This window comes from Oreochromis aureus, linkage group 15 (assembly GCF_013358895.1).
Source record: "Oreochromis aureus strain Israel breed Guangdong linkage group 15, ZZ_aureus, whole genome shotgun sequence".
Taxonomy (NCBI): domain Eukaryota; kingdom Metazoa; phylum Chordata; class Actinopteri; order Cichliformes; family Cichlidae; genus Oreochromis; species Oreochromis aureus.
In genome coordinates, this window is record NC_052956.1 from 23,012,820 (window position 1) to 23,156,998 (window position 144,179).

The 144,179-nt window shown below is 41.1% G+C and overlaps 1 protein-coding gene and 1 long non-coding RNA gene across 5 annotated transcripts; both read left to right on the forward strand.

The window, feature by feature from the left end:
* Positions 1-1,922: 1,922 nt before the first annotated feature.
* On the forward strand, positions 1,923-119,460 carry hivep2a (HIVEP zinc finger 2a). 4 transcript variants are annotated; one of them, XM_031751536.2, is made up of 18 exons: positions 1,923-2,374; positions 13,793-13,844; positions 27,754-27,873; positions 56,029-56,098; positions 95,304-95,378; positions 95,489-96,796; positions 97,112-98,991; positions 99,106-99,366; positions 99,985-100,150; positions 100,372-100,465; positions 100,908-102,630; positions 102,762-102,919; positions 108,922-109,097; positions 109,990-110,091; positions 112,775-113,657; positions 113,904-114,012; positions 115,386-115,493; positions 116,375-119,460. In XM_031751536.2, the coding sequence occupies exons 6-18, from the start codon at positions 95,839-95,841 to the stop codon at positions 117,086-117,088; spliced, it is 7,332 nt and encodes a 2,443-aa protein (XP_031607396.1). In that variant the 5' UTR covers positions 1,923-2,374; positions 13,793-13,844; positions 27,754-27,873; positions 56,029-56,098; positions 95,304-95,378; positions 95,489-95,838; the 3' UTR covers positions 117,089-119,460. The 4 variants fall into 4 exon arrangements, with proteins under 4 accessions (XP_031607396.1, XP_039454859.1, XP_039454858.1 ...); XM_039598925.1 differs by lacking the exon at positions 27,754-27,873; XM_039598924.1 differs by lacking the exons at positions 1,923-2,374; positions 13,793-13,844 and adding an exon at positions 20,413-20,434.
* Positions 119,461-131,811: 12,351 nt separating this feature from the next.
* On the forward strand, positions 131,812-133,899 carry LOC120433061. Its single transcript, XR_005608287.1, has 3 exons — positions 131,812-131,937; positions 132,632-133,205; positions 133,307-133,899. It is a non-coding gene; the product is annotated as an uncharacterized LOC120433061 (long non-coding RNA).
* Positions 133,900-144,179: the final 10,280 nt, after the last annotated feature.

The window sequence follows — 144,179 nt, forward strand, 5'->3', positions numbered from 1 at the left end:
CACTGATGCATGCCTGAGTCACATGTTTAACAGCTTAATGGTCAGTATGAAGCTAACACTGAATGACCAGATGAGAAAGCCGATGCTGAGGGAAGAAGATGTGAAAAGAGTGGAGGACTGAGAGCTTCTTTACCAAGAGAGGACTGTGCATCCATCTGTCCTCAAGATGATACAAAAGACATCGACAGCAAACAGAGACCACAGAAAATTACTGAAAGAATCACGTGACCACGCCCAAATATGTTCCTGCCAGCTTAATCTCAAAATGATGGAGCGTTAAAGATGAACAGCAGCAGAGGAAATGGACCTGTCAGATATAAAGTTTATTTTCTGTGCAGTCAATGTCATGGCAGATGGCTACTGTTGTTCATGTAAACCACACAACCAAAGAGTTTCTCCTATTAATTTTTTAACACATCCCACATAGCCTTGTCCAGTGGCTTTAAAACAGGCCCTGTGAGACCTGTAGAAATGTGTGCATCAAGAAATGTTTAAAAAATATCATTACTTTTACATTAGCATATATTTTTTTTAATCATATGCCCTGGTCTGCCTTTAGCTTTCATACTGAAGCCTGTGTGGTAGCTTGCTTTTACAATTGTAACCATTATTTTTGCTTGGATAAAAACTATTTTCTCTGAAAGACTAAGATTTTAAGTCCCCTGTCTTAAAATCAAACACTCAAATTTTGCAGAAGTGGTGCAGGCAATACTCAGTTAAAGTGTTTGATTTAGGGATCAATTACTCATGATGTAGTTCTTGTAGAAAAAGAAGAATGGACTTTATAAACCATACTAACCAGTCACAGCTAAAATAACAAACAACAGTAGCATCACTGTCATTAAGCAGAAAGAAAATCATTTTTTTTCAGTCTTTGTGCTCATGCTACCAAAAGCAAACAAGGCTGAGCAATAATGAGATGTTCTGTTTATCTCTCCACTGCTCCATTTAGTGCTGGAGCCAGCATCGAGCATCTCCAAATGTTTCTGTAGTGGGAAAAGAGATTGAATGAGAAAACAAGCTTCGTGTTCTGCAGGTGAAAACTTCAAACTAAGGGCTTCATTCCTGTTCCTCACCTTCATCCAGAAGGTACATGCATAATAATGAAAGTAGAGAAGTGGCAAAACCTGCAGCCCCTCATTCATACTCTTAGTTCTGGGTCCAGCCAGATGTCAAGTCAGGTGTGACATTTGGGCCAGATCTGGTCCATGCTAATCCCATACCTGCCCGTTAACGCGCCAAAAACAGCCCATGGTAGGCCCATATGTGTCTGCTACCAGCGATAATTCTCAATTAATTTTGAGAATTGTATTGATTTAATCAAATCAATACACTGCACATGCGGGAGCCAAAATATTCCAGCAGTGACTGCATGCACACACTGTATTAGAGAAAGAGGAAATTGAGGTGAACGGGTTAATTTTCTGCCATGGGGAATTAAGACATGTTCCCTGCATCCAGCTGTGTAGTAAAGCCGTAAGAAAAGGTAAGAAAATGAAATAAAACAAACATATATAATATTAATAATATCTGTGGAAATCTATAATTCAATAAGGTCGTGTCATCTGTAAACAATTGAAATATTTGATTTTTTAATACGACGACATGTGCTACATTTTGAAGTCTAATTTGCAAATAATGCTTTTGAATGTGTTCCGTTTTACTATATATCTATGGATGTGCAAGCAAAAAGAAGGCACGGAGACAGGCAGTCAGTCAGACAGACAGGTCGCTCCAGAGGTGACCGGGGAATCCTGCTCTCTCTCTGCCGGCAGACAGAGCCTCCTCCTCGGCCACTGCTCCTCCTCCCCTCCCCTCCCTCTGCCCTGGTTGCGCGTTGGGGGATCCGACGACGTCACAGCGGCACACACATTTGCACGGACGCGCGCGTACAAGCGGACACACACACGCCCTCTCTCTTCGCTCTCTGCTGCTCCGTCTCTCTCACTCTCACTCTCCTCTATGCTGCTATTCTGGGAAGTGGCGCTTGGAATAACCCCCGTGTGCGTATGAGTGTGTGTGTGCGTGTGTATGTGTCTCCTGATTTCACCCTGACACACGCACACATACACACTCACAACACAGTCAGACACACACATTTACTGTCTGTCTGACTGCAGGAGTGGAGCTCTGGCAACAGAAATCCGCTCGCAGAGGATTCCTTCCAATTTTACGCGCAACTTTTTTCCTCGTCGGCTTCTTCTCTGCGACGTTTCCAGCGCTCCCCCCTCGACTGTTGTGGATTTCTAACAACCACCCCCTGGCTGTTTGTAGCGGAGCGACGAGCGAAGCTCGCCCGGAATCGGATCTGCTGTCACCGGGCTGCTTGTTGTCATTTTCGCACGGAGACGCGCAGCCGGAGCGCAGACAGAAGGTAAGAGCGGAGAGGGGAAAACGAAAGCTTACGGATCATATTCTCACAGATATCACACTGACAGTGGGATTTTATGCGCCATGGTGGACATTTATGGCATCTTTTCAAGGCACTTGATCTTTTGCTTAGCTTATAAAGGCAAGGCTATGCTGGGGGAATACCCCGGGCACGCATTGCATTGCATGCAGATTACCCAGGTTGCGTAATATCCTGAGGAATTTGCAGTAGCCTGCACGGCCAGGCTGGTTGCAAGGCCGGGGAAGAGATAGACAGTGAGGGAGAGAGGGAGGGTGCATGTTGGTGGATAGGAAGCGATGAAAGTGGAAGCTCGGATGGCGTGTGATTGGTGTGATTTTTGCGTCCGGAGGTTGATTTTTTTTTTTTGCACAAACCCACGGCAGGTTGGTTTGATTAATAGACCTTTACCTGCAGTTCCCTCTGACGTTCATGTGGGACTCCTTTAATCACTCTATAGCGCGCGTGGAATGTACAAAAGTGAGTTGAAGCTGTGACCTCCGCGCACTCTTTGGTATTTCCTTGTTGCTGCTACAGTATGATCAGTGTGACACTCCTCCAAGAGTCACAAACGACTCTTGTTGCTACAGTACCTAAGCGTTGGTTTACACTGTGCGTGCCGAAAACGAACAGGGGAACACTGTCCATTTCTTTTTCGGATGGGGGTGACTTTATCTCATATGCTCATCGTTTGTTTCCTCTGTGTATGTGTCTGTGTATGAGAGGGAGAGAGAGATGGTGGGTGGTGCGCTGGCTGGTTCCGGGAATGTTCCATGACGTGTTGCCGTCTAGAGAGGGGCCCCAGCCGGGGAGACTGCGACTAACGGCTCGGCCCTGCCGCTCTTCCTGCTCTCACTCCCTCTCTCCCTCTCCCTCTGTACTCTCCTGGAAAATATGTCAGTCTGTCTTCGTTTCCAAAGAAGATTTACATTATCATCTCTTAGTGGTCATCTCTGCAGGCTGGGTTCCATTAGGTCAGAGGTCAAAGATCAGGGTCAAACGCAACTGCATGCAACAGGTGGTAAGATCCTGCTCAAGGACACTCACAGCAGTGCACATGATTGGCAGGGTGAGGTCTGAAGTGCAGGTTTGAAACAGCTGAAGGGCAGCATGCAGCCAAGCTGCAGCCAACATGACTTTCTGGATCTCAGAGCATTTGTTTGATGTTTAATGTGTGACAGAAAGTTCAAATAAAGAGCTCAAATAATAAAGATCAAAGAGCTTCTCTACAAAAGCATGCAGTTATCAAATAACTAACATTTTATGATAAATTGTAAGGAAGATAAAAAAGTATAAAACAAAAGTGAAAGAAATTATAGATTCATAATTAATGAAAAGTAAAAGTAAAACTGCAAAAGTAGAATCAAAAACAATTTTTATATAAATAATGCATTTGTGTGTTTTTATTATCTTTTTGTTCAGGGATGGTGGTTAATTTTAGACTACAATGGACACCATGCGCATGCTATTTATAGAAACAGCAAAAAGCTTTGGAGACTGTGAAATAATGAGAAATATGGCAAGAATAACTGCAGATGAATGCCTCTTTTCCGCCGGTCAAAGCTGCAGAAGGAAAAAGCAGCCACAGAAATGAGTCCTGAATGTGCTCGTGGTGTTGGTGGCATTCATAGCCTGCAGCTGAAGAGATGATTACAGTATGTATTCTGCTGTCAGGGAACATGCTGCTGACTCTGTGCGTGCACGTGTCAGTGATGGATGGATGTTTGAGAGCGTGCACGGGGGAAGGCCGACCTACGTACCATCTGTCCTACTGCCACCTCAGATGGCCATCGCGGTGTAGCTACTGCGTAGGAGCAAGCATCCAGGCACGCACACACACAAGTGCACTGTTACCAGGGAGGACAGGCGTATGGAGAACATGCATGAGGTGTGAGAAGATTTTCAGCACTAAACATTCAATTAATTTATTACTTAGGCCTTGTGGGAACTCTTATGTCTTCCCAACATACAGCAAGCTACCCTTGTACAAGCAGCACGCAGCGGGGTTGAAAAGGTTCATAAAGTGCTAACAGTCCTTGGCTTAATGTCTTGGAGATTTTTTTTTGTGACATATATCACGCTTGTGCCAGGGCTGGCACAGTTTCAGGAGCATTTTAATTTAGAAGTTGCTGTGTTAGCATTTGGGACACACCATTCTTAAGCCTATGGATAGCCCAGTGGCTTGGCCGCAACAGCGGTGTTAGCTCTAGGGCAGCTGCCTGCATGAATCAGTATGCCAGATTTAAGCAGCAGCTGTCTGGAAAGTCATTTATGTCAGTGAAGCAGTGTGATCTTATGTAACAACAACCTACATATGTAACAACCTACAATAACAGCGGGTAGCACAGTTGCCTCACTCCAAGAAAGTTGCTAGTTCGAACCCCATCTCGGGCCTTCGGAGTGTTATTCTCCCCGTGACTGCGTCGGCTCCCTCTGGGTACTCTGGTTCCTTCCTGAAGAGATGTACATTATGCTATAGTCACCCTAGGGCAACCAGTGGTTGGTGACATCGGCGCTAACAAAATTATGGCGACCTTGTGCAATGAACTTGTAATCACATTGCCTTTGAAACTGTTGCTCTGAAGAACGGGACTGGGTATGTGACCACTTGTAGTCAGTTGCCTTCTTCAACTCAATTTTAATATGTTAAGATGGAAATAAAACAGAGTTCATCTGCTATCAGTTTGCAATTGACTGGGGTCAAGTTGTCAATTACATGCAGTCTGGTTGCGTTGATACAGCAATTCACTGTTGGTGTTGATACACAGAAATACACAAATTTGACGATAACTACTTCCAGGACCTCAAAGATTAGAAAATGAAATTATGAAGTTCCTCCATAAATCCCAAAATAGAGTCCTGGAATTCCAACCCAAGAGTTTAAAAAATCGTGTAGCTTCAATAAAGCTTTTAAATAACAGTTTTTGAAGTTATTTGTGCAATATGTGTTTGTTGCCTTTAAGTTGAGTGGTTTGTGATTATAAATAGACTACTTTTCTTTATTTGTCGATTCATTTATTTTTATTTTATTTTGATGTTTATTGACTCTTTGCAAAGATGTTTCCTGTGGAAGCAGTTAAGTCCACAGCAAATTTCCCAAAGGAGAAAATAAAATATATCATATCGTAAATAGTGATGCAAATGCTGCAGGATGGTGGTGACAACCAGCTGCCTAAGAATGATCGCAGTCTGTCTGAATCAGACTGCGAATGTTTGGCGACAAGTTGCTTTCCACCAGACGACCTGCGCGATTGCCTTCAGATTGAAAGTTGCCTCCCAACTTGAGTTTGAGAGTGTTGCTTGTTCAACTTCAGGTCGACCAGTTTGTCATGATTGTCACCGATTCACAATCAGTCTCCAAAAACGAAAAAATTCAGTGCAACTTTCTTGAGTTGTAACAAGGTCGTTACAACCGACCTAGATGTTGATCAAAGATGATGATGAATAAGATCAAGGGCTTTAAGTGTGTAGAATAAAGTGCTGTATGAATGTACGGCCCAAAATGTGATTGTTTAAAGTGCTTTGATTGGTCAGTAAGACTAGAAAAGCACTGTATAAATTCAAGGACATTAAAATTACGTCTGGTGATGTACTGTTCTGACCTTCTCAGGCCTGATACTGATATTGAGTCTTCTTTGTCTCTAACTTCAAGAAAGAGGACGGAAATATATATTTTTCATGTTTAACATAAAGTTTGACTAAAACAGAGAAAGAATTGTAACGAAGAAATCAATACATTTATTAATGAAATAACACATAACAGAAACAAGATAAGAGAACTTAAACTGTATAATGTATTTATTCTTCACTCCTTTAATTTTAGCAGACAAGTGAAAGTAAAGTGAAGATAACAGTAGTGTAACTGCCGTCAAATGTTCCCACCAAGTAATGAAAGAGAGAGGAAAAGTTGCAGACAGCGCCGTGGATACCGTTCTTCAGTTTTGGCCAACTCACTTGTTGCTTGTTTGATGTTAAATTACAATTTAGTCACAAACTAGCAAAAAGACACAAATGGAACTTGTCGCTGTGCGACTGGGAAGTGCCTCTAAGCTGCTGGCCCTTCGTTGTTAGAATCAGCACAGGACTACTATCAAAGATACCATTTCTCACGTGCAGCACACAGCAGGAAGTAGTCCACTTCAGACACTCTTTCACTACAGCAGTGGGGTGCCTGGTTAGAAGGTCCGGGAGGTCGGACAAATGACACGCGCTCACTGTGAATTCTCTGGAGATTTACCCATGCCATCCTCACACGCTGACAATCAGCCATCGTGCACACTCGACACTTTCACTGGATAATGAACAGAAGAGTTCAGAGCTGTGAAAGCAGCTTGGGGTAGAGCTGCACCGAACGGGCTCAACCGCTCGGCTGTTGTCACCAGTGCCTGATGTAGGAATTTGAGTCAGACTCAGTGAAGCAGTTGATTGCGCTACTTTTTGGCATGCCGTGGTTCCTGGATGACTGGTGTTCTGTGAGGCAGGTGCAGGGTGTTGTGGGATTTTGTGAAATCCATACATTATTGTTGAAGTATAACTGCGAAAAACATTATGAATGACTTGCGAATTCACTGTGTCTCTCCTTTGTTTTAACTCATTTCCCCTAAAAAGCCTCTGTCACAGAAAAACCCCAGCCTGCTTGTGCAGTTTCCAGGTGATGGCGTGGCTCATCAAAGGCCTTTGCAAACACGGTAAACAGCTTGTTTCTTTTGTGGGGCAAATTACAACTAACCACAAGTGTGACCCACCATCTAAAGGAGAAATTACCTATAGACAGTATTGCAAAGGCTATCGTGGAGGCTCTTGAATGATAACATATGGCATGTAGCTTAAAGGGCACTTGTGAAACTAAACATCCCTTCAACTGCTTCAAAAGAGCACTGGATATGAACCAGAAGGACAATGTGTGGAAGTGTGTGATAAGAAGATATAGGTCCAGATTCCACTGAAGGGCTGTCAAAAGTGGCTGCAAATGACAATACAATCAAAAAAGACCAGATCAGATAAGCTAGGGGCTACTTTATTATTCACATAGGCTTTTCTGTTGTTGTGCCTGGAGAACAAAAAGTCTGAAAACCAAAGGGTTAGCAGACAGAAGTCACAGTCCTCTGAAAAACCTTCATACCTCAAAAAGTTTGGCTTATACTGAGTTTAAAAATACAGCGTTTGGACTGTTAATCTAACACAACAGCTTCTTTACAGCTTTAAATTTAAATAGTGGGAGAATTTTGCCAAATAATAAAGGATCTCTTAACTATTATTTCAAAATTCAAATTGAAAAACTCAATGTCCAGTTTTCTCAAGGCTTTCAAACATGTCTCCTTGTTGGATTTGCCATAGATGTAATAAATACTTCTTATCTGTCATGTGGCCACACATATATGTGGGACAGGTTCATGCTGTGACCAGAATCCTCATCTGATTACATTAGATTTATCTGCAAGATGCCACTGTCCAGAAAGTCTTCTGCATGCAACGGGAACTTTGGACTCACAGTGTCCGGTTTGGCTAAAAAAACAATAGCAAGGCTTAAATTACTTCAATAGTTGGAATTCAACACAAGAATCCAGAGAATTCAATTCCAAAAGCCTGTTCGACAACCTCCATTTTTCTTTTCACATACTTCTTATTGCAGCGCTTTGCCTCTCCTCCTGTCTCTTTGTCTGTCTCACCGCTGACTGTGCTGCAGCCGGTTCGCTGCAGACGTGTTAGGTTAGCATTTGCTGTCAATTATCACAGTGCACACATCATAGCTGGAGAATTTGAAATGACTGCAGATGTATGGCATGGTGTGAAGACATAACCCCTTCACACATACAGATGCACACAGCTTTCATTGCAGCTCGGACTCACTGGTGTGCAGGGTGTTCATTCGGAACTGATTCGCTGGTAAAAGCGTGCACGTGCACATGAACCCATAGACCCTAATTTAAAGAGTAAATATCGTATTTTCGACTGATAAACAGTTTTAAAAAGTTGAAATAGAACCAAAGAGTGTTACATCTAGTAGTTTGTTCTCATATTTCATATTTTACTGCCAAAAAATACATTCCACACGTCATGGTAGTGAAAAAATATCCGCTGATATTCAGATTATATCATTTAACCTTGCTGGATTTCACTCCATGAGAAAAGACTTGACAATAGGAACTTTGTTCCACTCTGTATATTGTTATCCTTTGCCTCACTCACTCTGTTATTGTACCAGCATTGTATGAGACACCTCAGAGTGGATTATTACCAACAAAGAAGTGCACAATCTGCTTTGCAACATAATGCACCCACAGCACGCTAACACTGCGCTCAGAGAACGGCACACTGAACTCGTATAAAGTTTATCTCATTGCATTGTGCTGCTTTTGAATGCAATTGCACAATTTTTCCCGTGTGTGTGTGTGTGTGTGTGTGTGTGTGAGTGTGCGCGATCACCTGAGCTGTAAAGGAACCTGAGAGCGCTCTGGTGACCGAGGTCCTGAGAGCGAAGGTTGAATTATTAAGACACATCCACACATATGCACACACAAAGCCTAATGAGGTGGTTGACTGGGTGTACCAGATAAATTGTTCCACAGTGGTTTAGTTTCATACCGTTATACATGTGGAAAAAGGAAAGAAGGGTAAAAGGAGAACAATGTGCAAGCGTGTCATTTGCTGGGACATTAGTTGTCCCTCAGCCAATCAGTGATGAACTCTTGATTGTCCATTGGTCCATATCAGCCAGTTATATTGCAGGTTTTTAAACAAAAAAAGGCTGAGGAAGGGGAAAAGAGGCTGATATTGAAATCCAATCTCTTTGTACGCAAAGCCAGGTGCTGAACATGCTGTCAGGTGGGCTGTGCGTGTTTGTGTGTGTGTGTTTGCGGCTTTTCGGATGGACATAGCGATGCTACAGAAATAAACGGAGAGAGGGAGAGGGAGAGACCTTTACTCAAACTGGCCTACTTTCTCAGCAGCTTGTAATTAGTCTCACTTCATGCATTTATGCATCAGACAGTGGAGCTAAATCAGTGTTTTGTAATCAGGAAATCCCAGATGACACCACCATCATCCTGTTCTCCTTTACTGTACTCTACACTGCCAATTTGACAACTTAAACTATGGTTGAATAATTTTGAATATCATTGTAAAAGCTGCTGTTTTCTGTCATGACGCTGTATGCTATAAGGGCCTGAAATCAAATGCAACACCTTCTCTGCCAACATTGATTAAAAGTAACTCATAGATTAACTGTTATACTCATTCCAAATAAAACAAACAAACAAACTTTATAGGTTGTAGCTTCTCAACTGATGGGATTTTATGCTTATCCTTGTCTTCTGTATCCGTAAACTGGATGCCTTTGGGCTTTTAGACAGAATCTGATCACCTTACATTTATATGCAGTTTTACTGGCATATTTTCTCAGTTCTTGGAGACATTTGGAAACATTTAAAGCTGATTCATATGCTGCTCTTTCTTCTTATTCTTGGACTCTGTTTATACCGAGTCTTGCTGCGGCCCTTCACTTCATCGCAACCTGTTTCAGCTCCTTTCTGAAGCCATCTCCATTTTCAATTCACTTAGGCATGTAGACATGGTCGAGGCAACCTGCAAGCTGAAGTTCAATCTAAGCATCAGAATAAGGAAGAAAGGTGATTTAAGTGACTTTTTGTTGCTATCAAACTGCTGATTTACTGGGATTTTCCCACACAACTATCTCCAGTGAGCAGCAGTCGTAAATGCCTTGTAGATGTCAGAGGCCAGACAAGAAGGCCACAATAACCACTTGTTATAACCAAGAGCATCTCTGAATGCATTACAAATTGAAGCTTGAAGTACTGTAGATGGGCTACAGCAGCAGAAGATCACACTGTCTGCCACTCTTGTCAGCTAAGAACAGGAAATTGAGGTTACAGTTCACACCAGCTCACCAAAGAAGGGAAAAGACTTTGAAAAGCAGGAGGGGGCAAGAGGGGCATGTAATCCAGTACTAGCAACGTGTACCTAATAAAGTGGTCAGTGAACAGTAAATAGTAAATACAAGTCTTTCATATCATGAGTATAATAGGAATTATTTCTTACTTCACAGGTAAGATGACACAAATTCCTGCTTTCATTAACACCCAGACACTCGCTTGTATTGATTTTTCTTTTAATCTTAGATGGCTAAGTATGATTATATGATTTAAATAAAAATCTGTGATCTCAAACACCAACATACATCCCTTTTTGATGTTAGTCACTCAGAATTTACTGCCGCTATTTTGTGCCGACACTCTGCAGTCATACCGGGAGTATTTAAATATCTGCACCCACAGAAACGAAACCTAAACCCGAATACGTTGCAATGAGTGTTTGCACAATTAAAAACTTCTCACTTTCTCTCACTGGGAAACTCTCACTTTCATACTTCACTGATGAGTCCAAGTGTAGGTAAAACCCTGCTGAACCCTGGCATTTTCTCTGGGGGATGTCCAGAGGCATTTTGGGAAATGTAGTCAATCCAAGTGACGAAGGTTGGACAGATTTAGGGTAAGCAGATGAACTTTAAATGGTAAATTATGATGAGAATGATTAAAAAATGATTAATCGAATGAGATAAACATTTCAAACTGATTATATCTGATTATGTGTAATCCATATGAGGGTTTTTCCCTCTTAAACTCATTACAAAAGATCTACCACAAATGTCTGGATTTTTTAAAATCATAATAATTGAACTATGCATTAATATTTACTTTTACTGCTTAATCTAACCTGTGTTTTTCATCAAAAGTTAATGCAAATCTGTAAGAACAAACTTTGTTAAACACTCTAGCTGGTATCGGTGTGCCGTTCCCAGGCTTTGTTTGCCCAGTCTGATATTATCACAGTGAAAACACAGAGACAGCTGCTACTGTAGGTTTAGGGTGAGGTATTTGCATATCCATACAAAAGATAAAAACACTTCAGAAAATATCTGGGGATGAAAAGAAATCCAATCTCAGCAGGTGAGACTAAACAGAAACCCCAGTGGGCTTAAAAAAATAAAACAATGGAAAAACATCACATCCAAAGAAAAAAGTGACAAAAGAAAAGCGAAAATCAAGATGACAAACGGATGACATGAGTGATCTGAAGCTCTAAGACAGGATGTCGTATGTTTTTATTTGCTTATTGCTGGATTCATTGTGGGGTTTGATATGGCAGTGTCAAATGTTCCCAATCCTCTAAGATGGCAGCCGAGACTTCAGCTACTGAAGACGTGTTTTTAGGAATTTATGATTACAAACCACAGGATCAGCATGTCACCTCTGCTGTTCTGAAGATATTACAGAAGCACTGCTGCTGTGTGTTTTTAGCTGACACCCATTTAAATTCTGCGCTGATATTCGTACGCCAAGAGTGTCTTATAACTTTCTCACCTTTAAAAACAACTGAAAATGTGAGATGTCCTCAAACCTGAACAGCGTGTTGTGTCAATTGTCAGTAACTGCTGAAATAACACAAATGCACTTTTGTTTCCCACGCACTCACTGGGCAGGCTTGCCAATTATGGTAAACGACACCTTAGTATATTTAATGACTTGTTTCTCATTTTTATTAATTTATTAGTGCACAGACCCTTTGCTTTCTTGGCTCAGTGATATTAAGAAATATAGGACAGAAACCTCCTTAGAACTAGGAAAAAATCAGTCGTTGCTGATTCCCTTGAATCTTTGGATTGCATATGGATCGCAAGGCAGTTGCACAGGGTAACTCGTGTAACTTGTGTAACTCGGATGGACTGCAGTCAATCTTGCGGGCAAGAGTTTGGCAAATTTTTGAAAAACTGCTGTCTAGTTTCTACATGCAGAAGAACTGTTAACACGTTGGAGTCAGACTGAGTCAGTCTGTGCCGATGAGTCTGGTCTGTGATGTCTCTCTTTGGAATTGGACACTTGACTCAGTTGGTTGCCAACTACTTGTATTTTGGTTATGATCCTATACCAAAGCAAGGTTGCCGAGTGTTTTGAGGGTGAGACAGCCAGAAAGTAATAATTCCCTGCAACACTGAACTTTCATCAAGGAGAGTGGGGCTTGTGTTTCATGTGGGGGCACTGTTTCTGAAGATTAATTGTCCTTCTAGATGGCTGGGAACTTTCTGTTTGGAGTTTGCATGTGCCTGCCTGGGTTTCCTCTGGGTGCTCCAGTTTCCTGTTGCAGTCCAAAGACATGCTTGTTAGGTTAACTGGTGTTTCTAAATTGGCTGTAGGTGTGGTGTTGGTCTCCTGGGATAAACTTATCCCCACCTTAGTCGGGGATTTAATCTGGTTCAGTACAATGCTGCTGCCGGATGAAAGACCTGGTTGACAACATGCATTCCAGTTCATCCCAAATGTGTTTTATGGCCTTGAGGTCAGCCAAGTGTTTTCACACCAAACTTGAAAACTATTTCCTCTTGAACCTGGCTTCATGTCTGGAGCCATTGTATTGCTGAAACAGGAAAGGGCCTTCCCCAAACTGTTGCCACAAAGTTAATCCATCTAAACTAAAAATCTTATTTGCTGTAGGGAAATAATTTTCATTGGATGTTTGTTAGGCGACCAACTGAAGGTTACCAAGTACTCTTCAGCAATACTCCAATTAAAACAGCAATTTATCATTTTTACACATCAGTTTAAAAGGCATGAAATAGACTCAGTGTAACTGCTTTAATTGGTGAGCTTTCGATTAGTGAGCTGTAAGGGAAATATTATTATTTCTACTCTTTTTCCTCACCACTTGGCAGTCATCTTTGAAAAAACCCTAGGGCAGTTTTTTGTGGACCAAGAAGCCGTTTGGAAAGGAAAAGCTGCAGATATATAAAATCGCCAAATCTAATGAAAAACAAAAGAGAGTAATATTGCTTTAACGGCCCAAAAGCAGATGACCGGCCTTTTAGGACAAGTGTGATACAAATGTCATTTTTAGTATTTCTAAGGTCCCCCATAGATTTTGATTATATATGATTATATATGATTTTTATTACATGTCTGGTTTTGCTGGGTGTAGCCTAATCAACAAAGATGAACAAAAATATTGATCGTCATGTCTAACTCTCTGCCAAAAAGGAAATTTGCATGCTTTTTGAAGATGCTCCTGTTTTGAACTACAGGACAAGCAGCATAAACCAAAACTATGCAAATACTGCGGGTCACATCTTGGTGATAGTGTGGCTTTGGGCAATGGGTGGGTTAAACATCCCCCAGCCATGTTCATATCGTCAGTCCAGTGGGGTTTTTTTTCCACCATCGTACTGCGCTACAGACTGCATGGGCATTTGGCAATATGTCAGAAATCAGCATGACTCCAGTGCAGGAGGCAGCCATGTTGTATGCATGTAGCACACAGAGTGTGTTTAAAACTGGCAGTTTTGCATAAGAGTGCCATCATGCTCTAATTCTGTCATCTGTCTTTCTCCTCTAGGGGCACTTTGTGGACTTGATAAACTGGAACAGAAAGCAACCGATTGCACCAGGTAGGATCCACAAGCCTAATAACTGCTGTGTACTTGTATGTTGTGATTATAGTGTAAAGTAATATATGGCATCCAGTCATTGCGCACAAAATAGAGTAGCTTCTAGTGACTGGTTGCTTATCGCAATATCAAAAGTAGTAGCAGTCACCACAACATGTTTTGTATTCTACGGTAAGAACCCTATAATAATACAGAGAAAACCCAACAATTACACAACCTCTTATGAGCAAAGACTTGGCTACAGCTGAAATGAAAAACTCCCCAATAAGAACATAGTCAGAGATGTCCATATAAGGACATCCTCTCTCTGTCATTAAATCACTCAGTATAAAAGGAACATTTTGACCAGTCTGAAGCCAAATAGATTATTTGAACCTCACTATTTGAAACTTTGGCCATGTTTAATATGAGCATCCGCAACTTTAACAGACTGTATATGGCAGATAATAAGGAAAAATACAGTAGGTCCCTTTAATTAAAAAAAAAAAGTCAAGAAAACTGTTTAAAAATGCAGTTTGTGTAGACAAAATGTTGAAAATAGTTGAAAATATTTCAACTATCTGTGCAAGAGTAGAGTTTTCATTTAAGAAGTCGTGCATCTCTGCAATAATAACCATCTTTTAAAATGGCTGATTCTTCTGTGATGAGAGAGAGAAGGAGGCTCATAAAGAAAAAACAGACGGTAAGACAAGGAGCCATTTGAGCTGTTTTCATTTAACCAGAATTACTCTCAACTGTTTCCTCCCGGCTGGTTGCCGGGGAAACTGGCCAGCTTCGTTATTGGAGGTGCGACCTCAGCTGGGAGTGCAAATGATAGAGCTCACTTTAACGTTCCCGCTGCCTGCAATCACGTTTCTGTGACTCTCTTTCATTAACATGCTTTGTACTGTTTGGTAAATGATCTAATTTTCCTCCTCGCACGCACAATAATCAGGTCGGGCTTTTGTTTGCCGAGACCAAAGTTTTGCGAGCTGAGCTGATTATGGAGCGTAAAGGCAGAAGCAGACGCTGTGTTAGGATCCAAATACTGATAAAACACAAATCTAATCCGACAGAAATGTATACCCATCTCTTCTAACTCTGCTTTCACAATGATGGCCAATCTGCCTGAAAAATGAAATAAAATAAAATTTGGGATAATAAAAGCAAACATATACCCCAGGCTGGCAGCAGGGGTTTGTATCGTGGCAAGAAGTGCAGAATTGCCAGACATCATATGCATGTCACTGATTCTCAGATTTTGTCATCTCAAACTGGAATTATTGCCCTGAGGTTTTACACCTTTGCCAAACAAGTCAAGTTACAGCTTATCTTCATGTCTGTGTTTGACCTTCTGGGTTCATGATGACATCACCTCATCGCATTTTACTGGAACTGTCATTAACAGACATCAGCTGGCAGAAGGTGTAGCTTTTTCTGTTGATATACAAAAAAAATAAAAAAAAACAAATGAGGCTTATGTAAAAAAAAAGAAAAAATATATATATATGTGTGTGTGTGTACCAGAAAATTGTTCACGCCACAACGTTGATGACAAATATACTTTTTCTAAGACTAAACACAAGAAAGTAACATATGTCTTTTGCATGGCTTCTTATACGGTTGAATATGGTAACGTTTTGCAAGGATCTTGAGAATTAATTGTTGTACAGAATTAAACAAATGATTACTACTCAATAAATATAATCACAAATTTTGAATGCAAGAAAAAAAACTTTGGCATTAATTTGATTCTTCTTGTTTAATTTTGAATATGTCATATTTGCAAAACCAAAAATTTCTCAATATAACACAATTTTTTAATAGTTTTCAGCTGACAGTAATTATCACTTTGAGTCTCCTAAATTCAAAGCAAAGAAGAAAAATAAGTCAGCACACGTGTTGTTAAGATAATAATAATAATAATAATTATAGCAGTCTTGCCCACTCAGCTACCATCCTGGAAACGAGTTAAACAGACTGAGGCCCAGCTAGATTAAGATCTCATGAAAAAGACTTTTTCAGTTTCAGCACAGTCGTTAAATTTTCAGGTTTTATCGACGTGGTCAATGTTTCTGGCTCATCCCACCATTGTGCTGAATAGGTGGTGTTGTGAACACCAAATAAGAAGAAAATGAGGTGCTCTATAAGTTTACTATGATAACGAGTAATTATGCTCCCCTGGCGTTATATTTCCTGCAGCAGCTAAAGCAGATGACTGGCTGTTTAGGAGAAGCAGTGGGACAACAACCGTCATGCTAATGTCTCCGGTAATTCAGTGTTAGTGGAATCTTCCAGATTATTCCTTCACGTTACTTATTTCTTTTCAATTGGGGATAATTTATCCAAAGTTCAGGAGCAAGACCTCGTAAACCCGTCTTCCAGTCGTATGTCTATAAACACCTTCCCGCTCCGTGTACCTGTTTATTGTCATCTTTGGTACCACAGAGATCTGCCAGGCTTGGGAAGCACCACTGATCCTCTGCGACGCCTTCCTCAAACTTCAGTGTAAGGCTTTAACTGAGGTCTAAAATCCATCTACCATTCCCTATCAGTAAGCATTGTATAACCCATTTGAGGTTATGGTTCTTGCCAGTGATCTTTTATTTTATCAGGAAGTGAAACTAGAACATGCTAACAAAAGAGATTCTTAATCTGTCTTGTAAGACGCTGACGTAGGGAGCATAAGCTTAGCATGTTGGGTTTTTTTAAAAAGGGAAAGTACAAGTACTACACATAACTTCCCGATGCTGAACATGACACAGTTTTCTGCTAGTTGATGCCATGATCACAAAGAAACATGATGTTGAGTTTTTAAAAATCTTAAAGCGATTGCATAATCTTATGATTTTTCTCTTAATCAAATAGAAATCTTGACATAATTTTTTATGAAATATTCATGGCTTACCCTCTAAAAAACATCCTACACGGCCTCATATAGTGCAAGGAACTAGAAAACACAGATGAACAATGCATTCATTCCCTCAACGCACTACTACTGTGTGAAAAAAACAAGATGATGTGCTCTGTAGCATCAAAAGACTGAATGCAGATCTTATTCCCGACCTTGTACAGCTGCTTTTTATTAAAATTAACATGCAAGTCAGGTAGAAAATGATTTTTTTTGTGGGCCATTAATGTTTTAATGTAGTTGATATAAGCCCCTTTTCCAGTAATAATGGGAAGGTCAAAGGTCAAGACGCAGAAAACAGTCATAAGCATCAGCATCCCTTGACAATGATCATCAAGGACAAATGTTTTGCATTTGAGTTCAAAGCAGGGGAGTAGTAGAGGAAAGGAGCTGTGCAAGAATAGTGCTTGTGCTGGAAGAAAAATACTGATGCAGCAGTGACTATAAACAGATGGAGGATAATTCATGAAGGAGGACTCGTGAAGTGACTGCTGCGGTGAAGATTACACTAAAAATGATGGATGGAAGAAGTGTGTACTGGAGGCTGAAGATTAGGGACTGGGCTTTTGCGTTCTTTGCTTTTCAAATGTGTGTTGGTTGCAAATGTGATGGATAGCAGAAGAAACTGGGTGTGTGTGTGTGTTTGTGTGAGAGAGAGAGAGTCAGCGGTGTCACTTCCTCTTCCTGCGAAACAGGCGGCTTGGTATCAAGGATGAGATGAACTATGTAATCCAAACATCCTCCGTCTTTCTCTTCTTCTATCTCCCGCTGGCTCTCACATCATGCTTTCTTCTATAAGTGTATGTGTTATCACCCACGAGTCTTTGTTTCTGTGTGTGTGTATGTGTGGTTGAGGCGGACCATGCACAGAAATAGATCATGTAAAGCAGAGATTACTATCTGCACCTCAAAGCATAAACGTGTGGGCCTTTAAACTTCATACTGTGTCATTTCTGCACACACGAGGTTACGCACTCATGCACACAAACACACAGCAGAAGACATGCACAGGATGTGCGTCAGTGCTTGCACAGGGTGCACTCAAAAATGCACATGATGTCTGCGTGTGCCTGTGCATGTCAGGTGGTTTTTGAGGATATCGAAGGTGACAAATGTCAACGGCTGCACTAGACAGTTACAAGCTGTTCTGACAGCGTCTTCGTGCATGTCCGTTTTCTTGTGTGTGCGAATTTCTGTGAAGGAAACTGAATGCGAGAGGCACAAAGCACAAATTAAAAAGTATTTCTTAGATTTTGGAGGTGTAATGTTGAGGTATTTAACAAGTTAACCTCTTAATATCCACCAGGCCACCTGAGCTAAGGTTCTTCTAGGTTTAAGGTCAAGGGTTGTGTTTTTTTGGAGAAGAAAAATGTAGAATGATGTTAGTTTGGCAGATTTTCTTTTAAAACCTTTTATGTGTGGGTTTTCCAAACAGGTAAAAATTCCATAAAAAAGAGACAGTAGCTTAACCCTAAAACTCTCCCCACCTCTATGAGTCACTGGTGACTTAGTGGATATAAAGAGGTTAAAAAAGGGGATGGTACTGTGGGTTCTTTTTTTGGATCCACTCTGAGAACTGGAGGGCAGTTTTCTCTCTTTTTAGATTTCTTCCACATTGTGCAGTAGCTTCATTTGGCATAAAGCTAGCTTTTCCTTTCTGGGAATATTTTGTGTCGATTTTGTGGCTATATGGCTTTTACACATGGCCCTTTTTGTATTTTAGGCTGTTGGATCTATGTTGCAACAGTGTCTTGTCTCTACCTTCTTTGTTTTTTCTTCCTATTTTAATGTCCAGCATCTGCAAATACAGATTTTCAGTGATAAAAATGATAAAAACAAGTGAATGAGGAAATAAAATTAATTTAGGAAGTAACAGAGGACCCTACATGGTATAAGGTGAGCCAGCCTCATGTATTAACTTACTCACATGTGCATACTCACAAACCTGTGTGTAAGTCTCAGGGTAGACAATATTCCCGCCTTTTTAGACTGAGCATCAGTTTTTAGGTTTTTAAAGGTCATCACTTCCATGGAAACACTTTGGAAAGCTGCCCCCTTTCCCCCTTGCACCTCAGACATTATTATTTAATTTTCTTCAGTTGGAGTTTATTCTGCAGATTGCAGACAGTGAGCACAAGCCCGTTGATTTAGGATGAGTCCGATATATGAACATAAACACAGTGGCAAGAACAAAACTGGCCGCTATGTATATGTCATAAATCTGGTGGTGATTTTATGTGCTTATTCATTTTTTTGCACAGGTAGAGAACATTTCTCTGCACATATTACGAAAAGTGGGTCATAGTTTGCTTGGCACAAGTTGATTGTAATGTAGTCAAAACTGGAACAGCAGTATTCAAATTAAACAGCTGTTGATTCCATGCTAGCTTTATTAATCTTCAACACAAATAAACTTTTGTTCCTGACATTTCATGATACTTCTCACCACTAGCCTGGACTCCAGGCCTGACAGAAGGCTGCAACCTGCTCCATCTCTCTGTGGTGGAAAGTGGCAGACAAGCAGTTCAGAAAGTAAAGATTTTATGTTGTACAATGAATCAATGAACTTCTGCACAGATGTGAGGATGCTAAAATGCGAAGAATGAAGGTTGCCGATACCAGTGCTGCTAATATTAGCCACGCTTTGCTACCTAGTCTACATAAGACTACATAAAGTGACAAAAAGTCCAGAAAAGTGAGGTGAAATAATAAAAGGGAAATTTTAATTAAAAAAAAGAGAACCAAATGGACACCGTGATAAACAGTGAGTTGGGAAGTAAGCAGATAAACCAGTAATGGATAGCAAACTAGTGAGAGCTTCACATCTGTTGAGTCACTGGTTAAAGCAGACGAGGAAGTGAGAGAAACACACCCGTCCACTCCGACAAAATAGTGTGTTCTGATAAAGACTGTAAAAAAAAGGCGGAGAAGGAGGTGAAGAGGAAGAAGTGTATGTTCTGTTACCATGGTGACCACAGCTTGGTACAGCGGATGCAAGCTGTGCCCTTGACAGCATCGCATTGGAGAGCGAGTCTGATACACACACACACACTTGTGGAGGGCAGACTGACGATCATGTGTACTGTGTCAGAATGAGTGGTCGCCCTCCTGATGTGTGTGTGTGTGTGTGTGTGTGCATTCATCCATGTGCGTGTGTGTATGTGTGTGTATGTGCAGGTCATGAGTAAGATAACAGAGTGATGAATTTGAATAGCATTAGTGGGATATGAATATTGCCGAGACAACAGCAGTTAGTTTGGTTCCCATTTCCTCCATGTAACCAGAAGTCCACTGGCTTCTTTGTTTGTGCATTCAAATGGCATGGAAAGCAGTGTGTGTGTGTGTGTGTGTGTGAGGGAGAGAGAGAGAGAAATATATAGAGAGGGAGAGTAATAGTGGTGTGTCTGAGTAAAGTGCGGTACAATAAAGAGCTTCAGTTTCGCTTCCGCATCGTTCCTCATGCAAATGACAGCTTTGTTGCGCTTGCAGCCTGCACATTTCCTGTACATGCTCTATATATGTGTGTGTGTGTGTGTGTGAGTGTGTGAGTCAGAGAAAGAGAAACTATACCCATCAAATTTAGTTCATACATATCTGCATATATTAATCTATCCATGTGGTTTTACACTATTTCACCTTCTTTCAGTCTTCACTTCACCTCCGTTGCCAGTTTGGACAGGCGGTTGCCAGCACTGCACAGGTTTTGCATTTTTCTTCACATTTATTCAGAGATACTGGTTTCAGGCTTTCGCCTTCTTGCCACTCATCCTTTGAATGGGATGATGCCTGCTGCTCCACTTTGTATGAATTGAAGAATTGTTCAGAAAAGTTCTGCTTTATCGCACCCGTGCTGCCGCTAACCAATCAAACCGTGTTATGAATATGTGCTGATACATATGTGCTGTCACTGCCCATGTTTATAATCTGAAAGCATCTTTAAACTTCCTGTAAACAGAACACAAGTCATTTGTTCATTCACAAAGGTGACCTTCAGAGTGCAGTTTAAACCCTGTCAGGGACGACTCCTTTTCTTTTGCCATCGAGTCGGAGCATCACTCGTGGCCTGCAGGGTGACGTGGATACTGCTCCACTCAAGAGGTGTTCAGAAAAAATAACAGGATGTTTGTGGGAGGAAGAGCTGGAGTGATGAATGGAGAGAGGACAAGGTCAAGAGAGAGGGAGGAGGGATTGTAATTAGCCGTCCCCTGCTTTCTCCACCTCGAGTTGCCTCCTGTCACTTCCAACATCCTTTCGCTCCGTCTATGCTTCCAGTTGATTTTTAGTAATCTTTCATTTTCCCTTTTAACTCCTTTCATCCCTTCGCCTTACCATCAATCTCTCTGCTTTCTTACCTTCAGCCAATTTCTTTTTTCTCCTACTTTCCATCCAATTTCTCTTATCCTGATGGCTCTATCTTTCCCTTGCTCTGTCCTCAGTTTCCTCTTTTGCCTCATCCTTTCTCCTTCAGTTCCTCACTATGCTGCCCTTCTATCTTCTTAGCATTTTCTCTACCTTTGCCTTTCTTTACCTCTCTGCCTGGTTTCTTTTTTCCTTTTTTGCTGCTTTGTTCTAAATTGTTTATAATGATCTGCAATTCCCACATTTGCTACTCCTCCCTTCCATCTTCCTCTGCTCTTGCACTCCTTTCCTCCATCCCTCTGCTCTTCCTCTTTGCTTCTCTCCCCCCCCTCCCTTCATCTTTTCATCCCTCCATGATCTCCTCTGCCAGGGAGGAACAGGTGGCTCGCCTCTGCTGTGCCACTTGGTGGCTTCCTGCCTGAAACACAGAGAGCAATAGAGAGATTGTGGCCCATGTCAGTGCACTGCCTCTCCGGCTTATAACATGTGACGGACGGAAGGAGGAGGAGTGGGAGGAAATGGAAGAGGAGGAGGAGGAGGGGTCCGTCTGAAGGCTGTGATTTTGGAGACTGAGGGAGAGAAAGCGAGCAGCAGGTGCTTCAGTGTGAAGCACTTGTAGAGGCGCACACATGCACTTAAAGATAAGAGCTACCAAGATTCTTCTGTGCCCACACCAGCATGACATCATTTCCTGTCCTCACACTGTAACTTGGCACAATAAAGACCCTCTGGTGTTTGTCTCAAACTGGTAATTTAGCTGCTCTTGAATCCAGAAAGATTAGAGAAAAGCTCAGAATAGGTCGTCTCTCTCACTTCCTCATTTGTTTTCCTTTTGAGTCCTTATTTCTTTTGCATCTCCATCTTTTGTCTTTGAGCTTCCTTTGTATAAAATTATATTTATCTCTGCACTTTTGTTCAGACATAATTATTATAAATAAACCTTAGAAATGAACATGAGCAAGTGCATGCTTTCAAAATAACACGCCCAATCTTCTCTCCTACTATCTCTTGTCTTTCCTTTGCACTATTTTTATTCCCCTGCTTTAATCTTAATCTTACGCTGCAGTTGCTAAAATTGACATATTCTGTAAAAGTGAAGGGATTGAGGTTGTTCCTGTAGCCGCTAGGATTAGCTGCTGCTATAGTAGCTAGCCATCTCCATATGCATGGCATTAAGACCGATTAGCTCAACGCTAGCTCACTCACTCACTCTCAGAGTATTAAAGCTTAAAAGCTAGCACAGCTGGCTAGCACCTCTCGCACCTCTTGCACGTCAAGCGATGGGGGATTAGCACATGCTAACGATGGTTAGCTCTCTGGCAGGCTAAGAATTAGTGCTTCAAAGACGAAGTAAATCTGGCACGACCTGAAAATATGCTCCAGCTGAATGTTTTTGATGTCTTCAAAGCAGACATAAGTGTTTAACTAGGGAGATATGTATGTTTCTATGTATAATTCCTGGTTAAGTCTTGGTAAAACAAGTGTCCCTTTTTCACATCTTAAAATGCCTATGAGCAAGGCACCACTTAAGTAATAACAAAGAGAAAAAACAAACCAAGAAAAGGCTCAAATAAGTTTTTTATTCACAATTTAATTCCAGTGAACGGATTAAATATTCCTCTGTAGGTTCACAAAAAAACCCTCACCCCTTTTTTATCTCTTAAAACCCTTTCAAACCTTCATGGGATAAACTTCCATCATTGTGAAACTAAAATCAAGAACATTAGTCTCCAGGCATTTTAAAAACTTGAACTTTCTCTGGATGTTATATAAAGACTACCCAACCCCCCAAAAGTCACTCATATAAAACTAAAGCTGAGCAGCAGTTTGTAGCAACAGTTACTGTGGTTTCCTGCAGTGCCATAGAATATTATCAATATTCCTGGTACCAAGTTTAAATGTAGCATGGCTATTTATTTGCGAAGACTAAACAGGCTAGATATAATGTTAACAAAAATGCATTTGCATGCACATTCAAACTAATAGTAGCAGAGCTACCACACATGGCCTGCTTACAGGTGATTTATGATTCAGCAGGAAAGTTACGTCGTAGCTAAGTCATAACCACAAACCTCTCTGAAATCATACGCTGAAACCTGACGTCTGCTTCCCTAGAAATGTAACACATTGAGCCTACTATTGAGATTCAATACTGTTCAATACTGTTCATTTCTTTTGTGCATTTGTGACTACCTTCTTTATCTTCCCCCATGAAAACAACATCTGACGGCCTCCCCTTAATGATGAACTAGGTATATTTCAATAAAGACGTAGTTTTACAACCTTAAAAATCATTTCTGGCTTTTTTGAGAGTAGCTGCATAGGGAGAGGCCACCATCATTTAAATCAGATCCAAACCGAATCATTTTGTTCTTCAAACAGGCCTGAAATATGACAGAAACTGTTGAGTTAAGAAAAAAGCTTGAAGGGTTAATCCTGGTGGATTTATTTATCATCTCCATGTACAAATGAAATTATAATATATGTGGCTATCTATATGTCTTTACATGTGTAAAATGATAATCCGTATTGGCCTTTAACACTATCCCCACTAAAGATGAAATATTCCAGCAATCAGTGTTTGACATAATGCGAGGTCTTGACTGATTAGTAATTCATGAGTTACTGGTGAGTTTAAGACAATACTGTGGAGGCAAAAGTGTTAATTGGTCTTTATTCAGATTATATTCACATGCATACAGTGCATGAAGAATAGCCACACATGTTAATAAATTCTAGACCCATGTGTCAATAGATATATACATTTTGACACGAGTATGTATAACACAATGTCACAGTATTTTCTCAAGTCACTTTCTGTGTGTTGCTATGTTTTAGACAATCAGTAGATTATTGAGATAATAAAAGATGGAATTTAGTGACTTACACACATCTTACTAATCAGAGTGTAGTGGGTCTGAGTGCAGTAATTATAAGTCAAAATATGAAATCCAATTCCAAAATATTGTGTAAGACAATAACCTCTAATAGTGTTTTGTAATATATTGCTGTTTTTTCCCCCTTTAACTATCAATATCAATGCTCTTATGTGTCACTCATCTCCATGTCAGCTGCTCTCCCAGCACTCTCCACCCTCACTCTCTCTTTACCCTGAACACACCACAGCATCAGCATTACAGTAAAATGTTGTCAGTAAACAGGTGGAGTTTGTTGCCATGATGTTCAGGAATAAATGATTAACTCTTTCTCACATGTATAGCGATGACTTTCTCAGACGCATTTCTGATGACAGCTGTGTTTCATTTCAGAACAAAGTGTCGACATTTTTTTTATCATGTCAAAGCAGACCCTGTGTTGTAACCGGGCATTGTCTGAGCCCAGTGATGGACTCATGACCTGTCCAGCTGGGAGAAATCCACCCTGTCGGTAGCTCTAAGTTAGATAAGCAGTTATGGGAATGGATGGATAGATGGACATGGCACGACAGCTAAATTTAAATGTTCCCTCTAGTGTGCACGCTACTCATTACTGTTTGACGATAAATCCACATGGTCTGTGTCTAACTTTTCCTCACTAAGGTTTAAGTTCTAAAAAAAGTCGGAATATTTTGCATATGTTTATGCAAAATTGTCACATCCTATTACCGCCAATGCAGTACAGAGCCCTCCACTTTACCACAAACTCCCAGACTGTGTTTTTGTCCGCCTGCCTTTATAAATGATCCTCCGGTACTGCAAATTTCTCTTTTCCGACTAAAGTTTTGTGCAAATTTTTACAGAAAATGTAACTAAAACGCGTCAGACTTCTCGAAAAAACAAAACTTCTTCTTTTCTCTCTCCCTTCACATTTCAGCTTCACCGCTCTTGTTGTCCAGCTCCTTTTCTCCTTTTATCACTCTGAGTGGTTTGCTCACTGTTTTTCCACAACCCGTCCATCCCTCCATCCAGGCGTCTCCCTTCTTTCAACCACTCAGTCCTTTTGCCTTCTGTTTCATCCTTCACTCACTCTGATCCCAGTCTATCCCCCCTCCTCCTCCTCTGCCGCCTCCTCCTCCGCCTCTTCAAAGCTCTGTCTATCTGTCTCTGGATGCAGTCCTCTCCTCCCTTTCATCACCCTTTCCTCTCCTCCCTGTCCTTTCCTCCCCACTCTCTTCTCATCTCCTCTCCTCTGTTCTTGTCCTGTCTCAACTCGTTGGTCTCCTGTTTGTCTCCCCTGTGATGTGCTCCTCTCCCTTTTCTTCCTCCTTTCCTCCTCCTCTATTTATTTCTCTTTTTCTCCCTCCATCTCCTGTTTTCCCCCTTCCTTCTCTCTTTTCAACTTCTTCCTTCCAGCTCCTTTCCCTTTAATCTGCTCTCTTTTCCCTCGCTTCTCCACTTGTTTTCCCTCATTCTCTGACTAACTTTTCCTCCCTTGTCCTTTCTTTTCCTCTTTTCTTTCATCCTAATGCACCGACAGAAACCCCAAAATCCAAAACAGATCCTCCTTTTTCTTTTCGGCTGTCAGTGGTAAGGTCTCTCTCCAGGCTCTCTTTTCAGTTTCAGGCTTTTAAGTGACGAGGCACGAGGCGAAATTAAAAGACGCTCAGATATCTCCACTGTTAGTTTTGAACGTATCTGTGCCTAATGTGTTTTCCACACTCAGACGCACAAACGGTGTCAGTGACAGGATTTGTCTGACAGCTGGGTGATATTAGACCTCTCTCTGAACTTAAACTACATAGGATGATCAGAAGCAGCTGTCAGGCGTCTTGTGTGTGCGCGTGCATGCGTGCGATTTCGCGTTGGACTACCTTAGTGTCATCAGTAAAATTTGTCCTTCATCTCTCTAATTCCCACTGGATATTAAACACAGAGACATTCAACTGAGGGCCAGAAATATCTATGCAAATATGTTCAGATAAGTCCTGTTTTTCAAAAAAAAAATGTAAATTTAGTGACGTTCCTACAGAAAGTGTGATTGTTGGCATGTAAGTAAAGCACATTATGGGGAAGTATTAGAGTTAGGGGATATTTTAAGGTGTTTCACATTTGTGAATATAGAAGTATAAGCTAAGCTGTGTCAATTTTCAATTCAGTGAAGACGAAGAGGTGATCTATTTGCATTTAGGATCATTAAGTCAGTTTGATATCTTAATATTTCTCCTGGTTAGGTGAGTTAAACATGTAAGTAAGAACAAGAAAGTGCGACACACTTAAAATCAATAATGAAAGAACGCAGTAAATGTGAATAAACCTCATCAAAGAGTGAACATTTAAGTCATGGATACCAGCACATCTTGCAGATCCTGTAACTCTAGAGCCTTAAACAGAATGCTGGACAAACAACGGTGAGGTAGTCTGTTGAGGAAAAACAACACAAAGCCATGAATAATTAACTAAGACTAATAATATAATCTGAAATCCTAGAATAGTGAATCTAATTTAAATGGAGGCCCAGATTCACACTACAGAGCACATTTTTGTGTGGCTGGTGCTCACTTAGAACATGTTAATTAGCAGCACAAGACAAGGAAACGATGTCATGTACTAATGTGGGAAGGTGCCATAATGTAAATTCACATACTGGACTACTATACTCACCTGGTTGAACCCCCTTTTGCCGTTAATGCTTTGTGACTTAATAAGGATTTGGTCCTTATAGAAATGGACCAAAATGATATCATCACAGATTTGTCGTCTGTGTCCGTGACGCCAATTTCCCATTCCATCTCATCCCAAAGTTGCTCTATTGGATTGAGATCTAGTTACTGCAGAGGCCGTTTGAGTACAGCGAGCTCATTCTCATGTTCAAAAACCAGTATGAGATGATTTGAGCTTTGTGGCATCAGAAGACGGGTACAATGTGGCTATAAATGGACGGATATGGTCGGGAACAATGCTCAGGCTGTGGCATTTAAAGGACGCCCAACTATATTCAAACCAAATATTCTCCACATCATTACACCGCCACCCTAATTTGTTGATACAATACAGGATGGATCAATACTTTCATGTTGTTTACACCAAATTCTGACCCTACCATCCGAATGTTGTTGTAGAAATTGATTTGCTTTCCTATCAGCTTGAAGCAGCTCACTGGTTATTTTCACTGTTTCGGGCCATTCTCTGTGAACGCTAGAGAAGGTTGTGCAGGGAACCCGAGTAGTTCAGCAGTTTGTGAAATACTCAGACCAGCAGGTCTGCAACCAACAGCCATTCCACTTCCAAAGTCACTTAAATCACCGTTTCTTCCTCATTCCGATGCTCGGTTTGGACTTCTGCAGTTTGACTTGACCGTGTCTACATGCACAAAGTTATTGAGCTGCTGCCATGTTATTGGCAGGTTAGACATTTACGTTAACAAATGGGTGAGCCTATGCACCTAACATAGTTGCCTGTGAGTGTCTTTATTTGGCTGCTTTATTTGTTGAAGATTTAGGGAAATAACTGGTTGTATGTTGCAGAAATGGATGCAAATACTCTCAATTCCATGTACAAAGACAGAAAAAACATGCACATTAAATAAAATCAACACATCATTTATTTCTACATGAATACATGCATACACCCTGACACGCATTTGCACATGAACATGTACTGTACATATAAAGGCACATACAGGGACGAAGTTGCTGCTCATGAACCCAGTCACACTCCCAGTCACTGTTTCTGGCCTCCTCACCAAACCAAACACTGTAATTTATCTCCATCTCTCTCTCAGGCTGACCTCAGGCCGTTAAAGGTTTCCAGTTGGGTTTGTGGCGGGCAGAAATGTCAGAGCTGTGGATTCCAGCGGCGGGCAGAGAGGCTGCTACAGTATGTGGCGGGAGACTGCGTTGCTGTAAGTGTTTCTGTCTGTGTGTGTGGTGATGCTTTTCTTAGGCGGTGTGAGTGTGTGTTGAAAGAAAGGCTGCTTGATGATCTGAGCTGAAGAATTCGAGAGAAACTGAAGGTTTCCCACCTGCCCTGTTGACTTTGGGCATATCAACAACAGCAAAGTTGTTTTTTGTCTCATGACTCCACGGTTCCTGCTCTTTCCCGAGAGTCAAAAACAACCAAGTGTTTACGTGTAGTTTGTCCACTTTGAGTGAGTCTCCAGGTTTGTCCTAACCTGCACTTGAGGGAAAGTGGAAACATACAAAATAACCCCCTCTGATGACATGTGGTCACAACGAAAGAATAGACTTTATTTGGAGAGAGTTTTGTTTAGAGAAGCAGGTTGGCTCTGGAACAGTAGGTTGGGAAATTACTGGAAAGCAGTCAGGTGCACGTATATGACAAAATATGACAAAATATTGGAAGATTGTTGGAAAACAGTTATTTTGTTCTGTATCTTTAAATCTTCAACTTTATGTAGAATTTGTCTTTTCTCGTCTCTTATCTCCACTGCGATCATTTTTTGTCTCTACATCTTCCCTCCGCTCCTTTCTTCCTGTTTCTCAGATGCTGCTCAGGGCCAGAAGAGTTATATTTAGCTCTGCTCTCCTCCTCCTCCTCCTCCTCCTTTCTGCCCTCCGTTTCTGTGTTTTGCCCCTGCAAAGATGGCTTCATTAGCCATAGACCTCAGCATGAAAACACACACACACACACTGACACACACACACACATGCTGGGGTAGAGAAGGGGATAGAGTCTGTTACATAAGAGGCTCTCTTATATAATTTGATGCATATTTGATGCTGAATGGTGCATTGGCAATGCAGAAAGCTATGAGCGTGTGTCTTTGTGTGTCTGTGTATGTGTGAGTGGGTGTGTATGTAAGGTAAGCCAGATTTTTGCAATGTGGCCTCCCCTTGCCCTCCCTGAGTTGTTACGTCAGAGGGAAAGCTAAAGGTGAACGGGCAGTCAGAACCAAAAGAGTGTGTGTGTGTCAGTCTGTGTGTGTGTGTGTGTGTGCGTGAATCTCCAGAGTATATTACAGCTCAGTATCAAAGGACTGTTTTGAGCTGCTTATATGTTTTTTTTTATCAGTGTCATCTTACCAGAGTACAGTTTGAAAGCTGGTCCTGTGACTTGTGTACTTCTCTCTCTTCTCCATTTCCTCCTCTGCCATTGATCTAAGTAGAATAAGAGGATCAATAAAGGTTAATGGCTTTCTACCTGGGTTCACCTCATCGATGCACTTCATCAGGAATGCCCCTGCTGCCTGCACACTCAGGATACAGAAAATAACGGAGGGAAGGCCTGCAGACATTTCATTAGATGTCGCTGTCAAATAAGCACGATCTGATATCGTCGTGTTGGTGTTGTTCCCAGATCATCATACTGTTCCAGGATCAACATTGTAAGTGACCAATGAGAATGTTGTGACATCATACTTTTGCGACTTCGGGAAAAACCGCCATAAAACAAAAAAATGTAGTTAAGCTGCGAGAAACCGCCTCTGTCCACCGATCAATGGACCCTGACCCTAATCCTAACCCTTTAATAAACGGTAAGCAGAATTGATATTGTCCTTGCAACATTGGAATTTCATAAATGCACGAATGGCTTGGCGCGCAAAAGAATAACGTCACAACAATGTGATTGGTCACTTGCAATGTTGAACCTGGAACAACATTTTCATGATGATCTGGGAACAACACCAACACGACGATATCAGATCATCCGTCAAACAAGGTCAGCTTTTTTGCTGACTTGTACTCCTTCAGGTGCTTTACTACCAAAGATTTGTCTTGAACGGTTGCTCAAGATTATTGTTCAGATTAACCTCATGAAAGGGAAACTTGGGAACTAAAGCTTGACTGACTCATGAGGGACAGAGCAAGAAAGGAAATGCCAAAATTTAATCTAGAAGGGTCTGAGATAGCTCGCCTTTTATTTTGTCCTGCAGTGTCCTACATTTCCCATAATGCAGTTCAGAACTGAGGTTTACTGTCTGTGACAATTAAACGGAATCTGATGTTAAAACTGCCCCTTTCACCACATTTTTATTTGTCTCCTCAAAAGCATGAACTCGCTTGCCTCATGCTGCCTTCAAGTCTTGTGGGAATTTTAAGGCTTTGGAGCAGAGTTCACACGAGCAAGCTAAAAAAGGCTACAAAATAAACAGAATGAAAAGAAAGAAAGAAAGTCACTAATAATTATTGATTTGGTGGATGCGTGTACACTTTCAGGGCTTTTTATTTTCTTTTTTTGCCTGAAATATTCGTGTAGAGCTCTACTTTTTTTCTGTGACTGCAGCTTTGTAATAACTGTCAGGTTGACAAATGCATGAAAGTATGACTGCTTTTCCTCTACATTGCATCAGCGTAAAACCATCTTGTAGGTTTATTTTTCTTGGAAGTAGTGAACATGTAAACTGTGGTTGACATGTACAGACTTAAGAAATGGCGTTAAACAGGAAATGTGGTGCAGACTGATTTATTAAGAAAGAGCAATGTTTTCCCATTAAGATCCCAGCACTGCTGCTAACATACCACAGATCAGGCCACACTTGGCTATTTCATTTGACTCTATTTTCAGTTCTGTAAAGATCAGCAGCAGCAGCCAGCCAAGCTTTACACTCTAAGGTCAAAAGCCTGCCCTGCTAGAGCTCCCAGTTGAGCAAAGCTGTGGTTATACTGGCAGCTCCCAGGTGGGAATGTGTGGCATTCCCTCTTATAAGAAAAACAACAAAATAAAACATTCCCACACCACCTTTAATTAAGCTTTCCTGACATGCTTTAAGTTTTCCGGGTTGCCAGAATCTGTACTTTGGTGGTAAACAACTTGTTTTAAATTTGTATTTGTCGGGAAGTAGCCAGTGACTCGTCAGCTGGCTATGCTGCACATTTATTTGTTTGTTTCCATTCTTTAACTTCTGGGAGGAAGTAAGTCATAGTGAGGCTGGCAAACAGAAGCAGCTAAAATGGAAAAACAAACTCGTTCATAACATCTAATCTCTACACAAAGAAAATCTATCAAATTCTGAGACAACCAGGTGCCTCATAGCTCACTTGGTGTAGCGCAGGACCCGTAGGCTGAACCCTTTCCTGTATGTCAGCCTCCCACTCTCTCTCCCCACCTTCCTGTCTTCTCTATAATTGTTGCTATTTAAAAAAGGCAAAAGCCAAAAATAAATTCAGAAAAAACTGAGACAGAAATGAATGTTGTGTTAGGAGAATCGACATACATGACGGAAAGGGTACAAAGGAAGTCACAAAGACAGAAAAGAAAATCGCTTTGTTGTTGTGTGCACATTTGAAAGTGTAAAAGGTAGAAAAAAAGGGTAATAGTAAAGTGAAAATGACGTGAGAGGTATTGTTTTAGCTACAAATGTAACAACAATATGAAAATTAACCCTTTGATGCGCTTTGAAGTACACCCAACTTCATGCTGTCAAAGTAGGCAGTTTGAGAACATTGTTCTCCCAGGTTTTGGCAATCGGGGATACTGAAGTACATGAGAAACTATTTACTTTTTTATTTTCATTTTCATGGGACTGGGATTACTCATCAATAATTCAATTACATTAAATTCAGTTTAATTCTTTCTTTTTTTTTAATATATAGCACCAAGCAACAACAGTCGCATGTGGGTGTTCTATATTGTACGGTAAGGACCTAATAATAATACAAAAAAGCCCCAACATTCAGACGAATTCTTATAAGCAAGCACTTAGCGACAGTGGGAAGGAAAAACTCCCTTTTAATAGGAGGAAACCGCTTGTAGAACCAGGCTCAGAGTGGGGCAGCTATATATATCAGAGCATTTGCCATTTTTGAGGAGTGAGATTCAAAGGATGTTCATTTTTTTATAAAGTTTCATGGTGACTAGTTTGTTCTTTAAATGATTAATACTAAGCAAAAGTCCTAAACATGGCCTCCACTCTTCCAGTGAAACACAGTAACACCAGCTGCCCATGTAAATGTGTGTTGGTGTGCATCCTGGCATTCAGATATCATCCGGCAGCCAGCTAGTCGTGCTACCTAAGCTAATTTCCTGCCAGTAACAGGAAGTCTGCCCTTCTGCTGACATTGGTGTAACACAGGAATCCTTCCTCCCCCCCTCTGTGCAGTCGCTGCCAGATAATGAGGTTGCGTAACAATTAAACTCTTCCCAGTGTTGTTAATATCGATTAGCACGCTCCGTCTGACGTACAACAGACACACACAGGGGCGCTCAGTTGCCAGTCCATCAGCTGGCAGATCAATCAGAGCCTAATGAGATAAACGAGCTCACTAATTAGTTAACGAACCACTGGCTGACTGACTGACACAAGCACACACAGAGCCAGCCTGGCAGCTTCTCCTCCTGTCAGCACAGGGGAAGAGAAGGCAAGAGTTTCTTAACAAACTACTTCTTAGTAGATCCATTTGAATCTGTAGAAGTGTAAAAAATCTAAATACCCTCTAAGCTGAAAGTGCCATAACTTTCATGTTTTAGAAGGTATCAAACTCAATCTTCTCAACCTAACTTATAATACACACATAAGACTTTTCAATACTTGCTTTTAATGGAAGTTTTTTTTAGTCTACCATTATGTGTCTTTATCACAATGACCACAACACAATTCTTTATACTGCAGACACATTATAAACATCATATTAATTGTTCAGTCACAGTAAAAAGAAAGTATACCCTCTTTAAAATCAAAGGTTTTACATATCAGGACATAATAAAGATAATTTGGTCCTTAGCAGATCTATCAAATATAACCTCAAATGAATTAAAGCACATGACATATACTGTTTCATTATTTAACAACAATTGATCCAAAATGCAGCCAAATTGGGTCATTTAAGTCTGAAAAGCACTTTCTTTGCCAGTAACTGAGCTGGAAATTTACCTTATTCAAGCCTAATGCTTTCATGGTAGCATTACCTTTGGTTGTTTTTGATTACTATGCATTTTTTGGGGTTTGTGATGCAGGAAGTCAGAAGGTGGTGTGGCTCTAAATAAGCAAGCTGAACATTTCACTTCTTTAGCTTGGACTGTTGCTGATAAGTGTGTCCCACCTCACAGGATCTCATTACAAAATGTTCCCCCCACATTTCCATGACAACTCACAGGTACACAATGAAACTCATGGGTAAACACACACAGATGAAACTCATCTGGAAAAAGGACACGAGCTGTTTTATCAATGCTATAAAAGGCATCGGGGAATTGGCATGATGCAGAAAAAGACTTTACTCAAATTGGACTGAAATTAACTAAGAATTGGGGAACTAATTTGAAAATTCATCTTGTCTTGGAGAGACTCTTTATTTAAAACCTTGATTACATTCCTCTTAAGACCCCAACTGCCACATGCGGTCTGATTTTTTTTGTCTTTACATGTGAAAGTGACCTGCGTATTGAAGCCTGTCAGTTATTCTGACTCAGTCAACCGTGATGGACAGCTCTGCCCTCCTGGTCCTGTCATGCTGCTATTTATCACAGACTTTTTATGTGACTGGCATGGTTTACTTGTGTAACACTAGACTGGATACCCCTGATGTCTCAAAGAGGCTTCTGTGAAACAAGCACATATCTGGAGCGTCCACGGGGACAGCCCGAATAATTTTAGCATCGTGGGGCAAGCCTGGGCCGGATGACATGCAGAGAGACAAATAGCTGAACAGACAGAAATACAAACAGACAGACAGATGGCTGTCACTAAGGTTCAGCTAAAATTGTGCAGAATTTTCTGGATGCATTTTAAAAAGAGGTTTCAGATGTTAGCCTGCTTTGACCTGTTTGTGAAAGCCAGGTTGTCTGCGTGTTAGGGGACTCATACCAGTAGCATTTAGGCTAACTCGGGGTCATTTGTGAGAAGCCATATTTGCAATTCAGGCAGCTATTCTGCAAGTGGGCAAACTCTGGTTCATTGAACTAAAATTCCCAGACTTTCCCACGCTAAACCATCCTGAAAAGGTTATTTAAAAATCTTAAATCATATTGTAGATTTTTTTTGTGTAATTACAATTCACATTATCAAAATATGTCAAAAATACACAAAGGTTACTAGCAGGAAATGCGCCGGGGGAAACTTAAACCCAGGCCCTCGCAGTAGCCTTTCAGCATATCGGTGATCCCCTCATATACTGTGCTATACTACACACTGTACTAGCACCTTCACACATAATTCTGGGCAGACTTTATCCAATCCTGGATTATTACAGTTACCAGATTTATGCTCCAGATTGACATGTCATTATTATTATTACAATTTGGGGACCTATTAGTGAGTTGGAGCAATGGCTATTTTTTGTAGCCAGAGCAAGATTTTCTGTTCAATCTGAAGCTAAATATCTATCACATGATGGCTGCTGGTTTCCAAATTGCATTTCTGTGAATGCAGTCGCTCCTTTGCTCACCACTGGGACCAGTTTTCCTTATTAAAATCTTATTGCTTACCTATCTATGCTACATAGTGACGCAGATAACTGAGCGATTACTCTCACAATAATGAATACAATTAGACATGTTTTCAAGAGCCTGAATTGTTACCTAAAGAATAACTGTATAAACCAGATACAGCTCCCATGAGACTCTGAAAACATAGCAATGGTGAGAGCTTGTTGGAAATTATGTTAAATGCCAGCAGAACCTTTAAGAATTTCAGATATTACGTTTATTGTTAGATGGGAAGAGGAAACCATGTTCTTTCTAAGAAGATAGGCATTCTTTTAGAGCTACAGAAACTAATGGAAGAGCTAAAGAAATGTCTGGTCTTTTATCTGAAAATCAAGTAGTTTTACCAAATTTACCATTCTCCAACAACCGGTTGTTGACTGCATTGTAAGGAAAAATTTGCTTGCGTAGTGATGAAGTCTTCCTTTTCATCTTTATATCTGTCATACTGTTTCCATCAAGGCACTGCGTCACAGGTGTGACCTCTGAAATGCGGGTATGTGGGGTGATTTGAGTTTTGTGTTGATTTTCTGTAATTAAAGTCAGGGATAACCTTTGTGTTTTGAGGTTTGGCTTTAATGAACAGAAGTTTGGGGTAAACACTGTGTTTTTTGGGAATCGGGCTGGATCTGCTGTGTTTTTCACCAAGGGAGGTTTATGGTAACCTTTAAGAGCTGACGTCAGTCGCTTTTGTTTGCTGTACCTGTGCAGCCGGCCACTGCTGTGTGTGTGTGTGTGTGTGTTTGAGACGCAGGCAACAGTCTCCTAATGAGGGTGAACTCGAAGGGTTGTGCTTAGTCTTCATTTGCCCTGCTGGGAAGGTTGTTGGCAATGGGTACGTGTCTGTCTGTAGGTGTGTGTGTGTGTGTGTGTGTGTGTGTGTGTGTGTGTGTGTGTGTGTGTGTGTGTGTTATGCTTGGGAAGCCCCCTATACACACTGCAAGACTTCTAATAATGAATACCACCTTTTCGAGTAAGTTGAACCCCGTGTGTGTGTGTGTGTGTGTGTGTGTGTGTGTGTGTGTGTGTGTGTGAGTGTGCACACATTGTGTCACCCCCACGGGGCGACAGGTGCCACAGGCAACATGAAACTCTGTAGGCCAACATGGTGAGAGAGAGAAAGAGGGACGGTGTGAAGTGATGGAAGAAATGGGACTAAAGAGATGCGAGAAGTACTGAAGGGAGACGGAAAGATTAGACAAAGGGTTTCAAGGCCAAAAGTATGTGGACACACAAATGTTAATCCTATATCAAGTTAAATCACAACGGGAATTAGCCTAAAGTGCTTTCCAGTCAAGAAAATAGACTGTATATAACAGATGGACATAGGAACTGTGATGTCACCTTTTGCTTTTTTTTTATCCTGGCTGCAGGAATTTTGATGTTATGGCAGGGCAGGAGAAAGTACATCCAACCAACCAAATCAAATAGTCTAAACTACCTCTGTGTGCTGTGGCATTGAGGTTTACTAAACTAAGAGACTTGATCCAAGCTTGAAAGCGGTGTCCACATACTTTTGGCAGTGTATTAGAGAAGGGTTGACAAATTGACAGAGAGAGATGGATGGAGAGATAGTGAGAGGAAGGGATGGAAAGACAGGGAAGCAGAGATAGACAAATAGACATAGAGATAGTTTTCACTGCTGGAATCAGGGACAGCTGGCCTGTGTGTGTGTGTGTGTGTGTGTGTGTGTGTGTGTGTGTGTGTGTGTTGGCATGGCTAAGTTGCATAACACTCTACTGGGTCCCCCATGGCTTAGAGGCTAAAGTGGTGCCTCTCTCGCTCCCTCTTCCTCTGTGTTGAGCTAAGAGAGGTTTTATCTGCGTGGCATTTTTATAAAAGAAAATATTATTAACAAAATCAAAGTGAAAAACAATATTGATAATTTATCAAATATTGAAAACCTTTGTGAAAAAAACATGTCAAATGCAACATTTAAGAATCCAAATTAAAGGTAGAAAGTACAAGACGCTCGCTCATGCGGGTCTCCCGAGTGTCGGGAAGGGAAGCACCCTGTTGTTGTGACCATGCCATATTTCCCATGGTGCTTTGCTGTGGGGAAGCTCTGCTGTGGAAAGAACAGCCCTGCATTTTCTCTGCTCTACTTCCTAAGATGCTGGCTGCTCTTTGTTGTCTATACACGTATGTATGTGTGTGTGTGTGTGTGTGTACTCTGCATGTGGGCACTTGCAGGCAGTCTTAATTGTTTGCATGCCTGTATGTGTGTGTGTGTGTGTGTGTGTGTGTGTGTGCGCGCGGATGTCTGTGCACATTAATGTGTGTGAAATGCTGCTTCAGGATATCTTTCATTTTGGTCGATGTTTAAAGCTGTGGAAAGTGGAGAAGGAGGTGAGGGTGTGCGTACACTAGACAGCTGATGGCGTGGTAAATGATCCAAGTGAGTAATTTGCACTGCGTACACATATTATGAGCTGTTTGCACTGCAGCCCTGACCTTTTTAGACATTACCCAAAAGAAGTGTTTGTGCAAAAGCGAATGATTGGATATTAGACACCTTTAATTCTTCCAAAAGCCAGAAGGCACAACCACACACAATGTCCAGTACAAAATTACAGAAATGATGCAAAAGTAATCTCTGCAACCGTTAAGATCCAAATCCACCAACCCTGGCTTCTCTTCTTGCTTCCACAGTCCAAAGCCAAGTGTGTGTTAAATTGGTCATGAGTGTGAATGTGAGTGATTGGTTGTTCATCTCTATGTGTTAGCCCTGTGACAAATTGGTGGCCTGTCCAGGGTTTACCCCACCTTTCAGTTCACCCAGTAAAATTGAATTGGATGGATGGATGGATGGAGTAATCCGCATACGAGCCACAAAGTTGAAGAAAAAAACAGCCATCAGCAGCCACACTGCCAGCTGCAAGTCACTTAATGCATCATTGGTCCGCTCACATTTCATTTGTAGTGCGTCATGCCCATCATTCATCGACAAGTTGCTTCACTGAAAAAGACGTGTAACCATTGATTCGTCATTGGAAGTTTGAAAACGGCATGAAACAGCAGTAATCTATACAAGCGAGAGAGCGCCCTGAGCGCAACTTTATTGGAATATTGGAATTCATAAATGTGAGATAGCAAATGCATTATATTTGTAGTGAAACTGTTAAAGTAGTCTGCATAATACTAGTTGTAGTAGTACGGCCCAACGACAACAGGCATGACAGTGACTTAGTCAGACACGGAGGAAATGAAAAGCAGTAAGAGGAGGTGGGTTGAAAAGTGGCTTGCAGGGACGCAACAACTGAAGGCAGTACTCTGTATGAGCCAATCAGATGCGTAGATGGGCATGAGCTAAGCTACCAGCGCATGAGGGCTGACACTGAGATGAACTAATCTGGCAGGATTGTGGCTTAGCTTGACCTCGTGGCCTGTCTGCACTCATGCTTTGCTCTATTTTTCATTGTGGTATCTTTGACAGTTACTATACAGCTTCTGGTTTTCCTGCACCTGAAAAACCAACACGAATTTGCAAAAAGACAAACAAAGACACAAATATGTGACTGAGTGTAAAATATATGTGTTAATATATGGATTCAACATATGTTTGTAAATGTGGTCTAAGATAGCATTATAAATCAAAGAAAGTAATAACTTGTTTGGTGACTATTGTGGACAGACGAAAAGCAACATACACAAATAATTCCACTTCAGAGCTGAGCTCTCTTTGGCTACATCCACCCACAACTGGCTGTGGGATATCACTTGTTTGAACAACTGTTGCTGGGTTGACAACTCCCAGTTTTAGAGTTTTTGGCTGGATCCACATCATGCCTCGTCACTCATGGGGAGAAAAGGAAGTAAAGCCCTGGGATCCTGTTGGCAACAGTCAGCCTGAAACAGGCTTAAGCCCGACGGATGGAGCCGAGAGGAAGAAACCCATGATAGAGAATAATTCCAAGGGAGCAAGTGAGATATTGGAACAGAAGACATTTCAAGGGTTTATCTTGATTAACTGACCAAAGAAAACACACAGAGGAAGACAAAAAGCAAAAGACAAATGTTACAATAAAAGAGACAAATAAAATACTTTTTGGGAAACTGAATGTAAACCAAGACTGAGACAGAGCCTTGCTGGCGATGAGCCTGAGACGCTCCCGGCCATATTTAATCATCAAATATTAATGCAGTAAAGATGGAATACAGGAAATTAATATTCCCCATTAACAAAGAAGAAGAGTGAGCAGCGGCTTGTAATGGCCACGAAAGACAAACGGCCTCCGTCCAGAGGTTTACGTTCTGTTCTTACTTTCCCTGATTATGGGATCCAAATCAGGTCACGGTCTACATCCTATATGATAATCTGAACACTCATCTGTTCCACCTCACATTTATCATGCTCACTTCCCCTTCACTCTTTATTTTATGCTGTTTAAATGAATCATCTATTACTTCCTCAACGTGTTTTGTTTTCCTTGCTGCTAAGTGCACATTGTAGCCGTGTTTCCATAACAAACTTCCCAGGATCCACCTGTCGGTCAAATGTGGACTGGACGGTCTTAAATTTGAGTTTGCGTACGTACTGGTCTTACTGGTATCTAACTGTCTTACTGACCCAGTTTCCCTTCCTTAGTTCACTCTAAAAAACACTGTAAATAAGACACATCACTTCCTGTTGCACATAAAAGTCGACTCCTTTCAAGAGTTCAAATGATAATGACGCTGATTTTAGTGACAGTTCAAGATGATGGACGGCTTAGACAGTAAAGTCAAACGTATTCAACGGGTAGAAAATGGTCCACTTCAGCTACTGAAAGTTAAAAAAACAGAAACGGCCGTACTGTATTGTCACCGGACAAGTTTTTGTTGTTTCATGTGTTTCATTTTAACTGGACTGTCTAGTTTTCAGTATCAGCCGTTTTTTTAACGTGTTTCCATACCTCTGAATCACCGTCCACATCTTTGATGAGTGAAAAAGGTGTGGCAGTGTCGCTTTGATGACGGTTTCTACCTACTGAGTAAACAGAATATAAATCAGTGCTTTCTGGGTGACGTCAAGAATGAGTAACTGGTTCCCATGAGCATGGAGTACAAGCATTCTGAAGCCAAGATATAGGTTGGTGTCTTGATGCAGGAAAACTAAGTGCCCAGAGGTAGTCCTGTCAGAAATCCTTTCTTTCATGACTCATGTAGGAGTTTGTATTTTACACAGTTTTTTTACTTGCTAATTTGTTATGTTTTAATGCCATTTTGACACAAAGGCGTGGGAGAATTAAACCACTGACTTTCCAGTACTCTACCTCTTAAGCCACAGCCACCTCACTAATATGGAGGCATAAATCAGCTAGCTCTCCAGAAGACAAATTTCAGCTGGTGACGGTAATCCCTATTAGATCCATCCATCCATTCATTTTCTTTACATCTCAACTAAGACTTGTAGGAGATCTATGTCAGCCTAGCTGCCACTAGTCGAAAGGCGGAGTACATTCTGGACTGGTCACCTGTCTCTAACAGGGCTAACACAGAGAGACAGACCGCCAAACACTCTAACATCCACACCTACAGCCAACTTGGAATCACCTAACAAACATGTCTTTGGACTGGGAGGAAACCAAAGCACCCAGAGGAAACCCACACAGGTACAGGAGTGCAGGGAAAGCATCCAAACTCCACAAAGAAAGACCCAGCTGAGCAGAGTTTCTTGCTGTGAGGCAGAAGGGCAAACCGTTGCACCACAGTGCTGCCCGCCTGACCACCCTACCTCTAGGAAAACGCAGTAAGGACCAGACCTAGCTGGTTAGCAGAATAAAATAAGACTGAGGGGATTGTCCGGTAGTAAATGATCCGAGTTACTGTCTGGAAAAAATAAAAACAAATGGCCACATATGCTTGGGTGGCTTGTGTTTTGCATCCTTTAACAACAGTAACCATGCACACTGAAAGTGAAACATTGTGCATGTGATTTTAATGATAATAGTTTAATGTTGGCACATGAAAATAAAAATGTCCTCAAATCTGATATTATCACTAATTTGACTGTTGAATCTAATTTAAAACGATTCACCTCTTACTTTAATTATTTTTGTTTTAACTTGTTACGGGGCTGCTCCAAATATACTTCAGGACAAACACGGACAACTTAGACAGCACTTCTGCGGTGTGGCTCTTGGGGGATTATATACCGGAATAATGCATGAATGTTCCAAACTCCCACAGTACGAACATGATGTGGCATGACAATGCTGGAAAACGAGGGGTGTCCAAGCCTGCTGGGAACTGTAGTTGTTGAATGCAAAAGGTGTTTTGTGATGAACGACGTGTTCAAGTGATGTGCTTTGAGCTGTGTATCCACCCCGCTCTGACAGTTGATGCTTCTTTTTTGTTTTCCTACTCTTCTGCTGCCTTTCTGCTCCTTTTCTCTTGCTCTGTCTTCTTGGCGAGTGATCCTAACAAGGCGGATTATACATTTTCAGACTGAGAGCAATCCAGATATGATCAAGTATTTATGTAAGCTGCACTCTCACTGCTCAAATACATACAGAGCTCTCTCGACTCAACAGCTGTTTCATAACCAGCAGTCGCTACTCACTGTGTGTGCGTCTCTGTGTGTTACTGTATGCGTGTGTGTGCACGTTAACAAGTCTGTGTGGTGTGATAGCTGATAGTCAACAATAAAGCACTGAATTATAAATGTGCAGTTAATGCTTAGGAGAGAACAGACATCTATCTGGCCTCGTTAGAGGAAGTGTGTGTGTATGTGTGCGCGTCCATATTTTTGTGCTTTCTGTACCTTAAATATGAAAAAAACACTAATTGTTTGCCGCTTAATTGAAATGTAACTGCTAATCCAGCAGACTATATAATTATATTAATTAAAAGAAAAACACTCAGCGACTTGTGCTGAGTTAAACTGAACAAGGACTATTTATAGAGAGCAGGGCAGGCTGCACATGTGCATAATTCATAAATCTTTATGTGTGTATATGTGTGTGTAGCAATACATAATACATAGTGTATACATCAGTGTTAAACCAGGCGCAGGCTGCAAAGTGCCGGGATTTACAAATATACTGCACTGCGTGAGGCACATACACACATACAGTACACACACACAAAGGCAGTATGTACATACAGCGAGCGGAGACTAGCCCATTGTGCATGAATAATACCAAATGCATTGAAGTTTAGTATTCCCAGTGCACACCAGCATGGATTGTAATCAGATGTTTTCTGTGTGTGTACCTGTTTGTGTATGTAGATTCTTCAGTTCCTGTGTGCTTGTATCCAGTATTTGCATATGTGTTTGTGTGGGGTTTTTCAAAATCTCTTTTCACATGTAATGTGTTCTTTTGCTTTTATGTGGGTTATTATGCTTCCCGTCTTTATATTCTCACACCTCCACTTATGCTAATTTCTAGCTCCCTATTTTTGTTCTTGGACTCCTCTGGAGTACCTTTTATACTGTGTTTTTTATACAGGCCCTCTGTTAATTCTTTGTCTGAATCGAGCCGTTTTAGCTCCTGTCTCTTTAAAGCCTCTCTCTCCTTAAAAGTCACATTTTTTTCTGATTGGTTGCCCCTCATGTCTCTTCCACAAACCGAACCCAATGCTTGTGGGCTTCCTTCTCTTGCCTTTGTGGAGGTTTCAAAAACAGCCTTTATACACACTAAAAATTGTAATAATGCATTTTCCATTGAAAGGAAGCATCCATGGCTGCTTTCTGAGTTAGACTGACTGGTTTGCGGTGTTCTGAGCTGCAGCACGGGCAGCACTGGAGATGATCATATAAGGAAATTCCCTCTAGCTGACATCAACCATGCTGAAATAGAAAAAAAAACATTGTAAGCCGACTGTTTAAAGCAAAGTAGTTTATTTTCTGACTGAAACAAGCCTCTTTTTTCTTATCCCTTAAAACTGTCTTTCTTCTGATTGGCTGTCCTTCATAAACAGAAGGTTTGAACAGCACAGATCTCAGTGCTTGAAATTTGCAATATAACCTCTTTGTGGCATTATTCAGAGCCAAAAGTAGGAAAATAGAGTTTGAAACTGCTCATTAATGCTTCACAGGGATCACTTGTACATTGACCACATTATTTGAAACTTTGTTTAATGTGAACATCTAAAGTTGTAACTGTATGTGTGTAACAGAAAAGAAGGAAATGCTCAGTAAGGAAGCTGTAAAAGTTTGTGTGTGTCTTATTATGTATTAAATCATGATACAGTGTGTGAGTAAATATCTAAACATCTTGGTTTTGGTGAAAAAGAAAATGCATGCTTCAAGTGAATACTCAGTGGCTGTTGGTTGGATTAAAAAACCACAGAGGTGCACATCACTTTGGATTCAGGTACTCGCATTATCTTGAGTGGGAATAGCTGCCTGGAATAACAGTTCTTGCCACTAAGTCAGGTGTGATCGATGATGCTACAGAGTGCATGAGTTACTTTTGTAAAGCAGTTATAATGACGGCAGTGTTAGTTTTTTCTTTCTTCTGATCAGTTTCACTTTTTGCGTTTATACATTGTACTTACAGCGAAGTCTGCACGGAGATTTTGCCAAGTCTGGGTTTTTGGAAATTAAAATGTGGCAATGATGAGAAAGTGGTAATTTATGCCTTATTTTGCGTCCTCAAAATAAGTCTTCTATATGTAGGGACAGGAAGTTGGATGAGGTGTCAGATTTGATGCGTCTGGTCTTCTGCGTGCACTACAGCCAGTTGCACTTTTTGTAGTTCCTTTGCTCAGAAACATTATTCTACTGCTATAAAATTGATTTTCCGCACTAATACTGTCATTGTTAAAAGTGCATATGCTGGCCACCCCTTTATAGTCTAAATGTAAGTGTGCATTTAAGTTGCCTCTATATATATGTAGTAAATACTGTGTATTACATATTACAACACACTCTTCATGTCCTTGCAAAAGTGCCATATGCGTTGGCCTGGCGCCTCCTCCCCCCCTGCTGGGGCCCCTTCATCTATTTCTGGCTCTGCGTCATGCCTGGGCTTTACTCCTGTGGCAAGAGGAGTGTTTCTCTAGGGCTCCCACTCTGCTGTACACACACACATACACACACACAGAGAGAGAGAAAAAGAGCGAGAGAGAGAGAGAGAGAGGGAGGGAGAGAGAGAGAGAGAGGGAGAGAGACTCACATACACATACACCTCCTGACTGAGACACGCTCACATGCCTGCCTGGTGAACGAGTGAGCGCACTCAGATGTAAACACACACAGTGGCAGACGGACAGAGCAGCGGATGGAGGCATGGATGAATGGGTGGCTGCTGACAAACTGGACTTCATAATGGGAGTTTGAACTTGTGTGTGCATGTGAGAGAAAGTGTGTGTATGCGTGAGAGAGAGAAGGAGACGGTCGGCCGGTTGGTCGGTGTGTCTGTTTCCGTGGCGATGGAAGGAGGGAGAGCGAAAACAGAGGAATGCTTTCGGTGATAGAAAAGGAGAGCCGGCCAGGTTGGTTCAAAGTCTGTCTGTCCATATCCAGGCTTCTTCCTTTCTCTTCTCTCGTCTGCTTTGCCTTGCTTTCTTTTTCAGTCAAGTGGGTGCTTTCCTGTGAGTGTGTGTGTGTTTGTGTGAGATTGTGTGTGTGGCAACCAAGCAGGGGGGATGTCCTCGTCCGCGGCTGTGAATGACAGTGTGTTGTAATATGTGTGTAAGAAGGGTGACTGTGACATAAAGTAGTTCATCATATCTATCTATCTATCTATCTATCTATCCATCTATCTATCTATCTGCCCCCCCTCCTTCTCTCTCTCTCTTGCTCTTCCTCTCCCTCCCAGGATGCTGTTAATGGACACACACACATATACACTAGACAGCTGACTGTCTCACACAGCGGTGTCAGTTCCCTCCATTAACCGAGGGGTGCCACCACAACACACACAAACACACACGTACACACACCTAGTGTGCTTGTCCTCTTGAGCCTTGAGCACAGTGATTTACAAGAAAACAGGCTGTGTGTGTGTGTGTGTGTGTGTGCGTGTGTTTGTATTTATGTTTCATGTCTCCCTCGCCGCTGGGACGTCCCTTGCATAACAAGTTACTCTAGTACACACAGCACAAACACACACTCGTATACACACACTGCCATTTGTCTGTCAGAGCAAAGAGGTGCGATTACAGTGACCTTGCTCTCCCCTGTTGGAGCTTTTTTTCTCCTTCTGGTTCTTTTCTATTAATGCCATTCTTTTTCTTTTATTTTCCTCTTTCTTCCACTAATACTTCTTGACAGTGTTCACTGTCTCATTACTTATTCTTTTGCTTCTTCCCTTTTGCTACTACAAGTGGCATCACAGTTTAACCTTAGTACGAGTTTTATTTTCATACATTTTATTTGATCTTCTTCTTGCCTGGTTCACATCGTCGTCCTGTCTTTCTGCTCGTCATCTGATTTTTGTACTTTGGAAAATATATTAAAGTATACCTAGTCCAATTTAGCATGCCTCTTTTCCATATTTGTGTATAGGTGTGTTAAAAGGGTGGCTGCCCAAGTTAAAGTTTTGAATAATGAGGTCAGTACGTGCACAAGTAATCCCTGTGAGGCAAAAGCTCAGTATTCAAACTGCTCTCAATGCTCAGTTTCAAATAGGTTTTTTCTGTTCTTCGCTGTGTATGACATCATAGAGAGGGGGGGTTCCCTAATATGGTCATTTCCACGTTCTATTTATGAGGGACAGCCTGTCAGAAGAAGACTTAGGCTTAAAGGAAGAGATGCTAAAACAGCTTTGTTTACGACAGTGGAACTGAGGACTTGCAGATACATACGGATTATTTTGAAGTGTGAGTCACGTAAAGTATAGAGACAAGAAAATGAGCATAACAGCTCCCATTTATGCTTTAAAAAATAGGTTTCTATTACACCATTTACATCCTACACAGTCTGAATTTAGTGACAGACAAAGACAGTTGAAAGGATGCAGTTGTGTGTCTAACTTTTTAGTTTTTTTCCAGAAAGACAGCAAGGTAAATACTGTAGCTGAAAAAACAAATAAAGTGACAGACAGACATAAACATGAGACGGGCTGTCAGACAGACAGAGATCGGGAACTAAGAAAGGAGACTGGCAGACAGATAGGAAGTCACTCGAAAACAGAGGCAGTCAGACGAGCTGGCATTCAGACGGACAAGTAAACACATCGAAAAAGACAGACGGACAGACAGACAGGTAAACAAATATACACAAGGACACACAGACAGAACGCCTGGCAGAAGAGGTTGAAAACGAACTGTCTTGCTAACTCAGCCAAAAACAGCCAGACACTCAGACGTGCAGGCAAATTCTGAGACAGCCGTTTAGCACAAGCGATAAGGCTCCTATACAAATATGTATTTGACAGACAGCTGGACTGACTGATGGACAGAGTGACAGACAGAGCAGGCAGGCAGACCAAGAGATGATCAGTCCCTCCGGTCCTAAAGCGTAGGAAGTCCTGCGCTCTGCCGCCAAGTGTGTTAAACCATTTTTCCATTCACAAATTCTCAGACAGTGAAGTGTGCTGCTTCTGCCCTGGTATGTGCACGTGTGTGTTCGCAGTGCACGTGTGCGTGTGTTTATGTGCATGAGCGGTGTGATGCTCCGGAGGCGGGTGAGTGGGTGAAGGCCACATTCGATTGCTTTGCTTCAGCACTGATAACACTGTTCATTTAAATGCATTTTGTTGCGAGTTGTGACTCTGAAGAGGAGAATTTTCTAAGATCTTGCTTCCCAGAAATGTGCCGTTATACAACTCGGTTTATTCACTTTAACCACATCGTTCCCCACATGAAGAGCTCACTGGGGTTATAAACTTTTAGTCATCGTATTACTGATGATGAATGCCTGTTATTGAGGAAAGTCATATTTGTTTAAACTCATTTCCCACTAAAAACACAAATTCATATTGGAGCTGACATTTGCCCAGAGAACAGTGCAGTGTTTAAAATTTCTGAATGTTTTTGCTCTCCTTCCAGGTAGGCTTCTATTCATTTGCGTACGGTATGAAAATCATCCCGCAGAAACAGCTCGTCCACAGAGCGAATATCACACACTGTGTGCTTTTATTTTTGTCCGTGTTGTGTGGCTGTTGCTTGGTAAAGTCTGTCTGGGACCGGAGCTGCTTCTCTGAAAAAGATTCTCTTCTCTACAGGAAATTAGGCTTTGACTAGTTTGAATGCACATACAGTGCCGGTGATGGAATCGCCAGCATGCAAAGTTAGGAAACAGCAGTTTAACACAGACGTCCTTAGTAACGTATGAAATGGTAATTAAAGAAATGGCAAATAGCTGAAAAAAATGTAAAATAAATCAAATTTCCAGGGTCAAGAAACAACATTCATACTCAACAACTAAAATATATTTTCATTTTATTAACGTTTGAGTTCACTTTTCCTACTTTTGACCATTACAGCTGTTGATTATGGCACAAAGCTGAATAACTGCTAGTGAGCAACTCTGAAACACTTTTGATGAAATATTGGGGTAGCAAATCTTCATGTATAGGCAAGTGTGTGTGTGTGTGTGTCTTCTAATGACCAGCAGGGGCGACTCATACTGATGTCTATGAGATGATTACAGTACTACTCACTGGATCTGTGACCGCAGTAAATACTTTCCTGATGAATACCTAATTTAGAGTCTTTTTTCATACAGCACGGGTTTTTTGGTAACTAATACTTCTATTTGCAGTAATATGGAAGGTCAGGCAGTCGATGTGGATGATATAAGGCAGGGGTGTTAAACATAGACAGTCCAGCCTACTGGATGGCTTTGAAAAACACAATGAAGTTAATAGATTTCAAATTTCAACTTTATTTATTCTATATTTTCGTAAGGTCTACAGCCTTTCCTATTGATAGAGCACTCCCTGACCCTGCATTTGCCATTCATACTAAACCAAGGTACTTAAGTAATACATAAAAAAATTAAATGACTGAAAATTTACAGTTTTTCTGTTATCTACTACAAGATTGTCTGTTTTGGGTTTTTTTTGTGAGTCCATAGAAAAAAAAGAACATTTTCTATGAATTAACAAAAATATATCACTTATGTGGCTCAAGATATAAGATGAGTTTGACATGTTGATGTAGGGCATGACTGCTAAGTCACTATGTCATTGTGTTAAGTTTCATAGTCGGCCCTCAGTGCCAGGTTTTATCCTCCTGAGACCCTCCGTCTTCATATGGCAACATTACATTCTGGCTTTTCTGCACTTTGTAATCCATTCTGCTCAACAGTGTTTTATACTTTGTTAAGCCGCATTAACTTTGTGGCGTTATGTCGTGAAATAAACCAACTGTCCTCACGAGGACATACTTTTTTTGTGTAACATATGCAATGAAATGTTAGAAGAGGTACCTTCATTTTTATATATTATTATCAGGTCCAACTAAGCTTGGAGAAATTAAAAATTTATCCCAAACAAGAGCTCAGGTGGTTAAAAAGCAATCTCTTTGTGGCATTTTAAAAATGTATTTATTTTTTCTATATTTTTATTTCAAAACCCAAGAAAAGAAAAGTTGACATCTTATTTTTCTTTCAGAGTAACATTGAGAGTAACTAAATGCAATAGAGTAACTAAATGTTGTGTTTAAAGGAACTGCATTTCCAGCAAATAAGACCAAATTAACCCCGTGAGGTCTGACCTACTTTGCCAGTCATTGGTTTGCTTGAATAATCTCAGCTTTATATGTACAGTGAAGTTAAATATATAATTTATATTTCAGGAAAACTTGCTATCAAAATAAGTTAAATGACTATAAAGACAAAAAGCATTAAGCCATTCAGAGGTAAATAATGATGCAATTTTCTACTAAATCGGATGGTTAATGCTTCACAGGCTTAATTAAGAGTACAATAAAGTTACTACATTTAATATTCTGCCTTTTAACAAATATTGGGGCCCTATTTTTAAGAGGTTAGCACATTGCTCAGACCTGTAACTGTGCTTTTCCCATCAACCCCAAATCAACTGCAAAACTCATGTTTCCTTCTATTATGCTTAATACTCACTCTCTCTCTACACACACACATAGCAGGACAGGTGGCTGTATCACCTTGACGTCCAGTTTTACACCTCACTCTACAGTCATCTCTCTCTCTCTTGCTCTGTCTCTGCAGGTATAAGCCCCTTATACCTTCTGTACTCCAAACACTGCCAGGACCACACACATATGCACACACACGCACATACACATACACACACACACACCCGCAGCAGGTAGTGGCAGCATATCATAGCCTCTGGTCGCCTGGCGAACAGAGCGTCATGATGGAGGGATGACAGGAAAGATGGTTGCACAGATGGAGGGAGGAAAAAGGGTTAGAGCGAAGGACAGATGAAACAGAAATAATACATGGAGGCTGGGAGGGGTGGAGGGATGTTGATGGAGTGACAAAAGAAGGAAAATAATTACTGAGGGATTCCAGCTTGATGGAGGGAGAGATGGAAACATTGAAAGAGAGATGAGGGAAGAATAGAAGCAGAATGGAGCTGTAGAGAGGTATGAATGAGGTGGAGGAGTGTGTAACAGAGGTTAAAAAAAGTGATGAAGAGTTAGCAGATGATGGAAAGAGTGACTGATTAATGGGGAAAAGAAGAGATGACAGAGAAGATGAAGTAGTATTAAAGAAGAACTGACAGAGGATAAGACACAGGTGGGAGAAGGTGTTGATGGAGTGAAAAGGAAACGTGATGAAAAGAGTGACGTGGAGCAGGGGGCAGAGAAATGAAGGATGGGGGATTAAAAGTCCACTTAAGTGAAGAAATGATAACTGAAAGAATAAAAGCTAATGGTTGATGATGGCGATGCGTTGTCATCAAATGTTTTCTGTTGCCTAACTTATCGTTTCAGTGTTCTCAACTCCTCCATACTCCTTTTGTTTTCTCTCTGTTCCTGTCACCTCCCTCTGCTCCTTTCTTCTTACTTTATCTCTCCTTTGAACTCACGTTCTTTCCTTTATCTTTCTCTCCTTTTGGATCTTCCTTCTCTTGTTTCTCCCTCATCTACATTCCATTTATTTTTTTATTTGTCCCCCTCTTTCCTTTGTCCTTTCCTTTTCTTTCCCATGCCTAGATTGCGCCTCTTCAGGACTCTCCATTGTTACCTCTCTACAGTAACTGTGCTGCACATTGCAGCAACATGTTCGAAAAGGCCCTCCTGACGTCCAAGGAATGGCCTTATGTTTCTGCCTCCCCTTCCTTCTCCGTCAAAACGAAAGAAAAACGATAAAGAGGCCCAGCGAGGACGTGGAAACTTAACTGTTTTCTCCCTGCCAAACTTCCCCTCGCTGCCTCTCCCGCTTTCTTTCTACTTTTCTTCCCAGAGGTGTTAAAGTAAGTGTGTTTGTGTGTGAGTGTGTGTGATGAAGGAAAAGAGCTGTGTATGTGTGTGCGGCTGGAATGTGGAGGCTCGTAAGTCACCTCTGATTTTCCACTCCCGCTGGGACACATCCCATTATCAGTTTTATATGAAACTAGGAAATTCCTCTGTGGTCTGAGTGTGTGTGTGTGTGTGTGTGTGTGTGTGTGTGTGTGTGTGTGTGTGTGTGTGTGTGTGTGTTAAATCTCAAGGAGCAGAGCTGCATGTTGCATATGTGTGTGTTTTTGTCAGATTGGAGGTTACTGTATGTGTGTATCAGTGTGTGTGTGTGTGTGCAGTGTCTGCCTTTATAATGAGCAGCTTAACAGTGGAATAAAAAGTGGGCATTTTGCTTCTGCCTATACTTCTCTGTGTTCTGCAGGACCACCACAAAATCCTAAAATACAGCGCCATACAGTACATCAGTATTCAGGTTCAAAGTGGCTCGTACAGAATTTGTGGATACTTGATTGGAAAATTTGATGGTCAAAACTTATAACTGCATGTTAATCTGGTGGGAATTAGAAACAAAAAATTGTTGCTTTGCTAAGATGTTTAGACATTTTTCGGAAACTTTGGTTTGCTGCTCAGTCGGTTTAAATTGGAAGGATTAGACTGTTTTTGGCTGGGCAAGTAGGTATTTATCTTATTAGTGGCTCCTTGTCTGAGTGTATATGAAATACATGTATTCTCTAGGTTAATACAAGCTGTGATAGTCATGTAACACCTTCTGAAAAATCAAATTGAATGTGAATATTTAAGTTTATGGAATAAATTTCCTTACTGTGATCGCTTAAGGGATCACTGTAAGGAAATTTATTGCATTTAACCTATCCTAAAGGTTGGGAGCAGTGGGCAGCTATCATGCAGCGTCTGCACCTGTAAGCTCATGCCTGGGTCAAGGGCACAGTGACAGTAGTTGCCAGGAGATGCATGCAAACTCAACACAGAAGGGCTCTGGCTCAAATTCAAACCAAGGACTAGTTGCAGTAAGGCTAACTACCAAGACACTGTGCTGCACCTATAGGAGCAGAATAGGAAAGAACTGAGTGGGGAAAAAAATCTCTATAAAATAAAATATTATTTCCAATTTAATATAAAAAAAATATATCATCAATGTATTGGATCAGTCTAAGTAGAATACCAATGCGTATCTACCACTATTAGCATCACGTATATGCATAACATGATTATTTCCACATTTATCCACCTGGAATTCCAAAGTCAGCAAAGTGAACCGATGATTTAACTGAGAGTGCTTCAAGTCCCATAACGTCGCTAATGGGGAAAATTAAGCCAGAGGCCTGGTTACCTGTTCAGTGGTTTGGTTTGCTTGGTGCCAAAAATCTAACCTCAAAAATCATGTGTGATGTCATTGATATGAAAAGTGGATACAACTAGCAACAATGTAGCGACTTTAAGATGATCTGATGTTACTGCTAATTACTGCTCTGACCAAGTGAGAGAAGCTATGGCCGACTCTCACAATTTCAAAAAACAAAAAAGAAAATAAAAATATTTGGTGAAACAGTCAAACTTTTGGGGACAGTTTAAGCAGACACGAGAGGCTAAGAGCTAATTGGTTGATAGGCTGGCAAAACACAAATTCAAACTTTTCATTTTTGTTTCTAACAGCTTCTAATTTTTATATGAAAAACTGAATGATATGTAGAAGGCATTTAGCCAGCTGATTGGACACTTGTTTTGAATGTGCAAGCAAACTTAATGAATTTCCTATTGCTGCCAGGCTGTTTCAGATTCCTTATTTGTGGGAGCTGGATTGATTAGTGGGCGTTTTTTATGGGTGTTTTGTCACATTAATATAATAAAAGTAGGACACGTCTGGAAAGACTAGAATAATATCAGAGAAGAGGAATAAAGAGAATGGGGAAGAGATGAGAATAGAATCCAAACTGTTCCTAGCCCACAGGCCTATAACTTCCCATTCTGTGCTCAGTGGAAAATCAACAAAGGAATATTCCACATCTCTTTGTTTCTCCGTTGCCCTCTCCACCTTGATCTTTCCATCTTCCAGTTTGGAAGGAAGGTAGGAAAAGAAGCAGAATGAGAAGGATGTGATTAGCTGGATTTAATCTCTTGCTTTCACAAAGTCACATGGCTTTAAGGATTGTTTTTTACATCAACTTGGTTTTATTGGGCAGCATACTGAGAAGACTATCGGGAATGATGGGAAGAAAGCTGAAGATTTTTATCTGCCAGCCTAGGGTGGTTAAAAGATTCCAAAATTCACTTGCTTCTTTCCTCATTTTGGCAGCTGAATGTGCTACTTAGAGCAGAATCAAACTCCAGATGAGAGTTGGTTACCTGCCAAAACTGGCTGGTTCAGAAGCCAAGCCTACCAGACACAGGCACAAGTTGCCAGAGTTTGGCTGGTGGCTGGTGGTAATTTCCCACCCTCCAGCCATGTATTCCAGATGTTGTGGATTTAAATCCAACTTGTGACCTTGTTTCATGTCATCCCCTCTCTCGCTCTCTCTCCTGAATTTTTTCCTTTATCAGTCTTTCCTCATTCTTTCCACACTCAACAAGCAGTAATGTAAGTAAAATATTAAAACAATTTCAATATGATCTCGTTTGTGGAATACAAAAAATATATTTGGATGACCGAAAAAGAGATGGTTGCTCACCTTAAACTGCATTGTTTTTAGTTCACACTCCTTGTATTCCTGGAAAAACCTACCAGTAGTGAGGGAAGAGCTTCTTTCAAGGTAACTCTTATTGAGATAACCTTGAAACGGACACCTGTCCCAAAGCAGCTTTGGTGTTGGCATTTCTCTCCGTGAGTACTTATTAATGGCTATGACTAATAAAGAAACGTGTATTTTGGGCTTTCCTTAGAACAAGTCAAGGTTCTGTTTTAAAAATATGATCATTCTTTTGAAGAATTTCACATTGTAAGTTAGTTGATAAATAAGAAAGGAGTCACAGTGTTGCGCGGGGTGACATAATCCTTAATTACAATGTAAACACACACACACACAATGTTTGTATTATGATTTCCACATCCCGCTGCCTCAAACGTGAACCAGCGCATCCATGGACTCTATCCAAGAAAGATGGTTAACATCACTCGCTGGTATGTGAAGTACTTTTTTGATCCCTTAGTAGACCAATTCAACCATTGACCTCTTAGTTTTGAAACAAGACAAGGAGTTCTGACTGAAAAACAGATTACAGAGTGGTAAGCATGCCCAGTTTATCATCAGTTTTATGCTGAATGGGACCAAAATGTACAAAATGACCATCGGGTTGTATGAAATAACACTTAAAACTAGCAACCAAGGCCATAAACACCCCAGGAAGGTGTTTGCCGAGTTCATATATTGAGTGAGAAGTAGAGTGAAACTATTTTGACTTGCTTTTCTAATAACTCGCCCCCTGCTGGCTGTTGGAAAACAGGGAGTGTGTAAGGCATTTCTGCATTGGCGTCACTGTTTTGATCCAGTGGCCATTCCGATCAAGTTTATGAAACCAGTTGGGTGTCAGTCCACAGCTTAAAGCAATCCCTCAGCAAATCCAATGTTCTCCTCTGTATGGCTAATGTGTGCTAAACGCTATGCCCACTGACCACCTTTCACACTTAAGAAAAGAGGCTCCTTGTTGCTTGATGAACCTTTGTTGGGTTTGTAAGGCCTCAGAAATACATATCTTTATAAAAATCTGATAAATATGGCAAACGCATTTCGAATCCTTGCTTGCTTCATTGTGTTCTTGTATCACTTAAAAATTAAATCTTGCGTCTTACTTGAACTATATTTTTCTTGCTGACTCTAAGAGCAATAATTCATGGGCTTTTCCTTTAAAGCCTGTAGTGTCACACAACTTACATCAGCTTCATTTGCCTCCTGTAAGTGTGTTTATAGTCATACTAATGAGGTTAACCTGATTAAGAATACGGAATTTATATCACCCCTCCTTCATCCTGTTTATACATCTGTTTTTTTATGATAACATGCTTAAAATCTGCTTAACTTTATCTATTTTTAACCCATTTATAGCTGATTAATGATAAACTGATTGACACTTGTTTGAATGTTAGTTCTGTCATTTATTAAGGATAAAATGTATGTTATCAATTGTTATGATTTGAGAAATTAAACAGAATACGACTGATCAGGCAAGATCATTAAATGCAGATTAACCAGTAATAATAATATTTTGGGGGGTCAAAGGTCGACAGAGGAAAAAAAATCACAAAATGATTATTTCTAGAAGTGATGCAGCTGGTTTAAATATTATTTTCTGGCATTTTTGTGAGTCTGGAAACGTAATGAATTTCCCCGTCAGGTGTAGCAGTAGGCATGGTTTTACAATCAATAAGTGGAGCTGATCGGTTTCATGTTAGGCTCTCTGAGTCATGGGATCATTCACTGGACTCAGCCTAGCAGGATTATGGCTAAAACACACAGAGAGGCTGCGTTGTAGATTAAGTGTGATCATCTTGTTAGGAATTGTCCAATAAAAGAGACTCGACCCGGCACAGCTGGTTGACTTTGTTTTCCTCTGCGGAGAAGCTCGATGCATGCACACGGATGGAAACACACGAGTCAGCCTCGCCATGTGTGTGCGGTGTGTGTTTGCACGTGTGTTTTGACAGACATGAAACAGAAAAAACGTCGTCGTAATTTTTTCCCTGCCTCGCTCCTGGCAGACTGGAGCAAGAGGACGACTTGGAAAAATCTGATCTCCAAACACAGTGTGTGTGTGTGTGTGTGTGTGTGTGTGTGTGTGTGTGTGTGTGTGTGTGTGTGTGACACATATGACTGTACACTTTTCTCTCAGTGTATGTGTTTTGTTGTTTTCCATCTATTACGTTGTTGGTATGTGTTTGGATTTCTTTTGGTCTTTTCCGCTCTTGTTTGTGTGTAAATAGTATATGTGGTGTGTGTTTGCGCGCGCGCGCGTTTCCGTTCTCAGCCATATTTGAAACCATGTGGCACCGAGACGACAAATCAGATGAATAGAAGGAACTTTCCTGTCTGAGAGGTTTCTTTCTCTCCTCTCTTCCCCTTTATTACTCACTCCTTCCTCCTCTTTCTGTTCTCTACTTCCTGCTCCCCACTACCCCTCTTACCATGTCTCATTCTTTCTCTCGTCTCTCTTCTTTTCTTTCCTCTACACCGTTGTGTTTCTTTCTTGTTTACACATCTCTATTTTCCTCTGCCTTTCCCCTCCTCTTTCTTCTCTTTCTCCCTCTTTTTCTTTCTCCCCCACTGCCCCCTCTCTCTTTACACCACCCTCCCGTCTCCCCTCTTGCTTCCTCTGTCTGGCCCTCCCCTTGCCACCTGTCTCCTCCATGTTTGTGTAGCAGCCTCTTTCACCTCCTCTCATTCTCCTTCTTCTTCCTTGCTCGTGTTCTCTCACACATCCTTCTCTTTTCACTCTTTCATGCTTTAATTATAAATGTGCAGCTCTTTCTTTCACTCTGTTTGCCTAACCCCGCCCATCCTTCATCTCTGTCGTTGTTGTCCTTACTCTTCTTCTTATTTTTGGTACTGTTCTTTCAATCTTGTTCTCCCCCTCATCTTCTCAACCTCAACATCTCAACCTCCTCTTTCCTTTGGTTTCACCTTCTTATCCCACTCCGCATTTCTTTTTTCTCACTGTTCTCTTTCTCTCTACTCTTCCTCTCTTTCTAAGGTTTCTCCCCGCCTGTCTCCTTTTAATCTCCCTCTCTGTCACCCCCACCTTCATGGCTCTCTCTCTCTCTCTCTCTCACTCCATCCAACACTCTTTTTTCTTCCTCCCTTCTATTTTCTAGTGTGTCTTCCTGTTGTCTGGGTTTACAACACTAAAAAGGGATAGGATTTTTTTCTTCGCACCTCCTGTGACCACTTCCTCCACCGCATCCTGTTTATTTCCTGTTACTCCTGTGACTGGACTCTCTCAGAAAAATACACAGACCAACCCCCCGCCCCCCTCCAATCACACACACACACACACACACACACACACACACACACACACACACACACACACACACACACACACACAGCAGCCTCTGATTACATCTACAAGTATGAATAAACTCTATAAAAAGACAAACTTAAAAACGGCACAGCAGCCATGAGCAGTATAAAGAGTCATGATTTCACACCTGGAAATACATAAAAGGCAGACAGACAAACCTTTTGGGCCCTTTGCTGATGCTACAGGATGTTTGTACAGCATTTGATCACTGAAACTTGTTACACATTTTCATGGCTAACATGTTCCATGCATCATGGAAAAATATTGTTGATATTTTTATAGCCAGTTATCTTGTCACAACTATTTTGTTTGCTTGTTTGTTTTTTGAATGAATGATCTCACACTAACGATCACTGTCATGTGTGTTTTCTCACAGGATGGCCACATAAGGACACTTTCTGTCGGGACTCCCGTTAGAACCAATCTGACAGAGCGCAGACCGAAAGGTAAGCCGTGCCGCCATCTCATCCTGATTTCATGATGGACTTTTAGTTGTTCCAAGGTTTTTTTTCTGGACAGTGGACTGTGCGGTTTGTGTTGCATAACGTGGGCTTTGTAGATGCGATGATGAGTTTTTCCTTTAATAAACACCGGTGTGAATCAGAGCAGTGTGTTTGGGCCAAAAATGTTCCTTAAAGGCTTTGTTTCCATCCACTTATCAAACCGTTTGTACACAAACACATTTTAGGTTTGAATAGTCAGGGTAATTCAGGTTTGTGTCTTTAACCTTTGGATTTTCCACGCAGCATGTTTAACATTTAATGCTGCATTTAGAAAGAACATAAATCCGCTTTAAAGGAAATTTCCTTGAGGAAAGAATTTTAAGTTTCACTGTAAACACCTGCATACAGTCAGATCGGAGGGACATTGCAAAGACTTTCCATAGCAAAACATTATTTTGTTATTTTGGCATTTGAAGTGACGATGACTGCGTTAACCCTCTGAGGTCTAGTTAATCGTTGGTGATAACTATTCCTCACCCAACCATGACCGTATGTTTTGGAGCAAGGTGACACTGAATTATATAGGAAAAAAATATGAATAGTTTCTGAAGAATTGATGAACAGGTTTACGTTCAGCCTCAAATCTCTCTGAATTAGAAGAGAAATACATAAAATTCAAACTTAGGATCTTATTTTGAGAAAATTTCCAATCACATGTCATTCTCCAGAAGACTCAAAGGGACTGAATATTGGAGCTTTGAGCTGTTGTTAGATCTTATGCAAAGGTTTGACCTTCACGTGGAGCTAAATTAAGCAGAGGCTGTGTGGGCAATCACCCTCCTCCTTGGGTGCGTGCCTTTGTAATCTGTAAATGTAACCCTTTCCCTTTGGAGACCTACTAGGGGTAACCCTTGATTCTCTTTTCTGAACAGAGAAGGTTCTGACATATTTCAGAATTGTTAGAGAGGTTGATCTCTGCCTATACATTTTAATAGCGCTACTCTTGGAAAATTGCACAACCTATATATGCTGAGGTGTCAAAACTCGTCACTGACGGTACTGGGGAGGTCGTTAAATGTCGTCTTTAGGGGGAAAGAGTTAAGATCATTGTTTTACTGCTGTGTTGTAAAATCCAACCACAAGTGTAGAAACTCACTACTGTTGTGAATCTCATACTGACTGGCTCATCTCTGGCTTGAGCATGGAGTACATACAAATCTATAAGTTGGCCAGTGAGAACTAACCACAAGCCTTAAAATGTTGTGATTACGACCCTGGGTTTCTAAGCTGTGACACACTTTACAAAACTAATAGATATAATTCTGCTTTCCTGTGGTCTCAGTGAAAATGCAGAATTGTATTCAGTCAGTTCAGATCAGCTTCTGTTTTGCCTTCTCTGCCTGTTGATGGCTAGTTGCCTTGTTTCTATTGGCCAAGCGGACATTCGTCACAGAGCAATCAACTTTCAACTTTCAATAGAATTTACATGAGATCTCTGGAGCTGCAGGCTGTGTTTGACGCTGCAGCAGACTGCCGCTGCTCATTGCAAGCCACTGGAAATACTGTGTTTCAGAGCGCAGCGGAGGTGGTTACATCCTGTCTGACTGCTTTACGATCCAGCGTGCTGGTTGGGCCGTGTCCTGCGTCTTGTGTGGACATGATGCCGATACGCCGATTAGTTTGGGATCCGTGATGCTTCAGTTACACAGCAATGCAGGGTGGTGCTGTACTTGTTGATGGATCTCTGTAAAAGTTCTGTTTTTACAGTTAATATTGCAGAACGAGTTATTCCAGTTTCTGTGCTCTTGTTGCCCTGGTTACACTGGTTTCTGTGGTATTATGTTATTTTGTCTTCTTTTCAAACTTTATTTCTGATTGTTACACTTTATTTTCTTTCTGATTACATGTTATTTCTCTTATCTTATTGATAACCTTTTAATGTCTTTATGGATCATAATGTAGAGTTTGCTTTCTCAGGTTTTATAGCCTCCTGACCTGGTTACACTTGTTTTCTAGTGTTTCTGGTGTTTTTATGAGTGCCTGGTTTGTGAACTGGCCGACTGGTTTCTGTGTTGTTTATTAAGGCCAACTAGTGTGAAAAAGAGGAAAATTCTTTTAATGTGAACCATTAGAGCTGCAGGAGAGGACAAAATTACAATGTGACCACAAACAGAAATGGAACTAGAAGTCAAATATAAAACACACACACACATTCCAGGGAGCCAAATTACCATCACCCGAGGTAGCTGAAATGATTTTGGTTTGACACAGACACTGCGGTTGGCAGACAGAGAAAGTATCTTAGAAAGCTGTAAAATAATACGTTACCTGCCCCAACGTGCTAACACACACACACACACACACACACACACACACACACACACACACACACACACACACACACACACACACACACACACACACACACACACACAGAGCATTCTAAACATTGCCAGCATAAGATTAACAAGCCAAAACATGAAAAGACACCATGAAAAAAAAAAAACAGCACCACAGAAAATGTTGCAATGAGAAGATGTGCCATGGTTATGTCACAGCGAAGATGTGATGAAGTGTTTTCTGATAATTCAAACACACACACACACACTCAGAGGCTTTCAGCAGCCTGCTGTGTGCCAAGGTTATGAAATAATTTGCGTGCACGCGCCTTTCAACACGATTCTTCTTTACGTCCATTCAAGCTGAGACCCGACTCTGGAAAGATAAAAATAGAACCTCGCTGACCTCCTCTTTCTCTCCCTCTCCATCCCTCTATCTCCTTACTCCCTCCCTGCTTTTCTGTCTCTGCTCTGATATTGTTGCAGCTGTTTTGCTCCAGTTGGGTAATGCTTGCACTGTAACAAAAGCAAAAAGAGGTGTTCGGGGTCGAGGCTTCGAGGATTTTTTTTTTTTTTTTTACTCTCCCCAGTGGGAAATGTGGCTTTCATCAACACAGTGCTCGCTCACAATAATCCAAACATACAGAAACAAGAGATCAAATGACGCAACAGACAGTGATTCACCGGCAAAATGTGAGGCGAGAGTTTGTTTGGTGCAGTTTTGTTGCAAATTTGAGGTCCAGAGTGCAAAATAAACGGCAATGACAAACAATTTGAACTGGCTCAAATTACGGGTCACCGCAGTATTTAGATAGAGCTAAACAGCAGAATAATTCAGGGGTAAATTCACCCACGCTCGGTTTATTGACGGGGAGTGAGGATGCAGTTGCCCCGACAACCTCCAGAGGCGGCAAGGCAGGCGTCCGGCTGCGCTGATATCAACTTCAGAATAAATCCAGTTTGTTTTCGCAGCCCCCATGCACAGCAACGACCTAAATGGAAATACATGTTTGCATGCGGACAGAGAGGGGAAATGCACGCGAAGCAAACAGGTGGCAGACATCTGGGATAGTAACTTTAAACTAGCTGTGAGTATTGAAAATATTAACTCGTAAAAAGCAGCAGATTGTTGTAGATTTAGAACAAGCGAGCATCTGCTGTCAATTAAGATCTGAGCAAACTTGACAGCGATGACAACAATGTTTAAGGCTACTCAGCCGAACATGCTGAGTAGCCCTAAAGAGGAGTTTACAGAGAGCAAGAAAAACAACCAATGCGTCCTGTTTCCTTGAAAGGTCCAGGCCTTTTTAAGGGATGTAAATATCAGCTGGTTAAATGCCAAATTGAGAGACGGGGCACGGCGACTTCAAGGACAGAGGAGATGCGTGCCACTCTCGAGGTCAAAACGGACATAATTAGATAATTAGATCCTGCTTGGGAACCCTGCAGGGTTATAAATGTACTTTGGCCAAGCCAGAATGACGAGGGGAAAAAACATGCAGGGCAGTATATTAAAATGAGGATTGATTGACTGATTATTCCTTTGAGGTCTCATGAAGAGTAATTCTAAGCCAAACCCCCGTCCGTGTATTTGTGAGAAAAATAAAAATGACTTCTATGGAAAAATATAAATAGTGTCTCATGTGTTACTTGGAAAGATTTTTGAGGCCATAGGGTTCGAGTTACTTCCTACTATTGATGAGGACCTAGGCCTCGGAGACCTGAGTCATCCTCTTTGTCATGATCACTGTCGGCACATCTCCAAACACCTATCACAGATACCAGCGGTGGAAAGTATTTAAAGTGGTCCTGGGATGCATATTTTTATTGTTGGACTCTACTAGACAAAAGTAGTTTTGCATTATCTCGAGATCTGATTAATCAATTTTTAACTGTCTGAAACACGTTGTTTTATTTCACTTTGCTCTGATTGGCTGTGGTTGTATAACATTGTATCTATATTTCCATCTACATATGTGTCTGTGGGAAGAAAGGAACTTTTTCCTTTCAAAGATGCCACTAATTGTCTGTTTTAAAGCTTTTCATCCTCTTTGTCATGATCACCCTTTTGGGCTGACTATAGCTCGTTGTTCCTTGATTTGATTGGTTAGCCTGTTGTGGGCTTTAAAGGACAGTCCAGTCTTATCTGAGAATTATTTTTAAAGCTCCAGCCCATTTTTCTGTTTCCATGCAAGACTTTCCAGGCATGCTAGCTTACAAAAGCCATGTACTTTAATATCTACCATTTTCTAATACAAAGAAAAATATTGTACTTGTAATATTGTACACTGCTACAGTTGCCAGTACAGGGTAATTACTTTGTAATGCTGCTGATCTTTTGTTGCACAAGTATTTGTTATATTGCCCGAATAAAAATAAAATATTTTGTGCCTTTTTGAGTGAGACTCAAGAGACTGAGTCTCGGAGTGCACTGCAGACAACTGTGGGATGCTTTAATTTGACTATTTCCCACTATAGCACCTTCTTGAGTCAGCTGTAACCTTCAGCATTTTGCTGAGCGCGCAGTAGCATGGAATGAATAATGGGCGAGGGTCAGTACTGTACAGGAGCCTTGTTGTACTCTATTAAACTGTATCAGCATACAACAGAAAAGTACAGTAATGGTGCTGGCACATATGTGGTAAATAAAAATGTGTAACTAGTCAAGCAGCACAGCCACATTTCATGAAAATCAGCTGGTTTACAGCAAAGCGGACATCACGCCATTTCAGTCATTGGTCAATCAGAAATGATGTCATTGAGCCACTTCCTTATTCTGCGGTGATGAGGGAGTTTTCTGAAATCCAGAAATTTGTGATAAGAAGAAGTTGCTGGATATGTAACTGGATGTTGGTGACACTGAAAGGGTTTCCACGAGGAGCGATTATCATTTCAGGTCAGATCTTTCTAAAAACGATCAGAACTTCAAGATCAAAAAAGCTGCTAATAACTACATGTGTTAGAAATACATCTTTGAGTTTTCTTTTGACCAACTGGGGACTGGTCCAGGGTTTAAGAAGGAATTAATAATTTTGCAGCTGACCCAGAAACACAGCACTGGGTGCGGGCCTAGAGGCTGGTTTGGTTTCTGTGTTAACATGTAATGATAATAGCTTAGTGCCATTAAAATCACTTAAGCTTTGGGTTTGCACATCAGCAGAAAATTAAGTTTTTAAGTGTTTCATTTTTTCCATGAGGTAATGGATAATTTTGTAAATCTAGAAGATATTTATTCTTGTTTGCATGCAACAGTGTGACCATGTGCTCTTGCACTTCTTTCGCCTTCATTTAAAACCCTGATTTAGAAGTTTCAGTTTTAAGGTTAAGGGTTAGAGGTCAGACGGTGAAGCTTGGGCATGTCACTGAGGGTCCTCGCGGGTATAGAAGAACACATGTGACAGGGTCTGAAAAGAAAGCTGCATCTGTTTCCTCTTCTCCACTGTTGCCCAGTTCGTGTGGTTTTATTTTGAAATGTGAAACTATTAAAAAAAAAAAAACAGGTCTCTAAGTATTCAGTACCTTTGGTTATTTTTTTGAATATAATTCTGTTTGTGTTTCACTTTTTGTTTAATCTTTCTGTGTGTGTGTCTCTCTCCCCCTCTCCTCCCCCTCTGTTCAGTTAAATTCAAACATCCATCATTGGCACGACTGTCACTACTGTGTTGCCAAAGCAATAAAATACATAACAATCTGGGACTCTGTGCGTGTGTGTGTGTGTTGGGTGTGTGTAGATGTATTTCCCATCAGTCATGGTCATCCTTACCCAACCCTTTCCCAGAATCCACCACTGACTCATTTGAAGTAAACCTCGAGTCAGCTGTTTGACTTAAAGCTTACAGAGGAGACGTCTGTTATTCTGTCTGAATGTGCATGATGCTCTGTATGATCACAACTAGTCACACCTGTGGAGGTATTTGTATCCTGCAGAACTGGATAGGCTGGTTTTTAAGCTGGTTTTTTTTCGTTGTGCGATGCATGTGTTTGTAATAAAATTGAATGTAGGAGCAGCTTAGGTTTCCTTAAATAGGAAAAAAAAAATGTCATGCTTTAATAAAAAATCCTGCCACATGTAAGATGTTTGTGGAAGATTTAAAAGAGGTTCTCTGGGGTGAGCATACATGTGATGACGTACAAACGGCCTTGACGACACCTGACATGGGAAGCAGCTGGCAGCGTCTCTCCGACCAGATATGATTAGTGGTTGTTGCTTAGTTCTTTCAGTGTGTTTACAGAGGGACCACATCAGTGGCACGTGTGGAAAATCCCAAATTATTCCCATGCAAATACCACACGGACAGCTTCACATGTGATGATGCAGGGGATCACAGCAGTGGCAGAGAGCGTTTGAAGCACTTTAATGGGATCGTGGTCCTGAGTTTGTGATTCGGCATGACAAGCAGAATCAGACGGAACTTGATTTAATGTGTTATTTTGTGGAACCTGATTACACGTTTGAGTTGTAAGGAAACATGGATCCGGATTTGTGATGTAACAGGCGATAGCTCGCTGTGATGTGTGGTGACAGGAAAAAATGGGAAAGCTGGATGGAAATCTGCTGTTTGCACCACAAAAATCACAATTACTCAAGTTTTACACAAGTACTGTTTTCCACTTCTGAAACATCTACTTCATTACATTACATGAGGGAAATATGATAAACTACGAAATTACGATGTGATATTTATATTTGTATTCAAGGAGGCTCAAAATGCAGTTTAAAAATCACTGTCTATCACCTGAGTGTCAACCTTAAGTGTCTTAAGGTTGTTTAATTTTTAATTTTTGCTTCATTTGGTACTTTTTTCCAGTTCAATTCAATTTTATGGATATAGCACGAAATCACAACAACAGTTGCTTCAAGGTGCATTATTGTAAGATAAATGCCCTGCAATAATACGGAGAAAACACCAACAATGAGACAACCCTCTATGAGCAAAAAGTTGGCAACAGTGGAAAGGAAAAACTCCCTCTTAACAGGAAAAAACATCCAGGAGAGCCAGGCTCAGGTCAGAGCACCAGGTCAAGACAAAAGACAAGCGAGAGATTAATAACAACAAATGATTAAATGCAGAGTGGTGTATAAACAAACCCTAGGTCTTTTACAGTGTAACTAAAAGAGGGTTCAGGATCCAGCCCTAACTATAAGCTTCATCTAAAAGAAAGTTTTATGCCTAATTAAAAGTAGAGAATCCAAACTGGAAGCTGTTTCCACAGAAGAGGGGCCTGAAAGCTGAAGGCTCTGCCTCCAACAAATACTCTAGAACGTATTTGTTGGAGGCTAGAAGTAATCCTGCAGTCTGAGAGGAAAGAGCTCTAATGGGGTGATGCAGTACTGTGAGGTCTTTAAGATAAGAGGGGTCTGGTTGTTCAAGCCCTTATATGTGAGGAGAAGGTTTTTTCAAGTAGAACGGTGCTCTATCTGAAGTAAAAACTGTGAGTACTTCTGTCTTTGACGGAAATCAAGCGTCTCTGTACAAACTGAGCTGTCAGTAGGATTGATTTACTTTGCTTTCTTGCTAAAAAGGAGTAAATGTATTTATACATTAGTAGTGTCAGCCCTGTCATTGCCATGTGAGCATAAATCAGTAGGGCTATTTTTGTTTTCTTCACTGCTATGTAAGCTACGACAAAACGTCACCCTGCCAAATCATGCAGGGTAAAGCATATATTTCAGGTTAAGTTGTAATTAATGTTCATGTGAACCTTAACGTAAGCTAAAATGAAAACTAACTGAAACTAATGCTTCTGTTAATCTGCTTGTAGTAATACTTTGAGTGGTCAGCTAGACTAGAAAAGATGCAGTCACTTTAAAATAATCAAGGAGCATTGATAAATTTACTCTTTGTCTATTTTATCAAACTATTAACACCACCTGGATGAAGAACTGTTAGTGAGACTCAGGTTTCAGTGTTGGTCAGGAGTTTGTACTGTAACATGTTTCATTTCTTGGATCTTGCACCGATATGTCATCAATGTGAAAAGCTGCGGGCTTTGAAATGTAAACCCAGCAGTCGCTTGCAAAGGTTGGATATTTTATGCTAACACAGTATATTATTATAAAAAGTACTAATCGCACAGGCTGTGGATGAACTGTACTTTACTTGTCATTTGTGCCCATCTTCACATACTATCTATGTGGGTGTGTGAGAGTGTGTATTGTTTAATGCGTGTACACACACGTTGGCACCTTCACCGCAGTGTGACGGCCACAGGTGTCGAGGGCTGGCTTCTCTGCACGATGGAGACAATCAGGTGTTCACGCTTCAGTAGCTCCGAAAGACAATAAAACATAGGTGTCATGCTGTTTCATCCTCACCCAGACATACTTACGCACACTGGTAACAACATGCAAAGATTAAGAAAGCATACATGCACACATGCATATGCCCAGTAGCACTCCACAAAAACAGACCGCGCACACATTCCTGTGTGTGAACACCGACACTGACAGGACACCTGAATTCCACAAGGTGTTCATTCAATAGCAGGTGTGAGTTAATTGTTTTGACTGTGACGTGCGAAACTTTTCTACAGTTGTTTTGTCTTTGGCACATCCAGAAATGACCTGATCAGATCTCCACAGAGTACCTTCTTTACCAAATAGGGTTATATGTTAAGGTCATGTAAACAGTTTTCCAGATATTTGGTAAATAATTCGATATTTTTAATTTATTTTTAATGTGGCTTTAAGCTAGACCACACATAACCATTTAGATTTCTTTAACTGTATAAGGGTGTTTATTATTGTGGCCTCTTCTTTGTCAGTTCACATCTGAGACCAGAACAGCAGCTCCGAGTTTCTTAAGTTTCAATTCATAAAACATTTTTAATAATGGTAAACCAAATCATGTCTTTTCAATGTTTAATGAATTGAAAAATAAGCAGGTTTCAGCCATATGAACAATTACTAACAATTAATACTAGTAAATGTAGCCAGTAGACTGAAAATTACAATTGTGTAGATTACTGATATGACGGTAATAAACTGGTGAAATAGAAGATCTCTTTACCTTTGGGTATTCAACACTGACATACACAGTCTAAATAAATAATAGAAATAAACTAAGTCCTAAGTCAGCCGCAGTTGTAATGTTTCTGTTATCCAGTAACGTAACATGGAATGACATGATAAGTAGAGTTTTAGGTGACATCACATCATTACAAGAAAGCTCAGGAAAGGATGAGCTTTCCTCTACTCACGGGTGATTTTTCTAGTGCTGGATAATTTTCCAATCAGGTGCAGTAAGTAGCCATTTACTTAGTTCACAACTATTACAAAGAGTAGAGCCCTGCACGTGAAAACATTTCTTTAAACCTGCAGTGCAAACATCAGGACTAAATCATACCGGTTTGTCCTTCTTCACAGCAGCCCCTGGCCCTTTTACCCTGCAACCCCCAAACAGCAGAACGATCTACAACTCCAGATTGAAATATATGACTCTCTGTATTTTCGTATGTGATCATCTAGACAGCAGTAACAAAGGAAAGGGTTTATCAAAATTGCTAAAATTAAGCTCTGGCAGGAATTTTGCTGTTGTTAGTAATTGAAATTGCTGCAGCATGTGCTATTTAGTGACCACAACTCGCAGTTTGATTTTATTTTTACCTTTGGTTAATGTTTTAAACATTTGTAGCTTGAAACAGAAACAAAAATTGAACAGAGTTTTTCGTAACTGTTATTCACTGCAACTCTGTCACACACACACATTCATACAAGTGCTTTTTTTCAATACCTAAGCACTTTGTCACTGTCACTTTGTAACTAGTGTCCAGCAGCTCTGAACAGTGCCTTCTTCCAAACAGGCCTCAGCTCCAGTCATGTGACTTAAAACTATGTGTTTTCTTTACTATTTATAATTCAAAGCAGTTATATAGAATTATTTGAGAAGTATTTCTGGTTGGAATATGTGTTTTTATGGTATTATTTTAATAGTATTGCAATTTAGAATTTGAAAATAGGCTGGGGAGTCTTTCCTTATCTTATTCTCAGTTTGAAACTTCACTGTTTTCTTAGAGGAAGCTCTTATTTACCCCCTCTCCCATGTGACTTGAATGCAGCATTCTTGTGAAGTTACAGTACTGATTGAAGGGGCTTGCTGCAAAATTCTTGAGGGACTCAGATACCCAGAATTCCACAGGCTTGATAGTGATGAAGTTCAGATGGATATTTCTTTTAAGAGCAAATGACAGGAGGAGAGGAAGTAAAGAGGAAGGGTGTCATTCATGTATCTGGTGTCAATAGGTCATCATCATTAGGCTCCACCCACACTCATTCTGTGTGTGCTTCACAGCATGTGTTTCCCATCTGGTTCCACCCAGTCCCTCAACACTGACTTAATGCTGACCTCTTTTTCCTCATCTTTCTTCTTTCTCTTGTTTTATTGTTTTGTTCTTTCTTTAGCAGCCAGAGCACATCTCTCCCTCTCTCCTTCTCTCTCGCTCTCTCGCCGGCTTTCCCTCACGTTATTTCTCCCTCTCCCCTAACTCTCATTTCCTATCCTCGTCTTCCCTTGCTTTTCATCAGTGTAACACAACACCTTGACCTCATGCTTTTTCTCCGTTGTGGATTTGTGTTGTGTGTGTGTGTTTGACAGTGTGATGTCATCGCTCCAACTTTCCCCAGCCAGATACCACAGAGATGCCGTCATCTCCCATCTCTCTCATTTGCTGCCTGTCATTCTGCCTCCTGTGTCGCTAAAGATAACCGTCAACCAGTCATTTAACATAATTAAGGGTCTTAAAGTCCCATTTGTTCTACACGAAGGGGGAAATCTCTGAATGGGGGTGAGGTCACTCCAATGTTGTGCCACTTGTGTCATGACTTACTTTCAATCACGTGCCAGTTTACACACATTTCGGCTCTTTAATTACATGTAGCAATCTGCCTTTGTCTTCCTTTTCCATTAAGATCCTTACACTTGCTGCCAGAAAATTCTTGAAACAAGTGAAGTGAATTGGAAACAAGTGGAATTACCTCATTCCCTTGGCAGAGCTGTTTTGATTCGCCTGAAGGACGAAGCAACCATTCAGGACTCAGATCTGATCTAAATTACAGCTCTAAATCACTGAGATTTGTGTTTTTGTAAATTTCCCAACCTTTCCCGTGCCAAACAAGCGGAAAAACATCCAATGGTCCTCAGCAGATTGTTCCAGTGCTTATTGCTGTGATACTTTAGCATACTCTGTGTTGTCTTTTACAAGTTTTGACACTTTATATTACTGTGTTTGTCTAAAATTACAGAGGGAATGTGAGAACTTTCAGCAGCTCAGACCTTAAGGCTACATGCACACAATGTCCTGATAGGTGTGTTAGCAAAATGCTTCTGTTACACTCAGACTCCTGAAAACAATTTTTCCCATTGTAAACTTGAAACAAGGCTTTTAGAATTAACACTAGTTCTCAGACTGAGACCGAATCTGCTATCCAAACATCCCCAGTAGAAAACTCATGGACGGCATCCTCTCCTTGCCCAAGCTTGCTAGTTAAAGCATGCTAGTCTGGTGAAAACTATTATATTTAAAGAGTTTTCAGGTAATGATTTTATTAAAATAGAGCCTAACGGAGGGTGTTTTGGTTTTTATTAATTGCATGTGATGCTGGCTTCAAAAGTGAGTCAGCCCTCGCGGACTCTGATGTTAAAGTGCTGAAATTTATAGCAGAGATAAACATGTTAACAGGCTTGCATGAAAAACGGTTTTCAGTCTCTTCGTGAGTTTATTGGGGTGTACTTTTTATGGCTTATAGTTTAAACCATGTTCTTAATTACTAAGACTTAAAGTTGTGTATTATTAGGAGTGTGACTGCTTGTGGTTATTTCTACCTTTTGGAGCATATTTAATGCAATTATCTGACCAATAATATGGCTTGCTGAGTGTTTAATTGGACTAAAAGCCCATTAAATAAGTTGGCGTTCCAGTTTTGGTGAGTGAAGCTTACTAACTAGGCCAGCGTTTAACATTTGGCATTAGCTGCTAACTTAGCACTCCGCTCTCTCATGGACTTCCAGCTCTGTCATCACGTGAGGTTTCAAAATGGTGTTTTATGTTTTTTGATACTTTATTTTAGTTTGTGTGTGTAAAATTCAAAGGAGTGTGCTTGAGGCTTCAAGATGGAACATCACAAACTACTGAGTGATGTCGCATTATCCATCTTTTCTATTCACTTTCTCATATAAACTGCTCTAGCAACCTCAGATAATTAAGATAATTCCTTAATTGTAATCTCCCTTGTAGGTAAGTACTGCCTGCTAACTTAATTTATCAGTTTACCCTTTGGTATAACATAAAAAAGGCCTTTATGAGTTTCTTTAGACATCATGGGACAAATAACTGGACACTCTGTTCACACAGTACACAGCTATGTTAACACCTTTGTGGTCAGCAGATAACCTCGTAAATACGAGCATCAGTCCAACAGAGTAAAGCATTACCCTTGTTGATTTTTTTTTACTGCTGTAGCAGAATTGTGCCACGCATGTTTGCCATCTTTTATTGATATATGTGGGCAAATAACGGCCATGCAAATATATTTCTGTGAGCCAACAGTGGGGTGATGTTGTCTTATTAACCGCCATCGTTAATTTAGAAACACTCACCAGTCCAACCTGATGTCCACATTACATTTGAAGGCGGAGAGGTGTGTTGTGACCCTTCGGGCTTTTCATATCTTTACAACTTCCGAGGCCGGAAGTTGGAACTTACGTGGAGCACTTGAAGGCAGCATCAGTCTTCTCATGTACTCCCTCAGTGTCTGCTGTCTCCCTGAGCGCTATCATTCTTCCCATTCAGCTTCCTGCCCTATAAATATTTGAGTAGCCCCATTAGAGAGTGAGGTAATCTTAACACACACGCTCACGCACACACTCACGGCGGCTGCCATTAAGGCGTAGTAGTGGATAATAGTCTTGTCGGAGTGTTAGACCCCCGAGCTAACGGTCTAATTAAGAGCGAAACAGGTTTAACGAGTTTAGACTGTTCATTAAGCCAGAAACCTGATTAATTAACAGTCGAGGGGGAGAGTTCGCTAACGAGTCGCGTGATTAATTAAAACTACAGACGACAGAAAGTGTAACTTTAAATGGGGAAAAAGGTGAGGGATGATTACTACCAACGGAAGGAGGGGAGAGAAGAGAAGAGAGGGGGGAAAAGAAGAGAGGAATGAATAGAAACAGGAGATAGATGATGGAGGAGAGGGAGGGAGTGAGGTATGAAACAGAGAAATAGAGTACGAGGAAGAAATTGAAAGAGTGGGAAAGGAAAGATGTGAAAATGGAAAAATGAAGAAAGATTAAAAGAGAGCAGAGGAGTGAGAAAGTGAAGGATTGAGAAGGACGAAAAGCCGAGAGAAAGTCTCCTCCCATGATTCTCTCCAACTGAGAGATGGAGAGAGAAGTTAAAGGGAAGGATGGAAACTGTTCCTGCTTTTGTCAACCAGAAATGACTGAAAGCCATTGAGAAAGAGAGAAAGAGGGAGGGTGGCGGAGGTCAAAAGACATCAAGACATTAAAACAAAGAAAGACTGTTGAGAGAAAAACAAAGGCTTAATACAACAGCCTCTCACGCTCTCACTCCCTCTCTTTCTCTTTCATAAATACACACAATCGCACAAATGCGGATTCCTGAATCTCTCCTCTTTGTGTTTGGCCGAGTCGTGTGACGGCTCCCCTCGCTGGACATCTGAGGTTGAACAATTTGACCTCGAGAGCTAAGGGATCAAAATGTTTAGCACGCTGGAAGAGAAGAAAGAAACACTTCTTTCTCCTTTCAAAATAACCACTGATTATTTTGTGTTTTCCTGTTCTTATTCCTCATGACTGAGAAATTGACTAACAACTCCACTTAATTTGTTTGTGGCTGTAATTCTTTTTGAATTAAGTTCCACACATAGAGGAAAAATAAACCGCATCATATCCATCGATTTTTTTCATCCTAGCATGGGAAGAACACGCACACTCCACACAGAAAGACCTCAGTTGGCTGGTTGATTCAAGCCATGTCCACCATCCTTCCTCTAAACTGTATTATTGTATTATTTTTTTTAACAATCTTCTGTGTCACTGTTTAGCAGAAAGTCTGTGCCAGTGCAAATAGATGTATAAAGAATAGAGCTTCAGATCAGTGCCAAATCCAATGAGCCAAAAGAACATGAAGCACCTGTCATGGGAAATGCGATGGGACAGTCAACAGCTTCAGTAATTCTTGGCATTGCTTCTCCAAGTCTCCTTATTCTTCGGGCTACACGACTTACAGTAAATCATGTGCTTCCATCTCACCCTATACCTCTGTCACCTTCGCCTTATTTTCCTCCTGCTTTGCTGCTCTGTATTCAGCATCCTTTGTCCAACATATCCACTGTCCCCCTTCTGCACAAACTCTTGCCTCCCTAACTTTGCCTCCAAAAGACTCAACCTGAGCACTATTCTTTCAATATCTGCCATCCAAGACAGTAGAGCTGGAGTCTGTTCCACAGTGCTTATTGAGACAGGTGTTCATATTAAGAACCACAAAATAACATGGATGAAAATCTTGAAATAAATATCAAAAAAATATTTCAGTTGTTATAAATACACCTGGGTAGCCCATCTAGTCATAGTGTACTAATGCATTTGAAATCTTCTGAGGTATTCAAGTAGTCTGATGTGTGGTGCCTGCAAATGTTTTAGTAGTTAATTCACATAATTTTCAGTTGCCTCTTGACCCCTCTCTCTAAGTGTACAGGTCAAATGTTAATGTGTTTCCTAGCTTCCTATACTGTGTTATAAAGTAATGGTAGGCTTGCGAAACATTAATTTATGGAATCGGAACCAATTACATAAAGGGATTGTATGTGTGTGTGTAGTACTATAGTGTTTTTGGTCAATTGTAGGTCATCTCTAAAGCACTGTTGATTCAAATCCTTTGCGGCTTAATGATGCTATCAGCCAAAATTATTAAAAAGTAGTAAATGTAGCCACAGTACAGCTACCATGGTCTAATTAATACAATAATTCAAGCACATTTGCAGTCTGAGCAGTATAACCATCCATCCCCATGCAAAGCTGTGGCTGCTGTGCAAAAAAGGCTGAGCAGCCGCAGCTGTGCTCACAGCCAGTGGCTGCGTAGCGTCAGGGATCCACATGTTTAACAGAGTAATGGGCAGCAAATGCTTTATGTAGAGCGTCACATCATCGGTCATGCCTTTCCCTGAACTGGTGGTGTGTTGCAACTGGACTAAAGCGACATATCAGCTGTTCGTATGGCTCAGGGAAGAAATGCAAAATTTAATGCAAGGCAGTGCAAAGTTTACTGCGAGGTAAACCAAAAGTATTGTAAGAGAACATAAAAGTTATTGCAAGGAAAAGCAAAAGTAGTTGTAGAAGAAATACAGCTTTTTTTTCCAATCTTTTTTTCCAGCAAATTATATGGTTCACCTCGTGTGATTTTGTTAATGTTTTGTAACCCCGCGTTGAGGTTAAAGAGGCTGCGGCGGTAAAGAAATAAGACTGTTGAGGGAGGTGGTTGGGTGAAGTGAGGAGGAAGTTGGAAAGAGAGTCGAGAGGAGAGTACAAAAGGAAACAGAGAAGGGAGAATAGCGATGAAGATATGAAGAAAAAAAGGGGGAAGAAACAAGAGGGATCAGGGGAGGACTGTGAGCTGTGGAGGAGGAGCAGGTGCTGCTGACAGCAGCTTCATCTGTTCCTTTGGTTTCCTCACCTTCTGTGTGTGCATGTGTGAGACAAGACAGTAGTAAAGACTGCAGGAGAAAACGAGAACTGTGTCAAGCCAATGTGTGTGTTGTATTGATCACGCATGTGGTTTTGCTCTCATGTGTTTATGTAGCGTAAAATGGGCATTTATCAATGACGCTGTTCTAGGTGACCAAAATTCCAGAAAACTCGAATAAAAGAGTCATGGTGATAATGTGAGTCATAATGTCAGATGGTGTAACGGTCTTACATGGAAAAAAAAAAGTGGATCGGTGACACAGTCACTGTTTAAAGAAAAAAAGCAAAAGACAGAAGTAAAACATGCAAAATAAAAAGTTGCTGCCAATTCAGTGTTTATGAGACGTTTATGAGATCCATGTTCCACAGTGTGGCCTACAATGACCTTATAAGCTCCTCAGTGTCAGGGCGAAATCCAAATAGTTTTTTACTTCTGGAAATGAGAGGCACTCCACCATAAGGCAGTTCCACTCTTTTCTGGCTGAAAAGGGTGGAGTGCCCACTCCGGGTCAGGGACGAGACCCTGCCCAAATTGGAGGAGTTTAAGCAGATCGACAGACGGAGTGGTGCAGCGGCTGCAGTGATGCGGACGCTGTACCGGTCTGTTGTGGTGAAGAGGGAGCTGAGTGTAAAAGCGAAGCTCTCAATTTACCGGTCGATCTACGCCCCTACCCTCACCTATGGTCACGAGCTGTGGGTAGTGACCGAAAGAACGAGATCGCGAATACAAGCGGCAGAAATGGGTTTCCTCCAAAGGGTGGCTGGACTCTCCCTTATAGATAGGGTGAGAAGTTCGGCCATTCGGGAGGGGCTCAGAGTAGAGTCACTGCTCCTCCGCATCGAAGGAGCCAGTTGAGGTGGTTCGGGCATCTGACAAGGATGCCCCCTGGGCGCCTCCTGGGTGAGGTTTTCCGGGCATGTCCCACCGGGAGGAGGCCCCGGGGCAGACCCAGGACACGCTGGAGAGATTATATCTCTCGGCTGGAGGAGGTGGCTGGGGAGAGGGAGGTCTGGGCTTCTCTGCTTGGGCTGCTGCCCCCGCGACCCGGCCCCAGATAAGCGGAAGAAAATGGATGGATTGATGGACTTCTGGAAATATTTGATTAGGTAGAACTTCCTTGGACATAAAATGCTTACACTAGTCTTTCTTAGTGACAGTCATCTGATTTATTTGTTACATTTTTCTCCTTAATTAATTCTTAATTTGGTTTTTATTGAGGTGAGTGAGCCTTCACCAAATACCTTTGTAATATTTTTTGCTGATAAACCCCAGGAAAACGCTAAGGATTGCACATTTCGCTAAGAGTTAACCACAAACACTAATAATCAATACCATGCAAAGCGACAGAGTCTGTCTCTGCATATGTTTTAAATTTCCCACAGATACTTGTTTATCAGTATCTCAAAAATGATCCATGTGATTGTTCCAAAAATGAGCATATGAGTGTCTCATGATCCGACAGCACTGTGGTTAAGATGTGGTAGAGTCTAGGCACAGAAGCTACTTGGTTACATTTAGGGAAGGGGTTAAGTCCTAGTTAAACGAATCCATGTTTACCGATCAGTCACTGCAGGTTTGTGCTAATTTAAAAGTGAAATACTACTTCTGTTTGTTCCAGTAGCACACATTTTCTTCTTCGCTTTTTATGTTTCATTTTTTAGAAAATATTTTTTAATGTGAATTGTAAATAAGAGTAAATTTATACTGTATACTATATGAGTTGGAGGTGTTAAATTAAAGACAAATCTGAATAGAAATTTACAGAAAAATAATGCACCACCAGAATGGTGCACCACCACACAGTCCTGTGGGGAAGGAAGTTGATTTAAAAGGATATTTTTGGGAACACTTTACAAAATTTACTAGCACTTTTCATGATGGTCAGGACTAGTTTAGTTAGCCTGCACTAACATACTGGAGTGGAGGTGTGACCAAGATGGCTACTCTGTGTTGAGCTCTGCCTCTAAGCGAATGGAAACCTCTATCTTTGCAGGCGGGAACAGTAGCAGGAAGCAGGAATCTTTAATCAGTCTGAAGTTTCTGTTTCCTGGAAGCTGAAATTCACCTGACCTCTGCACATGATTCTCTCTCTCTGTGTCTTTGTTTCATCCGCTGTAAAGCCTTTTGTTCTTTCCAGGTTTGTGCGATCTCTCTTCTACGTTTCCTCTCCCTGCTTCTTGTCCTCCATCCAATTAACTCAACCCTCTGCTTCTCTTTCTGTCCCTCTGGATGTCTCTTTTTCTCATTCACTTGCTGAAAAAAACCGCCGCAGCTGAAAGTGGCAGCGTGCTTCTATCAGGTGTTTGGACAGTAAACATCCATCTGGTTTCCACAGAGACGGGATGTCAGCGCCCTTCATGCGGGATATTTTTCAACACTTGGGGATTTGTCTACAGTACAGCACTGTACACATACAGTATACTCACCCAGGCATGTATAATGCAGGCGTGTAGATCTGGAAAATCTGATAACTTTCTCACTGATGCTTTGATGTCGATTTATATGATGTGACCAAAGGTATGTAGACACCCCAGTCAGGATAGCAGACTGTATGTCAAAGTTCTGTTGTGTCTCAATGAAAGTCCCAGCAATGGAGTTTCAAGCTCAGGTAGAAAGTAATGATTAAGTGTATACAACACTAAAAGGCAGAGAGGTGCATCCAAGCTAAAGCAGGCAGCTGCTACACCCTAAAAACCCAGTACTGAAATATCTCAAACCGAGTGATGTTTAGTATTAAAAAGCACCATCATTAATCATATGGTAGGAGTCATGTGATAGGGTCACAATGGTAAAATTTATAATTGGATTAAAATATTAATCCACATGCAAACATCTTCATGTTTCTCCAGCGTATTTGTTGAGCCGCTCCTTATTTCTTTGTATTTTGCTTCCAAGGAGCCAGACTTTGTTTTGTTGAGCAACAGTTCTCCAGTCCTGCTTTTTCACTCATTTTCAGTCCAATCCTTGTACCTGACCATTTCAAAGGAATGGTTTTTTCATTGTTTGTTTGTTAAGCCACTGACCTATGAATCATTCAACCATAGAAAAGACACCTACCTCGAGGGCTGATCCAGTGTTTACACATAACAGACAACTTAGCAAAGAACCCATTTCAAATTGCATGTTCACACTTTGTTACTAGCCGTCTGTTGCAAAAACACTGAACTGAATGTTGAAAGAAAAATCAATGAAAAATCTTAATGATAACACAATTTGACAGGCATAAAACAATATTTTTTAACAGTATCTGGACACAGGACCTGAGCCATGCATTTGGTTCTCCTGTTGATCCATCTACTGTTCACTGAAGCTTTATCAGGAAGTCTCAGTAGATGGTTGTCAGGAAGCCATTCATAGGGAAAGGAAGCAGGATGAAAAGGGTGAAGTATGCCAAACTACAGAAGAACTGGACTGACAATCAGTGGTAACAGGTCTGATGATGTGATGAGTGCAATTTAGATATTTTTGGTTAAAATATTTGTCAATATGTACAGAGGGGGTCAAGAGAGAGGTACACCAGTGGGTTTCTACAGTTGTCTGGAAAACATGGTTGCATTTATGGCAGTGGTGTTGGGATATGGAAAGCATTTGATTGGCAACACCATTTTTTAGCCTGACAATGATGCCAGACACTGCTGGTGCAGTAAAAGCATGCCTGAATAGACTACTATTACTCTATTATTATACTATTATTAACTATTAATCATGGATTGGCCTCCCCAGAACTTGGACCTCAATATCACTGAGGCAGTGTGAGATCATCGGAACAAAAGGCAGCCAAAGAAGAGTTTTAAATGTCCTTCAAAGAGTGGTCATACCAAATACAAACACTCACACATGCTTTTACAGACTCTTTTTTGCCTTTTATGTACATATTTTGTATTGTCAGATGTCTCAATAAATCACTGCACCTAGTTAGCATTTTCCAGAAAAATATAAAGAAATGGGATTGGCTCAAGACTTTTGCACAGCACTGTATAATCATACTACAGTGATAAGTTAAGGAGTCTTTTACCGAAAAAAGTGACACCTAAAGTGAGAGACATGTTTTCATCCTATTGTGCAAAAAGAGATGTTGACTCTAAACTGGAAGTTCTCTTACAACACATTTTCCTTCTGGTGCGTCAGAGAGCAGTGTGTATAGGTTTCTGGCACAACATCACCTACTTCCTACTTACAAGAGCATTCAGTCTGCAAAGGTTAAAACTCTGAACAATGTTATTATTTCAGTTTTTGACCATTGTTGAGGTGCCTGAACACAATAGGAGCACAATTTATTACCATTTTGTCAAATGCTTCCTGTGTCCACAATGTTGAGAATAAGATAATTCATCACATGTGAGACACTTGCTGCTGCCTATCTTGGCCAGGTCTCCCTTGAAAAATAGTTTTTTAATCTCAATGGGATCTTCCTGGTTAAATAAAGGTTATAATTAATAAAAAACCCTTAAACAAGCACCTGCCTTCATCCTGTATGAAAAATATCAGACAGACTTAAAAAAAAGAAGAGCGAGAATACAGAAAAGGTCATGCTGTAATGTCACTGTTGACCTTCTTGGGAATTACAATGTCATGTTTAGGTGTCCGCATAGTTCTGGCCATTCTCTGTCTTACATGCTGCAGTATGAAAAGTGCAAGGGCAAGAAGGAAGAGAGATGCAAATCAGCAGCAAATGTAACAGGAAGAGTTTCACATGCAGGTGTGGTGTGCACACAAACAACCTGATGTGTCTGCTTCTGGCCTGAAAATGCGGTAACATCTAGGAAGAATTTCATGCATTAATCAGTTGAAATTAGCCAACTCTTGTCCGTCTAGTTTGCTCACCGAGCCATCTGTGCTACTGAGGGTTTTTAATTCTGTAAGATGTTAGTCATACTGGTGAACAGACACACACACACACATACACACACACACACACACTCAGACCACACACCTCCTACCTACCTGCTGCTCTGCGGATGTGAAGGGACAGAGATTAGCTCTGTGCGTGGGTGGACAGTCAGCACTAGTGTGTGTGTGTGTGTGTGTGTGTGTGCGTGCGTGTGTGTGTGCGTGTGTGTGTATACGTACGTGCGCGCGTGCGAGTAACGGGTGTTGGGGACAGTAGTCATTCAACCACCCGCCCCCATTGTGTCAAGAATAAACTGCAGTGCACTCACACACACCTACAGCACGCACAGCACATACATTTTGCTGCTTATAAATAACGAGCCAGGACAGGATAAGATGCTACAAACAGACTCAGAAATTGCCGGCAGCTATCATCCAAATGTTGGGATACATTCTGGCAGAGTCTGGGTTTTTCTACTCTGTCGGCCAATTTTGCAGCTAACCAACCATCATTTGGTCCTTCTGGAGTTGTATTCTTCTGTAAACATCAAGTTACTGGCAGAGGGGGGAATTGGCCGCTTGAGCGACAGTGATGGCTGCTGCTTTCTTGGAATACCTATCATGTTAGAAGCAGTTTTTATTTCCTTTTCGTCGCACTTACGTCTTCACAGATAAATCCTGACATGTTCATACAGTGGAATTACGGATTTAAGCTGTAGATTTGTACCCCAAGTCTGCCTTTTAATAGGTTTCCTTTTAACACTAGTTTAAAAGTAGTTTCATACGGAAACACAGCAAGAAATGAAAAACTCACATCGAGCCCTGAAGCCATGATGATTCTCTCACCTTTAAGGTGAAAAGAAAGCGTTGGGAGCAGAGAGAATTTCTCATGTTGATACCGCTGCTGTGTAAACACTTGAAGATTTATTTTATGCCATGATGTCATTGTGACACATTACTGAAAGTGCTGGAAGCTCGTATCAGAAACACCAGCTATGATTCAGATGATGCTGAGCAGCTCTGGCAGTCAAACAAACACAGCTCGATGTGTTCACGGTTCACTTCGCCTGAGTGTTTTTGGAGGATGCAAAGACCCTTGTGACAAACACCTGAACCGTGTAAATATATAATGTTGGACTGAAGATGCGGGTTTTGCTCCATACCCAACATTTTTTTGACAGAAGTAATGTGCCGTAGCTGCACAAGCAAAGGCCTCCGTAGTGGATGAGTATTTGTCATGTTTAGCGGAACCTATAACTCGATTAAAGATCTACATCAGGCAGATGGGTTAAATCCCCAAGATTATGGTTAGGCACAGAGGTGATGAGAGGTTAGGATTATGGTAGACAGAAGGCTGAAGCGTAAATGCAAAAAGCAGTGCATGGCAGAGGAAGTTAGGGTTAGAAAACCAAGTGGTTAGGATTGAGCATTAACCATTCAGATCACCACAAAGCAAAGTGGAAAAGCCATTTGAAGAACAAGGGAATGTATTTAAGTTTGTATTGCAAGTTAAATGGTGTAAATGTGCTTATACTGAAATGTTGAAACAACTGGTATCTTTGATGTTTAGCAGATTAGATCAGTTTTCTGAGTTTCAGCCATTATCATTGGACACTCTCATCCAATGTGTTGATCAAGCCTAGAGATGTGTCTCCAAGCTAATATTGATATATTATTATCATTACTGTATTGCAATTAGAGCGGGTAGGTTAGTGTTACCTTCAAATCTGTGCCTGGAACATACGGAATTTCCACGTTTTTGGGATACCCATATGGGAATCGTATTAGCTACAGAAGATCTTTGGGGTCCAAATTTGAAAGGTGACGTTCTCAACTTTCTGAAACTATGTCTGTTATAGCATTCATCAAAAATTCTACCTAACTCAAACCTTAGACCTAAGTGGTTCACTGTTGACCCTGGTGGGTGGTAAAAGGTTAAAATGTGCTTGTTTTGTAGCTCCTACAAGATATCTTTTTTTTTAAAGAAACAAAACTTGAACTTTCACATGAACCTCCCGTAATTGGAGGTTGTTAAAATAATCTGCAGTTGCTAAATCACTGGCACCTCACAAGTTTAGGAAATTAACCCCATTCTTTTTAAAATTACATTCTCCAATAGATAGTCCAAAGATACTTTTGATGCCGCAGAGGCACTGAGATGAATGCATGAAAGGTTAACATTTACAGTGAATGCCTGAGAAAAAGACTGTGATTATCAAAAAGCACTTACTGTAAGTCTAGGCTGCAATTCTGAGTAATACTAGTCTTCTTTTTGTAGAGTACAATAGTTCTTACAGGACTGCATGTTCCTTCATTCAAGTACAAGGTGTTGTTTCCATAATATACATATTTTATTGCTCACCACAATGGGCAACTCCCAATGCCCGGAGCCAGAAAAGTAGTTGCGCTGGAATACTCTTTGTCTGCCTTCCTGACATAAATGAGGGTAACAAAAGCCCTGAGTGCATCCCGTTTGGTTTCTGAAGTGTGTGACTGAAAGTTTTGGTAATTATCTGCCCTACATAGTAAGAGTTCTATTATTGGTGATGTTGCAAGCTTTGGATTGCAGATTCTGATGTAACACAGTGAAAAATGGCCTCCAGGATGACACTTGGTTCCTGAGAGTAAAACTAACTCAGCATTATAGGTGCTGCTAAAACCTGCCTGCAGGCTTTTTTTAACGAGAGGAGAGCAGAGGAGGGGGGTGAATGAAAAGGAAAAGAAGGCTGAAAGAGGAGAGAGATGCGTAAACAAGGCAGCAGAAAATCGAAGGGAGAGAAGAGGGGACTGAAAACAACAAGGGGAGGAGAGTGGAGTGGGGAAGAGGGATGCAGATGAAAGACACTTACATAAGTGTGAGCATCATGCCCATATGCGCAAACACACACCAGGAATAGTCTTGAGTCAAACATTTACAGAGTTGTTGTGGGCTGGAAGCTCCCACTCTGGAAGCAGCAGAGCATCGATGCATCTTTTCATTCAAAGACTCATGAATCTCTAAAGGCAAGTTACATAAAACACACCGACTTCTACAACGGCTGCCACTGTGCACGCTGCTAATTCAACATGAATGCATGAAGAAGGGCTCCTACAATAGTTGCTAGTGTGCGGAGGTTCTGCAGTTTGCGTCACAAACGTCTCTGCGGCCGCAGCTGGAGGCATCGGGGCTAAATATACATCAACCAGGAAAGAGGAGCGATTGTTTTGGTATGGCTTCAGGTCAGCTCGGATATGATTCAAGTATAAATGAAATTCCAGATCAAGGAGATGTCTATCTCTCAGTGTTAGCTACTCTGACACACTGCCCTGGTCTCCAATAGAGGTCTACAAGGGTGTGAAACGGAAACCTGTAAACAAAAACACTGACCCAAATCTGAAACTAGATTTGAACTCAAAATTGTGATATCCCTAGGTTACCGAAGTGAGCCAAAAGTAAGTTTGGTTAAACTGGAAAATAGGCTTAAAAGTCCTATTCGACTAGATCTCATGGAGAAGAACTTAGGCCAAGCTTCTGGTTAAAACTGGCTTTAGGATGGCTAATTGTTTGAATGATCCATCTCATGAAACGTTTGAACTGTTTAGACTCTGCCATTAATTTCAACTCTGATTGCATTTCTTCAGATACTCTAGTGCTCTTGCTCTTTGGTTACTTGGGTTACATTTTCATTTCCTGCATCTCCTGCAGTAGCTTTGGTGGTTTATAGTTTGTGTCTTCTTTGTGCATTCTGCGACTCTTAAACCTCGAAACACGCCACAAACTCACACTTGATTCAGACCAATGGCGACTGTGCAGAAGTCTTATGTTTTTTTGCTTTCTTTTGTACTGCTGCATCAGCAGGGTTAAGCATTGCCTCAGTACTCCCATTTAATTGGGTATGGTGTCCTTTTATATAGAAAGTAAAGTATAGAATAAGTATAAAGTATAAAATAAAACCAAATTCCCCAAAAGTGGAGCAAAGTCCCGCTGAATGGGCTGTTAGTATAAATAACTGCATAGATGTATTACTTGTTATAATAATGATATTCATCAAATAATTTCCTCCATTGACCCGAATGGCACCAACACCACAGTCACTGTCAAGTCCAGTCCAGTTCACAGGGTTTTAGCATAGCAGACAGCGAGCAGCCAAAGCTTTCTGCGTAGTCAGTCAAAGTGGCCATATCTCTAAACACAAGCCGTAACAAGAACAGAGCTTTTTTTTTTTCTGTATGTTTGATACGCATTTCATCACGGTTTCTGTGGCCTGTCTCAGCTACTTGAGGAACTGCAGTTTGGGGCACTTCCACATTGGGTTCATTTTTCAGCCCCAGAGGGAGCCTCCTGACTGAGTCAGACTTTTGTCACTTGATGACCATGCAGTTTTGTCTTTCAAGCAGAGGCGTTGGTTCAAAAGGAGAAAACAGGATTTGCTGTATTTAAACATCAAAACAATAGAATCAAGTATCAAGCTAATGTGACATACCTATTTTTAATGCTGCTTTGGCCAAGCTTGGACTCACCAAAATCTCACTTTCTGGACTTGTGGTTGAGCAAGAAGAGACGTGCTGTCATCCTCAACAACTTTTTGACTATAGACTGTGCACTTAAAGCATTTCTCCAGAAGAAGCTATAAAGACAAACCGGGTAGCATTGCCCATCTGATGGGTATCTCAGGGGCCAGATGACAACCCTGGATTTCCGTCATGTTCAAGAAATATGGCAGTGCTTCCACCAACCTCTAACACGGTATAATTTCTCTGTGTAACTTTACGCTCCTTAGTGGCTGTTGCCGGGTTACAGAAGAACCTTTAACAAACCATGAGAAGATGTCCATCCCTGAAAAAATCTCAACTACCCCTTCCTCTGTCCATCTCGCTTCCTGGTGCATTTTGCAAACTGTTGTGGAAAATGTAATGAAGCTACACACATGCATGCACACGTGCACGCACATACACACATGCATGTGGCTAACTCAGTAATAGTTTCAAGGCTGGCCCAGCAGCCCTGTGGAAAATATGACTGCCTTCTCTTTTCCACTGGCAATTTACACCAACAGGACGCCTGTTTTTCCCCTCCTCACCTCTTCACCCCCCTCCCCTCTGTCTCTTTTGCCCCCCCTCCTCTCTCCTCCATCTTTTTCGCCATCTCTCTTTTTTGCTTTCTCTGTTAAATGGAAACATGTTGGTCAAACAGCCACAGCTGTGGAAGAACCGCTGCGTCGGAAAAGAAAACTCTGTAGGTACAGTGCATATACTGTATGTCTGAGCGTGAGCCAGGAGCCTGAACATGGAACATGGAATTCTTTAACAGCCTGAATTGGTGCTGTGTCACATTATGTTTCCCATGTTAACCACAGGGTGTGTGTGTGTGCGCATGTGTGTGTGTGTATAAACTCTTGTTACCTCTTCAGAATTGCTGTGGCTCAGTAATTGTACACTGCAATATATTGAGCAGCATGAGAACAGAATAAATAAAGAAAAATACTAAACTGAAGAGCTGACAAAATTTAATCACTGCTTAGTAACTGTTCGGGATCTTTTGATCTTATCACACAATCTAGCCTAATAGACGAAGTTCGCCAAGTTGTCATGAGTACTTCTCATGTAGCTCTGCGGGTTCTTGATCCGCTAACGAACTTAATACATCTCATACCTGCAGGACAGTTACTAAATGGGCCGTGTGGTTTTGGCTCCCACTGTTTCCAAATTCGAAATGAACATTATTTAACAGAGAAAGTTCCGCCCAAGAAGCAGTCTCCAGGCCTGAAAAATGAAGCCAATTCAAGAAAGAAGTCTCTTGAATAGCTGCTTGAGGTTGGCTCCAAAAGCAAGTCAGTCCCCATAGACCCTGATGTTAAAATGCCCCGCTTTACGGCAGCAATTAACAGTTTACACCCTGGCATCCCGATATGCAGTTTTGGTCCCAATAGCTAATTTCCCCCTTCAGTTATAACTGAGCATGCTAAACTGCATGTAAGGCCCCTTTTTAAATTTCATTAGGGCTCAAAGTTTGGCAGAATTAACTGAATTGACTGACACCCACCCATATCGGTCAACTCTGCTAGTTCAAGTCACAGAACTGGATCAGTCAGCCGTGTTTGTGGTGGTGCTGTTTTTTTTGGAACATTTTTTATATACAGTCTGTTTCAACTAAAATTTATCATTTTAACAGATGGGTTCAGCATTTGGGGGAAAAATATGGAAAACCAAAATTGCCAATTACCAAACCCCAATCTTCGCAATGACACACATTTTCATAGCTCCCACTGTGTAAACAGTCATCTTGCAAAACAGTGTTTAATTCTAAACAAGAAGCCTGTCCTCACATGTTTATTAATGCACTTTAATAAAGTCTGATCGGTGATGCTTTCAGGCTTCTTCTCTCTTTAGGGGTCACCAAAGCATCCATCTCACTCTATTCCTTGCATTATTCCCTATATGTCCTTCTTCACTGCATCCACGAATCTTCTCTGTGGTCTTCCTCTTTTCCTCCTGCGTTGTAGCTCTGTATTCGACACCCTTTGTCCACAATTCCTCCTATCCACATGTCCAAACCATTTCAGCCTCGCCTCTCTACCTTTGTCACACACTGCTCAATCTGAGCTGTCCCTCTGATGTACTCATTTCTAATTTTGTCCGTCCTCGTCACTCCCAATAAAAATCTTAACATCTTCAGCTCTGCGACCTCCAGCTCCACCTCCTGTCTTTCTGTTAGTGTTTGCCATGCTTTTGAGCATGCTTTCTTAATAAAACCCAACACTTCCTTAAGGGTTTCACAATTAAAGCTTCCCAGCGAAGGGTGGGGAATATCCCCAGTAAGCAGCCAGAAACATTTTAATTTGAAACAGATGGTGGATGTTAAGAGCAAACAGAGGTAACGGCAAACAAATGGGACTAAATTAGAAAACAATTTGAGAAGTCAAGTAGATCGGCCTTTGGTTATACAGTAGTAAGAAAATGTAATTTGTGAGAGAAAAGCCAAACTTGATGTCATTTGATTTGACACTAAAGGTTCTTTTCCAGGACTAATATGGTAGTGGTCTCCCTGTGCATGTCTTTCAAAGCTGAAACCACATACACACATGTGGACATTGGACAGCGCTGAAGCAGACCAGAGAGTGACCTCACTGCTCAGGACTTTCAGACTGAAAACATATAATTACGTGTGTACATATACAACACCATAAAGCAATCATTGATTCACATGTCTCACACTGGCAGGCTCACACACAGTTTTCACATGTATTTACTCCACCAGCGAGCCTGGAAGAAGAATCCGTGTGGAGGAAAACATACAAATACCCTGGTATTGTTTTCCCCTTGGACTTTATGAGCTTGCGGGGCTTTCTTTTTATTTTCTTAAATTTGTAAATTAAAGAGCATTTCTATACTACACTGGCTTTTTAGCTTTTCCTTAACAGTTCGATGAAGACAGTTAAGTGTGCTAGAGAAAAGGAGAATGACATTCAGCACACGGTCCGGCCAGCTGGAAGCAGGGATCAGATGCTCAGGGCACCCCAACCGCTCGCACATCATGTCCCTAAATTTTGTGTTTCTCGTGTCTGTTTTTTAAACCCATTTGTTGGTTGAGTTTAGATTCCTGAGTCATTCAGCATTTCCACAGTGCTGGTACTGTAGACGTGTTACTTAAAGAAGCATAAAGCAAAGTAAGAAAATACTGCATTATGAGTAAATGTCTTGCATTCTTCAGTCTTACTGGTATCAAGACTAAAGAGTAAAACACGCAGATTCAGCCTTGATGCATCATTATGTACATCAAGGCCGTAATGATGCATCAATTATGTCAGCAGCGTTTTACCGATGCTACAGGTTGATGTTTTTCTCACTTGATGAGAATTCAAGTTGTCAAAAGAGGACTGACATAAATAATAATAATGATGAGAAAAATCCTCTGTACGTTCTGTAATATTCTTAGAGATCATGTGGCTACATAAAAATGTATGCATCATTTTGTTCCTTCCAGTCCTTATATGTATATATATATATATATATATATATACATATATATGATTGTGGAGCATTAGAAGATAAAGTTAGATTTCTTCTCCGTCACAGAGCAGTGATAAGTTTGGAGTATTTTCCGTTGTGTAACAGAAGCTTTTATAACTGTAATTCAGCAGCAGCAAAACTATAACCTTGGCACACCAAAAACTTCCTCCTCCCACACACACACACACACACACACACGCACATACACACATACACCCTCATCCTGTCTCAGCAAACCTGCCTGTGCTGCCACCTCCCACACATTTACTCTATTCTGGGCCCACACACACACTTGTACACACAGACACACACATATTTTCATATATTTTTTTTCTGACAGAAATATTCAGTAGCATAATGACTTCCTACCTGCTGTAAATCACTGTCTACAAGCTGCCTGCTCAAGTGTGTGTGTGCATGTGCATGCGTGCGTGTGTGTTGTGCATCACAGTTCAAATTGAGTTCATTTGATTCATCTCTCTCACACTCTTTTAGATTTAATTTCAGTCATTTCTGGAGAGCCTCTTCTCTCTGTTTTTCTCTTTCAAATCCAGCAGTGCATCTGCCGACCTGATGATTGACAGCACTAAATTAAAACCAAACACTGCTGCCTCAACATGAACGGTGGGCAACATAAGTGCTTGGCTGACAAAACAATGATGATAGTTTTGCACTCTGGAGATAAAATAATCAGCTTTCGGTGATATTATTTTCAGAAATGAATCTATGTCTTCACCTGCCTCTGTGGCCAATCATAATACCCCATTCTAAGTCATTTCAAGTCAGTCTTAACCCTAAAAATCTACTTTGTAATGCTAAAAGCCTTGGTGGAAGTGCAAATTCAGACCAGGAAATGACAAAGGAAATTATGTTTTGTATCACTTTACATGAAATTGCGCAGAAACCTTGTTGGTACAGTGACTGTGTTCGTTGATGAGGTGACATGATTGGACAACAGGGAACATGAACAAGTGTTTATCACGCCAATTCTTTATTTAGATAAAATTACAGCATTTTTTCACCCGTCAAAGCTCCCAAATGTGTTGTATCGGTTGTAATCTGCTGTATGGATGAAGCAACTTGAATGATTTTACCAAAAATTAAGTATCTGCCAAGTTTTTGGTATTTAAACACAGCCAGTCCACACTGAAAAGTAAGGTCAGTGCAGAAGCGCCTTAATTCAATTCAATTCAGTTTCATTTATGCCGCGCCAAATCACAACAACAGTCGCCTCAAGGTGCTTTATATTGTAAGGTAGACCCTACAATAATACATACAGAGAAAAACCCAACAATCATATGACTCCTTATGAACAAGCACCTTGGCAACAGTGGGAAGGAAAAACTCCCTTTTAACAGGAAGAAACCTCCGGCAGAACCAGGCTCAGGGAGGGGCGGCCATCTGCTGTGACCAGTTGGGGGAGAGAAGGAAGACAGGATGAAAGACATGCTCTTAAATCTGGACCAGCAGGTCTAAGGTTTCAAAAAGAAGAAGACTTACTATGCAGAAGTCTTTTGGAAAATGACCTTTCAGCTCTCTGAAGTCTTTTCAAATATATTTATGGCTTCAGTTGTTAATTTTTGGTTCATTAAATTGGTCTCCATCTAGAGTCAAAAAGGGTCAGCGCTACGACTTCCTTGTTATTGTCACTACCATAGTGATTTTATTTTATTCTATTCTGTACAGTTGTGTACTGTATTTATTCTTATCTTATGTTATTCTAATTTTTCCTTCACAACTTTTGCACTGTCCACTTCCTGCTGTGACAAAACAAATTTCCCACGTGTGGGACTAATAAAGGTTATCTTATCTTATCTTATCTTATCTTATTTCACTCAAAATGTAACTATAATTTCAATGAACATCATGAAACCAGAGACTGGAGTCATGGGCATTTTCTCATAGACCTTTATAGCGTCTTTTCAAACAAATGAAATCAGCCCTTGCTGTCCATTAGAAAAATTGCAGGTTTATATGGTGTATATCTTTCGTACACAGTTTATATATCCGCGGTTGATCTTATAAACTGAATCTCATTGCTGTTTATAACTTTTCTCGCGCTCATTTTTGTACATTTTTATTTGCGACGATGTAAATGCTTGTTTTTTATCGCTTCTTTTATTATTCCATCTGCCTTCTTTTAAAGAATGAGGACCTGCTTTTGGCAGCTTATTGCCCACATTTTGGCGTCAGTCCCTCTGAATCGAACAGCGAGGGCTTCTTTTTCGAGTTACCTTCTTGTGGTGCCACTCAACATTCTCAAAAGAAGAAATGTTTTGTTAAAGAGGCAGGAAGGTTGAATTTTGCACCCAGAAGAGCAGAAAATAGAGCAGAATTCGGTGCAGCTGCAGTAAAAGACAGGACGGGTTACGAAAAAGTCTGACTGTATTTTACCTGGAAAAGCTCTCTGACCACCTACACGTATAACCCAGAGGTGACAGCACCAGCTCAGGCACTCTCTTTTGAGGCTGTCAAAGCTCTTTGGGAAATGTAGAAAGTGAATAACAGAAATAGAAGTGAAGGAGACATTTTGAAGGGTAGTTGGGATGGAGAAAGTGTTACATTTCCCTTCCTAAGACCTGGATTTTTCTGTCAGTAGGTAGAGCTGCATGTGTTTCTCTTCTGCTAAACTTCATTTCACTTATTTCATGCTGGGAACATCCTGGTGAAACCACAGACTCCTGCTGTTGGCCTTCACTGGACCAGCTTGAGCTCAACAGCCTTGCTCAAGGGCACAGTAGGTGTGTAGAAGGAAGGTGATGTTTCTAATTTCCATTAAGATGTAAGCCTTGTGCAAACATCATAATTCACACATGGCTTTTTAATTTTCAACACGGAGTTGTGTAAAACTTTTACCTGGCCTAATGTAAGAAAGCAGGTATTGTAATATAACTGCTGAGAAAGTGAATTTTTTTATTTATAAAATTTTTGGCAGGGGGTGAAATTGGCCTCGGATTTTATTTGGCCTGGCACAGAGAAGTCTTAAAGTGCTTTAAATTTAACTTTGCAGCAACCTGCAGTCAGCCCGCTGCTGTGGTTCACACACACGCCACTTTTGTTTTCACCCAGAAATTAAAAAGGATGTTTTCTCTCAGATATAACTCCCTTTCTTCACATTTTCTCCAGATTATACTCATCTTTACGGACCGCACTGCCATCTTCAATTCTTCTAAAGAATTGATTTAAAATTTAATTTCACATTTTTTTCCCCTCACAATTAGCATCAAACTGTGCTTTCTTGGAAATGTCTTTGCAAAAGGAAATATTGTAGGGGGCAATTTTTTTTAGGGTAATATACATTTAGGGAACTAAAAACCCTAAAAGTCCAAAAGAGAGAATTGGAATCAGGTGACAGGTGAGAGTTGTGGGTGATTACGCCAATCTGACCTGGGCACTGTGGTCATTGGGGTGGATGGATGGGTCAGCAGGCGCTCGTTTCCTGTTTCTGCCTGGTTCAATTATCACTTGATGACTATAACACAATGACAGTGATGACTTTTCCTGAATCCAACCACATTATCTCTGAATCTAATTCCAAGCAGAGGTATATTACAGCTCTCTGGGCTTGGCGAAGGTAGAGCCCTGTGTTGTCATTCATGCTTGAACTGTGTCTTAAAATTCTTCCAATGAGAATGACAGTCTTAGGATACTGGGCTAGGACTAGATAGGCACACAGCACAAATCATATTCATTCAGCTTACTTTAGAATGGATTTAAGTAGTAGTAGATGTTGTGGATATTTCAGCCATTATTGGCACAATTTACATCTACAGATGGTTGAAGGGCAGATGAAACTCCTAGTTATTATCCCAGTAAATGAACCAGCTCCTGGTGCACTCTAACAGTACACACACACACAGGCATGGGTATACACACTCTCTCAGCAGTCCAACTTATTGTTCCAGTAACTTCTGTGTCCCTCCAGGTAAAACAAAGGTAGAGTTTTATTGGAGGTGTGTGTGGTTTCAGTCCAGTTGGGGCCAAACAGAGCAGAGCCAAAAAACAAACACACTGCCAGCTGCCCTCAACCGGCCCTTCTCTCTTCTCCCTCCACCCCCTACCCCACCCCCTCTCTCTCTCTTTGGCTGTATAAAGTTGTTAATCACTGAATGGAAACCATTAGTAACATGTTTAAATAATTTACTTAGCGTCTGACCACCCAAAGCACCAGAACACTTCGGCTGCTGCTCAGAAACTCGAACCCAGCCTTTGTGTGTGATCAGTCCATGCATGCATCTATTTGGTATACATATAACATTGTGTGTGTGTGTGTGTGTGTGTGTGTGTGTGTGTGTTAGTAGAGTAAAGGCATCTGACACCAGCTTGCATGACCCTCTTCCTCACCAGCTACGTTCCATTTCTAAACATACCATTACCTCACCTGAATCCTCTCTGCTGTGGCCTAGTTCCCCAGTTTCTATGCTTGTTACCTTTCTGTAGTGTTTATTTCCTTACCTCTGTCCTGTTGCACTCTCCTTGATTACTCTCGTGAGTACTTATTCTCAAAGTCTCCTAAATCTTTCAATTTATGGAACCTTAATTACTCTTCTCTATCCCCCTTTTTAGGCTTGTCATTGTGGGCTCTGTTACTAATTTTTTGCCTTGTCTCCTTTCTTTAGATTTGTTTCCTCACCTTTGTTCTCCTTTAGACTCCTCATTTAGTGTTCTTCATTCTTAGTCCTTAACTTTACTCGAGTGCTTGTCGTTTTTGTTTTCTCACCTCTGCTTCATCTTTATTCCCACATGTGAGCCCTTAGTCTTTCCACTTTGTCCCCTTCCCATGGCATCCTTGTTCTTTTTCTCCTTTCTTGGTTTCCACATGTCAGCAAGGTCTCGGTTTTCTTGACAAGTGCTTTTTTCCCCTCCTTTATGTCCTTGAGCTTTGTCCTCACTCTTTGTGTAACCTTGCTATAATTTGTGCCCTTTCTCCGGCTCTTTTGGTCTTTTTTCCTCTTCTCAAACTGTTTTTATCCTCTTTGTTGCCTCTCCTCATTTACTCTCTACATTATGTGCTTTTTCCGTCCATCTGTATCCTTGGGTGTTTGTTCCCTTTTCTTTGTCCTCTTTCTGTTTATTGTGTATTCTTCCCGAAATCCTCCACCTGCCTTTTACATCCTTGTTCCTTCTCTTCTACCTTGGATCCCTTGTGATTGTTCACATCTTTATCTTTTTTTTTCTTTATAAGTTCCCCTTTCTTTTCTTAACGAGCATTAATTCTTCCATCTTTTGTGTTCTTGTTCTCTCTCCTGTAAGTTAATACCCTTAAGTATCCATTCTCCAACTGGATCCCTACTTTCTTATTTCCTTATGTATTATTGTTTCCTTATCTGAGCCCTCATCAGTTGCTTTGTTCCTTCTTTACCTATAATCCATACCTGTTTCCTCATTTGTGTCCCGTATGATTGTTCCCTTTCTGTTTCCTTGCACCGTTTCATCCCTCCCTGCATCTTTGTCATGTGTTCTCCCTCCTTATCCTTTTAGTCTTAATCATAGAGTATCAAATATGGAACTGGGATCTAATTTGTATTCTGCTCATGGCTTTTTTACAAATATATTATGCAACAGAGTGACAGACAGGGCAAGACAAACGCTCGCAAATATGCTTTCTCTCTCTTTTTTTGTCACAGGAATTCCAACCATTTGAGTTGGTATGCGGCACCCTAGCGGGCCAATTTAAGAATAACTAACCACACGTACACGCGCGCAAACACACAGACACACACGCACAGAGCTCTGTCCTCGACTGTTTCTTTCACTGAAAGTAAATGAGAGGCTTATCTACTGCATATCTGAACAAGACACTGTAGGAGAGGGATTACTGGTGAGCGTGCGGGTGGGTGTGTTAGTGATGCATGCATACTCTCATAATGATTCAAGGAGGGAAGGGATTTGTGCAAATGTTGATCTATTATCTTGTCGTTTTGGCAACATTATTCCCAACTGTCATTCCAATGAAGTCGGATGAAATCGAGTGAAAGCGAAAGGGAGAGAGAGAGAGAGAGAGAGAGTGCCTTCAGCCCTCAGGATTGAACAGCCTCCCACACACTTCACAGAGCAGCACACACACATACAGACACGCACACACACACACACACACACACACACACACAGCCTTTTGTTCTTACTGCATGGTTAATGCCCACACAGTGTTCATACCTCCAGGGTTTGGGCATATGTGCGTATGAGTCTACTTGTACATACCTGCAAGCACATGAATTCTCTTGAATCTCTTGTTGCTTCATTTATATCAACATGTTTATTTAATTAGTTTCCATCGAACTTCTATTTTGTAAAGCAGTCTGTCAAGAGGTCTGAGGGCATTCCTGTACAAGGAAACTGGGATATTGAGAAATAGTTGCAATATCCTTTTGAATTCCTCAAAGTTTTAAAGGACAGGTGTGTTGGAAAGATCCCAGCAGGACAAAGCTAGAGAAAGGATTCGGCAAACTGCTGAAAAGCTGCCAAGTTTCATGTCCAGGGTAAAACTGCCAGTTCAAACAAGGTCTGGGTCGAGGCAATGGTGAGAGGGGTTTCACTTTCAGCTCCTCATGTCATCACTTTTAAACACACTGAGTACCTTTAATCCTAATTCTTCAGGATGCATAGCTGACACTGAGAAATGGGACTATCTAATTCCAGAACCACAAGCTAACCAGGTACCTTAAATCAAGAAGAGCAAAAGTAAGAAGCAAAGTGAGACAAGGACAAACCGAACACGGACCATGATCTGAAATTGCCCTCTAGCCAACAACACCCCCTCATACATCCTAATAATGACCTTCCCCCTTCATGTTTCCATGTTGCTCTTTGAAAATGTCTCTGAGCATCCAACTATATTGTTTTAGCTGGATGCACTTATTCATTGCATTGTACAGTGTTATGTCATTTGACACAGTTCACTTAATCCTTATTTATATCATACTGGGCTTGGGTGCAGCCCTTCAGCTCATCCACTATCCTGTTAGCTCCTCTCCTTGACTATGGCTTAATTCTGATTGGCTGCATTTCACAAACAAAAGATTTGAAAAGCAGGTGGGTTGTATAGATATTATATAACACAAGCAAAAATACAACAGGTTTCATCAATACATGTGTTAACCTTCATATAGATATTGTTAAGCTCCAAATTCTTTATTATTGAGAAAACACCTGAACACGTTTTCAGTAAATTTGTGGAGGTTTCTGCATTCATACAAACAGCACATGTAATGTGCTTAAACCTGTCTTTAAATATGTGTTTTGGTTGGACAACTGAGGGCACATTATCATTCTTACTGAAAAGAGGACCATTCAGTTTGCCTACACACAAACGTAAAAACTTAGATCGAGTGTGTTGTTCCAAGTAAAGCATGCCGTGGGTATAAAACACTGCCTAGATCTATTTCCATGTCTATGAAAGCAGAGCTGATCTCTGATCCTTTATGTTAAGTAACTGTGTTTATTTGGGGCATTTTGATAGATCACTTTTTACAAGTGTTTGAGTGTGTATCACTTCTCCTATTTTTACCTCTGAGTATAGCCTCTGAATGCGCTTAGTTTTGACCTACCTACAACTTGGGTGTCTCGTCATGCCCTTTGCCAGCCCACACACATACACACACACACACACGCACAACTGGCACGTATACTTCCCACGCTCATACACACACAAACAGCGCCAGTAGCTATGTCTCTCCTACGCACAGGAACTGGGGCAGGTTGTGTTGGTGAATGTATGAATAAAGCTTTATGTAAGCCATTCACTACAGGCTCCCACTCACACAGCAGATTGTGACCATTCAAAACTTTCATTACAAAACCAGTCACCTTGCATAAGGTTGAAGGCAAGTTAAGCCAAGTTAACCATGGAAGCTGAAAGGTCAGTTTCACCGCTGGTTTATTTGTGGGGTGTGAGTTGAATTCTGATGGATGTTGACGTGTGCGTGATAGCAGCTAGTACAGCTGCAACTGGCAAGTTCATCCATATGAGACCTCCAAACGACAACAAGAGGTACAGTAGAAGTCAAGTGATTTTTTTTCTTTTTTCCTATTAGAGATGATTTTTAAGGAAGCCATATGTGGCTGTTTAGGTTAGGATTGTGAAACATTCACTGAGTTGAAGTCATCTTGGGTGCTTTTAAAAGATCTCTTCAAAAAGCCACACCAAGTAGTAGAAATTGTGTAAAGGTATATTGCTAGGTCAAAAGAATAATAAAGGACATCAGTATGGTTCCCAATGGGCTTAAGAGGGAACACAGAATCCCTTCAGTCAAAAATGGTCTATCTCCAATATTTAATGATGGTGCAGCTCTGTTCTGTGACCTCCGTGCCCTTCCTTGCTCATACATGGAAAGCCTAAGGCAGGAAACACCTCTGATAATTACAAACCACATATTTGCATATGAATATTAAAGAATCTGTAGACAAGGGCAACCTTTTTGTTAACCAAAGTGTTCTGCTTTCAGTTAAAGTCCTATTGATTAACCAAAAAGGAAAGAAGTGTGGATGGATCCAGAAACAGAGAGATCAAAGTTGTCGAAAAGCTGTCTCAAAATCACCAGATATGGTCTGAGGGTGAAATTACCTCGTATTGCTCTTGAAAATGTATGTGCATTTATAAAACATGACTGCAGGATGGAACAGGAAGTCTTAAGCCATTGCAGCTCGTGCGAATTATATAAAATGAAAGGTGGTGCGGGAATTTCTTGTCATGTCAGCTTTTATGAATGTTTAAGTAATCAAAGGTTTTCTGGTCACTTTGAACAGGAGCTCGGACCATTGTCCTCATGTGTAGAGTTATGTTCTGTATATTCAGTGACCAAGATGTTTGACAGCTAAATCAAACTTTTAATCTCAACTCACCCTGGACTCGTGGTTAACCCAGAACTGACGTTAATCCACTTCCCTCTTTGGCACATCCTCTGCTGCTGTACACACTGGCACATCCGATGTGTGCTACAGGCGTCAAAGGACACATGAGCCATGACTCATTGATACTGGAGTGTTTCACCATAGGGGAATTATGCCATGCACATTACTGGATTCACACTGTGAAAGGTCTAAAAAAAGCTGTGCCTTGCCTTGACTATTATTAGTGCCATACTTCCCCTGTAGTAATCACCAAGATTGTTTGCCTTTGGCTGCATTTGTGTCAGCTGACCATAATGCTAACCAATCAGCATCACCGGAGTATAATGCTAGCTAAACTCAATTGAATCCCCATTGTTGCCCAACTGGAGTTTTCTTCCACATTCTTTCACTCTTAACACCATGGAAAACACAAAGATATGACCCAAGGTTGAGATAATGTTTCTGGTATTTGTTTGTCTGTCTTTCTGAGTGGGCGTAGGGGTTTGGGGAGTACATGTGAAAAACACAAGTTAGCTTAAATTTAACGTTCTTGCTGCTAAGAATAAAACATGTTTTCCTCCGGTGCTATTTATAGCTCTCACGTTGGGCCCCCAGACACAAACGTCACTGAGCCCTGCTTACCAGCACTGAGGCCACAGTGTGTGTGTGTGTGGGTGTGTGTGTGTGTTTCTGTCGCAATCAGAGTGCGAGGGAGGTTGTTTAAACTCTGAGATGAGGAAATACAAAGCAAAAATGCAACTTCAGCATGCATGTTTATGTGTGCTCTGTGGCTCTGTGCCCCTTCTGCTGTCAGGTGTTGGTGTGGTTAAGAAACGTTAAACAACGGAAACACACTCATATACACTGTCTACTGCAGTTTTGCAGTGCAGTTACAGTGCCTGCAAGCACTCTGTCTACATCTGTGTGTGTCTTCTTTTGTTTCTGCGTATCTGTGAGTGTTCTCATGATTGCTTTTCAACCAAGTGCATACCAAGTTAGATGTAACCCAGAGAGGAAGGAAAGGTGCTAGTGCTGATTGCTGCTCTTCGACTTGGCCTTTTTGGACGCCTACACATATTATGACACTCCGACGTCACTTCCACAGCGCTATTTATAAGCCTTTGTGTCTCTTTAGGAACAGTGTGGGTTTGCTTTTCATCGGTGACTCACTGAGTGGAAGGAGGAGGGAGGGCGGGAGGGAGGAGAAAGGAGTGAAAAAAGGCAACAAGCACAGATGGAATCCAGTGTGAAGAAACTAACTGAGCAATCAATGACATTTATATTCGCACATCAGGCATGTACTTGACAACTTAGTGAGTCGTCTCTGCACAACAAAGTATGTGGTAGCGTGTTGAATTTAGCAGCAAAAAATGTCACATCAACACCAATCCAACTTATGTTACAAGGGTGATGTCAGACTAAAGGTTATTTACCATCTGTGTATCTGATTACTGTATTATTGGATGATTTTTGTACACAACACTAATTAGCATTTTCTCTCTTTTGCTTTGCTTTAGGTCTTTTGGTGAGAAAACTGAAGGACTTTTGAAGCTACAGAAAAAGGATCTACAAGCACCTTTCCCTCAAGAAAAGTTAGTAATTGAGTATGTTGTTAAACACAGTTTATTACAATTGTTGACTACAGTATTTGCCTAAAATGTTCTCCATGTGCTTCTTCTTTTCTTTTTCTGTCCCTCTGCAGGTCACTCAAGGTTTCTTCTGCTCTTAGATGAACTGGACAGAAGAACGACAGAGAGCAGCGTTCGTGTTTTTACAAAATGGCAGAAGGAGAGAAACCTCTCTGATGTTATCCGCTGAAGCTCCTCTTTCTGCTCCACTTGATAATTCCTGTTTCCAGCTTGACTCTATGATCAGTCTTTCTGAGAAATGGATGGATATTTTATGTTTCTGTAAACTTGTTGGCAGCCAGCAAAGGTTCCGCTATCATGCCTGGTAGTTTTGGGACCTTGTAACCCTCAAAGACCTACCCTCCCAAATTCCCTGCCATCCCCTCTTCTCTCCCTCTTCTAAACCACGGAGAGCTTCAAGAAAATGGAGGCTCGTGAATTACCTGCGACAGGACAGAAATGCCCAAACAAGGAACTACCAAGGGAGAAGGTACCTCTACAAAGAAAATGGGCGTCAGAGCCTTCTGCAAACACCAAACGAAGCACTTTTGCTGACCTGGAGGCTCCTGGAGGATCAGCACCCCAGCAGAAGTACCCAATCACAGGGAATTCTGGAAAGCTGCTATCTGGACCATCTGCAGTTGGGGCCATAGGAGGCCCGCCATCTCAAGACCCACAAGGCCCCTTTGCTCAAGGGTTCCCCAGGGGATATCCTTACCAACTTGGCCAGCCATACCCTCAACATCCTCAATCTGAACGGTTTCTCTCAGGAGCCAAACCACAGCCAGGCCTAGAGCCTCATGCCTGGCCATTTGCTGGCCAGTTGCCCTCGGATGACCTATTCCCAGGACACCCAGGACACACTCACCCACATGGAGCTGGTGCAGGGAGGTTCCCTCGGCACAAATCTCCTAGTTTACCCAGCTCCTTTGGACAGTATTCTCAGTCAGGCCCGGAGCCCGGAGAAGAGGCCTATGGCAAAAAAGAGCAAAAGCCAAAAAAGCCTGGCAAGTACATCTGCCACTACTGTGGACGAGCTTGCGCCAAGCCCAGCGTCTTGAAGAAGCACATCCGCTCACATACTGGAGAGAGGCCATACCCTTGTGTACCCTGTGGCTTTTCTTTCAAAACCAAGAGCAACCTTTACAAGCATCGCAAGTCCCATGCTCATGCCATCAAAGCTGGACTCGTACCATTTTCAGAGCTAGCTGTGGCCCGTAGTGGGGACATGGACCAGGCATCCCCAGTGGGCGAGGCTGAGGTCCATTCAGATGGAGAACAGAGTACCGATACAGATGAGGAAGGCGTGGAGCCCACCACCATGCTAACAGACAAAGACAGTCCCACCCTGCAGATCTCCTTTGAAGCTGACAAGAATACAGGTTATTTTCTTATATAAGACACTTTAAAAAAATTTTAAAGTAGAATTTTCCCAAAGAGTCAAAACAGTTTTGGTTCATAGAAACCCCTTCTTAACACGTAGCTAGTTCTTTATATCTTCTACTTCATACATGAACATCTTTTGATGCTTAAAATACTATTTGTTATGGGTATGTTTACGATGATCCAAAATAAAAATGTATTGGTTTACAGTAATGCTGTTGCGCAGTTCAGCTACAGTGATTTAAACTCTGCATGTATTGTGTTTATTGTGAATGGTTGTAATCTGTATCATCTTCATTTTTCCCACTATAAAGGTGGTGCTGAACCAGCATATGCAGATTCACCTGAAGAGCTACCCATTGGATCTATGAAAGTGCCTATTCTTATTGTTCCCAAGCCTGGGGGAGTTCCCTCCACAGGGATGGAGTGCCCCCCCTTTCATGACATAAAAGTGTCACACCACATGTTAGCATCAAAGGCTGGTGGAAGAGCACGTTCACTGGATGACTCCCCAACCATCAAACAACGTTTGGCCCTGAGGCTAAGTGACAAAAAAGGACAGGACACTGACCTTGCCATGTCCCAGTCACTTAACCTCCTCAGTCCTCACAGCAAAGGCAGCACAGACTCTGGCTACTTTTCACGCTCTGAGAGCGCAGAGCAGCAGATCAGCCCTCCAAATACCAACGTCAAGACGTACGAGGAGATTATGTTTGGTCGAACTTGGTACTACCGACCAAGCTCCAGGTCAAGACACTCTATAACAGTAGGCATGGCAGGGGCAGACCCTACTAGCCTGACTACCCTGAAGCAACCTGGTGCAATTCTGGAAATAGGGAAGATAGCTGAGGATCATATCTCTTTTAGAGGAGATGTAGGAATCTCAGAAGATCCAAAGCAGTATCCAACTGGGCCATGTCAAAGCAGTACAGGACTTCTAGAGCCTCCATCAGATTCTGGGCATCTTATTAGGAGTAACTCCATGCCAACTTCCACCCCTCCTAACCTCAGTGTTCCCCAAGGGATACGGGGTAGCCAATCCTTTGACAATGTTGTGACAGATGATGTGTTTTACCCACCAGGCCATCGTAGGCTCACAAGACAGAGTGCATTTGAAAATTCAACCAATGAAGCCCACGTAGGAGAGGCCGAGGGTTTTGGACACATGCCTAAGAATTTAACTTCGTCTCTGGGTATGAAGATTGGTGAACGCAGCCCAGGAGTTCCAGAACATGTTCCCTTTAGTTATGGTACTAAAGTTAGTATGTCAGAAATAGCCACAAGAAAAAGGAGGAAAGAAAAGAGTGTTGGGGATGATGAGGACAGCCCTGGACACTGCGACAGTAGCTGTAGTGGTTCAGTGGAAATGATAGGGGACTATGACTTTAAACAAGGCAGTTTTGATGGGTCCAGAGCCACCCCAACAGGGAAAGGTTCCCTTCATAGTGCACACAGTCAGTCTGACAGCTTTGATACCTGTGCCAGCATGTGCTCCGAGGACATTGCACTATTTACCGACTCTGAGGGCAGAAAAACAGCTGGGAATGTCATATCAGTTATCCAGCATACCAACTCCCTCAGCCGTCCAAATTCCTTTGACAAGTCAGAGTCTTTTGAACAGCCAGCATATCAGCCTTCAGATAAAGCTCCATGTACTCAGTACTCTGAGCAGTCTGACACAGAGATCTTTGAAGATGCTCTAAGTCCTGAATCCACCCTTCTGAGGACAGAGAGCATGGAGCAACAGCCACAAAGTGACAGTGACTTGGCCTCCCTTTCATCGTCATCAGCTGCAGCCTCACCTGGACAGCCTTATCACATCCCACCCAAACTAGTCAGACAACCAAACATCCAGGTTCCTGAAATCAGGGTGACAGAGGAGCCAGACAAGCCTGATAAGGACACAGAAGCTCCAATGACCAAGGAGCTGGAGAAGCAGCAGCATGTCGAGGAGTTTCAGTTGCCACAGAGAAGCGACACACTATCCCAAATGCCATCAGAAAAGCTCCCACCCAAGAAGAAGAGGCTCCGCCTAGCAGACATGGAACACTCATCTGGAGAATCAAGCTTTGAATCGACTTGCACCAGCCTTTCTCGTAGCCCCAGTCAAGAGAGTAACTTGTCCCACTCCTCTTCCCTTTCCATGTCATTTGACAGAGATGAAGGTCTCAAGTCTGTCTCACCAACTAAACAGGTAACCCATTTTTAGTAATTTCAAGTGCATTTACGCCACTTTTATAGTAAGGTCTTCACTGAGGGGTTTGCATCCTGAACAAAGTGGAAACTTTGTCTCTTTGTTTCTGTAAAGGATGATTCTTCAGTATCTGGTGGTGGACCAAAGCAATCAGAGTTCCTGACTGTGCCAGGCAGTGGTTATTCTAGCCACCACCAGCAGAGGGAAATGAGGAGGTCTTCATCAGAACAGGCACCATGCACGCTGCCTATGGAGTTGCCTGAAATGCGCAGTAAATCCTTTGACTATGGAAGCTTGTCAACCTCAAGACAGGGAGAACTGTACTCCAGTGCTTCTGCAATGAAGGAACGTCGGCGTGGATATCTTGTTAGACAGGTAGCGTATAAACAATGAACTTATATTTAGATGTATTTGGCCGTGTGTCATTTGTATACCTCGGAAAGAGAACGCAGAAGTTGTCAGTGACAATGCATGGAATGAAGGAGCTGGAGTAAAGGTGGTTCCAAAGAAGCTTGCAGATAGAGAGCAACAGAGGGCTGGCTTAAAAGAACTTAAGTAGCTCACCCTTTCTGGGATTGCAAATTGGATGCATAGAATAATGTGGGCTAATGTGAGCTAGTCTTGTGATTAGCTGGGCTACCCAGATTGTAGCTAAGCTTGACTTAATGGCCACAGTGTGCTTGCTTTGTTATTCAAAACAAACTTGCAACTTCTTCAACTGAACATTTAAAAACTCTGAGGTAGAAGAGGACTAGGAGCTTATTAAGGATGAAGGCACTACAAAATAATTTAGTATTTTAGCACCCCCATCAGCCTCATTCAAAGACATCCTAATGATGCCATGCTATACTGACATTATGATCTCAATACAATGCAATCACAATGTTATCATGCACTATATTAAGGTTTATATGGAATCCTTAGTCAAGCTAACCCAATATAATTTTATTAAAGCTAAACCACTTTCCCTCCATACTTCTCTGCATTTGGCAGGCTTCACTGAGTGTTTATCCAGAGGCAGTTACCCAGGAGCCAGGGGGCGCAGAAACGTCAATCAAACAGGAGAGTTTGGAGCATGGGGGATGGCCTGGCCCAGCAGGATCCCCCCACAGCAGCAGCGAAGCAGTCAGCAGAGCCAAGAGAACTGGGATTGGTGCTGGTAAGCTTTACATTCATCTTAGTATGTTGTCTATACTTTTTTTTGTCTTATACTTTATTCATCATACTTTCCCAAACTTTTATTGAAAGTGCAGTATCTTGATAAAAATTTCTCGACTCAATAAACTACCCACGTCCTCCCGTGCATGGATTGTATTCTGCTATTTTGGCTTACTTTTGTAAAATGAGTATCCTTTTCAAATATATGCATTTTATGCACAGATATAGGACCTCACCAACATCAGCAGCACCACCAGCATATTCTCCAACAGAGTGTCAGCGAAGACAGCCTTCCAGAGGAACCTCTCTATAGCAGGTCAGACAAAATATCCTTACAGAGAAATAACCTAAAATAATAATAGTACAGCCCTACTTCCAAAACATCTGGAAAACTGTAAAATAACACAATGAGAACAGAATGTAGTAAATTGCATAGAGTTGAAAGTAGTATCATGGATGCTGGCCTTTAAATCTGTGGTGATAAGAAAGCCTGAATACAGAACACCCAAGAATTCTAAAAAGAGATTTAAGATTTTGATTGTTTAGACCACAATATGTTTTTTCTCACATTTTTGTAAAATAAATAATTGAAATGTTATTATTTTGGTTGTAACTTCTATTAAGAGGCTTTACATTATTCGAAAATCATTGCTTTCCATTTTTATGGTTGTATTTAGGGCCACATTTATTACTGTAAGTACTATGTCAAAAATTGCTGTAGCCTTCAGCAAAATTGATAATGTTTTTGTCCTCTATAGGTCCCAGCAGCATCGCTTGCAAGCCCAAAGCTCGTCATCAGAGGGAGAGCATCCAGGTCATGAGGTCATGAGTAAAGATATGATGCAGCAGTACCAGAGTGGCCCTCCTTTCCTTTCTTTCCCACAGCCAGGCCTCTTCTGGAATCAGGAGGCTGAACAGACACCAAGACAGCAGCAGACCCAGCAGGCCCAACTGCAACTCCAAAAACTCCACATCAGATCACCTGGAAATGTACCCGGTCTCCCACTTCACAAACAGCAGCCACTCCACTCCCTGCAACAAGTCCACGATCAACAGCCATATGATGGAAAATCAGAAAATCCGACCTCTCAGATTTACCCTGCTTCTTTTTCAGCTCGCAGCTCTCCTCTGTCAGCCTCGCTGTCCACCACCTCCTCCATGCTTCTGCAACAGATCCAACCCATATTTGCCACCCAGAACCTGGGCTCACAGGCCTCTTTGCCTGGTTTGCTGGTTCCTGTACGGATCCAAACCCATGTGCCATCATTTGGTAGTGTTATGTACACCAGTGTTAGCCAGCTGATAGCTTCTCATGGTAGTGGAGCACAAGGTTTGGGTTCAGCCAGGCCAGGCAGTACTGACAACAGCAACATGTCTCCTCCGGTTGGTGTTGTGAGTGTCACGAAGCCACATGGAGGAGTTGGAGGAGGTTTCAACTTAGCACATTTCCTAGGGCAGACAGATGGTGCAGTGCTCCGGCACCCACTCTGGAAGGGTCCAGATTCACTACCAGAGCAACGTCTAAACACAGGGATCCCCCTATCACTAACATCAGGCACTATATCCACCACAGATGCCTCAGGGTCTGCTATCGGAGGGGGCAAGCGCATGCTCTCTCCTGCCAGCTCACTTGAGCTCTTCATCGAGACTAAGCAACAGAAAAGAGTAAAGGAGGAGAGGATGTATGGACAGATTGTCAAGGAGATGAGTGCTGTGGAGCTAAGTGGAACTGAAGGTGGCAGCAAGCCTGACAAGGGACAAGCAAGAGGTCTGAAGAGCGAAGGCTCCATGGATGATTCTGAAAGGATGTCCTCTTCTCCTCCATTAAGTGACTTCCCAGTTGCTACCAAGATTGCCATTCCTGTCCGTTCCTCTGCCCCCCATCTCTCTGATGTCCCTCGGGCTCAGAGCTTCACTCCTCCGCTCCAGATTGTCACAGACCGTTCTCCAGCTTCAGGTGGCCGCGACTCCCCAGAGGAGCTTGACGTGGACGATTCAGTCCAAGAGCCCAGCTCCAGCCCAGAGTCCATGGTTTCCTCTAACGACGCAGAAGACGCTGACAGCACGAAGCAGCCTACTTCAAATAAAATGCCTGTCAGCATGCTGGTTCAGCTCGATGCCAACCAAAGCCCAGGATTACCCGGAGCAGCGGGTCAGACTCTGCTGCTCACAGATGTGGCAGATGTCCAGCAGCTTTTCCAGTTCCCTAGCTTACGCACAATGAGCAGAGTCAGCTGGTGTTTCCTGAACTACACCAAACCCAACAGCACCCAGGCAGCTTTGCGTAGCTCCGTCTACAGTTCATGGTGTGTCAGCTCATACAATCCCAATCCTCTGAACCTGAGTACCAAGGCTTCACTGGCTCTGCTGCGGTCCAAACAGAAGAGGAACACTGATTCGATGTACACAACGGCAGCCATGTCTCCACCCAGCTCTGGAAAACTGGTGTCTTCTGTAGCCTGGAAACTGCGGTTTGATCAGGTATGTGCTGCAGTCATCAGAATGATAAAGGATTGCCAAGAGAAATATTGAATTATGCATGCATGGACACAACTACAGAGAAACACAACCACAAGAATCTTAATCTGCCCTTTATGTTACCTTTTTTTTAGCTGAAGCCAGAGCTGATGCCAGTGGATGTCAGTCATTTTGGGAGGAAGATGAAGGGAGTGGTTTCATGGGATCGTTCGAAGGAGGAGCAGGTGGAGAAGGAGGTCTCAGTCAAACAGCCTGCTGCTGAACCGACACGCATCAAGATCTTCGAAGGCGGGTATGTCTAATAAAAATGCACAATTAAAAGGGACAGGGATACCCTCTAAACATGACTTGTCAAACCCCCAGAAAACTACTCTCTCTTTCTTTTGTGTACTTGAAGCCATGCCAGTTGATGTTATTGTAGCATCAGCTTGTTGGGAGAAATTGTGGAATAGAAAAGGACAAATCTTCAAGTAGGAAGTGTCCTCTTCTAACAGATAAAGCATGCAGCTAACTAACGTTACAGCTCAGCTCAGGAAGATGCGCGAATGTTTACATCCTGCCACACTAGGAGGAGCCTCTCATTATCACAGCAATATGTTTGGCTGGTGTAGAGGTGCAGAAATAAAATAGTTCCTTTGTGAAGCTTCTCACTCCAACATGAACAGAAATCATGTACAGGGTAGCAAATATTTAAATATTTGATGTTGGGGTGAAATGCTCCTTTAAAAGCATTTAAATGCTGTTTCTGCTGTCTGCTGTGGCATCATAGATCACATAAAGAGATCAGTCTACAGCGTGTTTCACACTTCCTCAGAGACTAGAGGGATAAAAAAGAAAAGAAAAGCGGATTTAAACTTGTATGGTCAAAATCAGTTTATTTTTCTGTGAATGAAAAGAGCAGATAAAACCCTAAAGAGATGTAAAATTAAATCGTCAAAGGAAAAGGTCAGGCTTTACTTAAAATGTAAACATATACTAACTAATAACCACTTTTATGATATTATTTGTATTAATGCTTTTCCCTTAGAAAATCAGGAATAAGGAAAGAAATAAGGCATAAAACTTGCATACAGAAAAGTGATTTGTTACAAGTACGTGATTCAAAATACTGAGCTGCCTTTTGTCTTTTTCTTAATCCTAACAGCTGAGTATTCAATAAAAATCAGCACTGATGACCTCTGTATGAACTGTAAGGACATCTGCCTCATCATGATTAGTCAGAAAAATCTTCTTAGGTATTAAAAAAGAAGACTTATCCTTTTACAGCCTATTCTTTGGGCTTAATTTGTGCCTGCGAGAGTCGGGCCAAGAGCCTGAGCCTGGTAAACCCATCACGGGCTAACGACTCGGGCTGCATTGCTGTAATTGGACGTCAACTTTCATAATTCTTGCTCTGAGTTTTATAGACTGGTGTGAAGTGGGATTTGTCCCTCGTTAGTTGTGTTTTAAAGCCTTTTTCACGCAGTTTTTCTAACACCAACAACTCCAGTATTTATTTCTTTTGTTAGTTGCTGAGAGGAGAAATGCTTTTTTAAAAATCCTATTAGATTACTTCATTTATTCGGCGCAATGTTTTATTTTAGTTTTAACATTTTTACGAGTTTTTCGCCTTTATTCCAAATTATTTATAGATTTTTTTCAAAGTTTATTGTTTGTGTGTGACTTCATGTGCGATTGCAGTTCTAATAAATTACTGCAATGTGCAGCACCTTTTTGAAAGCGGCGCATTTTTGCCAATTTCTGTTTTTAGAGAACAGTTTCAGCATTTTCTGAATGTATAAAGTTCATTTACTCCCACACAACTGAAAAGATTTCCACCATACAGCGATGACAAAATGCAGGACACTTTGGAAATGGACGTTCAGATTCACCAGAGCTTTAGAAAAGGTTTTTTTTTTTTCTGCATGAGATAAGAAAGCTCTTTTAAGCGACTTTGCATCCATCTTTGTGAACATGAGTCAGCTGATGAATAAAAGCAGAAGCCAAAAAAGAAAGAAGCAGAAAATCTTTGGCAGAAGTCATAACTTTAAGTATTATCTTCTGGTTTTGACTCAAAGCAGATGAACTGCTTAATCACATTGTTACAGCAAACATTGCCCCTCCTTTTAACATAAATATTTAACTGTTGTTAAAACCCTACTTTAGCTTTTTCATCCTCGTGTTCAGTATTTTCCCAAATAAATTTATCAGTTCCCCAAAAAGTGAGTGTATGAGGTATTGTTTCAGCACAACAGATGTTGCACGTGCAAAATTTATCATCAGCTAAACTAACAAAAGTTTATGCCTGGGATAATCTAACCATGTCAAACTAATGTGTTTTAAAAAAAATTGAACAAAATATGTCTCCTTCTTAGTCTCAGAGTGTCAGATACTGTTGTTGAGTCAAAGTGGCGGCTCAAAGATACACATACTCGTTGGCGATTGTGCCGTGATGAACCGCATTTAAGGGTTGTCACTCCAAACGAGTCACGTATGAATGGTTGGAAAAGACCTCTGGGGGTCACATGAAAAACACTGGATGATCAGCATTTTTCACCATCCAGTGTTATGATAAGAAGAGACAAATATTAAATCTTAAACCTTTAACCAATATGTGTAGTTTTTGGTGTCTTCTGGCTCAAGACTGTCACGCTCCTTTTATTCTAGTAAGAACTTTGGGCTGTTTCCCCCAGAAAGACATCTGATGACCCTCCCTGTGCTCTTAATGACATGTTTTGACACCTCACTACATATCAATAAACACGTGATTTGACAAGAATTATAATAGGCTCTGAGGTTTTCCAAGGGTAGCCCTAGTAGGCTAACCCTCACTAACTTCTGATGCACACCCTGTCATTTGGTGCAGGAAGCAGACGTGAAATACAAGAGTAAACGCTCAGTTCAGAAAGGAAAAACAAGGGTTAACCTGAGCAGGCGTCCTAGGGGAGAAGAATAAAAAATGGACATTTAGCTCTCGGCATCCAGTACCGCCATGGTTGCACCAACAACCTTAGCTTGTGTGTGTGCATGAGGCTCCTAAATAGGTTAATATGGCCACGTGAAACTTTTTTGGTTAAAGAAAATGTATCTATAGCACTAACTGACTTATACTCAAAGCATGCACAGAATCATGAAAGCTTTAATCTACTCTGGCTTTAATTCATAAATTGGCTTGCATGTCTGCATCTATTTGAGAAGGCTGGCATCTTTTGCTGAGCAGTCAAAGTTTATATAGTCTATTTATATTCCTGAAAGTTACTCAAATCTAGCGACAAAGCAGAGAAAATCTTTTGTTTATTATTGTGTTGTCATTAAACTCACATCTGGCTTATTTTCCACATAGAAAGCTAAGGGATTTTTTTTTCAAGTGTACATTCAATGGTCAAATAAAGCCTGTACGAGGGAGTTTAAGCTAACCCCTGTAGAGAGAGACATTCCCACAGTGTCATAATGTTTTATAGCCTACAGTAGAGCCAGTAAGACCAAGGTTACCGAATGGAACAGACGGTGCAGACACACACAACATGCAAATATACCCCTTCTCTCTCTCTCGCTTTCTCACACACACACACACACACACACACACACACACACACACACACACACACACACACACACACACACACACACACACACACACATATACAGGGAGTTATTAAATGCAGCAGTGAAGTAATTCTCTGGTGTCCCCAAAGGACACTTAAGAGGAATAAGTGGATAAAAGCACACAAACAGAGTGCACAGGAAAGACAAACATATGCACACATACACTCACACAAACAGGCACTCAAACAGACTATACCTTAAAAAAAAAGAAAGAAACCTAAGGTGAAATCTTTCTCTATGACAGAAATCCATTAAGTGCAAATTTTGGCCGAAGAACCAGATCTTTTACTGGCTTTACGTTTCGCCGTCACTCGAACGTTTCAGTAGTTTTGAAAGTGAATCTGCTTTTATGATCTTACCGTGTGCCCTGAATAAAATAGAATAAAACAAAATAATCATCATAATTCATTTTTGGTAACTGGACACAGCTGTGCAAACGTCTCGGCTCAGACGAGCACTCAGAGGTATTTCCCAGTCCGCGGTGCAGTTGAAAGACAAATTTCCCCTCGCTGCTGCAGATGGATTGTTTGATGTACCTGATATTTGACCTCCTTTAACACATGAGGCCCTGAACTACACATTATCCACTTCTCCAGCCACTGCAGACAGAACAGGAAACTATACAATCCTCCAGCAGCTTTTGCTACTCCTCCACAAGGATTTATTCTTTTTTTTCTTTAGTACAAAAAATCTGAACTAAATGCGATGCTTCTGCGGCAGAGCAAAAACAGACAGAATTTACCAGAATTTGACTGGTGGTTGGTGGTAACTTCCCTCCATGACTGACAGACTCATGCAGACATGCACTGATCCCACTGCCAAGTGTCCGCTCTTTCACTCAAAGCCTCATGTGGGATAGAAAATCACGACTGACAGCGATGCTTAAAAAAAAGAAATCTTGTAAAAGAATAAGTGGGACTGGCTGAAGGACTGTGGTTATCTTTTTTTTTTAGAAAAGATGATGAACAACAAAGCCAGAAGTGGAACGCTCCAGTGGTTCCCGTTTTAGCTTAAAAGAAAGAAAGGTTGCATCTGTATGGAGGTTATGACCAGGTCAACAAAATTCACAGGGATAATAAAAGACAGCAGGCTTGTTTTCTGCTTACATTAATCATGGTGATCATCGTGAGACACAAAGTAATCTGTTGCAGCTTACTACAAACACATGATGATCAGCTGTGGCAATAACCCCCGTGGAATACGCCACCAGATGCTTCACAGCGTGCTTCGAAAGCATCCCAGAAGCGGCTCTCCGCTCTCCATTTTTGACAGAAGCTGCGTCAAGATGTGCAGAGCTGATGAGCAGAGACAGGAGTGGCAATGAGATTTATTTTCAAAATAAAAGACTTTGTTTATGCCAAATGTGTGACTTGAGATTGTGCAAAAGACAGATGAACAATCAGAGATGTAACATCACATGCAAACACCTGGTGTATTCCTCAGAGTAAAACTGATAATGCCTGACAATATGTTGGTGCCAGAACACCTCTGACCCATCAGATCTGTTTGGTTTGTGTTTTTCACTGGAATCATTCGAGCGAATGCTCAGATTGAGGGATTGTGGGAGTGTAGAGGCCAAATCAATGCCTTGCGTCATTCCTGAGCATTTTTTGAGGGGTGTGGGTGTATTGTCCTTCTGGTGTCCATCATGTCACCAGTGGTTATTGGTGGCATGCAGTGGTTGGGTAATGAATGGGACTAACCTCAGCTTTGAGGCAAGCAATTGGAAATGACTGCAAATGGAAATTAACAATTCTGCTGAGTGACATATGACAAGGTGTAAAATATAGCACTATATGAACCATCCCAGCAGGGGTGAGTGGGATTTAAACATGAATCAATCCATTATTGCTCATTGAAGATTTAGGGAAACTAGCATGCAAGAATTCATCAGAGACTGCCCTGATTGAAATTTTTACAATCCAATAACGAAATTAAAACAAGAACAATAAAATGTTTTCGTCTCCTCCCGCCTGTAACTTTGTTACCTTAGCTCCTTCACACATAGCATCAGTATTGTCTCAGATAATAAACTGTTTCTTTATCAAATACGTCAAAGCTAACCAGCTAAACTGTGGAGGGGGGGGTTCGGTTAACATTTAGTTGTTCACATGCCGTTGTATGTTGCACCCAGACTGATGTCTCTGACACCCTCTGAGCCCTACGATGCATCTGAGCAGAGGAAACCTCATTTCAGTCTTATTTAACCAGAACCTCTGTGTCAGCAAGCATCTGTGTCTCTGACTTTGACCTCTGACCTCTTTGTGGTGAAGGATAAAGATTTTCAATAACAATAAATAGAGTGTCCAATGAAGATTGGAATACACGTTTCATATATTTTTCAATATAAAACAGGATCGGTGTCTTTCTCTGTGTGTGTGTTAGCATTGTGCTGTATGTGTGTATCCGTTTACTACTTCGCCAGCCTTTAATTGTCCCCTTGGGAAAAATAAATTGTGATGAAGTGAATTGAATCACAGCCAACCGTAGAGGGCTGTCTGGCAGTTATACTGTAGCAGTACATTATTTATCTTTATACTGTATACATAAGCATAAATAACAACTGTGGCAGGACAAAATTATGATATTACAAGCGAAACTCACTTTCATGGCTTCATTGTTAACAATTGTTTCTGCTATTGTGTTAACAAAGTGCCTGTTTTGCAAAAATGTAAAAAACCTCATCGCTGCACTGTTTCTTTCCTCCAGCTATAAATCCAATGAGGACTACGTCTACGTCCGCGGTCGCGGGCGAGGGAAATACATCTGCGAAGAGTGTGGCATCCGCTGCAAGAAGCCCAGCATGCTGAAGAAACACATCCGAACGCACACCGACATCCGACCCTATGTCTGCAAGTTCTGCAACTTTGCATTCAAGACGAAAGGTAGGGCTTCTTTTATAATGTGTGTTTTGCAGCATGCTATGAGCAAGCCTGGCTACAGTCACTGTGCAACTGCAACCCTCCTTGTAACCCGCCTCCGCCCTCGGTGCTTTTTCGTATCTGTTGTCACTGATGTCTGCTCTGATCCGTGCTCGGGTTTTGCTTCTTTTGCATTTATACTGGTGAATATAAGTTAGAGGAGAGGAAATGAATCTTTTTTTGACTACAGCATTACTGACTGAACTCTGTTTATCTCTGTATGCAAGTAATGCAGTGACTTATTAAGGCCGGGGTTTGATTTATTTTATAACTGCAGTAACCACTGGATATTGTAGATCTCCATAAATATCTTCTAAACTTTCTCCTTGACCATCACAGTAAACCTTGTAAACATTTTTCCAGGTGTTAGCAGCTTTTTACGGCAGACTTTTAGTAGGAAAACTCTTAAGGCGCAGCACTAAGTGGTTAAATGAATGAATAAAACATGCAGAAAGGCTGTTTTTCTGTAGCTGTGGTCAGCAGGAACCTCCATCATATCAGAGGTTAAAGATGCTGACTACCCGATATGTGATCTTTAATAAAAAGCCATTATCCACGGGATAGATTTTCAAATTCACATGTAAAGCATGTGTATCTCTGGATTCTATACATTCTGCCAACTGAAGCAGAGTCCAGACAGGTTGAGTAATTTTGTTATTAAATTAAATTTGTTATAAATTATATATTATTTGTAAATTGCAATCTTGCGGTCTTACTCTTTCATCCGCTTCTATTTCCATTTCACCTCTTTCTTTTACAGTCTTGTGTTGATGCAGCCCAAGAAACTGTGGTTTCCAGTAAGACTAGTCGAAGGGTCATTAAATGGTGTTTGTGCTTGTGTGTGCGCATTTTGCAGGAAACCTGACGAAGCACATGAAGTCTAAGGCTCATATGAAAAAGTGTCTGGAGTTGGGAGTCTCCATGTCTTCTGTTGAGGACACTGAGGCAGACGAAGGAGGTAGGAGACAAACACACTCATGCATTTACACACACACACACACACACAGACACACACACACTTCTTGAGCTGGACTACATCCTGCTGTCTTATTGAGTGCAGCCTGCAGAGCTCTTGGCTCGGTGTAGCTGTACAGAGACAATTAGTGTAATGGAAAGCAGAGCTTATCCTGACAGCCAGCATCCATGTCAAACAACCACACCTGACACACAAGCTGACTAAAAAAAATATTTAAAAAACACCTCTTATGGCCTTAAAATACTCCAGGAACAATTTAAAGCTACAGCTTAGAAAAAGAAACAAATATTAGCCGGTCAACCTCAGTGACGAGGTTCATGAGGATACGCCAAGGAATACGCCGTGCTATTAATCTGCTGATGTGGAAATAATCTGAAAATTATTACTGGCGAACCTGTTGTAGGCTGATATTGACGAATGAATATGATTTTCCATGAAATATTCACCAATAATAAATCCTCATCAGCTGTCTCTCGGGGCTGTGGTCTCGATTTCCCGTTAATCTCCTGATGACTTGATAATGAAGCTGGAAATTAGTGGGATTATTTTTATAATCTATGGAGTTTTCACCATTTGCAGTTATTACTTTCAGCTGATTTTTGCTACACTTCGTTCTTTAAACATCTGGAGGGACGGCATCTTGGTATCTAGTTTGCTCTTGTAAAGAATGGATCCACTGATTCTCTATACCTCTCTATTGCCATTAACTAATTATTTAAGCAACCAAATGAACAACATATAAAAAATAAAGTATAAAGCATTTATTGTCATACCTGACTGACATACCTCCACGTTGGCTCACGTTGGAAGAATAACAGCATTTTTCTTTCAATGTGAATTTTTAATTAACTGGACAAAATGTGAGTAAATATTTGAATTGACCATCAGTAAATGAATTTTTGTACTACCTGGTTAAAAACTTGGAGTTTCAAATGTAATTACTTAACCTCCTAAAGTGTCCTAAATGTGCCACACAAATGGGTCCAATCTTAATTTTAAGATGATTGTGTCCAAGTATCACAGTTGGAATTTCGGTCAAAATCCATAACGACCAAATAAAATACATCATCGGATAATTCGGTATCTAAAAATTTTGTCGCCACACAATTACTTACGAATTCAGGATAAACACTTGATTGCCTGAGTCTCACAAATGGAGATGTTAGTTAGAATTTGATCTAGATTTTTTAATCTACTCAAGCATTTATCTCTTCTGCTGTGAATGGGCTACCCCACTGTGTTTTTCCTGCTAGCCAGCTAACATTTGCCTGTACTGAAGTCGGCTTTGAACAAACGTTTTACTCTTGTGCTCAGCGTGAGCATCTCTCAACCAATCACTTAAGATTTCTGTGAAAAAATGTGTTACGAATAAAAAGTGTAGGTTGTCTTTGCATAATTTTTGTAAAAGCGAATGAACTGAGCCATTACCATCATATTTTACCAGAATGGGACTGGTAGCTGGTGGTAATGCCCCACCATGTAGACCACCAAATTAAATGTAACTGTGTTTTGGCATGCCATTTAATTGGGATATGATCCCACATATACACAGGGGTTTTTTGGGGAAAGGGAGGGCTACAGAAATCCAGTGAGTGAGTCACTGAGACATAAACACTGGTGGTTTGTGAGAAACTGTTGTATATAAGACTAACTGGAAAAGTAGTCCAATGTTAGTGCAACTGATTTCCGTTGAAATAGTTGCCTAAATACGATTTATTAACTACTTCTTCTTCTCTGTGCTGCATATGGGGGAAAAATACAATGCTGATGGAATTTCTTTTTTTCTTTTTTCTTTTTTTTAAATCAATTTTATATTTTTCGATCTCTCTGTGGACAGATAAGAAGCTCTGAACAACAAAAACATGCCTCTGTTTCAACTTAGACTCTTTTGAAAGTCACAAAAAGCAAGCAAACTTTCTAATTCCCAGAATTAACGTTTTTCAGCCAATCGTCTGGCTGCATATTAAAGCGTTGGTTACCTGCCAGCCGTAACTTTGCTGCTACTATACAATAAGACCCTGCCAACATTTGGCTGCAGTCCATCCTGTGGGAAAAACCAAAGTGTTGAGGGTTTAAATAACTTTCTTTTTATTGTGTTTTATTGTTTTGAGCTGGTGGGAATGAGGTTTCATTGGTGTTTTGTTTTACACCTAAACTCTTTCACCTATTAATACAAACCATTTCTCTCCCCCCACTCTTCTGTTCTTCATTGTCCTTTTCGTCTCCTTCTACCTTCTTTTCCCCTCCCGTTCCTTTTACTTTATCCTTTCTTTGTCTTCTTCCTGTTTCTCTCCTTCCTTCTTTCTACTCCTTCTGCTTTCTTTTCTTCTTCCTCTTCCTCCTCTGTATTTTTCTTCCCACTGTTTTTGTTTCTGCCTTTTCTCCTTCATCTCCTTTATACATTAATGTTGCTGTTTCTTGTCCATTTTCCCCTTTTTTCTTCCTCTTCCTGTCCTTTCGTCCTTATTCCTGTGTCCGTATTCTGTCTCTTTTCTTTCCTTCCATTCTTCTTCTTCTTGCCTTACTACTTCACTTTCAATCCTTTTTCCTTATCTCTTTTTCATTCCTGTTTTTCACTCTTCATCTCCTGCTTTAATATTTTTCACATCTTCTTCCACTTCCTCTTTTTCCTTCTCTCTCTTGCTGCTTTCTCCTCTTCTTCAAGATGTCGGAGATGAAGGCCAGAGGTCTTCAGAGAAGAATTCCAGAGGTGAGATGGCAGAGCACCAGTTTTCAGATGCTGATGACTCAGAGGGTGGTGAAGAAGATGGTGATGAGGTGGATGATGAAGACGACGACGAAGAAGACTATGATGGTGACTCCACCCCAAAGACTCGCTCGCGCTCCACCAGCCCGCAGCCTTATGGCCTGCCCTCCCTTTCTGTCACAGCTGTGGCCGCCTCCCAACCTGTTCCTCACTTCTCTTACCATTCAGCGTCCGACCTCCTGGGAAACACGAGCAGGCCGCCTCTGTTTGGCTATTTCACCACCGTGCCGAGTATCCAGATCACACCGCAGGCTCCGCCTACCGACCTGGCTGGGCGGGAGTACAGTCAGTCAGAGTACCAGAGAGGCCAGCAGCGGCCGCAGGGTAGCAGGTTGCTGGTTCCACCCTCCTCCTCCTCCATGGATGAAGACCTTCCCGTCCCCTCCCCGGATCTCTCCTCCCCCTCATCACGGCTTTCCTCACCCGGTTTGGACAACTCTGGCTGCCCATCCCCCATTTCCCCATCCTCCTCACCCTCAGCCCGCCGTTACCTCTCCCCACGTCGTGACCTCTCACCCCGCGCAGGACACCTGTCACCCCGGCGGGACATTTCTCCTCTTCGTCACATCTCCCCTAAGAGAGACCTGGGAGCAGCAGGGGGATACAGACGAGACCTTTCCCCAAGAAGGGGACACCTGTCACTGCTTTCTCCCTTGTCTCGGCCCACGTCTCCATCGGGAAGGGATTACAAGCGAGACCTTTCACCACGAGGCCGCCACAGGGGGATGATCCGGCCTGTGTCTCCTCGCAGAGGACTTCACCAACACCTCCACCACCAAAGGTAAGCTCAAATTTTGAATGATGTCAGCCACTTTGTTACTTAATGGCTAATAGTTTTAGCAAGTTATAGGTCCGAAGAAGAACCTTTTCCATTTAATCCAGTACCCCTAACTGATTCACTTAAATAGCTTAACAGCAAACCTCAGTTCAACTTAAAACTACTCAGTATCATTAACAGATAAACAGATGCACATTTTACACTTGATTAAGGTATAATGTGATATTTGTCCGTATTTGTGACCACCAGCCAGCAGAGCGGGGCGCGGGGCCTGAGGCCGAGTCATCAGACTGGTGCGTTGGGTCAGGGAGAGTTCAGCGCTCTGGGACGTCACACAGCCAGCACAGAAATGGAGACGGTAAGATTTTGTTCACGATTATGCTTCAATGTTTAAATATTTTAGTTTCACACTGACGCTGATTGTTGTATGGGACAGACAATGGTTTAACTTATCAGACATGAGTGATGGAGCTAAAGAATAACATGGACACATGAGGGAAATTGGCCAGGAAAGGGACATAAGCAGTCTGATAGTTAGACTGTGAGCTTGAACCTAATGCATATTTTGGAAGCGGGATTAAGAATTATATTCTGGATCCTTTATTTAACTTATTTATATTACAACAAACGAAATCCAAATCCACCTCCTTTTCCTCTCAGTCGTCATTTATGCCTGCAACAAGAACAGTAGTACTCTACTATTCTTGTTGCTGCTCATGTCAGAAGATATCTTCTCTCTCTTTTTAACAATAAATGTTCATACCTAGAAGGTGAGCTTGTTTCACAGGTTCTTAGGCTCAGATTTCTCTGTAAGTTTGCTTATGAAAAAGTATCATTTTTATTAGTCTGGGAGGAAGATTTTGATCAATTTTGTTCACAGAAATGGACTTCTCCTCACTTTCAGTAAATACATGCTTGTGGTTTTGTTAAAAACATTTGCCTCTCTAAAGTCTACCGTTGAAGTAGAGCATTTGAGTATGCGGACTGTGATTTTGATGTGAAAAACCCGAAGCACAACTTAGGAATATAGAAGAAAAGGACAGAAAGAGGGAGCCAAGAAAGAGAGAACCTGACAGAGACGAAGCCGTCTGGCAGACAGAAGAAACATTCAGAGAGGATGAGGGAATAAAGAGCGAGTCAGATAGACTGAGAGGGTTGGAGAGACGGATGATTGAAGATAGGGCTGCTGGGTTTTGGTGGTAATGGGATCTTGGCTGGCTGGTGTGGTTAATAGCGCGGCTGTTTTTCTTCTTAAGAGCCCTACTTCAAACTCCAGCTCCTGCTGCTGGTCCCACTTAAACAAAGCATGAAGCAGAGAGCGACTCTGCTTGGATAACTGACTGCTCTTCAAATAACTGATTAATGCTTTAACAACCATTTTTCATACACAAGAAATCTGAGCGAGCCTTCATTCTTTAGATTTCTTTGTTCTCGTACCAACACCTGTTGTCCAGCACCATCGCGCATTTCATCAGGGTTCATTCGTTTATTTTGTTACATAAGATTTGGATTTCCATTGAAAAACCTCCCGTGTGTGTTTATTGTAAGAAGAATTGTCCAATAATCATGTGTATTTATGTTGAGGGCATGTGCTGCCTGTCAAAATGTAAATGCTGGTGTTCATTTGAGCAGTCTGACTCTCTCTGGGAGAAGAAATTTTCAAGTAAACTCAGCAGTTTGTGATTATATCCAGCAGCATGACTTCATCTTCATCTTCTCTTTGGCTTCCAGGAACATCCGGGTTCACCGTCATCAGGGGATCAGGGTAGCCGTGGTAACCAGTCTAGCCCACCCCACCAAGTCCTCTACAGTCACCTTCCCCTACATTCTCAACTACAGGTATTTTTTCTATTTTTTATTTTTTTTATGATACAGATTTTGATTGTTTTACAAAAACTGTATGTAAAAGATGGACCGTCCTGTTTTAAAGCCTCAGCTTGAGCCCTCAGCAATTTTTGTTTTTCCAAAGCCAGCTGTCACGAGCAAGAGGTGGAAAGCAAAGTAGCCCCACATTAATCATACCATGCTTTATTGTTCATTTGATCACTTACAAAATGAACATCATGTTCTATTAAAGACATGAAACTACCTACTGAGGCTATAAACTCACCAGGAAAGTATTTCCTGTGGTAAGAAATAAGGTAATTTTTTCTTGTTTTGCAACCAGAAAAATCGCCCCCTGCTGGAGATTTGAAAGAATGAAAGTTTAAGGCATAGATATTTTCATGTTTTGTATGTCCTTAGTTAAGTAATATTTCATTTATTACTTGACTTAATTTGAGAAAAAAGGATATGTTGTAAAAGTAGAATTTAGTACTCTATTGTTAAATTATTATTCCCATAATTATAAAACCATCTTATACAAAACGTTTGTATGTAATAATGCTACTTCTGCTAATTAAGTAGATGAAATTTCCCCTTGTGGGACTAATAAAGGTATCTTATCTTATCTTATCTTATCTTTTGTTTTGGGATAAATAAAGGTTAAAGAAGAAGACAACAATTGATCTAAGAAAACAGATTTTTGTCATTTACAAACAACTTTTCTTCTTCTTTTAAAGATTTTTTTTCCCCAAAACTGTAAAAGAGCATAAATGTTACTCACTTTAGAGTAAACAAGGACTGTTTTCAGTGGCATAAATGCTCCAGTGGAGTATTTAGTTCAGTATAAATGGGATCAGACATTTAACACGTGACTGAATTAAACGTTTCTCTTTCAGGTGCGCTCGCCTTACCCAATGATCCCCATCGGTGGAATCCAGATTGTACACTCTGTTCCTGCGTCCGTTAACACCCCTCTGGCCCAGCAGGGGGCTTTGCAAGCTGCTCGGATGTCACTGCAGAAGAGCATATCGGAGGACTCCATCACCAGCGAGGCACATTTCACCTCCTTTTCAGAGAGGGGCGGGCACGGAGCAGTAGTGGGAGAAACAGTGAGGGATTCAGCATCACCTCTCCGCTCCTCACAGGAGAAGGAAGGAGGAGGAGGCGTGAGGCAGGAGCAGGAGCAGGAAGAGGGAATCCAGACGTGCACCAAGGCCATCGCCTCCCTCTGCATTGACTCCAAGGAGTTTGCTGAGAGAGGAGGAGGTGGAGGCAGAGTGGATGACGGGAAAGACGGAAGCAGAGCGCCTTCCTCCTCTTCCTCTCCGTCAGCTTTGTCCCCAGACTCCCATCAACACCATTCGCCATCTCCCCACCCATCACCATCTCCTCCTCAAGGTCCTGGTATTCAGCACTTTAGCAGCCTGGAACTCAGGCCTCCCCACTCATCAGTCCCAGCCTCTCCTCACTCGCCCTCTTCCTCCTCCTCATCCCCTTACCCTCCGAGCCCCGGATCTGACAGCCTGCAGCCTCCAATGGCATCCAAACCTCTCAAGATGGAGAGAGACAGAGAGGCAGAAAGCACAAAGAGAAGCAAAGACGTGTCGTAGTGCTGCAGAGGAGGACCAAGGGGAGGAGGAGAAACGATGGATGTCTCCTTTTTTTGTTTGTTTGTTTTCGGATAATAGGAAGGGATGAAGTGCAACAGGAGAGAGAAAAACTGACTTTTGCACACTTTACACACAATTTCTTCTCACATTTTCTCTCTCTTACACACATAAAAACATAAAGACTCAAACGGACCTCTTGATGTTCGTGTACAGCATGCCTGTTTTAAACGGGGCCTGCTCTCAGAGACTTTCTTATTTAAAGACTTTAAAGAGCATACACATGTACGGTAACTCCCACCAACGTGAGCCCGACCAAAATCTGCTAAAAACAAAACAAAGGACTCTAGTTAAACGGTACGACGAAGAAAAACAAAAAACCATCGGACAGCTACGTGTGTGCCTTTTCTTTAATTTCTCTATCTCTCTCTCTTTTTTTTTTGCTTATGTTCTTATAAGCAAACAAAGCAGGAAAGTAAATGTAAATAAAGTACAATACTATCACGTATCAGCTTTGTAATAAATGCAACCCCCTCCCTCCTCCTCATCCTCCTCCCCCTTTCATCCCTGTTTTTTCTTTCTCTCTCTCTCTTTTTTTTGGACACCTTAAACTTAAAAGTCTCGACAAGCGATGTGAAGTTATGGATATGATTATTACGTACGGTTGCACTAAAACATATTTTTATATGAGTGAAATTTAAAAAATGGCTTTTTTGTGTACAGCAGCAATCCTATAATACTATTTATTATTATTGTTACCATGTTTCATAAATTGTACATTTTTTCTTAAATGTCGTGGATGCCTTTTTCTATGTAAAGCATGGGTTTTTTGCTATCGCTTACATTAGGGCGAGGATATGCACACTGTAATATGGCTTTTTATGTTAGACCTATTTATATACGTCTAAGTGAGCCCCCTCTACTTGGAGGTATATACACATAGAAGATTTACCAGAATATTTACCCAGCATATTAATACATACAGTATATAGAATCTATCAACCTGTCTGTCTATCTATCTATCTATCTATCATCTATCTATCTATCTATCTATCTGCACTTAACATGTAGAATGACATTCACATTAAGGTTATGGTAGTTTGCTTGTACATTTTCTCTGGTGCTCTTTGCCTGCCCCCTGCTTGTGATTTTTCCTCTTTTTTATCTTAACTTTTGTGGTATTATGTCTTGTTTTTCTTTTGATTTTTAGAAGGCACAGATTTGCGCACAGCATTAAGTGAATGCCTTCTTGCACCTTGGCTTTTTTTCCTTCTTTTTTTGTGCTTAAATGTTGGTTTTAACTCTGCCCCGCCTCTCTCCATACACCCCCACACTCCTCCCGCCCAACCGATGCATCCATCTGCAACCAAGATTAACATCAGGCGGAGGCAAAGGTAGCTCCACATTCTTGAATGAATGCCAGATATGTAAACGGGAAAAACATTCCAGTCCATGTAAATACCCAGTCATCTCCCCCTAAACTCACACATACACACATTTTTTTGTTATTGATGCACATTTTTGGGGCAATGGCAATCAACCCACTGAAACTCTTACTGAATGGATTTATTTCAAGGGGGACACACATGCAAACACATGCATCAAACTTTCTGACAAATGCACCTTATATTTCTCCTGTGGACGTCCCGGTATTCATCGGTTTTTCTTTCCTTTTCTTTTGCAGCGAACTTTGAACGAAGTGTTTAGGGGGAGATCTGCTCTGTGCTCTTCACCCTAAACTGTCGGAGAATATTAAGAATACATACAACAGTCGTGATTTTAAGGCTTTCTGCACTGCTTTTTTGGCCCGCCTGTGGTCCCTCCTCATCTCCTGAATATCCATTTTGTAGCTAAGCAATATTTAGCCAAAACTCTGCTCACCAGCAGGGATTGTATTTGTTGCAAGGCAACAACAGCATACTTAAAAATCCTAAAATCAGGAGAAGAAGGGAGCGGTTGGGACAACAACTCTTTACTCTTGTTGACAGTTTCGGGCCGAGTCGGGCAGGCTGCAATGTGAGTGTGTATCTCTGTATTCTGTACCAGTGTGTATTCGACCAGTATATCCTCTTCTTACGACGTTTTTTCTATTTCGATCCTCCCTCTGTTATGTACACTTATCCTGATGACAATGATGTCTTTAAAAACTCTTTCTCTCTTTCGAAGATATCAAAGCACAAGTCATTGTATAGAAATGACAACAATACATAAAAAGGACAAAAAAAAGAGGTAAACATGCATATAAAAGGGTAACTTTTGTGATGGTGTTCTGTGGAATTAATACAAATATCATGTATGACCCCAGTTGCAACAAGGAATCGCAGTAGAAGTGGAAGAAATGGATTGTTGTTTTCAAATAAATATGAATAGTATAATTTTTTTGTGTGCGTTCAGTTTGTCTTTAACAAAAAATTGTAATAAAATATTTATAAATGTGTCTACTTTGCGAAGTGTTGCTTATAGAAAAATATAGAAGGTAATTATTGCTGGACTTATAGCTTCCCTCTTAGCATCTTTTGCCTCTCTTGCCTCTGTTTTTTTCACTTGCTCGTTTGGGACCCACTTGCCTTTCCATATGCACACATGGAAAACCCAAGGGCAGGCAGAGGAGCAGCTAAAACTCCAAAGAAAGCAGACATCAGATATGCACACAAGCTAATGAGAGTGGGTTGTAAAGCTGCTTGCAGGGGTTGCAGCATCCCTGTAAAGCAGTGTATTGGAGAGCTGCAAAGAGGATGTATAAAAAACAACAGCTGAACCATCATCCTATACCACCAGGTAATAAGATCACTTCTGACAACAGCGAGCAATGGGTTGCTATAGTTTACAACATGTTGTCTTAAAACTGTCATTTCAAGAGGTAGAGCAGGTCACCCACTAATCGGAAGGGTGGTGGTTGGATCCTTGACCCCAAGTTGCTGTCTGATAAGGACTGTAAATGTTCAGTAGAAAGCACTTACATAGGGGAAAAAAAGGTAGTGGTTGAGTAGAAAAGCTTCTAGGCATGCTGTACAAAAGGTCAGTGCACACAGTTAAAAAACAACAACTAGTACAATCAGCAATCAACCCTCGGGAAGTCCGTGAGAATCCTCCAGTGTTTCTTCAAGATCAATATCCCAGTAACAGCTGTCAGTACATGCAAATGTACACATAAAATAAATCAGCTGTTCATAGTTCCTTTTCTAAATTGCTAACAAATGTATTATAAAAGAACGGTGTAACTTAAGGTTTTAATTAAGAGGTCATCTGTACGCCATTGTTTTTAAAGATGACAGTTTATAAGAGGGCCAGTCTTTCCCTCGGTTTCCCTCCAAACTGTCAGGGTTATATATACGGGAGAATCCAGCCTCTTGACTAGATTTTCCTGCAAGAGTGTAAATGCCCTCCAGCACCATGAGCTGCCTGCTTGCTGCTTTGTGTGCTAGGTAGATTGACGAGGGCAGTAGTTGAATTTAGGCCTAGAGTGTTGTCGTTTGGTGTAACAGTGAATACCTGCACATGTGAAAAATGACCTTCTCGCAGGCATGTGTCATCGTGCTTTTAACATACATCATAATAACATCACATAATCTGTTTTCAACCATTTAAGAGATTGTTGACTTTGTATTTGAGCTAGTTTTGGTTTATGATTGTATTAGGATTCCTTATCGTTTAGTTGTTGACATATTTATGTCTTTGGTGAAGTATTATGAAACACAAATATGGACATCTGTCACTTATTTAAGAAGCTCACCAAGCTGCCATGTGGAAAAATCATCATGTTCTTTTCAGGCAGCCAGCAGGGGGCGCCATATTGTTTGAGAAAACCACTTACCCACAACTGCTGAGACCCATATGTAATTCCCAACAGTGGTGCTTCTGTCTTGGCTCTGTGCTCTCTCAAACACAGTTGGCAGTGTTGGCAGGTGGGAAGCCTGTGAGGGATCATGTCCTTGTCGCTGCCCTGGTGATTCCTAATGGCTGACAGCAGAGCACGAAGGGTGGATGTGTGGGAAAGGCATGAACATGCTGACAATCCCCTCAGCGGCAGGTGGGGAGAAGCAGCTTGTAAATCCACATGTGTCAGAGCCTCCCCACATCAATGCCGACTGGGAGTCAGCTGTCAGTCGCATTAACTCCTCCCTGCCATTTTCCATCCATCTACCACATGCCTGCTGACTTTCTTTCCCATCCAGTTTCCCACTTTCCTTCCCTGCAGTGATGCCTGGATTTACCAAACCTGCTTCCCATTCTCTCAGTGTTCCTCAATATATGTACCAGGCCTTTTTTTTCTCCCCGTTCATTCAACAAATGTGGTTCATCATTCATGTTTAGAATATTCTTGCTATCCTGTAACCTCTACTTAAGCCTTCATCATCACTTATATGTTGGAGTTCTAACTGTATGGTCCTCTTTCCTGTTGCCTCATGGTGAGCAGTGACGATCATCCTCACAGTGTTTTCTTTTGTCTTGTTTCCCTCTCTTCACGCCCAACCACTCGCAGCAGATGGCCGGCCCTCCCTGAGCCTGGTTCGGCTGGATGTTTCTTCCTGTTGAAAGGAAGTTTTTCTTTCCTACTGTCACAAAGAGCTTGATCATTGGGGCTTGTCTGATTGTTGGGGTTTTCTCTCTGCTATTTTAGAGTCCCTACCTTACAATATGAAGATTTAAAAATAAAATTGAACTGCACTGTGCTCGTTTGGCCATCCTAAAACTAGAAGCATAAAAAAAACCCCACAGCAACATACACAGTAAAAGACACACATTGTCCACAGCGTCTTGTGTATTTTCACACTTTGGAGCTGACACTTGGCTGCTTGGCATGTCTTTGGAAATTTGTTCACATTCAGTTTTGTGCCTCCTCTGACTCAACCGTCAATCAAACACGTCCAATGCCTTTTTCCCTCGAAAGCTTGGAAGCTGAAAAATTATTTCTGACATGTTTCAATTTTTTTGAGCCCAACAGCAGCAAATAAAAACTTGAATGCAAGAACAATGAATGTTTAAATTTTTGATGGATGCTTGTGTTGTGTTGGCGCTGCAAAAAAATAAGAGACCAAAAGAGCATGCCCAGCTGTTGTCAGGATGATGTCTTTCAGCCTCGAAAACAAACTATTGTTGAAGATGGTTTTAGCCAGCGGTGCTTTATTTCCATCTCATTTGAAGAATGCAAAACAATAAATAAATAAGGGACACTTTCTAGGAAGCACCCAGGCCTGTTCAACGTCTTGTCCATGTGTTGCAAACAAAAGAACACAAGATGGTGATTATTAAGCACTGTGGAAGGGATTCATTCCCCCGGTGCTTATTAATAGATTATACTTGTAGTAATGCCAAAAGCAGTACTGACAAAGAATAAATAATAATAATAGGTACAATTTTAATGTCACCAGAAGCAGGAGCACTAATTCAAACCATCTAACATGAACACTATTTGAAAACAGTCTTTGAACAAGGTCAGCTAATAAGTCTTCAGCACATGCGACTCCAACAGTATTAATGTCTTTATTCTGCCTTCACCCTCTTTTCTGTCTCACTCATTTTTCTAATTTTAATACAGTCCCTGTTGTTAGCCATGTCCCACATATGTCTACCTGTCTACTTCTCTTATTTTTGTATGTTTTTTTTTTCTTTTTTGTTGACACAACTGGGTTGGTGTCAACTTACATTTATTCTGTCAGTCTGTCCACATGTCGGTGAGTCCCGTGGCCTTTGATAGAGGATGATCAAGCGAGCTATTTTAGTCATGATTAGCGTTTGGAGGAATCACTTTCATCACTAGTTTGTAGGGTGTGAGCGCGAGTGTAGTTTTCATGGTTCAGCGCTGCGAGCATATGGAAATCTCCCCTGAGACTTCAGCGCGTTGTTGCTTTATAGCATCTGTGTGTGTGTGTGTGTGTGTGTGTGTGTGTGTGTGTGTGTGTGTGTGTGTGTGTGTGTGTGTGTGTGTGTGTGTGTGTGTGTGTGTGTGTGTGACTGCTTTTGTTTCTCTGTTTGTAAGAATGTGTTTTTGTTGTTTGCATGTATGTGAATAACAATGTTAAAGCATGAAGACTTCTTCACATTTTGAGCAAGCAAAGTCCAGTTAGCCAATGACTGAGTCAGCAGTTACCCAGCTGTAGTTGAGGCTTTAGGACAAGGATGTCAAACTCGTTTCATATCACAGGTCACATACAGCCCACTTTGATCTTTGAAGTGGCTGGAGTAGTTAAACTCACCTCTCTGTTATTGTAAAGAAGTTTAACTACATACTGAATCCCTTGGATATCTTAATAGAAGAAAAAAAGAAGCACAGTTTCTACACTACATCTCAGTTTTTCTACAAGATAAAGAAATGCTGTCATAGTAAATGAAAGAAATCTGTCAGAGTCTTTGGGCCTAAATTATAAGAAATCAATGTGTAAAATTACAGAAAACATACATTCTGGTAACTCATTGCCCAGACTCAACTGTAATTGCAAAACAAAATTACAAAAAGTTTTCTTTAATTGCAGAATTTTTTTCCACTGTTGATCCACTTATTAAAAACTGAAATTTCTATTGTAGGCAGTGAAAAAGCAGGAACTTTCCTGTCATTTAAGTATTTAGCCACCGCTTAATTATTTTGGCAAAGTATGAATGGATCAGGGGGACAATAAAGCTGTAAAACCTGCGCTAAAATTTGAACTCTGCATTAAATTTTCCAAAGCTGTCCAGTGGGCCAGACTGGAGTCTTTGCCAGGCTGATTCTGGCCCCTGGGCCTTATGTTTAGCAAGACTGCTTTTGGATAAACGCTTTTATCTCACTGGTTTCCACTGCTTTCTGATTGAATCCTAAAATCTGTTTCTGCCCACTGGAGGATGATTTTGCAGTTACTTACATTTAAATGATGTAATGGGGGTGGATACTGTTGACCCGATGTGCTTAACCTTTCAGTGAATTGCTGAGTGGGCACGTGATACGATGCATTTCTTGTTATTGGTCTCCAAAATGAACCATTTGACTTTCAAAGGTGCAGCACTGGAGCAGCTCTCCTGGTAGAGCATGCTCCACATGTACTGTACGATTAAATCCTTACTGCGGTGGCCTGAGTTTAAATCCACCCCACGCCATTTGCTCCGTGCCCCCTGGTGTTGCCTCATAGCATGAAGGCTTTGGCTTTGGAGGCCGGTGCCTTTCTGTGTGGGTTTCCTCCCACAGTCCAAAGACATGAATGCATGGGTGAATGTGGCTTGTAGTCTAAAGTGCTTTAAGTGGTCAGTAATACCAGTGCATTATAAGTGTCAGTCCACTTCTGCTTCTGTGGAAATATATATAGACAGATATGTCATGTTGGTGTTGGCGTTTGACGATGGAAGAGACAGGCAAGACTCAACGAGGGAATGGAGGCACAAAATAAACAAACTTAAGATGGAAACTGTAAATTAACGAGCCACAGACAGACAGTAGGCTTTGTTGCCTGTACAGTATGAGCTCAGAGTCATAAAAGATTGCACAGAATCTGAAAATGGGACAATAATTGTCTTGCTTGGACACTGATATTTGAATCGGACTACACTTGAATCTGTCACCGCCATGTGAAAAAATGTCAACAAGATGGTGGCAGCGGTTGTGGACTTTGTTAAAATCTATGTAGAGGGATGGCACACCAAAACTAGTTTCATTATGCTGTTGTCAAATATAGGTTATTTGAAAAACATGGCAAAAAGAGAGAATTATATGCCTTGTTAATTTCCCGCTATTGATATCACTGAAAATAGGTACACATGAAACTCAAAAAAGATTTTGAAATCAATGATAATCTGTTTTAATTGGTTGATTGACACCTATGTCACTGAGCTGTTGCTGACAAATTTTGCAATTTCTGGACATTGAGAGACTCACTCATTTGTGATCGGCTTGCATGTGGGATTAATAATGCCAGCATGACGGAGAGACTACTGCGGGAGAAAAGCGTGATACTTGACACATGCATACAGCTTTGCAGGGCAGCAGAGTTCTCTCAGGAGAGCAACAAAGCCATCTCAGGACAGGTTCATTGCTGTCCAAGGAACAGCTAGCCAGAGACAAACCAGCAGCACAATGGACTGCAGGTACTGTGGGAAATCACATGAAAAAACCAAACTCAGATGTCCAGTGTGTGGTGAGAAATGCAAAAAATGTGGCAGAAACAATCACTTCACAGCTAAATGTAAAGCATGCCCAGAACACAGGAAAAAGGCAGAATGTGAGAGTGATGGATATGAGAAAAAACTCTCTGTGTATCAAAGTAGTGACAGGGAATGTAAATGAAGTGGACACTAAAAGAGTGAATGACTCTCAGTTTGGATGCTGCATGCTCGTGGACAACAATATTATAAAATATTATAAAATTCCAGACTGACTGTGGTGCCGCATGCAACATCACTCCAATTAGTTTGCTCAACCCTGACACAAAGTGCTGTCATTATTTTGTCTAGAAGAGGACGAAATACAACAAAAGTGCTAACCAACACCCAAAAGTGAGGTCTCATGACTTTTCTGGCTTTCGGTGTTTTAGGCAGGAGGTATCAGAAAAGTTACCAGAGGAATAACTGGCTTGTGGCGAACAAGCAATCATAGCAGCGTTGCTTCTCTGTCGCTCTTCCTCTCACAGGAAGTGAGCTGGATTTATACCTTCATAAGAGAGGTTAGTTTTACCCTGCTGATCATCTGTTGTTGCAATAGGAATTCTGCTCAGTACACAGAACTCCAAGTTCAAGATTTGGTGAATGTCCTTGGGTGATGAGCCATTGGTGCTAAGCTACCATCTATGGGATTATTTCTGAATACCTCTAAGTCTGAATCCTCCCTAGGAGTAATGATACCATATTCCTGTGGATGTCTGGTTGTCTCTGATAACCGGCACCAGTTCAGAGAGTCACTTGTGACAGGCCTGAAGGCTGGCCAAACGGTGGTCGCCCCTCTCCAAAGTTGCAGTCATGTTTGTGGAGAAACATATTAACATTAAACAAAGTGCAGTCATGATTCAGTGTATCTAAAATAATGAAAGGAAAGCTGCAGTTTCTCATTTTTTTCTTCCTTGTTGTTGGCAGCAATGAAGAAAATAAAAATAAAAATGAAAAACCAACATTTTTCTGCTCAGGGGATCACCCGATCTTAAAAATATCTCCTCTCCTGGCTCTGCAGTCACATTTCTTGTCACAAACACTGACTGTTATGATTTGTCAGAAAGTACTTACACCAAGCAAGTTGCTGAGCATGTCATTTCCCAACTGGGAGTTATTTTGCAAAGTCACGCTATCGACGCCGCTCTGTCAGAGCCGCAAGCCAACGAACACAGGATAGATCTGTGAGCGCACCCTGGGAAAGCTCTCATTTCTGGTTGTATGTCACCCAAATCGCCTTGTTTACATGCCTTAATGGTTAGCAGCAAACAGCCTGTGGTGGGACGCCCGTGTGTGTGTGTGTGTGTAAAAGGGAATACCACGTTTAGCTGCAGCACTTTTCCTAGCTGTAATTAACTCTAAAGATAAAGTAGGGTTTTCTCCCGTTGCCAAATTTTAGGAGATTTCTCTGGCTCACGCTGAAAATGTCAGCTTACGGATAAAGCAACACATATAGTATTTAAAACTGAATATGTGGCTATTTTTATCAAAGCCGTTTTCACAGCCCAGCCATATTTAACTGTTGTTTGAGTTGAGCATCTTACAGTCATTTTAAAGTCCCCAGGCGGTGATTATTGTAATTACTCTGTTCAGCATCTAACAAAACTACGTCAGTAATTAGGTTGCCGGAAGCCTTCTGGTTTCAGTTTGCAGCCCATCACCTATTATCAGTTATTTCTCTTTTTGTATCTTTTAAAAATATACTTATAATCTGACTATAAACAATGACCAGTGCTTGAAACATGAAGTCGTGGCCCAGATAACCATGCTCCTGATTTCTGCTGCCAATGTTAACAAGCCTTAAAACAATTGACTGTGACCAGTATTCCCCAGTGACATTAAAAAAAGAGCGAGATCATACCTGACTTCTATTAATCAGCTGCTTCAGAATTGAATTTAAATCCTTCTTCCCACTTACAGTGAGATTTGAATGAGTCAATCAGGCCTAATCATACCTTGAAGAACTCGAAGCATCATATTACCCCAACAGAGAACAATCATTTCAAAACCCAAACCCAGTTAGCCTTCAAACTTTCCTTTTTTTATAAATCTCATAGATAAGACTGAATCAGGTGACCCTGAACCATCATTTACTTCTGCCTCTATAGGCTCAGGCTGCTGGGGGACTTTCCATGATGCACTGAGAATTTCTTCTCCCCTCACTATTACCTTCCCCTTTCCTGTAGTCGCATTTTGTCCTGTTTGTTTTTAATGGTCTCTCAGTACTCTTGTTTTCCACCTTGACTTTCTTCTCACCCCCTAAACCAGATGCAGGAAACGAGTGCCCTCATCTGAGACCTGTTGTACTAGAAGTTAAAAAAAAGTTGTTCCTCCCCACCATCACCAAGTGTTTGTTTATAGGGAATCATGAACCTGTAACTTTAGTAAGCAAAAGATCTTTTTTGTACCTAAGCTGAAAAAAGCTAAGAAGTTTAAACTAACACAAAATGTTATATATATATATAAATGTCTTTTATTATGTAAGGTATGCTTGGTTTCAGTTTTGTCACTTCATGTTTAATTTGGAAATCGCCTTTGACATAACCAAGTTATTCTACTTCCTGCCTCTATTCTGTTTCCTGCCCTTTTTTGTGCCACAGCTGTGTATAATCTTTGTATCACCTACCTGAGTGCAGAGATCTTGTGCTATCGTGCAGATAAACCAGTCTGCACGTTGTTTTTTTGTGACTTTCCTCCGAAGCTCAACAAAACCGTTAAAGTGTACAAAGTTAGCACGACCCATGAGGTCACACTAGCAACAATAATTCAGGTTAACAGAGTGACGTGTCCTGGAATTATCCTTTAGTGTCCTCTCCTGCATTGTGAATACATTCCTATTTGTATATGCACAAAGAAGTGGACACAGATTTTTTCCCACAGTTAAAACTTTGCTTCGACCATCCCATATCCTCCCTCTTAGTTATCACCATTAGAAAAAGTCACTATGGACCATTCATGGTACAAACAACTCCACATGCTCCACCTCCCAAGGTTGTGGAAATAGTTTTAGACCTTGATATGATCTTACAGGTCAACTTCGCATGTGAAAACCTGCCCTTATAAAGTTTTAAAGAGTGATAATACCCCTTTTTATTCCCTGGCTTTTTCACCGTCAGGCTCTGAGAGATTATCAAGTAATTCCAGTTTAAATAAATCACACTGACACTTCATCATGTGAGAGTCCATTTTGATTTTGTTGAGTATAAAGTCAGCAGATTAGTGACTCGTACATCTCCTATTACTCCCATTTACACTGTTTATTCCTGCATAATACCAATCACAACGTGAATGATTTATGAATTCATCTCTGAGTTTTAATAGGTCGTACTTCTGGGTGTTTGAGCTTTTAAGCAGACTTTATCCTCGGGTCGGCCTTCGCCGTCGCTGATGTAATATGACAAGAGTCTCTGAGGGACGGGCATTTTCTTTTTGTAATGTGTTTGTGCTGAGAGGAAATGGAATTGGAAGTTTAATTTGTCTTTACTGACAAGTGAGTGAGAAGTGGCACTGAAGCTGCAGCCACACAAGGCCAAGCTGACAGTGAATAAAGAGTGTGAAGGTGCCGACGACTGTTGTGACTGTTGTGTGGCATTTTGATGAACATGTGTTATGTTTGACCCAAAGAGTTATTATCATAATACAATATAAATATGTGTAAAAAGTGGTTATTTTGCAACCAAGTCCATCCTGAGGTAATAATCTCCAAACAAATGTATATTACGATGTTTTGTGGCTTCAGATACAGATGTGGTTGTACCTGCAAATTACTGCTGAGTAAAAGATTAATAAAATAATTTCACTCACCTAAACAAAAGCACAAACTTCTTGGATTGTCTGTAACACACATCAAGACATACTAGTAGGTATTACCGGTCAGGTAATTCATTAAAAATCCTCTGAGAGGCACCAACCATACAAACACAGTTGAAAAAGTCCAGTTCGGTGACTCTAATTGGTGGACAGTGATTGACAACAGCTGCCATCAAGCATCAGAGTCAAATTGTTATCAAGATGGAAATTATCCATAGAGTCACAAACTGCAGACATGTTTTTTAATGTCATTAAATTGGATATTTTAACATAGACATATGTTATCCATCCATCCATCCACCCATCCATCCATCCATCCATCCATCCATCCATACATCCACCCATCCATCCATCCATCCATCCATACATCCACCCATCCATCCATCCATCCATCCATCCATCCATCCATCCATCAGCTCTCATACGGCAAAAGGTCACCAAGCTGCAGGTCAAACACATGGAGACGGGCATACATTGACACCTCACCCAATTTACAATCACCAGTTCACCCAATGCGCATGTTTTTGGACTATGGGAAGACACTGGAGCACTTGGAGATAACCCTTGCAGCGTCAGCAGTGCTGTTCGAAACTGCTCTAAGTGTTCTAAAATATCATGTCCTGCAGGAAAACTCCACCTATGACAGTGAAATTTGGTTGCATATGGTTGTAGGTTTGTGAACCAATTCTGAACATTATCAGCACCCTAGATGGCGCTGATAATAGGTATTCATAATGAACAGTCATTGCATCGTCTGCTACTCTGATACAAACCACACTGGCTGAATGAGGCTGAATAGAAATACGGGTCAATTAAATCAACAGGTGTTTTCAATGGAAACAGACTCTCTTTGGTTATTGTTTGTTCTACCGAGCAACCGTAACCAAGGAGTGCAGAGGAGAGGCGAGACTTGACAAAGGGTAAATCTGGCCCGAGTGTGGTTTTAGCCTGTCCTCGCCTGAGCGATCCAACATATCCGCCTTAAAAATCTGCTCAGATCACATTTTTCCTCCTGCGCGGGAGAAGAAGGAATGAGAATATTTGGAGTTTTATTCCCTGCGGGAGGAGGAAGCATCACATCAAACGGCAAAGTGTGATGTTTCAGCTGATCACTGCCTCGTTTAGTGGGAAACACACATCTCAGCGTGTGTCTCACATGCGCGCACACACACACACACCCGGAGCCACGGGTGGTCTCTGTGTTTGAATGTGATATGTCTACTTTACAGGTCTGTGTGCATATGTGTATGCGTGTCTTTGATGGTCTGTGTGTGTGTTTGTGTGTCATAGAGGCATCTGTTCATTGGAATAAACAACTTTCCATATTTAGCTGCCAGGAAAAAGAGAGGGAATTAGCAAAAAATCCTTCCCAACTATATGTGTGTGTGCGTGTGTGTGTGTGTGTGTGTGTCCAAATGGAAAGAAGTGATAGCTCTTTTTTTCTCTAAGGGAGATGCCAGCATGAAGAATTCTAAAATTAATTCCTTTGTCTTTTAAGTGGAGAGAATAGGAGGTGAAATTAACCCAGAGAAATACGGGAGAGGAGCCTCGCTGTGCTTCCTAAATAAACTGGACAAAGGAGACGAGAGAGGGGATAGGAGGACAAAAACAGATGCAAATTTACTTATTAGGGCGACTGCTCTTATAAACAAAAATTTGTTAAAAAAATAGAAGAAGAAGAAAATAGCAAACGCGTTCAGACGAGAGGAGAAAAATGATGAGATAAAATGGGCAACCCAACAAAAAGGGTTGGGTTTCTTCCATGATCTCCAAAAACAATTTAAAAAAGAGAAAATATAGAGAGATGAGAAGATTTGACGAGCTGAAGTGGAAGGAGAAGGGAAGCAAGACTAAGGTTAATGGAAGATTTAAATATGGTGGGAGAAACAGAGAAGGGAGAGAGGACAAAATTGTAGAGGAGACATACATAAAGAGACACAAAAGAGGAGAATGGCACAGACAGAAGAGGAGGGATAGGAAAGGTGTGGAAAATCCTCCCTCTTTCAACAACAAGGACACAAAATAATGGACCAAAGGACAGAAAGGACACGTGAGAGATAAAATGTGCAGAAATGAGACAACTGAAACCTTAATAACTGAAGTTATAAAAGGGAGGAGAGTCGACACTAAAGGAGTTGGGAAATTTGCAAGAGGATGATCGAGAGGGGAGAGGAGAGTGTTATTCTGAACAAGCAGTAAAAGGGAGGGAAGGAAATGATAACTATGCCAGAAGATGATGGGAAAAACTAGACATTTAAACAGATGGGAGAGTTTGAGATGGATAAAAAAAACAAAAGAAGAAGAGAGAGAAATGCATGAGGGGAACAAAGGAAGATTTAGATGAGGGGGGACAGGAGTAAATTCCCTATAAAGAGAAGAAGAGGCGGAAAAGAGGAGAGACGATATGAGATGGGAAGGATGGAACATCTTCATATCTGAGAAGGCAAGCAGAGAAAAGAAAAAAGATAAAACAAAACAAAAACAGGACAGAAAAACAAGCGACAAGAAGAGAAAGAAAGGAGGAAAAAAAGAGTTGCTTACAGAACCACAGTTGCACACTGACCCCTTTTGGCTCACTGAGGTACTGCATGCACAGATTTAGCCATTTGGAAGAAATGACAAATGTTGTTTTTCTTCTGTTTCCTGGAAGTCAATCAAGAAACCTAGACCTCATAAAACACCCTGAGTCACAGGGATACTGGGACTTATTTAATAAAAAAAGGGAGAGAGAGAGTAACATTATTCCATCAAAAGGACCAAATCTTGCTCACTTTCAAACCGAGCCAAGGACTTCCAGGTAGCAGCTGGCATCCGCCTGCCTGAAAAACTGCTGACTGTCTTGTTTTTCCCTCCCAGCTCTGAGTTGAATTACATAAAAAACAGGTGCCGTTAGTGAATCAGCGTATCTGTAATCGGTGAATCTGTCCCATTTGTGGGTGAGTATCTAACCAGTGCCAGATGTGGACGCAGATAAGTTGTTTGTTGGTTGTTTACTGGAACATCCCATCTTCTCGTTTGTGGTGCAAGTTAGAGGCCGGAGCAGAGCCGCAGAGCGACCCCCTCTGTGGACATTATGTCTGTTACTTATCTGCGTCTCTTTGATTAAAAACTGCTTTTTACGAGACCAAAGCGCTTTGGTTAAACAGCAGTTATGCATGTGGTTTAATGTGCTGACCAAAGGACCTTGTCAGCTTTGAACTATTCTGCAAGATATAGTTACTGCACACTCAAGCGTGAAGGGCTATACCACATTACTGCAGGCCATTCTCAAAATAAGGTTGCTGTAGATGACAAACTGATGCTCAGCGCTGCACTTGAAAAGTAAAATGGTGTAAAAAAAAATCGACATAAATGCAAAGAAAATTCAGCATTTTGCCAAGAAAATAAATAAGAACTAAAATGCGGACATATTATTGTCTTTGAAATAAAACGCTTTCCTTTTTTCCTCTTCTCTTCGTTTCCCTCTGTTTTCTCCTTCCTCATGTCTCCTGTTTGTTTAGCCCTCTCTCTGGTGTAGGTGTTTACACTGGGCATAGCAGATCATGCTAAACCAACTGGCACACTTGAAGCTCATCTTCACACTAAGCTTGCAGCATTTAAACCACAACTCTTCTCTCCTTTCTCCACCAGCTCATGCAACATTTCATGCAGTCATCTCCTCATCAGTGTGCCCACAGCCTTGTTAAACCCTCCAAAGCCCGACCATCAGAGCCATGTGCCAGCTCCAGCCTCCATTCCTCACCAGCTACTGTGCAAATCCCCCTCCTAGAAAGCAACTCTGCAACTCAGTTTATAATAAACCTCAGGGTCCAGCTTTTATATTCTTAACAGACGCTCTACATTTGGTGCTGTTCATGGAAGAAGAGATCGCTAATCAAAGTGGAAATCTAGTCAAACAAAAACTACTTTAACTTTACTTTTCTTGTTTGTCTGGGGTTTTTTTCTTCAATTTTAACCACCATAAAACCACAAATATGTATTAGCTAGCTGGCATTACCAGAATTTAGAGCATTAAGCTTGAGTAGCATCCATCCATCTATTACTGCTTATCTGGGTTTGGATCACAGTCTAAGGAGAGATGCCCGGACCTCCTGCACCTAGATCAACTCCTGCAGCTCAACCCGAGGGAGGGACACCAAGGTTTTCTCAGCTGAGAGGCATAATCTCTCAGCATGCCCTGAGTCTGCCCCTAGGCCTCCTCCCAGTAAGATGTACCTGAAACATCTCACCTGTGAGGTGTTCTAATCTGCAAGATTAATGAAAATACAGAAAACAGATTTTAAAAACAAATCTTATCTCCATCAGCAACAGGACAGATCAGGAGCTGGAGTAAACCAAGGCAGAGTGGGAGACCTGAAGATGGTGGAGGGTTGACAGACGGTTCCAGCAGACCTGCACGTCTCATTAGTCTTAATCATGTAGACTTTGGGGGTTTGTGTAGGTTTGTGCAGATGGTGCAGGAACACTTGAATGTTTGCTTTTAGGGATTTTTGTAGTTACCACAAAAAAGTCAAAGTGAAATTCCAGATAAAGGTGCAGCTGTCTGCGTTGTCGGTTTCAGTTAGTGAAATCTTAAAACTTAGCAATGTAATAACTTGATTGTTGTAATGATACTACAACATGATTAGGTAAAAAGTAGTATGTCTTCAGCCTCTCGATTCATATTTAGCAGGCAAAGTGAAAAAATGAATAAAATAATTCAGTTAATTAATACTGTGAAATCATTTTGACAACTTGGCTCACCGGTGCACTGAATGTGATGACCTGTAGAAATGAACATTTTAAAATAATAAAAGAAAAAGAAAGAAGAAACAAAGTCAGAGTGAAACTGTGGCTGAAAGTGCAGCTTGTAAATTTAGCACTACTTTGCAGCCAAACTGTAAATGTCAGATGTTGAAATTCAGCTTTTTTTGGTGCCGCTAAAAAGGTTTCAGCACTCAGGAATAAAATATAAGGATAACAGTTTATTTATAGGATTTAAAATAAACGTCTTTCTCTACAGCCACTGAATTTTGAACTTGTACAAATATATTAACATTTTCATTGTGATTGTGATTTTCTATTGACTTCCTTTTCTAGAGTTTTTCTGCCCTTTATAGTCAGATTTTTTTTAACCTTGTTTTTTTTATTCTTTGTGAGTTTAAATTGTTTTGTTGATTTCACGTGAAATGATTTAAAGCTCTTGATGTGTGAAAACTACAAGTCATTGAAGTGATTGAATCAAAATATCTCTGCACAACAATCACACACGTTACCTGGATCTGAGTTTTTTGTTTACAGGACAATCCGAACCTTATGACGAAGTCTGTTTTCTGATCCAGAGAGTCTCTTGGGATCCTCTCCATCTGGGTGTCTTCCAAGTGCCCATGTTGGCAGCTTTCAGACATCCAGGCTGTTTTTCACAGCCGATGTAGATGGTTCCAGTCCCAAGTCTCTTCCAAATGCACCCTTCATCCTCTCAAAGGTCCTGCTTTATTTAAAGCTGTAAGTAGCATATGGCTTCTGATCTAATCATCATATAACAGACCTTCCTATTTTTGCCTGTGCTTTTTTTTCTTCATCTGCAGTGAAAATACAGAGATATCACTCCATTTTGTTACTGCATAGTCTTATAAATGTCTCTTTTCATAAAGTAGCTTGTATTTATGTCTACATAATATATAAGGTTGCGGAGCAGTGTTATTGTGTCACTTGCTGATTTGTTACGTTTACATATGAAAACTACTTGGATATGTTTAGTAAAAGATTGATTTTGGATTTAAAGATGCACTTTCTCATAACTCTGTATGTAAAAAACTACATTCAAGGTTAGCCAGTTTAAATAAGACACCAACAGTTAGTACACCTTGCATGTACAGGATCTCACAAACACCCCAGCTTTCATAAAGTGGCACTCTGGGCATGAGGAGAGACTGGGCTTGCTTTCACACAGGCTTCACTCCACTTTATTGTGCGGTGACCCTGAGACGTCTCAGGACAGATTTGAGGGCGGGTTCTATTTTTGCATCATTTTTTTGTTTGCTTAAGTTGCATTGAGTTTGACCTCTCAGGTCCACCACACATTTGGATAGAAAAGATGATGGAAAAGTTGAGTGGAAAAAAATAAAAACAGATTCTTGAAAGGGGGTCTTAGATCTTGCCCGCTGTCCTGTTTTTGGATTGAGAGATTAAGAAAACACCAGGAGCACCACCCTGATTCAGACTTTCATGCAAAGGGATTTTCAGACTTTTACCAAGCATATCGTGAGCAAACAAGTTCCTCAAACAAATTACAAGTGAAACATTCTTCAGGGCTGCTTGTCAGTCAACTTCCTCTTTCTGATGTAAAATTAGCCCCTGCAAAGTTGGATTGTTTTGGTCTCCCAACTGTCTCCCATCTAAATCACTGCCTCATTTTCTGTAAACACTCTTCCTTTTCATTTTAACAGAGCCCCGGCTTCACAAAGACTTTTATCTAATAGACAAACTTTATTAAATGTCTAATTGCATCTGTAGCACAAATGTGTTTACCGCTGATCAACCTTAGGTAGGACTAATCTATCAATTCTTGATAAAGTAAGAGTTATTTGCAACGTACAGTCATGGCTACTGTAAGAACTGCATCATCAATGGTGATTACATTTTAGGCTTTGAATAACTTGCTGTCACGCATTCTGCAATAAGGAAAACGGAATTTAAAGCAAAAACTGAATATTTAATTCAGTCCAGTGTGTTTTCCAGAGTGGATGTATGTCTGTGATTTATTATCCCGACTATAACTACAGCCCTCTGATCCTCCTCTGTGTCAGACAGACAGAGCTTGTGCAGACTGGACCTTCACCTAGGTGACATTACCCACATTGCAGGCTGTGTCAGCTCCAGCTGACTTGTGGGTAGAGCCTCAACTGCTGTAATACAGCTGTTTGTCTGTGTGCATGTATGTGTGTCTGTGTGTGTGTGGGTAGAGCTGAAAGATTTGTTATCAAAGATTCAGGAGAAAGACGGCATCAATTTCAATTACACATGTACGCATAAATGATAAAAATAGCCTGTTTATGATTCAACAAACCCTCTTCCTTCTTAGAGACATCAGCTGAATTGATAGTCCTCCTCTGTGTGTGTGTTTGTGTGTGCGTGCCCTGCAGAAGAGTTATTGCACTCATTAATATTATGAAGGAACAAAGCCAATAAATTCACACGCACACAAGTATGGAGCACAAGACAACACACGTACGGGAACATCCTGCATCTACACACTTACCTGCACGTTTTTACCTTGAAACTGTCCGGTGTTATACCGAGAGCCAAGGCTCCCAGAGAGACTGTGACAGGAGTGATAACTCTGCCAAGACCCGACTCTGTGTGTGTGTGTGTGTGTGTGTGTGTGTGTGTGTGTGTGTGTGTGTGTGTGTGTGTGTGTGTGTGTGTGTGTGTGTGTGTGTGTGTGTGTGTGTGTGTGTAGTCAGGTCCAGTCTTTTAGGAGGATCAGCGCTTGACGGTTCAACGGCATTGTGAACAGAATTCAAATTCAGTATAAATACTGTAAAGTCAGCATAAATACTGACTGCAGTGTTAAAATTTGAGCGTTTTGGTTATTTTGGGTAGTAATTTAGTTATGCTGAACTAAATTGATGTTGAGTTTTTTTTACTTTCTAAGTTTTCCCTTTTCTCTGCATCATGTTTAGTTTTCTGGTCTCTTTTGTGATTGTTGGTTTTCTCATGCTTCTTCTTTTACTTTTTGCTTCCTCCCTGTCTGATTATCTTCTCCTGTGCACTGGTGTCTTATCCCCAATCAGTCCACAGTGTTTGTACTCCTGTGTTCCCCTTGGTCTTTAATTATGTTCCCTTGTTATGCAGCCCTGTTTTTCCATTTTCTTACTGGCTCCTTGTTGTGCGTGAATTGTTTTTCAGTCATTTTTTTCTTCCTCTTGTTGTACATTTGAGTCTCCTACGAGTCCCGTGAGTTTTTCCTGTGTGTTTCCTTAGAGAGGACAGAAAAATTGGATCATGTGATTTATATTTTGGATTTATTGTCAACAGACAGCGAAGTCAAAAAGTTTAATACTACAAAATACAGCAATGTTGAATGAAAATATGTCAATTTGAGATGAAGCCCGCGGATATCAAAGAATGAATTGTTTTGCTTTAATGATTACACTGACACTGGAATGAATATTTGGGCCATATGTGGCCCACCCCTGCAGTTTTCTGTGAGCCATATTTGGCCTTGACTACTGTGATGACTTATACGGCCCAGATGTCAGGTGTGCAGTGACCATTCTTACCGTAAGACCACATTTGGCTCACATATTTGTCGGTTCCGTAACTGAGAAAATCTGAAGGCGTTATTGTAGCTAAGAAATGGTTTTATTGAAAATAAACTTTCAACTCTAAAATTCCAACAATCATTTACGTTAAATAATGTTCATCGTTGTTATTTAATAATATGTGACATTTCTTTTGTTTGTTTTGGGGGATTTTATGCTGTTGTTTTTACATGATATTCTTCACTCTGGTATATATTTGTCATTTTACTGAAATTGGTTTCAGAGGTTACACCAATAAAAGGATTGAGAAAACAGAGTGACGTTTGAAGCAGGCAAATTATTTGCTGTCTGCTTGTAGTGTTTGGAAAATGGAAAACATAGCAAACACACACACACACACAGTTGGGTTTCGAGAACAAATAATAAACCATGCACTTAATAAACTGTGGCTTGAGCATAAAAAAAACATGAACATAAAATGTTTTATTCCACATACAGTAATTTGAGGGATGATTGGGACGTTATCTGTAAGCGTAAAGATGATGGCATTTCAAAATTTAAAAGTAAAACTGGTTGGTAGTTTTATTTTGTGTGTTTTTTTTATAATAATCTTTTTACAAAATGGGAAAAGATGATGATTTTGCAGCACCAACCGAACTGGAAAAAAGGAAAAACAAATGTTTGGGAGGAAAGCTGGTGACATTTATAATCCGAGTGACGCACAAGGTGTACTCCTTTCCCTCTGTCTTTGTGTGTGTCTGTGTGTGCATGTGTGTGTTATTCATAGTCCTGATTGGCGTCATCAGCTCTGAGCAACCCACTGCTGCTTCAGAAAGTCACGCTGCGATGCAACATGTCAACCAGCAGCAAGCGTCATGGCTCTCACCCAAATACACACCGAGCTGAGCCAGTGTGTATGTGTCAGCCTATCTTTGTGAGGACCAAGTTTAAGTTTCAGACCACAGGACTGAGGATGTTTATACATTGTAAGGATATTTTTGTTGGTTCTAATTTTATGAAAGAAATTCAAAAGTCTGCTTAAGGGAAGAGGTTAGCGAATGCAATGTGTCACTGAGGTTCCTTATAAAGATAGAAATGTGTGTTTGTACATATGTGTGTGGAAGACAACTAATTGAATTTGTGAATAAAATTGTTGTTCTGCAAACCTGATATTTCCACCAATACAGTCCATTGGAATAATTAAGATAACAATCTAAAACTATATGGTTAGATATGACTTTTTTAACATGCAATCTCCTGAGATATTTAAATATGTTTCTCATATTCCCACCACCTCTTTGTCATGGTCCTGGGTCATTAGACCCAGCGTTTTGTGTTTAATATTGGTGTCATCTTATATTTCGGGTTAATTCTTGTTTTCTTAGTTCCTAGGGTTTTGGTTCTTGTGTTTAGTGTTTTACTATTCCTACCTGTGCTCTCCCCCTTGTGCTCTGTTCGTGTCCCTGAGTTTGTGTTGTTAAACAGTCTGTGAATTTCCTGTTTTACTTTGAAGGTCTGTGTCTCGTCATGCCCATTAGTTTCAGCTGTGTCCTTCCCTGTGCATCATCTCCACTCCACTTCTCCACTCTTCATCCCCTGTGTCACCTCCATATGTTTTTCCCTGAATGTTTTTCCCTGAATGTTATTCCGTGAGTTATGGTTTCGGGTTTTGTTTGTCATTAGTTTCCCCAGTTTGGGTTATATGTTTCGTTCTGTCCTTGCTTTTGTTATTTTCACCTTCTACAATAAAGCTCCCTCGCATCACAGCAAGTGCCTGCATTCTGGGTCCTTCACTACACCACACAACTGCTGCTGCAGCCGTGACACTCTTAGCTTTATTCTGTTTAACATCAAACCTACCGACTTTCAAATCTCTGACTTTAAAACCTTAGCTAGGTGCCCAGGGAAAGACTCAAACGGGTTTTGCTTGCTGTAGTCCTTTGTCCCATCTATCCCCTGAGATCTAACTCACCACAGAGTTACAGTGAGTTCCATAAGTACTTGGACAATCATGCAATTTTATCATTTTCATACAATTGTTATGATGTTTTTGCCTCATTTGTCCTTTATAGTGTCACTTCCATTAATTTCTATTCATGCATGGCTTCATAGTGTTCCTGCTAAACACCATTGTTTTTTGCATGTAAGCACATGTACACTGGTTGCATACACTTAATGTTTCACTCTGCATAATCAAAGACCTATATAGTGACACAAATATAGCCCAGTTAACTGTTTTACCTCCCCTTCTTTCTGATTTCTATGCTGACTTGCATACAACATTGTTGCTTTTGTGTTTACTTAGTAGATCTCATGTGTGGACTCTCACATATCAACATATCATTTACCTTGAGCCTGTTTACTATAGTTTGGGGGCTCGTCCAGGATCGTTCAAACTATATGTTAAGATGTTGAACTGTTAAACTGAGTTTAATGTTTTTTGTTTGTTTAACCCTTTCACGCATAGTGGTCGCTACAATGGGCAGCTATTCAAAGGCTGTTTTCTTGTATATGTGTCAGTGTTGATACTATACTTGCACATAAACCACTACATTGGACACTAATGTGTCACTCCATACCCTGCCACCCACTGGTCATTTAATGTTACTATAGTTGTATATCGTGTTTCATTGTAATCATTGTTATTTAACCCTGTCATACATGAATTATGACAACCTCAATCAGAATTTTTATTTAGTATTTTTATTCTTTTAATGCCTAAAGATGAATAAAAAATACTTAAAGGGTTAAGTACAAGTGAAGTGTTTTGGTTGACGGGGAATACTAGCAGCATCAGGTCCTATTTTATCTACAAATCCAGTTATTTTACAATTTAACACATGATAATCCAAAGAGAATTTTCTTATTTTTATATAGAATCCAATACTCAGAGACTGCTGCACTATCTTATACATAGCCATTATATTTTAACCAATTTAAGTTTGATTGGCATTCCTTTTATTGTTTTCTGTCGTAACCTCTTTTCAGAGTTTTCAGTGGCGCAAAATTATTTTCAGTATTCATGTAAACTCCTATTTGTTTGCATCTTTTACGAGAATTTGAATACTTCAAATGAATAGAAACCAATAAATTCCCTTTTCATTTATCAATATTCCTTATCATTATTATCATTTGCTTGTCATAATTTTGCTGTTGATATTTTTGCACTAAACAAGTGTTACGTCCCTCTGCAGCCTCTAATCTGCTCAGTGTGTTCAGCTGGTGCTAATTGGCCACACCTAGTCAGGTGTGGCTAAAACCATACCTGAGGCAAGCTTCCCAGGGAGCTCACTTGTCTTTGCCTTGGTGGCACCAGCCATTTTAGCGAACCTGCTATGCCATTTTAAGAAAAACCTCTTCTCACACTCACTCTGATATTCATCTCCTTTTTTATGTTGCGGCTTTGAGCCGGGTCGTAACATAAGTGGGGGCTCGTCCGGGATTATTTGGACATTTTAGTGGAGTCTGAATATCTGTTTGACTTTTAAGTGGGTGAGCGAAGGTGTTCACTGTGATTGAGCAACATCCCTTTAGTAAGTGTGTTTCAGCTGGGTGGCTATGCTGCCCTTCCATCGGAGCACTTGTTTGTTGTTTTGCTTTGTTTTAATTTGTTGTGTTTGGTGGTTATCCTGGGTGGGGGTACGCTTCAGGGTTTGGTGGGAGACTGTACCCCTGGTCTGCTGCCTACCCTTGAGTTTGCGTTTAAAGTTGCCTCGAGCCCGGTACACCACTGAAGACTAGACAGGTCAAGTTTTGTTTTTAGCCTTTTAGGATGGGAGTTGCTCACAGTTAATTAGTGGCACCAAACTTGGCAGGTAGGTTGTTTTTAAGTTGGCATAATGTGTACTGTGTGTGTGTGTGTGTTCAGTGTGGCAACTTCAGATCCTCATGCATGACCCGGCTCAAAGCCGCAACATAAAAAAGGAGATGAATATCAGAGTGAGTGTGAGAAGAGGTTTTTCTTAAAATGGCATAGCAGGTTCGCTAAAATGGCTGGTGCCACCAAGGCAAAGACAAGTGAGCTCCCTGGGAAGCTTGCCTCAGGTATGGTTTTATCCACACCTGACTAGGTGTGGCCAGTTAGCACCAGCTGAACACACTGAGCAGATTAGAGGCTGCAGAGGGACGTAACACAAGCAAACGTCTGTGCCAAGTCTAAAGTCTTATTCACACATTCACAACATAACATAATAACACTACCTTCAAAAAAGGGGAAAACAGCACAGTAGGAAAAAAGTCATTTAAAAGTTATTAGTGTAAAAAAACCAAAAAGCATTGGCTATATCATCTCTCCTCCCTTGTCCTAGAACAAAGTCCCATAAAGGTTAAACTGGTCATGCCAAAACCAATAGGAAACCACCTGTCTCCATGTTACATGCAGATTGGCTATTTTCCCTGAACTGAGTGCCAGAAATCTCAGAGCCAAGTGTGTCTCAACATGTTTTCAGTGCATCCTCTGATGCCTGGAAGCATGACTGCAGGAACTCCCAGTGTCACCAACACAAATACAGAAAGAAGACACTGTAACTGCTACAAGTACATTTTTATATAGTCTGAGGATATTTAATGATTAAAAATAATAATAATTGGGAGAAAAATATTTTTGTTGGTTATTGTCCAATGCTTGATAGTGTTGTTTTAACCCATTCACTAAGTAGTTTCTGTTTGGTTAGTAAAGAAGATTTACTGGAAAGATCCCAGAACAAAGTCTGTCAGTGCTCAAAGTCCAAAAACAAAATAGTCTCGATACTCTGATGTTTTAGGGCTTCAGCCCATTAGTCATATAATAAGTCTTTCATCAACTTGTTAAACTGTAGGATCTTTAGTCTACATTAAGCTCCTAAAACGCTGTATCCTAACTAACTCTTAACTTTTTTTTGGGACCACTGATCATAACTATTCAGGGTCACAGGGGCTAGGCTTGGGTAGCACAGTGGCATGGTGGTGCAGTGGTTAGCACACAGCCTCACAGTAAAAAGGTCCTGTGCTTTGTGCCTGTATGTTCTCCCTGTCCTCCACATTCCTCCCACAGTCCAAAGACGTGTGGGGTTAATTAGGGATTCTAAACTGAGAAAATAGATGTGTTTCTTCTATATTTGTATAGACGAAGCTACCCGACAGTCTATAAGTGATTCAAACCATCTCCAGCTGCAACAGTTTTGCTGAACTCTGGTCTTCATTAATTAATATTTACATGTTAATTAATAATTATGATCCAATAATATAATGTACATGATACCTACGTAACAAATAGTTTATGCTGGATCTTATCTTATACAGATAAAATAAATGAAATTAAAAGCTATTACATGCTTACATTTGACCTTGGAACGGTTTTGTTGATCATGATGCAGTGATGATGTCTGTCCACTGGGTGGTGGTGTTGTAAAGGGATCAGATGGTTGTAAAAAAAGAAACGAGCTGGTATCATTAACTCCAGAGCAATTGTTCATATTTGAAGCCGAGTTTTCAGGGTATTCAAAATCATAACTGAGTCAGACGGTGTTCAGGGCAAACAATCATCTTACAACTGCTGCATATTTTATCAAAAACTAGATTTGCTCACAGCTTACACAGAGACATCGAGGAGTTGTGTCCAAAGAACGGTTCAGTGAACATGGACTTGAATGTACTGAGTAAAACCAGCTCAAGAGGAGATTGGTCCATCAGGCCAAGCCACATACTCTGCTTATTTTAACACATTTTCTCACAGCAGATTTTAGTCTGTGCTTTCCATCATAAAAAGTATAAATAATAATAAATAATAAAGCTAATTCTACTGTAAAATGTAATAGTCAATAAATAAATTCCTTATTACTGGCTGTGTGTAAGCATAATCTTATGCTGCACATACATTTCTCAGAAGCTTTTATTTTGTCATGAGCCTGTGTCATTGGCCTGTGTCATTGGCATGTCAGTGGCAGCTGCCACCTTTACAGAATCATAACACATTCTGGTTTCAGAGCCAGTGTTTCTGTGTTTCCAGTTTTTGACTTTAAATTTCTCTTCATTATTCTGTGTTTGATTTGAACCTGTTTTGAGTTTTGCTTAAATTATGTGTTTGTTCATATTCTGTATTCATAGTTATCATTTTTAGTCATTCAAGGTTTTCCTGTCCTGTGTGTCTACTCTGCGTTTCTGTTAGGTGTCCCATGTTTAGTTGGTGGTTGTTTACCTTTTGTCTGTGTCTTCGTATCAGTGTTTGTGTCCTGTCTTATTGTGATAGCCTCTGCTCCTGTGTGCATTGTGTTCAGGTTTTTGGCTCATGTGTTTTCTGTTTTGGATAACTTTTGAACTCTGTTTTCTTCAGCCACCTGGGCATAAAGGTTCATTTTTGTTCATTTAAACCTGCCTTGGAGTCTCCATTTTAGGACCAAATTCTCCATAAACATTACACACTCTGAACACAGTAGGTCCAGAAGGAAGCCAAGGTTTCCTTTCCTGGTGGTGGAGGTTCTTTCAGTCCTTTTGAATAGCTTTAAACAACAATATTATAATACTGGAATCATATGCATTCATAGTTTTTTTTTCCACTTATTCATCACTTAATATCTGACATTTCACATCTAAACAGATGTGAAGAACAGATTTGCTGGATGAAAGAAATGTGAGCTTGGATTCAGATCAACTTTGTGTATTGAAATTAATTTCTTTGCAATAAGTAGTCAATACATTCTCCTCTAGATTGGTTTACCATACGTAAGAAGATCGGATGAATAAACACTGATTTTTGTGGGTGTCCCGTTGTATAAGGCAGGACTCGGAGCTGTGCAATCAAACAGAGATTTAGTTACAACACCAGGTGAGTTATATACATATATAAAGTTATAAGGGAATGAGGGCTCCAGGCATGCCAAGGAGAAGAAGGTGTAGAGTAAAACCTATGTAGTATGAGAGACTATATAGAAGGATTTAATGCCAGCTAAAGCTGG

What these genes read in the sequence shown, in the direction of transcription:
- hivep2a (XM_031751536.2), top strand. Translation starts at nt 95,839, where the DNA reads ATGGAGGCTCGTGAATTACCTGCGACAGGACAGAAATGCCCAAACAAG. An exon ending in CTGTCTCACCAACTAAACAG is followed by an intron (nt 98,992 to 99,105) that starts GTAACCCATTTT and finishes GTTTCTGTAAAG; the next exon opens with GATGATTCTTCAGTATCTGG. An exon ending in CTTTGCATTCAAGACGAAAG is followed by an intron (nt 109,098 to 109,989) that starts GTAGGGCTTCTT and finishes CGCATTTTGCAG; the next exon opens with GAAACCTGACGAAGCACATG.